This window comes from Lonchura striata, chromosome 4, assembly GCF_046129695.1.
Source record: "Lonchura striata isolate bLonStr1 chromosome 4, bLonStr1.mat, whole genome shotgun sequence".
In the NCBI taxonomy this organism is placed as follows: Eukaryota; Metazoa; Chordata; class Aves; order Passeriformes; family Estrildidae; genus Lonchura; species Lonchura striata.
In genome coordinates, this window is record NC_134606.1 from 7564413 (window position 1) to 7708591 (window position 144179).

The 144179-nt window shown below is 41.2% G+C and overlaps 5 protein-coding genes across 11 annotated transcripts in view; 1 reads left to right on the forward strand and 4 right to left on the reverse strand.

The window, feature by feature from the left end:
- Positions 1-1636: 1636 nt before the first annotated feature.
- Positions 1637-71546, reverse strand: FAM53A (family with sequence similarity 53 member A). Its single transcript, XM_021535679.2, has 5 exons — positions 71492-71546; positions 50847-51091; positions 44049-44103; positions 39503-40305; positions 1637-2833 (listed from the first exon to the last, which is right to left on the reverse strand). Exons 2-5 carry the CDS (start codon positions 50922-50924, stop codon positions 2510-2512), a joined length of 1260 nt encoding a protein of 419 aa, XP_021391354.2. The 5' UTR covers positions 50925-51091; positions 71492-71546; the 3' UTR covers positions 1637-2509.
- Positions 71547-103768: 32222 nt separating this feature from the next.
- Positions 103769-111008, reverse strand: SLBP (stem-loop histone mRNA binding protein). The gene is made up of 8 exons (XM_021535646.3): positions 110758-111008; positions 110451-110582; positions 108218-108322; positions 107630-107689; positions 107251-107382; positions 106519-106668; positions 105213-105297; positions 103769-104733 (listed from the first exon to the last, which is right to left on the reverse strand). Exons 1-8 carry the CDS (start codon positions 110799-110801, stop codon positions 104617-104619), a joined length of 825 nt encoding a protein of 274 aa, XP_021391321.1. The 5' UTR covers positions 110802-111008; the 3' UTR covers positions 103769-104616.
- A 1039-nt stretch (positions 111009-112047) lies between these two features.
- Positions 112048-132468, reverse strand: LOC110473273 (uncharacterized). 7 transcript variants are annotated; one of them, XM_077782706.1, is made up of 20 exons: positions 132454-132468; positions 132378-132417; positions 130769-130885; positions 129851-129955; positions 129356-129487; positions 128468-128617; positions 127780-127917; positions 127053-127169; positions 126545-126652; positions 123421-123537; positions 122103-122207; positions 121608-121739; positions 120720-120869; positions 119647-119784; positions 118920-119036; positions 118413-118520; positions 117897-118010; positions 116747-116860; positions 115821-116009; positions 112048-114952 (listed from the first exon to the last, which is right to left on the reverse strand). In XM_077782706.1, the coding sequence occupies exons 2-18, from the start codon at positions 132404-132406 to the stop codon at positions 116755-116757; spliced, it is 1983 nt and encodes a 660-aa protein (XP_077638832.1). In that variant the 5' UTR covers positions 132407-132417; positions 132454-132468; the 3' UTR covers positions 112048-114952; positions 115821-116009; positions 116747-116754. The 7 variants fall into 7 exon arrangements, with proteins under 7 accessions (XP_077638832.1, XP_077638833.1, XP_077638836.1 ...); XM_077782707.1 differs by lacking the exon at positions 132454-132468 and having other exon boundaries at positions 112048-114340; positions 114467-114952; positions 132378-132448; XM_077782710.1 differs by lacking the exon at positions 132454-132468 and having other exon boundaries at positions 127780-127914; positions 132378-132448.
- Positions 132469-134086: 1618 nt separating this feature from the next.
- TMEM129 (transmembrane protein 129, E3 ubiquitin ligase) lies at positions 134087-144122 on the reverse strand. Its single transcript, XM_021535677.2, has 4 exons — positions 143728-144122; positions 142135-142609; positions 139719-139878; positions 134087-137231 (listed from the first exon to the last, which is right to left on the reverse strand). Exons 1-4 carry the CDS (start codon positions 143930-143932, stop codon positions 136983-136985), a joined length of 1089 nt encoding a protein of 362 aa, XP_021391352.1. The 5' UTR covers positions 143933-144122; the 3' UTR covers positions 134087-136982.
- The window catches only part of TACC3 (transforming acidic coiled-coil containing protein 3), a 22189-nt gene continuing 21800 nt past the window's right edge, over positions 143791-144179 (forward strand). Inside the window, exon 1 of the mRNA XM_021535674.3 lies at positions 143791-143896. The gene's annotated coding sequence lies outside the window, so the exon portion shown is untranslated. The remainder of the gene's footprint in view (positions 143897-144179) is intronic.

The following is a 144179-nucleotide window of genomic DNA, read 5'->3' on the forward strand; positions in this document are numbered from 1 at the left end:
CTGAGTCCTGTGTTACCATGAGCAAATGTATCTGTAACTTCCCTTGGGAAACCCCTTCCTACTCTAAGGATGGGGTAGGAATGTGGCTTTGTGTTGACTGAAAACAGAACACCTACAAAAGAAATTCATCAACACCACAGGCAGGCTGTATTGCAAAGCTAGAACAAATATTATGTGGCTGCCTACCCTTGCCTTTGCTTTATCACCATCTTATTGATAGCTTCAGCTCTTGTTATTTTTTCATTGACAGTGCACATCTTAACCTCCTTCTGTCTGTGTCCTCCAAGGCATTTTCTTCTTTTACTTCTTCCAGAAGCTTGTCTTCCTTGGGGGAGGAAAAGCTAAATGGATTGCCACATTAGCTTGCTCATTCCATGCCATTACACTTTTAACTAGAGCTTTCAAATAGGTAAATTAGCTTTTAAGTGATCCCAGTTGTACGATTGGCCTTTGCTACAATCCTGCATTAAAGCTGATTCACTTTTACTTACTTCTATTGCTCAATTAAGAGCACTCAGAGAGGAAAAGCAGCTCTGCAGCCAGCAACTGCAGTCCAGGAGTGAGCTGGGCTGTTCCATTACCCTCATCAGTGTCTCATCACCACACTGCAGCACTTTTCCCATCCTCAGTGAGGGGAACTGGCTGTACCTGACCTGCTGTTTCGGGAGGAAGCACCAGCGAGCCTCCATCACACAGGATTATTCCAAATGTCTGTATGTGCCAGCACCTGTCTGCTCCGTGCTGCCCCACAGCAAGACCTGTAGGGTGAAACATTCCCAACAGGAGCTTCTGAAAGAAATCAAGTCTTTGCTCCAACAGCAACTCCTTTATTTATTCATCTAGAAAAAGGAGAATGATTTTCATCAACAGAGAGCAGCTTCACTGCTCCCACACAATATGCAGGAACACACCAGGAACCTGGCAAGTCTCTGCAGTGTCCTTGCACCTTACCACGCACACATGCCAGTATCAATAGCACAGACCACTGCCACTTGCAGTGGGAGCTGTAAAAGAAAAGAGTTTAGAGGATCTCACTGAATTTTAAAATTTTGTTTCAATTCAGAGTTATGTGCACTTGTTCAGTAATTAAGGGCCAATCCCATTATGATGAAAGGCTGACCCTAACCACAAGGCTGGATCCTGTATCACACCTTGCCACAGCCTTTGGCACATCCCTCAAGATTTTTTTTTTCATATTTTAATCATATTCCATTAGCTGAGCAGTTGCTGTATTTTGGTTTTTTCCAGTAGGAGTTGGCTCATTTAAGCACACTAACATGATGGACTCAAATACCATTATCTTGGTTTCCTTTTCTTACCCCATTTAACCATTTTGAGATTATTTTCCCCCTTGTTGAGGAAGTTCCTTATTGTAGCTGAACTAAAAAAATAAGTGTGTTGCAATAGTCTGCAATGAGTGCAGCATGACACTTGAGATTATTTCAGTGTATGTAATCATTGAGACACTTCTGGGATCCAGCACGAGTTATTTTGCAGATCTCCAGACAAACCTGATGTCACTTTTGTTTCAGAAGTCCAGAAATCTGCCCTTCTCATCCACCAAATTCCACGCATAAGTACCCCATTACAGAATCTACCATAATTTTCATCAGTAAAATCCATGAACAGACACAAGTGCAAAGCAAAATGTCATTTTATTTAATTCAAGGACTATTTTCCTTCTAGTATTGCTGAAGGGATCACCTCCTGGGGAATTGATCATTACAAAGTCCCTGTCTAAAAGTTCAAGTGCTCTTGTTGTACATTCTTTTGAAACACAGAAAACATAATGACCAAGTAGGTGGGCAGCTACTTGCAGTTTTAGCCCACCTAAATTAGCATTGCTTCAGGCTAGAAAACAATTCAAGTAGTAAAATAATGAAAAATGTTAACCTTTAAGGTCACTACCATATTTTGATCAAAAAAGTCCTGAATGTATGAAAAGAACATTTGTACATGTTATGAAGTTGTTTTTTAACCAGACACTGTCAAAGATGGCAGTTAAATATTTTGGACCAGTTGTCAACCAGATATTTAAGAGTTCTATCTGAAGGTTTATTACCAATTTCATTATGCAATTCACTTTTCACATTAAGCTCTTTAACAAAAGCAACATAGACCCGCACCAGAATCACTGTAGACAGATTTCATTTTATAGAATGCCCTTCTGAAAATTCATTTCAAAATAGAGATGCTTTTTCTCCAGAACTGTAAAAGCCATAAAAATGCAAAATATCTGTTAGGAAATTTTTAATCAAAATTATTCCTTAATGTTCAAAATAACATTTAACCTTCTACTTTTTGTTGTTGTTGTCATCATCCACATATTGACCAATAGACTAAACAGGTAACAATGGTTCACGTTTTTCCCCCACCTGAAACATTTCCTCTAACACAGGCCCAAAGAGAGGCAATACAGAGATTCAGGGACATGGATTATGCATGGCAAAGGTAATCCTCTATCACTTTAATTTAGAACAATTCTGATTCTAGCACACAACTTGGAGTCTCAGTTGTTCTCGATCTGCTCTAGGTCCAAGTCCCCACAGTCTAGAGGGAAGATTCCTTCTTCAGTGCTCTCACAATCACTCGTGTCCTCGTCGCTTTCACACACGGCGTCTGCTTTCTTATAATCCCTTGTTTTGAAGCTACCTTGGCACGACCCGTGGTGCCTCCCTTCGTCCAGCTGCTCTTTCATCGGGCTGGAGCCGGGGGTGATGATGTTCATAAGATCGTTTGAGTCACATGGGGATGACACAATTGTCTTCATTTGTGTGTCATCATCATCATCTTCATAGTCAAGGGAGCAAAGACTTTTGGAATTTTTTAAAGTCTGCAATAAAAAAAAAAAAAGAAATCATGACTATATTAAACATGACTGGACAGGAGGAACAGAATAAATTCTTGAAATTCTTTAATGGTTTGAGTGTATGTACTCAAGAGTGCCACGTGTTTAAAGTAATCCTCGAAATGAGAGGCACGAAGAAAGAGGAAGAATGGTATTTACTTACTACACAGTCAGGCTTTGCACGGATATTTTGCCTAGATTCCCATCTGTGAGAAAAACAGTCCCCTTTTTTATGCAGGAAGAGCCAAAAACCCACCCTTGGTCAACTACATGAGGAAAGAGAGACACCCACCCAGTTTGCTGTATTGGGTTTCTGGCAAATCCAGAGCAGAGCATTTGGTGACACCAGCATTTAGGTCAGACAGCTGCACTGCAGCCTGGTCAACAATTAATTTCCCCTGCAGACAATGAGCCCTCAGGCGTCACCTCGGTGAGACTGCCAGGACAACTGGCACATTTGGGTAATCTCAAACAGAAGAAACCCAAGCCTCTACTGAGAACATCTTGCTCCAGGAGTCAGCTTAGTTTGTCTTTCAGCTGGGTACTGTCTGAACAAGAGCTCAGGAGAAATTCTGTTTAAATTCAAAGGATATTAAAACTAGGAGGGGACTCATCTTTATTTGTACAATCGCTAAAGAAAATAAACACTTAGCAAATGTGCTAATTCTGTATCAGAGATAAAGGAAAAATGCCTAAGCTGCTCATGGAGATGTAAGGGATCCTTGGCTAGAATCTAGGGAGATCATTTAAGAAGAAACCAAATATACCAAGAGCAGCACCTAAATTTTAACAAGTGAGAAACTTCCAAATTGTGCCTAATGCAAGCACCAAGTGAGAGGAAGGTGAAACAGCCATGGCTCCTCTGAGAGGTGGTGCAAGACAGAACAATGTCACACTCATTTTCAGTCTCTCACTGGTTAAGTGACTCCAGTCTCACAGACAGGAATCACTGTATTACAAGGAGATCCACAGGGAAAAGGACCAACTTTCACACCCATTTCCAGCTTCCTCCCCCAATTTGTCATTTCTTAAGTATTTCATATTTGTTTATTTGAAATGGGAACATTGCAACATTCCTAGTATGCTGTATTCCAGATGCTCTTCCAGACAACACTGTAATGGTTCCTACTCCACCAGCACCCACATAAGGAGGCTTATCAGTATCTTTGGGTATTTTTTAAACAAAACTTCACAAATTCAGAAGAAATTTGAATTAGCCTTGTTTATTTACAGCTGGTTAAATGAAGATCACCTCACCAGGGTGAGAGGATTAGCCTGATCCCTTAGGCTGATGTTACATGTGGAACCCCTTGCAGACAATCCCACTGCCGTGCTGCAAGGTCACAGAGCTCCTTGGACGTACCTACATCAAGTCTACACAGAAAGTTCACTGGGGGGGAAGTTCAGGTAAAGGAAAAAAAGGAGAGCACTCAAGGTTTGGAGCTCAGACACAGCACAGGCAGGCTGAGGGTGACCAGCAGCACTGGGATGGGATGTGGCCCCATCACTGGCACTGCAGCAGCATTCCCTGAGCCTGCACCACACTTAACACAACAATGCAACACATTTCTCTAGTGATCAGGGCTTTGTTGTGCTCTTCCCCTGCTCAAACAGCTTCCATATCTCACAACACATATTAGATGATTAATTAACAAGTCATACTTTTCTGGCCAGAAAGATCTATAAGGGATAATCTAGTTTGTTTGAACAGACAAACAAGACCTCATCTAGGAGCTGATTTATGTAACTCCAAAGATGAACTCTCTGAGGAAAAAAGAAATACTGCTGGTCATAGTTCTGTCAGCAGGAATTCAAAGTCTTTGTTAGCTGTGGTTAAAGCCCATATCCAGTTTGGCATGTGACTAACACCAAGATAAATAACCTTGTATAATCAAAAATATTACTATTTTCAAATTTTACACCCCTGTGAAAACAGCTTCAGTATAATATAAATTCCTGTTTTCAAAATGCTTCTGTATAGCTCACTTGCATTTTATTCAAGAAGAAGCATTTGAGAACATTCCAGTATCTTTCTATGACTAACATGTACAAATTTCTCTCATATTTACTTAAAAGCAAACCAGTATGTTTTTAAAGTAAAAAATACTAAAGTATATTTTAATCCTAAATCTACCTCACTGCTTTGAAAAACACAAGATGTGCTCAATCTCCATATAGGGGACAATATTTTCAGTTCTTTAAACTTATAGTAGGAACTAGGAGGGAAAGGAACCAAATAAAGAGAAGCTTTGAAAGTTCTGCTTTCAGTGCTTTAAAAAGGAATTCCTGAGTCCCCCTTCAAAATATCTTTTATTCAATTTACTGCTAGAAATTAATCCAACCACACAGCTGTCCTTCTAGAAGGTTTGTGTACATAAATGGAAAATTGCCTGTTAGCTGTACTGTGCTGAAACCACTTGAATGGGAACTTTTAGCCCGTTTCAACACAACAGCAAGTGCATTCAACTGGTTCTTTGTTCACCCACTTGTCACAACCTCACCAAACTAAAAATAGGTGGATTTATTATCTCGCAGCACAATCCAGCTCCTTTCACAAAGCAAAAGGTAGAAATTGCAATGCATTCAGGCCCTCTGAACTGCAGCTTTCCATGTTACACTGGTACAGTACCACACCTTTCAAGAACAATTGTGCTCAGTGGGGAGCCTGCGAGTACTTGCTCAATGGTCCTCATTTTATAAAGGATGCTGGACTAGCAAGACAAAAGAGTCCACAGTTGGCAATGGATAGAACTCAATCAGCTAGAAGTATTCTTTTGTGTGATGGAAAAAAAAGGGGGAAAAAGAACCCTCAGAGTTTTAAAAGAAGTGAGGCGATAAAATGTCTGAATATTAAGGAAAAAACCCCAACTTTGTACCAAAAACAATGGTGGAGAAGGAAATAAAAGAAATCTCTCTAGACCCTTGCCATACAAAGCAAACGAGAAAGGCCCAGAGCAGCTTGAAAGGAAGCTAATGTCTGTACTCTTTATTAAACCTTCACTTCAGAAACCCATAATACATCACTTTCCAAATATAAGAAGCAATAAAAAGGTTGTTTTTGTTTTACTAACAAAACTAGAGCATTTGCTACAGTAGTCAAGGGAAAAAATAAGACATTTATGTGCATGAAAACCTAGTGTATAATGGGAGCAGCAGTTCTCATGCTTCTCCCCCAAGCCCCCATCATCCTCCTCCAAGTCCACCCCTCGGCTCTGAGTGGGGTGAGGATCCAGCTGCTCTCAAGAGGTGCAGCTGCAGCAGCTGGCACTCACTGAGGAGCAGAGGAAGCCTGAAACCTCAGCCCATCCTATTGCCCCCTCAGCACCAGTTATCACCAGGGGATGGGGCTGCTCCCTGAAGGCACAGGCTTAGGCAGAGAGGGAGTTCATCAGACTAATCAGACTGGTTATTTGGCTTGCTTCCTGTCCCATCCTGAGACTTTTGCCTGCAGTGGCAAAGGAGATGCTGCTTTAAGACTGGCACACAGGATTTCTTGACTGTTAAGGTCTCTCTACCAGTAATATGAAATATATGGATGCTGCAGTGGTCCTCATGATGAGGACATTCTGGAATTTCCTGGAGTATCAGCATCTAACCCAAGAGCAAAACACTGAAGTAGCAGAACCCAAGCATGGAGCAACTTGTGGCTTTTTTGTTCCTTCCCTGTATCTAGCCAGTTGATGGAGATGGGGCAAGTTAGATGGGCTGCACTTCTCCCTTTCAGAGCTTCATAGGTCCTTACTTCACTTCCTTGAATTATATCTCCTGTAGATTAGTGAGACTGGCTCAAAAATGCCTTTACTGATGGTAACTCATAGTTAAACTTCATATCAGGAGCACCACAAACAACACAATGCCTTTGTGTCTCACACCAACCTGTCCTCAGAGAGGTCACAGCTGAGTCTCAGCAACAACAAAACCCAACCATGATAGAAATTTGTTATTTGGAGAGATTCCATTCAGTGAAGCTAAGGGGGAGGCTTGAGGAAGGACTCTGTAAGAACTGACACAAAAGCCTGGTGCTGAGCAGGTCTCAATCACACAGAACAAACCATCACCTGGCTGACATCACATCCAGCCACACAGATGTGAAGAGTGTCCCTCCCTCCTGTAATCTGAATTTTCATTCCATGCACCTAATTACATTAATACCTTCACCTGTGACATTCAAATTGGATATGTACAGTAAACTAATGTACAGTAAACATATCTACTGTAAACTATTAGAAATGCCAACTTGTTGTACAGATTAAAAAATATCCCATCACTATCTTAATCCTGCATCTTCTACTATGCATGAAGTGAAAAATAGTAAGAAAAAATGTTGTGTTTATGTAACAAACCAATAATCTTTCTGTAGAGTAAATCTCTTGACATCTGACTGACTTTTCTGTCTTGAATTGCACTGAGCATTTTGTGAACACTCCAGTGTTTGCAGATAACCTTTGCTATCAAGAAACTTGCAGCTGAGTAGAAATGCTGCTTCACTGGTACAAAGTGGTGCTGACAGGAGGAAAACAACATAGTAGTCTCCATGATGTTATGTGCTTGAGGCTTACTAATGCACTAGAAGTTAAACACCCAAGTTAAGTAGGAAAGAATCTCTCCCTTTTCAAACAAGAAATTAAAAGGTATAGAAATACATCAGATTTTATAATTCAAGTGTCTAGGAAAACAGTTCAAGTCCAAAACCACTGCAGATTTTTAAGTTATGCATTCGAAGTAAATCAAAAGACCCATAATTATTTTTCTTGCATCTGGTTAAAAAACAAGTAGTGAACAAAAACATTTCTATTTAGGTATTATGTAGAAACCATCAATCCCAAGAAAATTCCTGACACCTTCATGGGAAAATCATCTCTGTTCAAACTGATTTGGGAATCAAAGATGCTGTTCTCTTTTTTTTTTTTTAGCTCTGCAGTTATCCATCAGCTTTCTGGAAATTTGACATGTACTTTTATATATTAGAAAGGCAATGTTTATAGCATCATCTATAGCTAGTAATCAGAAAAGAACTGGAATACTAGATATGAATGATAGCAAACAGCCTCTAACATTCTGCCATGTAATTAGACACTGAACTATAATAACCATTTCTTCTAGCAGAGAAAGAATTACTGCTGCAATTCTTGTAGTCAAATAAGGTAAAACTATTTGCAATGCCAAAGACCCAGTTAAAAATCAATGCAAGCTGACAGCAATACACAGCAATATGGCTATGACTTGAAATGACAATTGTTCAGTGCTTTGTCTCTGCTGTATCTTCAAAGATTATTTCAATTTTTTAAGATGTAGGTGCCCAGGGAGGGAAGGAAACTGCCATCAACTCATTTCACATCAGATGCTAAACAGCATCATGATGTAACAGGCTTTCATCTCCCACTAGCCAGACTGTTCTAGATTTAAGTGTGCAGTTTTCTGGTGTAGTCTACCATGAAAGTTGATCTATTTATCGGCCTAGATATTTATGCTCATATTCTAAATTGTGCCACAGTATCCCTATAAGTTTTGTTTATAAGCTACAAGAACCTGTGATTTAATTTGGCTTTCTATGTAGTGCTATTAGTTGCAAAAATAGTATGACAAAGAAATACTCAGGTGAAATGCAGAATGCAGAATTTATCTAATTATGCTCAGATATGCCAGAATACAAGGCTGCTCATTGTGTCAAGTAACTGAGAGAAACCACTGGAATAGTTAAAGTCTCCAAGTGAAAGAAAAATAAAATGCACAAAGCCTGGGGGACAGGAGGGAAAATGGGGGTCCAGTTCCCTGACTGAACATCACTGCACCCACACAAGGCCCCCAGCACTGGTGAGGGGATCCCAGAACTCAGGCACTGCAGCCTTCAGAGCTGCAAAGCAGCCTTCTCACCTAGCTAGGAAACTTGTAGGACCCAGTTAACATCACTGCTATCACACCACAACCCAAACAGACAAGTTGGAGGCATGGCAGATCCCAAATACATCAGGGATTACAAATAGCATGGATTGAGTTCAGTCCAAATACCTACACCCCCCTTGCCCCAAACTCAGAAATCATCCATCATGAGCACTGCACATACAATAGTAAATTTCACACTTAAATATCCTCTCAAACAAAGCATCTTTTCCTTTTAGTGGTTTGGAAAGATGATCTGAACCACTGAGAGCATCCCCAGCCCCCCTCAGAGCTATCAGCTCCCTCCTCTCGTGGCTTACCAAGTACCAGCACTCAGGGAAGTCCCAATATTAAGTAACATAAGAAACCAAGGAATTTAAGCAGATTAAAGAAAAAGTCTGTCAGCCTACAAGTGTTTAAACTGAATTTAAGCAGCCAAACCACTACGGTAATTTTGTACTTATTCCTTTAAAAATTATATTTTGGTCAGATGGGGCAATTTAGTGCAGGAAACTCAGTGCTGGGGTTTAGCAGCTTCTACAAGTTCAGGACTATTCATCTTGGGGTTAACTTTTGTTTGTTTTTAAAGACAAATTGGAAGCTAAGCAAGTTAATGCAGTACTTAATGTAATACAGTCAAGAATATGATTCAACACTAGTGCTAACATGGAGAGGGTGAACAAATATAGAAATTTTCCCTTTTATAAAGCTCAAACCAACATTAAACCACATTTTCAAAAGTTTACAGTATGGGATTTTAATCAAGATATTAGCCTCTTAGATTTTCTAATTCAGTGGATTTGTGAACTGCACTCTTTTACCTTCCCTGTCTGAGTAAGTATAAATCATGCAAGCTTTTATTGTAAGACTGTGGAAATGCACTCTACAAACATCAGATTTACTTATTTCACCTGAATGTAATTAAGAGAAAGTTTCGGCTATTCTTAGGACCAGTCCAGCAGGCACCTACAGATGCTATGAATTATGCCATTAGCTACAACAGAGGGGCTCACACAGAGGATTTAACTCTTCTGAAGTGACTAATAATCAATACAGTGCCAAAGGGGAACACAGTGGCATTGCTTTGTTCAGCTGCATAATACAGTACAAGGCTTGGGCCAGGGAGAAGGAGGTTGAAGCCAAATAGGACAATTCCTAGATGCAGCAGCAGTGCTCATCTGAAATGCACCCATGCATTAAAACAGCTTTCTTCAAAGACAAAGAAGCACCACAGAAAAAAAAGTTATTCCAAAGGGCTCTGAAAGAGCAGGGAAATAGCCTGGATGATGGGTTCTTGCTCTGGTCTTGCTTCAGCAACAGCTGCAGTCAGGGGTCTCTGCTGTACCACAGAAATTCTTCTGCTTTAAGGTAAACCACTGTCTTTGCACTCCTGTCTCCAGATTATTTTAGTACTCACATCTCTATTATGGATAGTGAATTTATTTACCTTATGGACAGAGTGAAGAGCTGGACAACATGGAACTGGGTCTCTACTTGAGCTGCATAAGCTCCAGAGGCTTTGGTCTGGCAAATCCAATCAGCCAACAGCACTAATGAGCAATGGTGCGATGAACAAACAGCTGCACCACTTGTGTGCATGCAGGGATGATAAACACATCTGGTTTTGCAGGAGAAGGACACAGAGGGAAACAATGTAAGCACATGCTCTCTCCCAGCAGAAGTGATTCATGCTTTGCCAGAGTTGTTCCCTCTTATCCTATTCAAGAACTATTACCTTTCTTTCAGAAAGAAAACAAACTACAAAAGCAAGAAACAACCCAAACTGTGTATTACCATCTTCCATAGTAATATGACAAAATAATTTTATGAAGACTTAGTTAAATCAAATCTAATTCAGATGAAAGATACATCTATTTTTCCACATTTTAGACTGAAAAATAAGAAAGCACACACACATCATTAACATGAGCTACACACACACCCCCAAACAGAAACACAGGCACAAAAGGAGCAGCACAAGGAAACTGCTTAACAAGACTATGATTGCTTGCAGCACCATCTCTCAGTGTTCAGCATTCAGGATCCAAAAACAAAGACCACCCTGGGTAGTCAAAGCCTTCTGATGTATTATTCCTCTGACAGAAGAATTACCAGACTACAATCAGCTCTGAAACAACATAAACAAAAAAGTCACCTCCAATCCCAGGAGTTTTAGTAAGTTTCTCAGTTTCTAACTAGGTACATTTAGACACAAAGAGAAAAAGCTCTACCTGTGCTTCCACAAAACTCCAAATAAAAAGTGGCATTTAAAAGTTTGCTTTGCCATGCCAAACTCTGCTCTCAAATAACAAGGTATAAGTTGACTGATTATGCACTGGAGTAACACAGGACAGGATTTGACCTTTGTGGCTTCAAAACATGAGCATATTGGCTTCATTTCCTGCCATTTACATGTCATCTATTTTTATAGAGAAGTTCTATTCCTGAGAAGTTTAGCCAAGGTCTTATTCCTTCATGACTTTGCCATGAGCTGCAAACAATTACTTTAACAACTGAATCACATATGCACTGACTGCTGCAGCATACATCCATGTACCAACATCTCTTAAAATTCCTGCATGTTCTCGTCTCATTTTTTTTTATCCTCAGGTCCAATATTAAGTTGATGTGATGGGTCAAACTTAGGAGAAATTAGAGAAGTAAACCCCAAATCCTGATTCCAATGCTGCCCTCATTAGTTACTGACAGATGTCAGACTCACCTATATTATTGCGTTATGCTGGAACTCCATCATAACTAGCATTTTAAGGGATTCTATAATTGGGCCATAAAGTTCACTTCTGCCAGGGGAGGGGGATGGGGGAAAAAGGGAAAACTACCCCATCAGCTTGGGAACAGTTCCCCCTTCTTCAAACAAATTTTTCACTCCAGAAATACTTGTCTAAAAGAAAGCCCTAAGATCTTGCTATGCAAGTGCACAGAGGGACACACAGGCACAGACACACAGACAAAGCACAAATGCTGCTATGAATCTTTTGCTCAGCTCAATGCAAAACCCACAATTTAACAGTAAATTCTTCCAGGAGCATTAATGCAAACTGTAGGTGGACCTTTACCACTAATTATTTCCAGGGACAAGTTAAACTGAACACAATTAATTTGTTTAAGAATTAGTACCAGAGATTGAAGTTGAATGGTGCAGTGACTGCATTTTCCTAGCTCAGTATCTGATTTTGGACTATTTGAACATTTTAAAAATAATGTGGTTCAGGAAGTGATGCTGACATTAAGTGACAAGACTGCTACATATTTTTAATACTTAGTCAACTTGTACTAAAACTTCTGTTTGATAAATAAAATTCAGACAAGTTTGTTTATTGGTTCAAATGCCAAAGCTGACAACATGTCAGCAGTTGATGCTCAGTATGTTGTTTGTTTTTTTTTTTTTTTTTTTTTTCATTCAGGAAACCATATATGTGGTCCTTTATCCTTAGTGGAATACATGTTTTAAAACACATAATTCCAAGTCAGAGGAGAAGCAAAGTATACACAACTTGTGTAAGGCAGAGCTAACTCTCATATTCCCAAGACATTGAGGTAACACTAAAACTGAGCACAACCTCTCAGTGCATATCCCTCAGTTTTCCTCTATTGTGTAGTAAACCCAGAGTTTGCATGAAAAAGCTGCAACATTCAAAAAAACCTGTACATTAAATTACAACATGTGCTTTGTTTTAAAGATGAGGATCTGTTTATGCTAACCCAGCTTGCAAATTTCCTAGCATACCATAAAGGCCTTTTGAATTTTAGTCACATGGTTACTAATACAATAAAAACTGAAATCAGGGAACTCATCAGAAGTCTCATTTATTTAAAATTCCTTTTCTGCCAATACTCAAATTTATTGCAAAGCACATGTCATTAGAATAAAAATAAGTGAGTACTTTCAAATATAGAAACAGATGAGCTATTTGATTATCTGCAGCTTACCTTAACACTAAACCATCACCTCCCAGATCACTTATGGAGAAAACATCTCCTTATTAACTATATTCTATTAGAAGTTGCATCTAACAGCAGCTTTACAGAACAAACTTCTCTTCAATTTTTATGTACTTGAGAAAACATGGAACAAGTCAATATTTCCCATCCTAATGGAAAAGTTGACATTAACTGATGTAGAAAAATTCTAATCAGTTCATTTTCAGAGGTTCAAGATACCTGCTCTGCTTTTATCACAACTATGCACCAGTGCATACATGCAGCAGGAATTTATCAATGCAATGCAAGTCTAACAAAATACCAAATGACAGTTAAGTTTAAGGCTTTTCCAAGTGATTTTAATAAACTTCTCTGTAGAAAAAAAGCCTCAGATGAAGCAACTTGGTTTAAGGTCTCTTTTAGATGATGATGCATCAAGTCAGAAAGTGACTGTCAAAAAGCAAGGGAAGTTTCACAACAGAGTATGGAAGAACAAAGTCTTTGTGTTCAAGTAGCACAAAAGTGTACTAATCTATTAATTTGATTAACATGCCATTACAAAAATACGAAATATTTAAAGAAAATCCTCTCCCTGAACTGCCCTGAGTTAAATTCAAATATGTACAACTTCTTTTTCTAATAAATTTTAGAAATTACACTGGGATTTTATTTTTTGCAAAAAAATCTGGAAAAGTTCCCATATCATTGATTAAACACTACTCAACACTTCTGCTAGCCATCATCTCTTGCAATTTAGAGCACAGGAAAAATTATCTTAATCTTCTGCCACCTGCCAAAACCCAGATAATAAAACCTGAGAAAAGTGCTCTCACCTCTCTTTAAACCCTCTGGTGCAGCTTAGGCACATTAACTATAAGTACTCTATATTTCTATATTTAACACTGAACCATAGCTCTCAACTCAGTATTGTATTGTTTTCCAAACAACATCACCAATCATTTTAGCATAATCCAATTTTCTGACAGGATAAGTAATAATTAAAAAAGAAATATCCACAGCTGGCTGAAACCTGGCATGGGAGTCAATAGATGGCCCCTTTCTTTTCTCATAATGTCAAATGCAGCTGGTCTGGTACTCATTAGCTCTTTCAGCAACAAATACTTATTGTACATACAGGAACTTGCAAGAAAGGAAAAGCAACTCTGCAGCAGATACTGAGCTGCCTCTTCTTCTCAGCACGTTGCTTACAGGAAAGCACCATAACCATCCACGCAGAGCTGATGCAGGTGTGGCAGAGCAGCACAGCCATGAGCAGCTCTGGGGATCTGCAAGGCATTTGTTACAGAATCCATTCACAAAAGAGGGGGGGAAAACCTCCATCCTTAATGAGATTTCCTTTTCTTCGCTCTCCTCAGGGCTTATACTCCCTCACTGTCAGAGCACAGGGAACCTCCAGCACAAGGGCTCACTTCATTAAATGCCATTTCGGGCCTAATTTCACATTGTGAGCCGCTGTGCCGAGGCAAAGAAAGCAAAACGCCAGATGCTCTCTGTGCCTGCTGCCTCAGCAGCGTTTCATTCACTGCTCCCAAAAACTTCCAGGCATCCATTCAAAACCAAGTACCCCCAGCCTGGCCTGGCCTGCCACAGGACAAAGTGCTGGCTTGTCTTCAGCTCACTTTTGATGCTTGCCTATCATCTCCCAGCCCAGCCTACTCCTATCTCCTTTCCTTCTTCCCAAGCCTGCTGGAATTTGAACTTTAAATGGATGCCCTCCATGGCAACAATAGATAAAAAAGGAGCCTTTGATTGTTCATGCGTTGCAGAAAAGAAAGGAGGAGATTCATCCTGGCTGCGACCTAGCAGAAACTCATCAAGCACAGCTCCCCTTCCACTGCAATGGGATGCCTGTGCCTGGAGCCACTCATTCAAGCTCCCTGTGTCTATGTTTCCATTCAAAGAGGATGAATTCTTCAGGTTTCCCCTGTTAAGGAATTAAATGTTGATCCTGTGAATGAAGTGCAACACCAAGCTTGGAAAGCTGCCAAAAGGTTCTGTAACACTCAGCAGTTTGGAGTTAATTCAATACTTATTGATACCTAGCAGGATTTATTGCTGCATTATTTATAAGGGGGGGGGGGGGGGGGGGAATCACAGAGCCATATTTAGACTTTGGTAATAAACTATTTTTAGCACCATCTGTTTTTCTAGCTTGTTCCCTTGCTTGGGCAAGAGAATACTTTCATCCAATTCCCTCTTCCTTGCCCATTTAAAAGAATCCACAGAATCTAAACTGAAACACAAGTTAGTATCACTCAATATTTATTGTGCAGCAATCCTCCTAATCATGTTCTGGAAATCAAATCTGCTGACTAAGGACAGTCTTGGGCTGGTGTAACACTATATATGTTGTCTTTACAGAACTGAGCATTTTTTAATGTAAGGGGCAATGTGCTTCACACAAAGGAGGTTACTATCTAGAAAGAAACAACTGATCATTAACTGCATTAAGCCATCTGAAAAGTGGTTCACAACTCCTGGCAGTGCTTTTCTGGGACACAGTTGCCAAGTTTCACCCTCATTAAACACAGACTTTTTTTTGGTCATAAGTACATTCTGCCAGGCCAGGCTGCTGTTAGAGGGGGAGAGAAATCATAAGCACCTGCTGCAAGCACCTTGTTTCAGAGATGAGTTTCAAGCTGCATCTGTTACCCACTCAAAAGCTCCCCCAAACCTCAAATTACCTCTTTGAGTTTAGATTGATATTCTGCCTTTAGAATGTGACAACACTGGTGGCCTCTGCAACATGACAAGGGACAGAATGAAGGGATTGCTGGTTGCTTGAACTCTCAGAGAAGCAAGGCTTTGGGTACTTCATACAGATTAAGTTCTCAGAAATGCACTTGATAATACAAATATTACCCTCCTGACTCACAAGAAGTTTTGTTTTCACCCAAACAGCAGCACAAATATTCAAAAACTTCACTGTTAATTGTGTCAGAATAAGAAATTTTACTGTAGACCAGAAAACTAATGTAAAATATGAGCTCATAGAGTTCTTACTTGTTACGAAGGGCAGCAGCAATAAGGGTTGCAGGCTCGTTTCCTAGGCCTTCCAGCACAGGTCAAGCATTCCTAGGGAGCAGACTGTGTGCAGCAGAAAACCAAAAAAACCTCCCAGCATGTGGTACACAGGTCAAAATTAAATTCTACAAATGCACAACAGAAAAATACAGCCACTGTAACGGGTTCCAACAAAGTCTTGAGGGCTTTGAAACTTCAAGCAATCAGTATTATTAATAGAACATTCACTTGGCACTGGCATTATGCAACAATAATTTCAGTGTGAAGGAAATACAACAGTGCTGCCCATCCAGCAGCCCCTGGGATGTTTTCTTCCACTTCACTGCATTTTTTTTTCTTCCCCCACTGGAGGAAACAGGACACAGCACTTCTAACAGCAAGTACAACAAACTGCCAGGTACATGGAAAGGCTCCTTGGCAGCACAATACATGGCCAGGCCATTCCCAGGATCAGAGCCAGGATGGGGAAGTCTGCTCCTGCTGAGAAGCATCTCCACAAGCCCCAGCAGCAACCACTGTGTCCCATCTGCCAAAGCTCCCCACTCATGTGACAAGTGGTCTGTCCCTCTCCAGGGGAATAAAACTTCCAAAGCAGTGCTGCTTGGAGAGGACACCTCTCCAAGGACAGTCTGCCTCAGCTGAGAGAGCTCAATAAAAGCTATTCCAGGGACAGGATCAGTCTGCAGTACTTTGAGTGGCCACACAAAGCACATGGACAAAAGCCAGCACATACAGTAACTGCTGCAATAAACTTAAGATTTATTGCCAAGTATGTTTAAGAGTAAAAACTAAGATTACAACTTGTAGTTCAATTCCCTAAGGCTGTTGCATAACCTGCAAATATATTACAACATGAGAGCAAACTAATACTGGTGATTTAACCAGGAATATAATCAGAGGATCTGGAAATCTTCAAAAATCCAGCTTGCTGCAAGCCTTATATCAAAGCATCCCACTTTCATGGGGGCAAGGATGCTTGCTTGCATATAAACAGACACTTTTGTGAAGATTTGGAAGGTGTAGCCTACCTGATTCCTTTTACAAAGCTGACACCTTATTAGCTAGCACATAATCATATTTAGTATGATTCTGCATTCAGACAGTACTATAGGGACAGATGAATCACAGTCTCAGAAAGCAGCTGGAGAAGATGATGGCAAAAAGATCCAGCATCAGGCTCACCAGGATCTGCCCATCCACGCTTCCCTTACACACCAGATGGCTCTGGAAAGACAACACTTATCTGTCTTTAAAAATCAGTGATCACAAAGAAAGGGCTTCATGATTAACTCTCAAGTCCATACCCATGTGAGGGGTGGCTGTGTGCCAGTGAAAGGAACTGTGGCAAGCCAGAAGAATCTGTACAAACTCCATTTATATCCTAGTCCATTCAGGGATCTCTCCTTTCCACCCCAGTGACTAAGGGATCTGAGCAACAGGGATCCACAACTCCACCACTGAAACACTCTGTCAAAATTCTTGCACATCAAGCCCATGTGAAATTGATCTACAGCTGGTTTTAACTATATCAAATTATATATTGGCAAAAAACAGGAACCATTAGGAGATTTGCGTTTCACCCTACTTAAATAGTTCATAATCTATAAGCAAAGTCTGATCTTATCAGTCTTGAATTTCCAATTTTTAAAATAATGCTCCAAAAGCACTGAGGTAGCTTGAACAAAATGTGACTTTTTTAAAAAAAGTCACACAATACATGTATTTTTTAAACCTCAGTAGGCTTGTTACCACTACTTAGCATTTTGAACAGTATTACTTCAGTCCTCATGATGAACATTACTGAGCAACATGTTTCCATGCCAAGGCCTCCAATGGCAGAGCACAGTGAAAAAAGTACAGAAAGGCTTTCTAATACATAAATGAATTGTGTATGTGCTCTGTAAGCAGCCACAAATCTTTGTCTCCAGACACTAGTCAGCATAAACACACCAACACTAGCTTGCAAGGTCACCAACATTAACTTATTCAGAGTGAACTCCTCCTGATTTGGAGTGGTATCACCCTTGGAGTGGTTCCTCCTAGTGGAAACATTTTATCGTGACAGGTACACAAAATTCCCTGACAATATCCAGCAGTTCAGCATTTCCTACAATGGCTGTATTTACACAAGCACACACTGGCTTGTGTCCACTACCAATGGCTGCAGGCCATCTGAACGAGTTGTGTTATACTTCACTCAAGCTAAAGGTGGGAATTCAGCTCTTTAGTTAAGATTTAAGAAGTGGATACATACTTCAGGTATTGCAAGTATGCATTACAAATTACTCCTCCTTCCCCCACCAAACAGAATAATGTATTTACCAGATTAACCACACCCTAAAGTCTAATCTAATTGCTTTTGAATCAGACTGTATCAGTACAAGATGCAACAAAAACATGCAGGCACCCCAGAGACTTGAGGAGCCATTTCTCTTAAAACTGATTTCTTTATGCTGCCCACTCCTGCAGGGAGAGGACACCTCCTGCAGAGCTCAACCAACACAGAACAGAGGTAAAATAAGCTGAATTTAAACCAGGGTTCTGTCCAAAGGATATGAGAACAGCCAGACAATTTGGATGTCTAAGAGCTTATTGGTGCCTCAAAAGATTAAGTTCTTTCCAGTATACTGAAGCCATTCAAGATTATTAATTACCACCTAACTACTCAGAGTCCATGCTTTCTGCTGTTAAAGGACCTTAGGCTCAGTAACAGAAAGGAGATAAAATTCTCATTTCTTATGGTTATTTGAATCTCCACGAGGTGTCTCTCCCCAGGAGAGCAGAAAACTCAGATTTTCTACAATATGAATACCAGAGAATAGTATTTTTCAACATGGAGCATATATATACTTTAGTTGTAAGTCTGAGGTGAGTCTGGAAGTGAAACACACTCCACTGCAAAGTTAAGTATTTCTGTTCATAATAAATTCCATTATTACACTCCTACTCACCTGACAGAGTACTTCTATTTAACAAGCTTAAGGGCCATTTACCAACCCAACTGCACACTTGCATGCCCTGAAAACACACCTTACTCTGCCAACTATGTGAGCTTTTCAAAACTGAAAAAAAAGCAAGTTTATTGCTCTGGGACATGCAATTTTAACAAGCCTTGGAAATTCAACTAAAAAAAAAAATTGGTTCTATAGTAACACAGGCTCAAGTAACAAGAGTTACACAACCAAAATAACATTAAATGTTTAACAGCATGGCCTGTGCATTGCAGTTCAGGACAGTACACTCTGAAATCCCTGAAACCTTCAAGTCCATATTTTTATTCAGTAAAGTATCCTTAAAACAAGTATGAAGAATAAGATTGTCGGGGCAGGTGGGGGGGAGACAAACCCGCTAGGCAAGCTATTATGGAAAAGTAAATTTAACTAAATGCTGAAAGGAGAGAAGTGGGAAAAAACAAAACAAAAAAAAAAAAAACAGGCTAAGTTTATATTTGAGGGGTTTGGACCACATCAAGAGTTTCAGCCTCTGGATCAATTTTGGCTTTGTGCACTAATGAAGAATTTCAGTGAGGCTCTGTGTTGACTGTGCTTCAAACACATCTGATTTCTGCCACTCTCAGCACACACTACAGCAGTTACAAGTAACTTTGAAGCTTTATAAAATAGGACATGACAGTTAAGCCACAAGCACCTGTCATATGTGTTTTAAGATCTTTCATACTATTTGTACATCATAACACTACTTCATATCACTTATTTCAACCTACTAATTCAAGCTTTGTAACGTTCATCTTTTAAAATCGACAATTTTCAACACACTGGCTGAGATGGAGTTACCCAGCATTAGCTGAAGTTCACAAAACTTTCAGTCCTGCTAAGCAATTTACACCACATTATTCTTGTTCCAATACTGCCAAGACCACAAAGTTCTCCTGCTCTTTACTGGTCACGTGAATTAGTCTAGAATATAAGAAAAGCACATGCTGATCAATGTAAAACAGAACTGAAAACTGAGATAGTTAAAATATAACAAGACAAAGGAAAAAAGTGTCATACAGTATCAAAAGCCACACCTGAAGAACACTGGGAATATGCAAAACCCTTTGCCAGAAGGACAATATCTTTGCAGAGCTTAAATTGCTCAACCTCTGGTCTTAAAGGCTCTTTTAAACTCTGCATTTGTAAAACCTTTAGAGGCCCAAGCAATCATATACAGAATTCTTGAATTGTGACAAATTAGTCTACCTCTTGCATGAGAAAAAGGACCACATAGGCTACATATCTTCTGGTTTTATCTTCTGGTCAGGCTTGGCTGAGGGAAGGCAGTTTCTACAGCAGGGAGACAGAAATGTTAGTAAATGTGGTACTGCAGCCCCCTGCTACATGCATCCTTCCTGGGTAAGGTGGAAGGAGGAGAGACCCAACCTGCAGCAGGCAGCAGTGACCCCAGTGAAGCACCAGAGACCCCAGAAGGGACTCATTGAGCCAAGCCTTGGTTCTAATGCAGACCTAAAGATCTACCCAAGAGTGAGATCTACCACTTCTCCTTCCACTGAGACACAGGATGTTGTTCTCCTATTGCACTAGAACATCGTGTCCTTTTGAAAATGAAATACATACCAAAAATAAAAATCTGCAAGTAGAATTTCAACACTTTGATATTTCTGATCAAGGCACACTGTGCAATGATACCTGGCAACTAGGGTACTGCAAATAGTAAATGTTAAAATTTTTCAACAGGCCTCCAAAATACAGCTTTTATCACACCAAAACACTTAATGAAAACACTTCTGTGCTGGCGATACTTCATGTTCAAAAAAGTCTACTGACTAAGAGTACCCACTTTTGCAACCCCCAAAATACCAAGATAGGCCCCTTCTTTTTTAGGGGAAAACTGAAATTAAGGTTTTGCATTTAGAAAGAATGAACTGGGAATAGGCAGTACACTAAGAGCAGAGTGTCTGCATTCAGCTATTCTACAACAGTCACTGTCCTTCACACCTCACACCCTTCTCACTTGGTAACTGCTACACAGGCAACCCTCAGCTCACACATGGGGCCTTCCTACAATTTGTCCCCTCAAAGTACGAGTTGTCAAATCTGTGGTGTGATTAGGAAAAGAAAAATTTTTAAGTCCAGGCTTCCTTTGGAAATGCTGCAAAATAATTCATGTGAAAAAAACGTTAGTGCTGTTTTCAAATTAAAACCAGAGGGTGAGCCCCTCCTGCAGGAGAAACATGCTTGACAGAGTGAAGATAACCCTTATCAAATCATCCTGTACCCCTTGCATTAATAAAGCAGTTTAATTAAACATAAATGCAGTTCAGATGAGTACACTGCATTTCATGCAGCTGGAAGCAATGCTCCTAGGTCAGAGAAAGAAAGACAAATTTGTGCAAACATCTGCAAAAAAAAGTTCAATGACTTGATCTCCTCTCCTTTCCCAGTTTCCAAAGTACTCTGAATTTTTGTTTTCCCAGTCATCCTTCTTTATAATGCCTACAAGAAGGGACATTCTTTTGGACCAAAAAAAAAAAAAAAAAATTGTACTGCCAAGATTAGCTCTAAAATGTTTCAGTTACACTTGACAAAGCAGTTGTTGAAATTCTTTTCGTTTACATCAGTTTATCAGTTTCTATATCTAATTTGAGTACTTGAGTACTTAGTCACTTGGTTGAAGTTTAAAAGGTTGCCACATTAATAACAGTTATCAGCACACTGCTGGCTGCTCAGCAGTACTGGAAGCAAGCAGAAATAGTTGCATTTAAGAAGTGAGGATGCATTTACTATTTTCTCAAAAGCATAGGAAGACAGTTAAAATGGAAATGCTGTTGAGCAAACATCCGGATCGATGGAACAGTCATTTCACAGAGCACTGAATGAACCAAGTTATTTTTTAACTACTGCAAGTTCAAGATTCTTTAAAAGGCTGTTGGGTGGATGAAGTGTGTCACTCCAGTATTGCAACAAGAACAACTAATGGAAAACTACCCAGGCTTCTGCTCCACACAGGGTGCTGCAGCTCAGGCTCCAAAAGGTTTGGACTAAGGCAAGCTCTTCACATTTCTACCATTTTATTGTTGAAGTCAGAGCATTTTAGCCACTCCAAGTTTTTAATAACTTCCTGTCAGCAAGATACATCTCTTAACATAGCAAAATTAAGCCTAACACAAAGGGACCTATCTACTACTTATCCAGTTGATGACTTACACTAGAAATTTTATGTAATCCCTTTTTACCTTCTACTGCATGTCAGAGTTAAGAACTCCTGTTCAGGAGCTTTATTTTGGTCTCTATAATTTAATTATTACAACAGACCTAATCTCCAAGGTACCACCTTATTTCCTAGCTAATGCAAATATTTACTTGAACTATTTAATGGCATTTTTAAACCAGACAGGTGATGTCTGATCAAAGTATTTTCCTGAAAGCCAGATACTCAACACAGCAGATGTGTTCACATGACAAAGCAACATCAAACTCTGTGGTGAGATCTCCAACACTGGGAACAATGTAAACTATAACCATGACAACAGCAAATCACCTACAGAAAAAGACTGCAACACCTCCTGATATGAAAAAAACACGAGTCCTAACTTCACCCTGCATTGCCCAAATACAAGCAGTGTTTTTCACTCCAAACTGACACTTTCAATCTTGATCTCAAGAGCAAATGTAAAACCAGCTCATTCCACTACACATAAATTAATAATTTATATAAATAAAAGTGAATCAATTTAGAGAAATATTTAAAAACAAAGAAAACCAAAGACTCTGGGACCTAAAGGAAAGCATGTTAAAATAAATAACTTTTTCATCTCTGCTTGCATAGAAAGTTGAACAACTCCAAACATTTGGATATGAAGAAATATTTTAAAGAAATTTCGTTTTAATCCCAATTTTCTTTAGACTCACCTGAAAGTAACTGTACTAACTTCTGCCATAAATAATTTTTTTCATTCAACAAAAATTCTTTAATCTTTTGCTTCAAAATAAATGTAAAAACCTTATACACCTGACTTGAATGCTGGTAAATTCCCACATGAGAGGACTGCCCACCAGCACTGAGTGACCTTCCTGTTGCTCTCTCCCTTCAATCATAACAAAAAAGTCCCCAGATTTTAGAGGCTTCTTGGCACTGTGTATTCCTGGGTAATTCTTCTAAAACAGACAATGCTTCTCTTGCTTTTTGCAAACTTAAACCATTCTCATTTCAAAATGGAAATTCTCCCCTACACACACACACAAGTCCTCACCCTTGTAATTTTTTCAACAAAAGCTCATTTCACATCAGGATTGCAGCTGCATTTGTTGGAAGCCAATTTTCTTCCTTCACCAAAAATCCCCAGCAGTCATTACACTCAAGTAGTCTTACAAGTTTGAAGCAAGTTATTTTCCATAATATGTTTATATACCACACTGAATTTAAAAAATCTCTTTGAACATCAAAAACCCCACAGAACATGAGTCTTCTCCACTAATTCAGTTTAAACCTAGTACTTTCTTATCTTCTTCTTGTGTGCACTGATCTCACAGGAAGTTTCCTGGGTGGAGACTTGAGAAAGTTTTCAAAAGCCTCTGAACTGTATCTGAATTACCAGTTTGGTTTTATTGCACATGCCCACTTTCTATCATCCAAACTGACCTTAAACCAGAATATAGTTCCAGAGAAAAACCTCTGCCCTGGCAAATCTTCATGCCCTTAGAGCTGAGGAGATCACACATCCCACTCAGCAGAGCAATGAACATCACATTCTCCTTTCCCTTACCAACAATCAAAGCTGGTTAAAAGACTTTTCTATAGGTAAGACAGGCAAGGGAGCTGATGAGTGACCAGACTTCAGTCCAAGGGAGCCCAGAACAGCAGCATGACACAACTTCTCTTGGAAGTTACACCTTGTCCCAAAAGGAAAGGGTGAGTTATTCAAAACCACATTACGACACAGCACTTGGAATAAAAAGTCAAGTTATAGTCTGTACTAAAGGCCCTAACAGCAACAAACTTGCACCACCTACAAAAAAAAATAAACGAAATATTGAACCTCATTTGCTTACTCCAGGAAAGTACACAGAAACACAAGTCCAGAAGAGAATAATTGTTTCTTCTTCAACATGATCGGAGTTTAAGAACTGCATCTCTTCCAGTTTCATGTACTTAAGAGCACTGGTATGTTTATCTCAAGTGTGGCACACAAACCTGCTCCCAACTCTAATGTTGTCCTCCATGACCAGCTAAATCATCACTTATGAGTTCTGCAAGACACAGTGCAGCAATACTGAGACCCTCATACAGAGCAGAAATCTAATCAACACACAAAACAACTAAAAGATGGAGGTGGCAGTGCATCTTTGTGACAATGCATCTGAAGACTGCTTTAAAAAAGGAAAAAAATATGCCCCAAAGAGTACATTATATTAACATACTTCATGCATTAAAGCTGAGTGACATTAGCCACATAAGGGAAGGCTAGAATATTCATGAACTTGATTGAAATGATATCATGGGCACATTTATAGAAAAGCACATGGTCACATCATCAAACTGCATCACGAGGAATTAATCAGTTGGAAGGGTCAGAGCAGGACAAGAAAAACAAGTGACTGTAGTCACCAACACATAACAGCCATAAAAGGAGAGAGAATAAAAGCAAACAAAAAAATAGCAGCCAGAGGTAGGCAAGGTTCACAGTCTGCTTCAGCAGAGCCAAGTTTAATACTTAGCATGGCAAGAGACAATCAGCAGTGACTTTCTCTAAGCAGGCACACTGCAGAGGGATCAGCTCAGAGGGATCAGAAGGAAGAGCTGAAGAACCAGCTCCAGGACACAAACACACTTGATAAGGATACATGGTATGATCAGCCATGAATAAGTTTAAGAAATCACTCACAACCTTCTTCATGGCAGTTTTCTAACATAAACCAACCATGCTGGGAGTCAACAATAAAATCCAGCTCTAATTGAAATCCATGTTAGTTGTGCTGATCCTAAGGTAAAATGAAACAAACCACAGTAACTTCTGTGATATTCACTTGATTTTTATAGGATATTGAAGCCCAGGAACCTGTGTAATCCTCTTTCAACAGAGACTTCAGCTTGGCTATACCTCTGACAGTTAGTACTTCTTGGAAATTGATGCTTTCACAGTATGTAAGCGAAGGTTAAGGAAGAGAAACTAGCAGGGTGGGGAATGTTACACAAGAACATATTTATCATAAATCTCAGGACATATTTAAATAATCACAGAAAAATATTATGATCACAAGCTGGCCAGAGAAGGGTCAAAGTAGCTTTACTCTGTATACACAAAACCTTTTCAGATGGAGAAGAAAAAAAACTCAGAAGTAGTCACATTAGAGAATTTAAATATGACTGCTTTGGAATTGACATGTAGAAGGGGAAGGAGGTTTAAAGCAGAGGGAGTTAACAGCAGCACTCATAGCTCAGTAACAGTTCCACTGAGGTTTGTTCTTACAGATTAGAGGTTATTACAAGTACAACTGTTCACTAAAAATGCATTTCAACATCCTGCCCCTCCTTCATTTCCTCTCTGTAATCCTTTGGTTTACAGTTTCCAAACATGAACTTCAAGAATGAAGTTACTTCTGCTGTAACCCAAAGGTAAAGCCACTAATATGCATTACAAACCATATTATCATTACTAAACTGGACTTGACCCTCAGTCTGAATGAATATAGATCAACTGATCCCCCATGGAAGACATGATGAAGTCTGTTTCACAGCAAGGGAAAGACTTCATCACAACAGAAGAAAAAAACCACCCCAGTATGACAGCAGCTAAATCAGCCAAGCAGTACTACTTGCAACATCTTCTGTAAGATATCAAAGCAAAAAAAGTTGTGTTGTTTTGTTTTTAAATAAACAGAGGAGAAACTCAAAGTGTCCCAAACCTGTCACTTGTTACACTCTGCAGACAATATGTTGTAGCACTAGTTTGAATCTCCTTTCTATTTAGGTCACAGTTCCTGCTACTCCCACAAGTTATACTGTAGGACAGAGAAACACCTCATATTGCCACTATTACTTGCAGTGTACATGGCAGTATATTGATTTTTGCTTTGTGTAACTGGCACTTGGTTTCATCACTAGTCAGGAGAACAGGAATCTTAACTGAAGTTATTTCACAGGTGTATGAGGAGCTCCTAAAGTAGAAGATTCAGCATGTATCAGTAGACTCATTCCTGAAGAAAAAAAATAGCATTTATGCCTAAACAGACATTTGAAACCAAAGGCCATCTCAAGAACATCAGCTTTACAAATAGCACTGCTCAGGGAATTAATAATTGGAAGAGACAGGCACTGAGAGCTATTCATAGACCTAGAGCATACACTAAAAAGGTTGCAGAGGACACTCCTTACTTCCCCCTCAAACTCTGGCTGCCCCTCCTCAAGTACACTAGCATGCTTTATTTAACCCATAGCTTTAAGGCACTAACTTCCAGACTACCAAACTGCTAATAGTGGCAATGAAAAAGAAGAAAGATATCCCTCAAATTCTGCTTGGGAACAGACCTTTTGGGCAGTTTTCACCCTTTTGCCACCATCCTCTAGCTGCTGCTGCCACACATGCAACTTGTCTCACAGTTCCCCAGAGGTCTTCATATTTTTCAGAATATGTATTAAGACAGAAAAAGCCAGAACTATGCTAAGTGGATTTCAATTTAATATGGTAACGTTAAAGATTCAAAACCACAGCCATTGATTGCAGAAGCAGATTAACTAAAAAAGTACAAGTACAAGCCATAAGAAGAGTTGATCACATTAGCAGAAGGATGTCCTGTGTGTCTGAGAGCAAAGAGGGGACAGGGAGATGCTTGAGTGAGCTTACATGGCTTCACAGGTGCTGGATACTCTCAGCCCTGGCTCCCAAATACACCATGGCTACAACATCCAGCACACATCAGGGTCACTGGATCCCAAGCCTACCTAGTCAGGGAATGTTTTGTAGAAGGCAGCTTCTGCAGTAGCCTAAGAATAGCTCTGTATTTATACAGGACTAACTGTGGGTCATGCCACCACACAAGAGGATCAGCACCACTCATTTCCACTGGATCTTTCTGTTACAAGTCATAGAATATTCCCTACTGCCACAATGGAAGTGGAGCAGGACTTAGTGATGCTCAGCACCATGAAGGACAGCTGGTTTTCTGGACAATGTTTCTCTACAAGGCTCTAAATAGGATTTTGACACCAGACCAAAGAACTTGAAAAACATAATCCCTAAACAGAAAGCAGCAGACCTGCAAGAATAACTCAGAACAAAGCCAAAGGGACTTGCAGAACAGCAATGTACACGAAGGAGAACCCGAGGAGTGGCAAGCTGTGTAAACTAATTCTGCACATGTCCTATTTTCACAGAGTAATAGACAAAGAATCACACTCACTTCCAACATTCGGTTCTGCTGTCCTTTCTCCAAAAGTAAGAGCTTACAACAGCAAGTAATAGTCCATAACATCCTTATAAAACAGAAGCACACACAGGAACACACAGATATGGTAATAGGGAACGAAGCTGGCAACATTTAGGAGGAAAAAAGTTTTAGACTATGTGAAATCAGCCAGCAGACATCATGCTGGGTTGCCAATTCTCAGTAAACATAAACATGCATTTTTAAGGATGCTTAAATGTCATCTGAAAAAAAAATATTGACGCCCAGTAGAACAGTTCCATACTTTAGGTTTGTACCATGTAAGATTCACCCTAGAGGAAAAAGCTTTATGTGCAGACAAAGGCTTCCTTTTTCAAGGCCTGTTACTGAAGGAGCTTTTCAAGTTCAAGAATCTTACTTTTTTTAAGAACACAGCTGGGCAGAATAGCATCCAAATCCAACAGTATCAGAGGCAGAGACTCGAGGTTCTCCAAACTTTGTGTCAAACCAGAATAACTCCTTCACGCAACAATGTTTAAGGTAAGAAAAACAGTAATCTGTCTTTGAAAAATAACTAGGTCAAGAAAATACTCTGCTGTGGTTAGAAAAAACCCACAAGGCCAATTCTTGACAAACTTTATGACCCATGCAACTCCAGTTTGGAATGTAGTTATCAGTTATGTTTCAGCACAGAAAACTTTAATCTGTTCATGACAGCAAGACCATTTTAAGGAGCAAGACTGGAAAAAATATGTTCCCCCTCTAACACTGCTAAACCTAAAAATGCTTTTTCTAATGAATTAAGGACTTCATTAATTAGAAATTACATCTATAAGTAAAGGATCTTTCTTCATCATAATGAAGGGGAAATTATACAAGATCTGGATTAGCCAAATTCAGATACATCTGAAATGGAGACCTAAATGAATAGCAATTCCCAACCCTCTTCCCTCCCCTTATTTAAGCTACCTAGATAACCATCTTGTTCATTCATGGCAGAAAGAGGTAAAAGCATCAAATTTAAGTCTGACATTATCTCCAACAACTTTGCAAAATGCAGATTAATACTCAGGTATTTGCATTGATACTAGAGTACATCAAGTCTCAGTTAATTGGACCTATTTACTAAAACAGGACTGGAAAAATTAAAAGCATATTTAAATTCAAGCCTTGTAGAAGCTGAAGGTATTGGGACAGACCTGCTGGTCCTGCCTGAAGGATCTGTCATCAATATGAACAGTTGCTCCCATAAGTCTATACAAGAAGCCTCAGATGCATCCTGGAGCTCTTAGGAAAAGCTTTTCTGTTCTACAACACCAATTTTGAAAGGCCTTCCTTCTCAAAAATGGCTGTTGCTTGGACAAGGTAGAAAGACTAACAGCTCTAGTGTCAAAAAATCATCAATAACAAAGGAATTTCACTAGTTTTGTACCAGGCACAGAGCTATACACAAATAACATCAGATGCACTGAAATAGCAGGGATTTGGGGACCACTGATGTTCAGCAGATACCAAATGCTATGGGCTGGACTCTCCCACAAGTGTGAGCTCTGATGATGAAATGCCCCAGGCTATTCTCAGAAGAAGTCAAATACTGGCAATGGAAACCTCTAGCTTACTGAAGTAATTATTTGTAGTAATTTGAACTAAGCTAAAATACATAGTCTTTGATATATCAAGGATGCTCCATCTCATCTAAATCAGTATGAAGCTAGCACTACATGCACACCAATACAGGCAAAATATATCATTTGTCCCCTTCACTGTAACAATAATTACTTTTTAATAGACTACAGTTCAATTTTTAATAGATCACAGCTTAATCTGTGATGCCCTAAAATATACTTACAAGAGCTAAGTAAATAAACACAGAAGGTAAACCTGTGAGATCAATTCATATTGTTTTTGTACCATGATATAAAAAGCTAGCATTTAAAGGTTTCACATGTTAGATCACATTATTAACTGGGTAGAGAATGTTTCTCTAAACCACCCCACTGAAAGTAAAAATACCTGTCAAATGCTAAAGCTTAGCAGGACCAGGACACTAATTATCCATGATTCATTAGCCATCCCACAAATCTGTTATTGCTTCCTCACATGGAAAGTTCTTAAGGACTGTCATATTCTGAAGCCTGGCAGTCAGAAGATGACTCACTCTGAGACAAAACATTATTACCAAAATATAATGCCTGTTTCATATGGACATTGTAATCACCATTGTATTTGAAAGATGAAAACAAGGAAAAGGAATTCAGCTTCCCTTCCTCTGAGTCCTCCTCATACAAAACTCAAACCACAGGGGTGGCAAAGGGAGGGGAGTGAGGAAGGGAAAAAACAAATGCTAAAGTGGTTTCTAGAACCAAACCCTCCATAATTTCAAAGCATGTATGACATTAACACACTGCAGAGTGACCAAAGGAAAACACAGCTTCAGGGAAGATAATGCCTTATACCAGTGCCTTGCACACTGCTATTTGCTTAAGAACATCCTTAAACAAAAAAAATTCAAGAGCCCAAACTTAAAATTACACAGAGGTTGTGAAGTGTTTCACAGTTAGCACATCTTCATCTACATAAAATACAAGAAAACTAAAGCAGCAAGTAACGAAGGTCTGTAATTCAGAACAAAAAAGGATACAGTTTAAGTTACTTTTTTTCTACCTATAGATCTTACCTGAAAAAATTAATTCAAGTTCCCAATAAATACTTTATTGGACGGGGCAGGGGCAGTCTCAATTACATCCGAGATTCAAAAAGAACTGTAAGGAAGTTGAGAAGCAGTAGCTTCAACATATCATTTCATATCTAATTACACATGCCCTTTTCTCTAGCTTGATTCAGTTGTAGAATTATCTGAACTGTTAAGTTCAAGAAATTGATAGAGCAAACATTAAGTGCTATCAGATGCTTCTACTTGAGTTTAAAAATCTTTTTTAAGGAAAATCAAAAATGCTAAAACCTTGAAACTCAAGCATCCTTCTAAGTTTAATTGATGCTATACTATCAAGCATAGAGAACCCAAACTCATCACCCCAGTCTGCTGCTAGAGTCTCCTACATCTCCCTTTTGCAATAACTACACTCTAAAGGCAGCACTGCTCTGCCAGGAAGCCCTTAAGAGTTTACACCACCTACACATGTACTGCAGCCATAAAGGTGCACACAGACTGTTCAAAAGCAAAGTAAATTCCACAGGGCAGCGTCTCTGACAATTAAATCCACTTTGAGCTGAGTTACATGTTACTTGGATAGAGCCCACAGGTTGTACATGAAAAGCTCAGACAAGTCAGTTCAGTAGCTACACACCATTAACACCATCTGGGATCTTATTTCCTACAAGATTCACTGTCAAATTAAGTTATGACCTGTCCTGCCTTTCTTATAGGCAGATATTGGAAGGTTTATACAATGTTTGCCTCCTTCTGAAAAAAATGTATTGGATTAGATACTGTTCTTCATTTTAAGAAACTGTTCTTCTTGCTTCCACAAAAATTTGTCACAACACATTAAAGAACTAAAAACCACACTTAAGTCTCTGCACCTCCCCAGCAGCAGAGCAAGCTCCTAATGTTTGCTCCCCAAAGGCCCTTTAAAGTCAGCCATGGCACAAGTATTGTCCTCAGGTACTGGTGCCACACATTTTAGTCACATTTTCAGCTCTTTGTACAAGAGTACTTCTGTTTTCACCTGGTAGAGTGCCTTATTTAAAAAATTAAAGCTTAATAACTAGTAAAGCAACACAGCAAAATTAAGTATAATACCCAGTTTTAAAAATAAAGATTTTAACACGTGTCACATTAAAAACCATCTGGGAAGGGATGGAAAATGAACATCAGTTTTGAACAGTTCCTATTAACACTGAATCACAGTGTTAATAGGAACTGTGTAATTATAGATAAGCCTTTTAACTGATGTTAACAAAGTCACTCTTGAAATAGAAAAATTTAGAGACCTCCTACGTTACTTTCACACAACAGATGTGCAGTTCATCTATTTAGGATTAGAAAGATGAAAGAGCCATACAACTATGCCTGAAATGACAAAATCCAACTCAAAACTGATTGTCAGATAGTAACATAACACCCAATGGAAAATACAGATTTTTGACAAGGTTAAAAAGCTGTCTTTAAACTTAAGTCAACTACTTATGCCACAAATGCATACTCTAAAAACAGTTTCATACCCCCCTGAATATACTACTGTTATTCAAACAAGCTCCTGCTCAAACAATGGACACAGCAAGAGACAAGCACTAGCTGCTACCTATGATCAAGGAATTTAGAAGAATGCTATACTGATTTATACTAGCATAAAAAAAAGTTGTGACAGGAAAGGTGCTGTGTTGGTTGTTTGAGGTTTCTTTTAAATATTTGGAGCTTAAGCCAAATTACAGGCTTTTTATTCTGATGTTATACATGTTAAAGAATTTATTTTTAGTTTTGAAACCAGCAGTTGAGTATTTCTAACATAACTACTTCAACATAAAAAGTAGCATCTGTATAAAACCTTATATAAGTAGGGTAAATAAAGCTTAAAATTATTTAAAAGGTTCATCAATTTCTACACAATATTCATTTCATTAACCTATTTTACTGGAGTACTTTGAAGAGGTTTGAATTAAGAAATGTAACTATTAGGGAAAGGAATAGTCTAAATGTTTGACTGGAAATGGAGATCTAGTTGAACACCTCAGCTGGCACTACTCAAGTCCTTGAAGCTTTGCAAGAAGCTCTCATCCCTGGCTATTTTTTCTTAGAGCAATAACTCCTGCTAATGTGTAATTCTCTAACTCATGAAAAAAAAAAAAAAAATCCAGGCCAAAAAAGCAGAGTCATTCATAAATTTTTCACAAAGCAGAGAAGTATAGCTGAACACAGGATCCCAGGCTCTAGGTACCACATTTAATATCTACTATTCCTCCTCTTGCTCCTGCAGAAGTTGTTTTCAAATGGAGACTAAGACATCTCACATGTTTTTATTAACTAGAGGACTAGGAAAGATTAAAAGTTCTATTTCTATGAAATATAATCACAACAGAAGGAAAGAAATCCAAAAATACATGACACTATCTTAAGTGAGTCTGAATAACTTTTATAGCTTAGGCAAAACTGCCTCTGCTTCCCACAAAAGACTCTTTTATCTGCTAAGGAAACCACATCCCTGGAGGCATTTGAAAGGCTACAGTGGACCAAGTACTAGAAAAATATATATTGTGGGAAGTAAGCATGCACAAACAGAGAAAGAGACAGGATGATTTAGGACATCTTTCCTCAGCCATGATTTCCACAACTGTGTTTTACAGATTGATAGCCTAATGTAAATAGCTACTCACACAAAATTTGATTCAAACTGCTGTACACCATTTTTTATTTGAGATTATGGGAGGTTTCATCACAGTACATAGCAGATGCATACTGCTTAACTTCACAGAGGCAAATTTAACATACAGTCTAAGTCAAAATACTTGGAAAGTTATTAGGCATCTGTTGTGCAGAGAGGTGCAGAGCTCAGGAATATCTGTGCTTTTCCAGCAGTGAGTGGTGCTGAGACTGCCACCAGCCATCACTGATGTTTGCTCAAGAAGTAAATGCCACATGAGGAGGCATATCTGGAAACTGCTCTTACCTTTCCTACCTGTTCCTCTCCAAAGAGAATTTCTTTCTGATCGCAGCAATTCTCCTGCCTCTTAACTGATTTATGTCAAACAAATATAGCTTGACCAATCTCTAGCACATTGAAGCTGACTTGCACTTTATTGTTCAAACTCCTGCAGGCATAGTAGGAGTTTATCCTTACTGAAGCTTAGAAAACCTGCAAGGACCTTACTGTACTCATTTTCATTTAGACATTTGTCCTCCAAGAAAAGATTACTCAAAGATAGCCACACTGAAATATTGAAGTATTAAGCATCTTGCACACAGGGGGATGATGCATGGGCAAAGAGGAGAAAAATTCTCCTTGAGGTCCACTGCTCACAATTTATTTCCAGCTATAAATTATGTTTATGCCTAGAATTACACAAAATGGATTTAAAACACTGTTTTACTTAGCTGGGCAATTTTGATACAATGTTGATATTTTAAATACAAATAATGTTATCTTTTGCTTTCTTGGTTTATGATCACTTACAGAAATTACCACTACAGGAAGAAAAACAAAGCCCAACAAATCCCCAAAGTGTTTTTCAAAGTAAAGGTAGGCCAGATTAGTTCTATTTTTCAAATGTGAAGTTAAAGGCTCCCCTGGTAATAGATATTTAATTTTCAAAAAACAACTAGAATGCTGTTCCTGGCTCAATTGCTTCATTCATGGCTGTTCTTTTTGGTCTCAATATTATACAAGGGGAAACTACTACTGTTATACATCTGTATTTGCCACCATTTTATTGATCCAAATCAACCCCAGCTCAATCCTTCTGTACATATTACTCATCTATATTGTATTTTCCACAAACCATATTCCAAAACCCAAGGGCATTGAGGGTGCCCTGCAGTATAAGACACCCACATATAGTGCAAGGACATGACCACCTATTTCATCTAAGCAGTGTTGCACCATCAGTGCACCACTGACCTGCAACATGTCAGATACAGACAGAAAAACCAGACCTACATTCTGACCAAGAGATGCTGTAGTACATCTTGCAAGTGAATCACGAGAGCTTAAGTGATTACATGTTGCAGTCGTAATTAAAGACCTTCCCCAAATCACACTGCACTTGTGTGCAGGGCACAAAACAGCCTTTGCTGACTCCACAAGCAGAAATTACATCTACCCTAAATAACCTGTTTGCTCCCATTTAGACAGGAGGCCATGAGGGACAAGCTTTACATAAGCATCTCAAGCTATTTAAAGCAACATGTTTACTATTTCCAGAACACAATGTGAATGAACTTCATGAGCCAGCACTTAACCTACTTCAGCCAGTGCAGCCCTGACTCACAGGGCAGGCACCCTGTGAGCTTAGTGAGGGACTTGATATCACTTCTTTATCTTATACATGCTAAACCAGTAACCTGGGAGAGAGCTTAACAACAGGGAGCGGCTCCTTCACTACACTAATCACAACAAGAATTCAAAGAATCAAGAAGAATGGTTCCACATTTATTTTGCTTAAACTTAGTAAGGTCACAGTATAGCTAATATATAAATCTGTCCCCATACTAACCATTACAGCGACCTCGAAGAGCAAAACCCAGCCATTGCCTGGTAGTTCTCACTGCAAAGACATTTTTGTTACCCTGGCATATGTACCTAAATAAAATAATTTGTATTACAGCTCACCCTTGTATCTATTCACAATGGCTTTTACAAACTGGTCCACACAAAAGTGAAACAAGTAAGTGGATGTAGAGGTTGCACAACAGTGGTCAGGAGTTACCAGTAAAGTCTCTGTAATAAAAGCAGGAGCCACCTGACCCAAGTTCAGTTGCAACACTGCTGATGTGCTCTGCCCTTTATTAAGTACTGCCTTCTCCTCCCACCCTTCAGGGAGACACATCCACCACCAACATTCACCTCTGCTTTGTACATGATTTTAAACTGCTGTTTCAACCAACTGCTGTTGTTTGAAATCACTACCAAGTAGTCCTGATGCTTGTTCTCGTGTGTAAGTCATAGTAATTTTGCTGTTTTGGTCAAAGTTGACCTATTTGACTCATTTGTTCACACTCACCCTGTGAGAAGCCCTCATTCCTATATAGAGCCGTTACACCACTGCTATCTGCAGCATAAAGGCAGTAGTCATAAAGCAATTTTAGCTCCATTTACTTTAAGTTATCAGAGTTTTCCAAGTGTTTTGCCTTTTGGCAAGCTGAAACTTCAAGAAATACTAAATCAAGCATTCAGGCATTGCATGTGATGAAGCAATGTCTACAAAAATTAAACTGCTCCATAACACCATGGAGGTCCAATCTGAGGGATTTAAATTTTTGATTATCAATAGCTCTATCAGTAGTTGTCAGAGTTTGAACCACTGATGCACACTCTGAAACCCCCCAGGATGCACACTGGCAGGAGCCAGCCATGCTGGAGGAAGTATCACATTGCACATTCATTGTTCCTGCATCCCTCAAAGCAGCTGTTCTGTCTGGGCAGGGTGCCAGCTGCAGCTTTGACCTGACCTGGTGTGGCACTTAGGATCTCTCTCACTACCAAGAAAATCTAGTAGTATAAAATCCAGATGACTTTCAAGCACTTCTAAGAAAAGAAGTACCTTGTACTAGGAAATTACAGCTTCAGACCCTGAGTTCAGACCCTTAAAACTCTCCATTGTATTGTCTTATCAGTCTAACTAATTAATGCACAAGATGCACCAGGATTCAATAGTTGAAACTATTATTTATGTGGATAAAGCCAGGTATTTGGTATTAACTATTTAAACAGACCAAGCACCACTTCACAGAAGACACAAATAGTTTGGGATTTTAAAGTATGCTACGGGATTATTACTTTCTGAAACCTCATGCCACCACACTGGGGGAGGAGTAACACAAGAATGTTGAATACCAGAAAGACTTGAAACTACAGTGTGTTGTTTGATCTAAAACAGAATTAAATCTCACTGTCAAAGTAAAACTTGCTTACACACCAAAAAACATGTGCAACCTCTTGGCTGCTCTTTCCTTGTCGCACCTCAGGATCAACTGTCATAACTCATGAAGCAGAACACTGGAAAAAACTCAGCAGTTTCCACTTCAGAAAAGAAACATTTCTCTCCTCATACTGCAGTTAGCAGTCTAAACACCACCTTGACTCATTCTGTGGCAGCCTCTGAGACAGAGCAGATTTGCTGCAGAGAGCACAAGCCCAGAGAGGCTCCTGGCCACCCCACAGCACAGGGTGACGGGATGCTGCTGCCATGGGGGAAGCTGGCACTGCTCACTGCAGCCAGCTTCTCACTTGGGTGCCTGTGAACCCACACTCAGCAGGCACAGACAGCACAGTTCTGCTGTGCTGCAACTCCTACAGCTCTCCTTGCACACAAAACTGAATGGAGAAAGTAATTTTGAGCCTTCAGGGGCTGGAAACAGCTATTGCTTTTGTTATCTTTTCCTACAGTCTTTTCTACTTGTTTTTACAGCTGTCTTCATGTCCTAGGAAGGTCTGATGCTTCACAAGTTTGAATTTTCAGCTTCTAGTCCAGAAAAAGATCCTTCCTGAATTTAGCACTGTGTGAGAGCTGAGCAGGCGTGTGCAGCAATCTGCCTGAACACTTCAATCTCCTAGATACATGAATCACTCACTTTACTGGGTATTAATGTAGCATTTTCCATGAGAATTGAAGATATGGCATATTCCTTCCCAAGAGGGCATGAAAACCTAAACCAGAGAGGGAGTGCAGTGAAGTGTGAAGGTCTGTGGAAGAATAAGCAAAGTCAAAATACATAGAAATAAACAGTTTATGGTATTCAGAGCTGCCCAATTTTTTACCTTTTCTAAATAAAAGCGGAAATCAGAATAAAGATGTAACAGTGGAAGAAAGAAGCCAGGAACTGGCATAAATTAATAATTGAATTTTCTCAACAATGATTTCTGAACTTAAAAACCAATGACACTGGAAACTTTGCTTTCAGAATTAGACTTTTGATTTTCTAGCACTAATATTTATCAAATTAATAGGGACTGAAGCAGCACCCAACAAGGATATTTGCAGAACTCAACTACCAAAAAACCAGTTCAGTAATGAAAAAAAAAAAAGCCCAAAACAAAAAACACCAAAACATAAATGAAAATAAAACACATCAAACCAAAACAGTTTTCATCCCCTTCTGCCTCCAAAGCTTCACCAGGCCACAACTACTCAAGATCTTCATTTAGATATAAGAGCCCTTGCTTCAAACTAAAGTTAATAAATTTAGTGCTGATAAATACTGGTTTGAGAGAATTCTTTGTTGAGAAGCCCTTCTGCAGCTTTAGCAGGTGTTTGTGCAAACCTCTCAGGATGCCAGAGCATTGGCAGAAATGTCTGCAGCCCCAAAACTTTCAATTTCAAGCAGTTGTGGGCTCTAATATACTACCTTCAGGTCTATCATAAACCATATTTATTTGACCCCTCTTAAGTTCTCCGCAAGCACTATAATCTAACTGCTGACCTGGTTTTGAGCAGCTACTCAGTAAGTTGAGTTTTTTTAGAAAGATTTGATAACATCAAAATATTTGCAGTAAAGCTTAAAACAAAAATCCTTAAAAGTGCTTGTTTTCATAAACTGACTTGGAAGTGAATTTGAAATCACAGAAAAATTATTTTTGGAAATAATAAGGAGCCATCAAGATACATGAAAGGAAGGTCTTACTGAACTTTCCCTAATGGTAGCCCTGATCTTCACTGAGCTCTATGCAGATAAAGAACACCTTGTATGACACTTCAAAACAAGCCTTCTGTAGTATTAGCTCATGATATTTTGCACAGCAGTATTTTCACTTAAGACCACAATGTAAGTTTCAAAGCATATACTTCTGCCAGGATTTGGGGCATGCAGAGAAGATAAGATATGAAGACTTTCAACAATAAAACGGGTAAGCAAGCTGACATTCTAAAAAAATCTGATACTTCTTGGAAACTTAATTTTTTCTTCAAATGTTTCCAGTACTTGCCTCATTTTTTAACAGATGCTTTCATTAAAGTTTAGCATGTTTGGAAATTGATGCATTTCCAAGCCATAGTTTGTACCTTTGATTAAGAACACAGTAGTATCTTAATAGGAAGATTCTACTGAAATAGCTGGAAAGAAAACATCAGGTCTTGACACTGTAGAATAAACTATTCATTTTATCAAGAAATCATCACTTCAAAATAGTCTTACAGGAAAAAGTAGTCAAGACTGGCTAAATATTAGTGTCATATACAATTCTGCAGCAACTCTTAACAGCCAAAAACCTTCCTATAGACATGGACTATGACAGCTTTCCTCCATACATACTGCTGCATGGATTATTTAATAGGCATAAAATCTGAGCAAATGAAGCTATTCAGTAGCCTGAAATATTGCATCTCACCTCCAGAGCTTGAAGAATGCAAGCATCAAGCCTAGCCAAAAAAAGGGGCAGGTTTTAAATTTTACATAAAGAAACATGCAGTAGACCACACAGGCAGCTGAAAGGCAAATCCAATAATACTCCTGGTCTAGATTAGCAAACTAATCCTAACAGTGATTAACACTAAGAAACAGGTAAGATCTGATTAGCTAACTAGTAAAATTGCATCTTAGCCAAAACTCAGAACACTAAGTCATACCTAGAACAGAACTGGTTACCAGCTTTATCAGTAACTAAACAGATTGCTTTACCCCTACAGCTTCACCAAAAATACTGTATTTTTAAAGAGGAAAATCCTTTAAGATATAAGGAAGTAATTTCACAAAATTACAAGGGAAGGACAGTTGTCATCATAAAGACTTAACCAAGTGGATATAAATTACTTAGCATCAGACAGTTCCAGCATCTATCTTACTGGTATTTTGATGTAAAGCCTACTAATACTGGGGTACCACAAACTGCATGTTTTAGCCAACACAGCATCCTATTCAGCTTTTCTTTTGCACAGTGCATCACATAGAGGGACACTGGTGCACAACTATGTCCCTTCCTTACAATTTTACTGCTACTTTTGCAAACTGCCTCCTCATCACTAGGCTACGGAACTACCACACAAGCCTTCCAAGTCTGGTATCTACTGAAGACAGCAGGGTTATATGCACAAGCACAAGGTGTTCTCTGGCCATAATGTTAGATTCAGTTTTACATTTTGAACTGTAGCACTCAACTCTGTTGACCAAGAAACTCCAAAAAAAAAATGAGTTCTGTTACATGCATTTATATTACATACAAACTATAGGAATCAACTGAAGTTTTCTAGTTCTTGAATCAGCACCTCTACTCTCATGAGGAGGGAAGCAGAATACTAAATGAAATTCTGGAGTAAAACACCTCTTTCATAGAGCTAGAACACCTGTAGTTGCCATATTAGAATACTATCTTTCCAACTGCTTATTTGCAGCTTCTTTAGTTAACCCATTTATACAGCTTCATAGAATTACTCAAACCAAGGGAAGGCTTAATCAAACAGATTTGCAGTAAGATTACTCAGAAATCATTGCATTGGGGAACGCAGTGGTATCAACTTTTTGCTACCATGTCTACTCTATTCCCCATGGCTTCCTTGCTTTTCAAAAAGCAAGCCATTTTTTCTGTGGCTTTTGCCTTTAAGCATCTTGTCAGAACTCTCAGCATTCTATATCAATAGAATAGACTTCAAGAACTGAGTTTCACTGGCAAAATCTAAGTTGCTTTAGGGCATAGCGCAAGCAACCTTTGCTCTCCTGCCAAAGGTGACAGACAGGGCACAAGCAAACCTGCACAACTACAAACTAGTGCTGCTGATCTAGAAACAACCTTTCTGCAAGAGCTCCCTTCCCACACTGAGGAAAGTAAAATCTCACCCGCGTCATTTTAAAAAAGTCTAACGATGGCCTGTTCCATCGTACATCCTCCTCCCGTCTGCGCTTCAGCCGGCTTTTCTTTTCGTTCAGGACGCAGGGCTGCGAGCGGCACCTCAGCAGGCCCTGCCGCCGGCTGAGCTCGGGTGTGGAGGTGGGAGTGCTGCTGGCTGAAGGCAAGAGATTCCCGGTCTCGGTGATGTGCTCCTGGGACAGGGACAGGCGGCGCCTTGGGTTAAAGTCACAAGGGCCTCCAGAATTCCAGCGGGTGCTGGAGCTCGTGCTGCCCTCGCTGCTGTCCACAAACCCGCTGCTGGCAGAGGAAGGTCTGGGTACTGGAGAGGTGTTGAAGCTGGTGATGGTGAAGACGTTGTTTAGGGACAGGATGTTTTGTGGCAGGCTGATGCTTGTGCTTCTCTGCAAGGTGGCACTTCCGTGGCTGTTGCAGCGCTGCAAGGTAGCGCTGCCGCCGCTGTTACAGCGTCTCTTTGACACAGGAGTCCAAACCTTGGAGCTGCCGGGCTTCCAGGGAGAGCGGCAGCGAGCCAGCTCGTCCGGCTCCGACAGGGACCTGCAGTGGCGCTTGGTGGGCGGTGCCAGGGGCTGGCCCGAGTTCTCGTTCAGGTTTAACTCGCTTATCCATCCCGACACCATGGACGTGTTGGAGGGCTCCTGCTGCCACGGCAGGCTGCCATTGCTGGCAGCGCCGGTGCTGAACGAGCACGCTGGGAAAGGGTAAGCTGAATTCCTGGTTGTGTCAGGCTGGATTGGGTAACCCCCATTTAAAGCTTTCCAAGGACTGTCTTCTGAAAGCAAAAAAAATATATATAGGTGAAAGATGAAAGGAGAAAAGAACAATTCGTGTTAAACCCAATTTAATGTAAAGCCATCAAAATCATCTTTAGAAGGATGAGTCATAAATACCCAGTTCCTAATCAAAATGTCACACTAAAAAAAAAGTAGGAAATTCAAAACCAAAAAGACCAAAGTATTTAATCAGGAACCAATCCAGGCAGCCCAATATATATGTACCTTGTTAATATTTTTTCCTTTACACTGAATAACTACTTTTTTTTTGTGAGCAACAGGACAGTTTCCTAGCACACACCATAATTAAATCACAGAATTGTGAAAACCTCAGGTACAACCAAAACAGATTATCAACACGAGAAGCCATCAGGGAACTTTTTTTTTTTTTACACAAGAGCAGGATAATCACTTCAGACTGCTGTTATTCATTTAGCTCTTATGCTTTTCTATTAAAAACACCTTATTAAAGAAAACTTCCAAAGGGTGTTCACATTCTCTGCTCTGAAAAGCTTTACTTGAAATTAGAAACAATATAAAGTTAAATCAGACTGAAGACTGTTGCTTCCCCCCTTGCACTCTGACTATAAGAAAAAACTCAAAATCTTAATTTAATGCATAAAATAAAGTATCCCTTAAGAGCCTCCTGCAAGTCTTACTGTGAATGCAGACATAGTGCACAACTTCTCATCTGAAGTGGCAACGCTGGGTTAAAAGCAGTCTGCCAGAGCAGCCTCTCACTCTTTTGTGAAGCATTTCTTTGAGAACATTCTGCACATTTTACAGCTGTTCCTCCACATTATACAATGAAGTGTAAGAAGAACTACAGCAGACTTTGGATTTGCAAATTGAAAAGCAGCAAAACTGTTGGCCAGCTAACAGTGCTTCATGCTTGGTTAGAAAATTTGCTAATTTAAACCAATTAGCCCAATAAGTTTCACTTATCCTGGCTTTCAAGAAAGAACATTTAAAATACCCATTTATTCCCATACACCTATTTTAAGAACCTAGATAGAGCCTAAACATTGAATACTAATATATTCTTAAAGTTGATTTTCTAAACTAAGTTTTATAGTAATAAACAGCTAAAAGACTTGCTGAGTAGCTTTAAAACTTGCAAACCCGAATAGTTGTACATGTTCCATGCCCAAAGTATGTCATGGATTATCCTGTTTATTTGGATCTTATTTAAAGAACACCCTATTGTCTCAAAATCATTTAACTGTGCAGACAGCTGGCCTATTCAAACATGTTTTATTAGAATTCCTCTGTCCTTCCTCCTCCATTCTTTCAGATGGGTACAACCACATACTGTGCTTTGCCTTAAGCATGCAAGCTCTTCAAGGCAGGGACCATCCATAATTCAGTGCAAGTAAAAGAGCCAACACAATGGGGTCCAGCTAATGCATAAAACTCCTAGCATCTACTGTAGGACAGTTTCCTAGCTGGGACTCACCTGATTTTTTAAAAATCCTTAGAAAGTTTTCTTCCAGACTGGGAGACTTTAAATAAAGTTTAATGTAAAAAAAAAAAAAGTCAAGAATCTGTGTTTCCATTGTTTACATGGCAGAGGTACCTAATAATTTAGTCTGGAAAACAGCTCTAAGATCAGAGACACACCATTAACTTAAATCTGCCAAGTCCACCACTAAATCATGTCCTGGGTGCCACATCTACATGTATTTTAAATACCTGCAGGGATGGTGACTCCACCACTGCCCTGGGCAGCCAGTTTCCATACTTGACAACCCTTTCAGTGAAGAAATGTTTCCTAACATCCAACCTAGGCCTCCTCTGGTACAATTTGAGGCCATTTCCTCTTGTCCTGTCACCTGTTATTTGGGAGAAGCCTTTCCCTCACACACAAGACAGATCACCTTGTTAGAGAAGATCGGGTTGGTCAAGCAGGACCTGCCTTTCATAATGCCCAGACTGAGGGACCTGTAGTTCCCAGACCCTCCTTCAGGCCCTTCTGGTAGATGAGTGTCACATTTGGTGACCTCCAGTCACCTGAGACCTCCCCAGGGAGCCAGGACTGCTGGTAAACAACAGAGTGGCTCGGTGAGCCCATCCATGACTCCCTCAGTCCTCTTGGGTGGATCCCATCCAGCCCCACAGACCTGTGTGGGTCTAAGTGATGGAGGAGATATCTGGCCATTTCTCCTTGGATTATAGGGGCTTCATTCTGCTCCCCATCCCTGTCTTCCACCTCAAGGGGCTGAGTACCCAGAGAACAACTGGTCTTACTGTTAAAGACTGTGGCAAAGAGGGCATTAAGCACCTCAGATTTTCACCATCCTTTGTCCCTATATTCTCCCTGCATCCAGTAAAAGGATGAAGATTCTCCTTAGCCCTCCTTTTGTTGCTGATGCATTTATAGAAACATTTTTTATTGTTTTATGGCAGTAGCCAGATTAGCTTCTTGTTGAACTCTGGCCCTTCCAATTGTCTCCCTGCATAACCTGACATCCTTATAGTCCTCCTGAGTTCCCTTCCCCTCCAAAGGTCAACTCTCCTGGCTTTTTTCCTCAGCCTTGAGCTCCAGCCAAAGCTCTCTGTTCAATCAGGCCAGTAATCTTCCCCACTGGCTGATCTTTCAGCACATGGGATAGCCTGCTCCTGCACCTTTAACATTTCCTTCTTAAAGCACATCCAGCCTTCCTGGACTCCTTTGTCATTCAGGACTGGCTCCCAAGGGATTCTGCCAATCAGCCTCCTACGCAGGCTGAAGTCTGCCCTCCAGAAGTTCAAGGTGGCAGTTCTCCTAATCCCTGCCTTTTTCTTTCTCCAAGGATCAAACATCCCAAGCAGCCTCTGACCACCACATCACCACCAGTCCTTCCCTGTTTAAAACCAGCAGAGTATCTTCCCCTGGCTGAGCTCACTCATCAGCTGCATCAGGGAGTTTTCTTCCATGAAGTCCAGGAACTCCTGGACTGCTTCCTCTCTGCTGCATTGTATTTCCAGCAGACATCTGGTAAATTGAAGTCCCCCACGACAACAAGGACTAGCAGTTGTGAGGCTTCTCCCAGCTGCTTACAGAGTATTTTCTCTGCCTCTCTTCATCCTGGTTGGGTGGTCTATAACAGACTCCCAACCAGGATACCTGCCTAGTTAATAGTGATACTTATACAAAGCACCATTTGAAACTTCTCACAAAACAGGATTCACGTGTTATGAGGAATCCCACTGAGCAAATAAAAGTCCTCCTTGCTCAGAGAAAACATAAAATGCAAAATTTCAACTCCACCCCTTAATAACGCAGTACAGAGTTCACATATCAATAACTAGAACTCTTGTTTTTGCTAGACAAACTTCTTCTAATAGGACCAAGGGTGAACAAAAGCAAATAACACTTCTATGAGGGCACTGGACTTCAACTTCTGTTTTGCATCATGGTGGATGGTCTGTGTGACAAAGAATATTATAAGATGTACAAAGATTTCTCTACTAGCTGAGGAATCTGAAGATGTTTAATGTGAAAAACAGCATTAGTGTGCTTCTGCACACCAAGGCAGATATTGAACAAAAATAAAAGTGTTACAAGGGCTTTTTACTATGCAAAGCAGATCACAAGTACAAAACTAACAACCAGCTATTCCCAGTATTGTTCAAAGACCAGCTTAAACCAGCAGGCTCTACAGCAGCATGCTCCATCCCCCTCACCTTATTTACAAAAGAAAGGCTGCTTGCTATACCAATTACCTCAGTAAAACACAGCTAAGGTTTCTGAAGAACTTACCATTGATTTCGAAAGGGAACAAGCTGCCACTTTTGTTCAGCTTCTCAGATGAGTACTGAAATCAATCAGAAAAAAAAAGTTTTAACTGTGGAAAGAGTCAGCATTCACTTCAAGGAAACTGCATGCAGTTTTTAGTTTTCCTATATGTGCAGTTAACAATGCCTTTAAAAGATAGGGTTTTCCAATATAATTTGAAGAAATTCCTGAACAGCTGATCTTTATTTATAAGCCTCTGGCACCAAATTATTTGTAATGTTTTCTGATCTATTGCTAAGTATCAAACTGTTTGAAGACTTACAACATTAGCCCATGCGAATAAACTGGAAAATTAAGAGTGATAATTCATCCTTAATGAAAGAGCTTTGATCCAATTCTCATTTCAGCACAGAGGAAATTACAATCTGGCAGTTGGGTTTCCATTTCCAGTCTTAAGGCTAGAAGGCAAAACACTTTATCTTCAACTAAGGGACAGGAATAGCTTTATCTAAATTAAATATACAAGGTCTTGAAGTTCACCACCATGAACACTTCTCCAAATCAGGCTTTATTAGTATTTCACATTTTCTTATAATCAATGCAGTGATTTTTTTTTACTTCTTCAAAGTAGAAAAGCCATTGAGAAATATCTTTCCTATCATCAAAATATCTTTAGCAGACTGACTGCTTTTTAAATCTCAGCTTATTGGTGCAAAACAACATAACAGCCATGCTTAAAACAAGGTCTGTGTGTAAAGGCCTTCAATTTAGCCTCATCAGTAGCATCTGCACAGTAAGACAAGTTCGTAACTAATTTAACGAAAAACTATTACTACAAAGGCATTCTTAATGGTCTAGATTTCTCAGACAAAGCACAGACCTTGCAAATACAGCATCCTATAAAGGAGCTATAAATAAGTGGCTCATAGCTCCATCAACCCAAGGGTCATTATTCACTCCCCCACCACCACCTCAGGATGGAGAGGAAGGTTGCTTTAAAAAACAGCAACACACTTTATGTGAACATTGTTCTCTGTGTACAGCCAAAGAAGATAGCATTGTACATACACTTCCTTTCCAGATACAAAGTCAATTTTTAAACAAACATCCTTGAGCTACAAAGCTTTTTCTTTTTTTTTTTTTCTGTACAGCAGCACATAGTGCTAGTAACAACTTTATATCCTTGAGCTCCACAGAGACAAACACTGAGCTGTGGTAATATTCCTTTGGTGGTATTGTTTCACAGGTAGGAAATAACAGAATAGCTTAAAGGATAGGACAGCAATGAGATTTTTAATCTCATTTTTTACTGGCATCTGCAAATGAGACAAACCATTTCATTTTTACTTTGTAAATATCTGTAGATGAATTTATAACCTCCTTTTAAAGAAGCTACTCTGAGTAAACAGCAGAACCTCAAAGTTAAATCTCCATTGGATCTGCTGTTAATTAATCCAATTCAAACCATTTGAAATCTGCAACTTGCCAATTCCATAGAATTCACATTTAAAAAGCCACTGCCCCCATTTACTTCAATCAGGTACCCGCTTCATGTGAAACACAGGAGCACCCTAAGGTAACAGTAGTTACATATCAGTTGTCCCTGAAGAGGAAATGGACAAATTAGAGACTTAAAGATAAGGTCTTCCAACAAATTCCTTTCCATCATTCCCCAAATAAAAGGCAATACCAACCTATTAAACTATCATACAGTAGCTACAGAAAATGTGTCTTTGTAACAAAATTGTGCCAAAAAGTCTTACAGCTGATTTATCCTGAGCCAGATGAAAATACAAGATGAATTAATATGGGCATGAGATGTTTAAAAAAACTATTTATTCAGACAAGATATTCAATGCTTATAAGGAAAAGAACTGCATGGACAATCCTACTTGGTTTTTATAGTTTTCAGGCAAATGCATCTATTACAAGGTTCTCTTCATGAATGTCCAAGTTATTTGATTAACTGTACTTCCACCACCTTAAAAAGTCTTGTCCATCAGTTGAGAGACTAAACTACATTATCTTTGACAACTGCAGAGCACTGAATCCCTTTCTCAGGGGGACCATGGAACAAGCAGGATCATGTACACAGACTATTTGTCCTTCAGAGAACTGCAATGTTCTCTAACTCAGAGAGCAACCCTATCCTTACAGCTATTTCTGACCATGTGCTGGAGAAGTCAGTACTCAGTTCCATGACAAAGCAGACATCTCCTCTGCAACTTGGGATCTTGTACACAGAATCCTGCTAGGTCACAAAAAAATTCTTTGCTAATTCTTTGGAGATTCAGACCAAAACTGTAAGAACATGACATCTGACATCACATGCTGAAAGGGAGAGTAAGCTGCACTATTTCCATCAAAAGCTCAAGGCACTGAAATAAGGGTTGAGTGACTAAGAGGACAGTAAGTAACAAATGTCCTTTACAATATATGCTTGGCTTTCTATAACTGAAACAAAAATACTTGGAAACAGTGTCTACTGGTGTATTTTAACCACATCTGGTAGCCCAAACTTGAGAAGACCCTGTCAGGCCGCAAATTCTTTATAGGAGGGAGGATTTTTTATCTGTATAGCACATGGGACAAGTCCCACTAGATATTACTGTAACAGGGCACTGAACCAGTTTATCAGCTCTCCTGGGTTGGCCACACTCTACCACTCCACACTCATTCCCTTTGTGCTAGGAGCTACATGAAGCTTCCTCAATTAATACTTTATTTTGTGATTACACCTGAAAAGAGCTTGCAATTGCTAAGAACCTTAACAGGGAAATCTGCTACCCTATGTGTGAAGGAAATCATCTTAGAATAAGGCCAAATTATTCAAAGGTCACTTTCCTGAAGAGGAAACACATCCATTTTGCAACTACTGCTTTTTGAATAGATGTTAAAACAGCCACGAAGATCTCATGCCTCTGGAGAATTTATCAGGGAAATAATGGCATATTTTAAGCTAGACACGTAAAACAATGAAACTACAAGTTTCACCTGAGGTTAGAATTGTTTGCTTCATGCCAAGAAGTGGATCTACTTGGAAATGCTTGTTCACAAATATAATCTCTTTCGTGCAGCTGGAGATATCATGTTCAAAAGGAAAGGAAACATTTAGGACAGTGCTGCAAGTTTCAGTTGGTTTTCTGAATCTTAACAGCTGTTCTTTCATTAAAATACTCACTTGAAAAGACACCTAGTCTGAACTGAGTGGAAGAGCTCTGCAAGTGAGGCTGACAACTAATTATAATTTACATCACTAATTTTAAGTGTTCTTTGCTAGCAGAAGCCAACTGCAACAAAAATAACTCTGGCTATTCTTCTACACTCCAATGTACTGCATTAAGGACTTCACAGCCTGTGCTATCCCTCCTCATTATACTCAGAATGACAACTTCATCTTCATACTTTTAAAATTAATGGCTTTAATTTCAAGGCATTTTTTCCAGTTTCCAAGTATATTTGAGTTCCTCCAATTTATCAGCATCCTTTCCAAACCACAGGGATGCCATTGTTTATCATTCAAATACTAATATAACCACCACCATACAGATGTGACTCAGTTTAAATGGGCCATGCCAGACCTCTGTTTCTCTACCAAATATGACTGGATATGAAATAGTGAGGAGGAACACTCTGACCTTTTCTCAGGATGCAAAGAGGTGATTAAGTCAAGTAGTCTGACCAGTGGCTTTTCCTCTGAGGAAGAATCTAATTCTACATCTTTCAATATAAATAAGCTTCAAAAATTAAAAATAATGGACCCCACATGCCTGGAAGGGGTTTTACAGTAAAACTTGTTCCTTTCACAAATCCTTGACTGGCAGCGCTTATGTTTCCTACTTAATATCACACCCTGACATCTTACAGCTCACATGCTATTACTTCACAAACCAACATGAAATTCTATACAGCAATATGAAAAAGGTACAAGTTTCGTCAGAATACAGAAAAATCTAATTTTGAGCAATTTTGAGCTCTATGAATGTTCTGAGAGTTCAAGGGACTAGAGACCAACTATTTGATTTAGTGCTGCTGTCAAGCCATGAAAGCCACAATGTGCTTAGAGAACTCCACACCTCTTTTGTGAGCTAGAGTTGAGCAACCAGGGACACTACCTTGTGAGCTACAGTAGCCAAACTGAGGAAAAAAGCTTGGGACAACCTTCCTGCTTCTACAGCAAGCCACCCAGTCATTTTCCTGAAGGCAGGTGCAAGACAAGGCTGTACAACATCACTTGAGCATGCACTAGGCTGAATTACACCAGCTTGGAAAATTAGCATGTCATTTAACAGAGCAGTAAAAAGCTGCAGCCAGTATTTTAAAACATAAAAGAGGTACTTGGTCACCACACAGCTTACACAAATGAAAAAGTGTACTATGTCCTATATGTGTTGTCTTTGTGCCCAGTTCGGCTGCACAGTACATAGCTTTGAAAGAGCTATTCTTTTTGCTTTTATAACCCTCATTCATGAGCTGTATAACAGCATAGCTTTTCCCCATCTATTTTATCTACTTGTGCCCAGACACTTGTGCAGATGCACAGTCAAAGGTATCACAAAATTGATAAGGTTTAACTACATTAACCCAGGCAAAAAAAATTGGTCTTAATCCTCAATCAGCTCACAATGAGGTTCACCACATGGTGTCACAGAACTTTGTGCCAGCAAAAGTAACAAAAGGGGCAGCCAAGATCACTTGAGAATTGCTCGAAACTGCTGCTACTATTAGAAGAAACCACAGCATTAACCTGAACTTCTTGCCAAAAAGCCTAAATGTGCTAGCAGTGATACCAGAACTATCACCAGCAGTCTTATTCTCTTAGTAACATTCACCAATTGCCTTTACCAGTGGAAAAAAAACCACTTATCTTAAGTTCACATTTTAGTCAGGAAACCATTATTTGCTTCCATGAATCCTTTTTAGTAAGGAGAAACCTACTTGCACACTTTTATTCATACTTGCTTCACTAGTTCCACACCTCACTATGCAATTTCCACACTTTTTCAGGGTGCCATTGTGTACAAACAGAACCTGTCCTCAGAACCTATTTTCTGTAAGAACTAAAGCACTTACAAAACCAATTACTTGACAGATAAAAGGAGGAGAGGAACAGCAGAAGGCCAAGGAGGAAACAACTGATGAGACATCATGTGCCATTTTCTGCTCTACCTGCTCTTTTTCATGCTTTATTGTAAGTCCAGATAAGGAGAGGAATAAAAACCAAAACCTACAAACACATTACAGCCTTACAGCCAACACACTCCTGTACAGACTCCACACAGTGTAAAAGCAGTAATATGCCCTTCTCTGCTATTAGAGGTCTGTGGTCCAAAGCCTTCAGTGACTATTGGTAAAAAGACAGGAAATTACAAGGTTCTGCTGCATATTTGTCACTGAACATGCTACTGGCTCTTAGTCATTACTGGCCCACAATTAGGCCTCAGTTTAGTTACAAATTATGACTTTGTCAGTTCACAGGGACAGCAGATTCTCCTACAAACTGCATGGCCCAAATGTTTCATCAAACCAGACAAAATAAATGCAAGCTAAGCATGCACTTCTCCTGAGAGTTAACATCATTTCAACACCTTAAATCTGCCTTTCAAGAATAGCATATATTTAAGGGGAAGGTGAAATAAACAAAATGAATTATTGGAAGAACTCTAAATGGACCTGCTACAGTTTTGAAAATAAAACTGCTTGATTAATGTCTACTTTAAACATCCTTACTGGACAAGGAACTGCATACATGAGAATTGCAGGTGCTTGTGCACAAATTCCACCACATTCAAGGCATGCTTCACCTGCTTTGGGCTCTTGAAATCAATAAGGAAGCAGTTCAGCTGTTTAAGTTACAATGCAGAGAATTTAAAAGTAACTGACATACTTCAGGTCCAGTATTACTTTTTAAAACGTAACAGAACTAGTGTTGAACAACACCTCGGCATTTAGTCAAGTTATTTTGTGTCCCATTGGAACACTAAAGTTTAACCTACAGAAGGGTGCCACTATAATCAAAGTCAGTAAAACAAAATTAGTGCATTCCATACAGAACATGGTTTCAGGGTTCTCAGGTAGGCACCTAGAACTGACAAGAGACTGTTATGCATTACTTCCTCTGGAGTAGCTATTTCATTCACAAGAGATGTGAAGAGAATAGATTCCTTCATGCCTGAATTGCATGCTTGAACCATACAATGTACTCAGATTAAACCAGCAAGAATAACACCAAAAATTAGAAAGTTTTTCAGAGCACCAGGTATCTGAGACACTGAAAAAGCCAGGATCCACTCTACTAGCATCAACAGTCTGGTAGTAACCTGACTTTTAGTTTAACTGTATTTACTTGATGATCTGTTTTCCTTCTGCCCAGTGCTGATAGTTACCTACATGGCAGTCAAGGATTCTTAGAAATATTCTTTTCAGATATAAAGCTAACAAACACCTGGTCTGTATGGGGAGAAGAAAACTCCAACCCATAAAAATATGTGTGCATTTTGCTAGTAAAAAAAAGGAATCCTGAGAAGCTTGAATAATCCTTTTCAGTTATTAGAACACTATTTCATGAAGAGAAGTGGCTTTTCGCTATTTAAAATGAAGTAGCAAGGTTAAAAAAAAAATCATTAAAGTAAAAAACATCACTTCAAAAATGGACTAAAAACCGTAGATCCCCTTTTCCTTCCCATTACAACTCTCACCCTTGCAAACCAGTCTTAACTTAAATAGCTAAATTCTGGCTGATCTGCATTCTTCAATTTGTTATGCAGTTGTGAGTTACTTGGCATTTCACATTTATTTCATGTTGTTTTGGTAAATCCTTACCAGATTAATACTGTATGTTTTACAGGTCAGATCATCCAAGCTCTGGTTCTGCAGCTTTTCTGTTATTAGTGTTACCATGGTAGTTGTTCCTTTTCCACTGCTCACACAAGTGTTGGAGGCTCTTCAGTCTCTTCTTTCAATACTCATGAGCCATTTCTGTTTTGGTCTAGAATCTTGAGACTTTTGCTTCCATCTTAATGCCAAAGTTTATTTCCAAATGCTGTCAGTGTATCATGTCTGGTTTCCTGTAAAATTGGATTAGAAAAAAGGAAAAAGGTCAGAAAAAATTCTTGCGTATATCATAAGTATTGTAGTAACACAACTCATATTTGGACTAGTCCCTATGCAAATATATCACTTTGTGACCAATGCTGATGGCCTGGCATTTCAGATTACACAACTCGGGAAAGAATATTCCTATTTGAGATTTCACTGATTAAAATTTCACTCATTAATGGTGCAGATCAGAGTATACTATTTGGCTGTTTCCTGCTACTGAACTGTTTCTATGTAGGAGTTTAATCCAAGGCAGAAGGAAAGCTTTCCCTCGTTTAAACTACTGACGCCTAAACCAGGTATATTAGAACAGCACATGACACAGGCATTTACCCACCATACTGTACTGCATGTTTAACACTACTTGGCATATTAAAGCATTCTACTGTATTTTTCACCACTAATCCCCTCTTAAAAACAGAAGTGAAGCAGTGGGTAACAAACACTATACCACTTCCTAAACCCTCAGCTACTTTTAGTATCTTGCCCTGCATTTTTTTTAGCTTTTTCTTTAAAGGTTACATAATTGTTACCTGTCAGCAAACATCAGATCTGGTAACCAGGACAGATTTTCATATACATAAAAGTATCACAGACAACAGCTTTGATATCTTTATTCTGTGAGCAGTCATCTAAATCAAAAGCACTAGGTTCATCAGCTACCTCTTTTATCTTAAACATCCTCTACATATTTTCTCTCTCTAGTGACCTGCATTAACCATTCTAGATGATTTAAGCTGGCCAAGCATGTTCAGGGACCACTTATGGAATATAAAGTGGAAAGAGATCTTCACAGAGTATTTCCAGATTTAAACATGAGGCTTTGCGAAGGAACATTGACGCTACCAGGACCATAAGCTTACTTACATTTTCTAGTTTTAAATCTACAGTTTAAAAAAAGGCAAAATATTATTTTCAAATAACATTTCCATAAAATATTGCTTCTTCTACACTACTAATTAGCTGTTTAAATAACTAGTAGTAGCAAAGAAAAAAAGCAACTTGAGGCTATGAGTCAAGTTAAACCCACTTAAAATTAAGATATTAGTATTAGTAATGGTGATGTTAGACTATCTTTTAAACCTGTTGCCTTTAATTACATCCTCAAATATGATTTTCATATGCTAACCATGCACTATTTTACCTTCACAGCAGTCTACTACACAGCAACCTCCCTCAGCCTGACAGCTTGGCACACAAACACAACTTCTGCCCAACTTTTGGCCTTGTTCTTATATCTGCTTTTTTTTTGCTGTAAGATAGAATGCTTAGAAATGCTCTTCCTCCACAAATAATGCTACACAGATAGCTGGAAATTCAACTGATCTGGTTTTACTTCATGTAAAAATGTGTCCTATCTTTCAGGAAAGCGTACAACTTGAAATATTTACATTTTGTTCTGACATCACACCAGGTCAAATATTAAAAAACCCTCAAGTTCATACACTCACTGGTAAAGGTGGCACACACCCTGTTCAATGTGAGCAATCAAAGCAAAGTGTGGCTCATGAAATACTGAAGCCAAGTTTGAGGGCAAGCATGTGAACGCAGCAGTATCTAGAGCAGCACAATCAAACATTGCTGTGTCCCTTTTAAACCTGGTGGAGTTTAAAGTAAATCTGGAAATCCAGAATAGAGGTCACAAAAAAGGCTGACTGGTGGTCAGATGTTGCTCCTTTACAGATTGAAAATACTGAAATCATTCATAACCAGTGCAAAGACTTTCAGATTCATGTTTAGGATGAATGTTTCCACTAGTAAGAGGCTAGTATTGAGAATCAGCTGAAAAGTTCAACGCAGGTATAGTTACTTCTATTAAGAAGAGCCATAGAAGAAATTGCGGGGTTTTATTTCCCTCAAAGAAAAAAAAAAAAATCAAAATCCAATAAAAATACCAAAGATGGGAGAATGATTAGAGATCAGTTTATTATATTTTGCTTAGTACTTCAACTCTTCAAATGTTTCACTGCAATTTTAAGTCAGCTAAATACAAACTAAAATAAGGAGAGACTAGACAGAATGACATTAGATTTCAGTTAACAGACCAATTGAATCCAAGGATAAAGGGAAAGCAAATGAAATCACAGAAGCACAGCACTTTCAAAATCATGCTGAACTGTAGTTATTCACATTCATAAACTCTACCAGCTACTGAAAGGAGTATTTGGGCACTGCAACCATTCAGGCACTTTCTGACAGCATGGAATGCAATCAGTTCTAAAATACAGGCACTGTGAAACCTCTCCACCACCAAAAAAAAATTAATTTTAACCATTTGCACAATAATTTTTCAAATGGAGACCTGCTCCATTGACTAAGTTTTATTTTTAAGTATAGGGCAGGGATGGAAAGGTGCTGTTAGCCCAAAATGCCTTCATCTATCTGCTCCTACTTTCTCCTGCTCTCCATTACAAGTCAATTCCATTTCTCAATATGAAGCACAACCCTGATAACAGGGCTTGCAGTTCAAATCAGAAGCACACTTAAGTGAATTGCCTTCTCACCCTTCTTAAATGTGCTTCATCAGTACATTGGTATTAACTGTTTTACACCAGAAATCTGTTCTTACAGTCCTCATTAAGGATGACACAACAAATGTTTCAAGTGGTCAAAATGTCACCAACACACTCCTACCACTGAAATGTCACCATCACACTCCTACCACTGCAAGCCATTGTAGGCTGCACTTGGATGTACCTCCGCTGCCATCACAACTGCCAACACATTCTCTTCTCTGGCTACTTGTGGCCCACAGAGCAGTGTGCCAGCACAAGTGCTTCTGCTCACCACAGAGAACTAGATCAAGGAATTTTTATAGCTGGATGAAACCAAAACACTTCCTTTTGTTTCTGGGAAATGTTTCCAGCTGGATCAGCTCCCCAGCCTGGTTTGCCATGAACTGGACACAAATGCTTGTGTGGGAGCATTGTGGGATGCTGCCACTGCTTGTCCAAGTACCTGTCCAACCACAGCATCAGAAAGAAAAGAAATTCCCCACACAAGAAAGCCAGTTGACATGAGCATTTCCTACACTGAGCCACGCAGATTCTTCTTTAATTAGAAATTAGGCATCTCCTCCTGAAACATGGTTTGAACATGTTTTGCTCCCACCTTCCTTTCCCAATTTGTACTCCTTTGACTGGTCAAACTTAGCAGCTCAAAGGGATCTGAAATCTTCCCCACAGCCTCAGCACTTTAACTCAGTGACCAAACTCCCAGTTCACTCTGATTGAGCTATGTATACTCTACAAGGAATTGTTTCCCTCATCTTTGCTAATTAATATTGGCTGCCAGGAGACAAGAGATTCTGAAGAATGACATAGCTGTGGTCATTTTAAATCTTTGTTATGTATTTATAAGCTTTTGGTCCCTCAATATCTCCTAGAGGGAAGCTCTTCACCTAATTTTCCTATTTTTTGAGGGTTACGTTTATTTCAAGACTCTCTGCTATGGTATGTATTTAATGGATCCACAGAGAGTAGAGTAAGCTGTTTATGTACTTTTTCCACCATGCATTTTTTCTAGAGCTGGTTAAAGGCAGCCAACTTTATTTTTCAGTCTCTCCTTATTGTACTCTATGCTTATCAGGCTGAATCCCTCTCAAACTGCTCAGCACTTCACACTAATTGGATTTTCAGCAATATGAACTATTTGACCATCCTTGTTAGGGCAATGAAGATGCTGCTGAATTTATGTTTTCAGCTGCCTCATGGCAGAGATCTTGGCACTATCCAGTCCTTCCCCAGCCTCCAGAGAGCATGGAAGCACAACCCACAGGTAACACACCTCTGCTGTCACCTCATCTCCACAGGCAGCAGCAGAGCCAGGGGCTGCCAGCTCAAACAGGAACATCCTCCAAGCCTTGAGCTGATAACAACAGGCCTTGGAGCTCCAAGTTGGAAGGAGTCCTACAAGATTATAGCCATCCTTCCCTGAGCACACCATCCTTTGTGGAGCCTGATTAGGTAGGATAGTGAGCAAGCTGAGACCTCCAAGATAAACACACAACAAAAGATGTTACTCAGTCTCTGTCCTCAGAGAAACTTAATTATCCCATGATCTTGAGCTGAGGGACAGAGGTGAGAGGTGGGGAGGACGAGAAGCTAATTTTTCTGTTACTGAAAGGTAGACTAATCAAAAGGAATAAATGGAATATAAAAATCAAACTCCAAATGCAAGCCAAAGCTAATACTCCTCAAAGCTGGAGAATGAGCTGTGATGGAGTCAGCATCTCCACTGTCTCTGATTTAAAGTTCTTTGCTATTCATTCTGAAGGTGAGAAAAGGAAAGATTCATTATTATATGTCTATAGTACTACTAAAGGAGAAACGGTTTATATCTTTAAAAGTTTAGCTACAACTAGTAATGACTTGTAAAATCTCTGCCAAAATTAACAGTGGCAATAGAACAGAAGTGCTCATGTCACAAAATCTTCATCTTCTCAGTGACATCATTAGTGTCTTTTTTGGGGAAGACTACTAAAAATACAGAATATCCAACCTCCCAGTCAATTAAAGGATGTCAGAAGCTCATTCAATTTGACAAGCTACTTTCAAAGAGATGAAGAGTCCTGATGAAGAACACAAAGCCAACACACAAAAAGAATCTCTCCTTGGCTCTAAGAAAGTAAGGCAGCCAGACTCATTTCCAACCCACTCCTCCTCCTCCTCTGCATCCTGCAGGACGAAATGTTCCAGCAACAGCTCATCTCAATGGGAAAATTTACATTTGTTTGAAACACTTCTAACAATTTCTTCTGTTTCTGGAAGTTCTATCTTGGATAAAGAAAAGATCACAAGATTTTTAGATCATTTCCCCATAACACAAATGTAGGTGTTTCTTGGTGATCACTGTTCCATTATTTTTCTGCCTATGGCATTGAAATGACCTGTGAGAACATAGAGGGTTGTTCCCTGTTACTTCACATTATTTCCTACTCTCTGCTCCAAGTGCTACATGGAACCTTTCTTGCCAACAATCCCATACATGCACTTAGCTTGCTCCCAGAAGAAAAGGATTAGCTGGAGTCAAAATTCCAATTCGGATAAGTAGGTCCTTAAAAATATTATCTCTGCTTCAGCAAGCCAAAGGAGCTAATCACTGCAGCAGTACTAACTCCAGATCTAGATGTTTTTGCTACTACACTCTAGACAAAGGTGATGTGATTTTTTTGCCTCCTGGCACTTTCTGCAGCACTCAAGAAGCACTTCAAAACTGAAACACCACATGAAGCTGATCAAGTTCTAACAGAGCATCATCTGTCCCATGCCACTTATGCTCGAAGCAACTCTAAGTTGGAAGACCAACTTTTCAGAAACTAAGCTCATACATTATACCATCTGACAAAAAGCTACAAAATGTCTACTTTCCTGCAATGCAAAATTCCAACTTCCGAAAGGGAAAAGAATATTCTACTTCTAAAAATACATATTATTTCTACAGTGCTAAGAAGTTCATTTAGAGGCTAAGCATTCCTTATAACATAAGTCTATTATTAATAACTTTTAGCCCAGAAAAGTTGTTGAGAACAGGCACTTAAAAGAGAATTATTTGGATTCTATCCTTTCCAGCATTAATCTGCAGTGTGGCTATTCTGCAAACCTTCCAAAATTCCACAACAAGTAAAAAAAAAAATCTGTTTTAATTAGAAAGGTCCCTACAGCTATAAAATTATCAATCCAAATTTTGGGGGATTGATACTAAAAGGGGACACCTCTATTTCCAACTTATTGTACTTCAGGAGTCCTCTCAATGCCATTAACTAGCACCCCTTTATTTTCTGAGGTTCTTTACAAAGATGTTTTTAACAGTGCATTAGAATAACAGTTTCTGACCAAAAGGACCAAGAACAGAGTTGACAATCCTAGCTTGTATTCTGTAGAAACTGTTTCACAACCATCTAAAATATTCTGTTTAAATTGTTGTTCTCCCTGAAGAGTCCAGATGTGACAAAATAAAGCCTTAACACCACACCCTACACATTCTAGAACTCTGAACAAACCCAATTTCACCATCTGCAATTCAGAGTTTCTCTAAAAGGACTTAAGGCAGATTTCATGAGTTACAGAACCTCTCCTTCTCCATGCAGTGCTTTCATAAATCAATTTTCATTAGAAGGAAGCTTCCATATTATGAAGTGTTCAAGCACAGATTCAGGCTGACACAACTCCAGCACAGAACACCAAGAAGGGACAAGAAGAATAAGCTGGAAGACATCCTTTACATCAACTTATGGCCACTGGAGACAAATTTTAGATATTCCACAGGCTCTGAAAGCATAAGAAATATCAAGAGCTCAAAACTGTCTGCTGAAGAATATACATCACAAAGTGCAAGGCAAGACTACAGATCACCACTCTGAGGTCAAAAATGAGGGTTTGGGTTGTTAATACCTCCAGAGACAGATGAGACTAAATATCAGATCCACTTACTGCAGAAAATCACTACTGAGCCCAGAATTTCAGTTTTGACCCTAAACCATCATCACGAAGACCAAATGGTCATTGAGGAAGGCGAGACAAAATATAAACTGCTACTAAAATAAAGCTGCCTCCTACACACTCACTTCTACTCCATCTCCCACACTTCAGATCCAAGAGCTCCTATGAGAAGGGAGGGAAGCCTCAACCATCACCCACAGCCTCTGGATTCCACTTCACTTTAAAAAGACAGGTGATATGATGGAAAGAGGTTAAAGGCAATACTTTGGTATTAATGAAATTAAGGATGGTTTCCCATCCTTAGCTATACAATTCACCCACCTTGGCTGAGAACACATACAAAACAAAAACCTAAAATAATTAATTACATTTTGAATTAGAACCAAAATATTTTATAATATGAACTGTTGTCTGTAATAATTATACCCCCTTTTACTTCTCAAGTTACTGTCAGTAGTTTGGGTTTCATTTAAAACAAGATGAGAGTCACCTTCCAGAAAGGAAAAAGGGTGGAGATAAGCAATGTTAAACCTTTGTCACAGTTTATAAAGTACACTTCTCAGAGCAACAGAAGTGGTTAAGTAAGCTCAAGAGACTTTTTCCAGGTCATACCTAATTAAAGCAGGGAATATATCACTACAGAAAACTAGGGCTAAGAACTCAACTCAGCCAGAGGTTAAAGCATTTTTTTATTGCTAACTCATATCAGTAAAAAGTCAGTCTCAGATTTAAACCTGTCTTTCAGGCCAAATACTCATATCAGACAAGTCATCCTGCATCTTTTAAAGTATCTTTGTCAGACAGGACAACAGATGAGCTGTGCCTTGTGTCTGATGCTGCTCAAAGATGCTGTTCCAAGATACTTTTGTTACTTACACTCTTTCCTAAAATAATCTACCACAATGGCAAGGCAAGGATTTAATTCGTTTTGCTGAAGAATATTTACATCTACTCTGTTTGGAGTTCCATTTGAATGAGCCATTAGCACTGGCCCATGACCAGTCATCTCCCTGCAATGTGAGATTTGGACGCTTTCTCCTCAGCCCTACTGCAGAAAGCCCAAGGCTACGATGCAATGTTGAGAACAGAACTCTGATCTACTGAGGCTTGAACACATGAACACCAAGCCCTTGGCTTTTGCAGTAATTATCAACTAAATGAGCTAACAGTCATTATTTCAAGACTACACTACTCAAACCAAGAGCTACTGCCTGTTTGAGCAATTCAGAACAGAACCTAGTGGCCAATCTCCACCTTTTTACTGTAACGTTTAGTTACTGAACTCAAAGCTCAGGTCCTACACAAGTTACTTCCACCTCCACATACTACTTTTATAAATATGCTACTTAAAACCAATGGAAGTATTTACTTCATAGACTAAGCCTCCAGTAAGATACAAAAATCAGACTCAAATAGTAATTTATACTGATAATATTAGTGTTTGGTGAAATCTAACAGACTATCATTAAAGTAAGTGCTCCAGACTGTACAAGACCCATGAGATTTTCTTTTCTAAGGCTTGAAGAATGAAAAAATAAATCAACTGGACCTACTACCAATATATTTGTTTCACTCCACCAGTTAGAAAAGCCAGAGTGAAAAACAGTATCACCTACTTTTGCTTAGTGTTTGCCCTTAAAACTGAGAAGTAAAACAGACACATAAGCATACTTTAAAAATACCCAGGGCTGAAAAAAACCACAGCACTGATCCTTAACTTGTATGGCAGTGACAATGATTACCCCACACACATCCTGCTTCCCTGTGACAGAATGGAATAACACCAGCACTGAAGTACTGCTCTATTACCAAAGCCTATGGGCTTGGAGCTGAGGGACTGTACAAATCTCTTCCATACATCCTGCTCCCAAAACACACACAGCTAATAAACCTCCTCCTGTTTGCCTTCAGGTTCATTCTGAGGAGTGTCAGACATCTGGTTGGCTTGTTTAAAATAAAAAGCCCAACTAGTAGGTTTGTTTTTATGATCCCAAGTGTGAAATGTTCTTGCTGGAGGCCTCAGGCCAGGTGAAAAACACTTATGTTAAGATGCTACTTCATGGCATTTCAGAGATCTAATGAGCTATATAATCTGCATGCAGGGAAGTCTCCCTTCATTAGCTTGCATACAACTATGGAAATTAAAAATGAGGAACCTGTGGTAGTCCAAATATTCTTCAGTAAATAGTACAGCTTGTGAAGTGCAGATAGCATTAAATTTAGAACTCAAGTTCTGAGCAGTACTCTGTAAATATCCGTACATCTCAATGCTTACAGCAACATGAAGCACATTTCTCTAAGCCTCACTTATTTTTTATACTATGAGTAATATTTCCTTCTCATGACAAAGTACTATGCCCAATTTAGCTGTTTAACAAAAGTGAGTCTTTGTCTCAACATTGGAACTCTCCAGAAGATCATTGTGCAACTATACTGAATGAGCATAGGGATGTGTGTACCCCGATTTTAGCAGTTCACGAGTACACTGTTTACATATTCTCATATAAAACCCTAAAGTGTAAAGAACAAAAATTACAGGAAGAGTTTACACAACAGTAAAAGACTATGCAGGCTTGTATAAAATAGTTAAAGCTTGCTGCTACATTATCTGTATGGCAAGAGCATGGAAATGCATTGAACAGATATGAAATATGGTGTGTAGCTGACAACCAAATTCCATCTCATGGCCCAAACTTGTTCTCTATCATGCCTCACCATCTGCAACTTGTCACTGAAGAAACCCTAATTCATGTGGCAGGAGATACCACCTCAAGAGGTGGCACACAAGATCCCAAGTTCTACAACACCCATCCACTTACCAGATCCATTAGAATACAGAAAATAGAACCCAAGTACCACACAGCTTTCAAACAGCAAAAATATTTTTTTTTAATAAAGAGGTCTTGGTATCACACTACAAATAGAAAAACTGAGTGGTAGTTCAAAGAACTTCTTGTTGTTGCTCTTTACTTTGCTAAACTATTGTTCCTATCAACTTAATAGTTGGTTTCCAGCTTGTGTTTTGCACATACCACGAGCTTTTGAATGGTGAAATCTCTGAAGGGATCTGCACTACATATAATCTGCTCTACATGTGAGCTCTCAGTCCACAAATGACCCAAGTATGAGCATACCACAAATTAAAGCCCATTAAAATAATGGAATGAAATACAAAGACAAAGGCAGTACACATGAAGACTGTGTGTACTTTCAGCATTCAATTCAGACATTACTTCAAGTGCCACCAGGGACATCCCTCTTGCCAGGCCTATTAAAGGTACTTCAATAAAAATTAGTTCAGTTGAGCTATGCAGCTCTTACTAGTTAAGTAGACTATTTGAAAAGCCAGGTAAATACTTTGTCTCAATGTAGTCAGCCTTGAGCAGCACACTGAACAGCTGGATTCAGGAAACACTGTGTTAGAGGTCAAGACACAAACCAAGGGCTACACATTGAAGGAGGTAGTTAGAAAAAAGCATTTGTAACAATTACATCAACTAATGAAATGTCATGAAACAAAGTTACACCATGTCAAAAAGAAAAAAGTGAAGTATTTCAGTTACATTAATATGATTGTTTCTTCTTTAAATACTGGAAGATCACCTTTGCTGGATGGAAAAGCTCAGTATTTCCTATGTATTACCTCAACACTACCTGATGTGCAATGAACAGCTCATTACTTCTACAAGCAAATTCTACAGAAATATTTACTTGTCAAAGGGGATTCACAGAAGTCACTAGAACTCCAAATTACAAGGTTCACTCACAGAGTATGAGCTACCAAGCCTTAATGTAAAACCATGCTCCTGATACAGGAACCAAACAGGTACAAAGTGCCAATTAATACACATACTATAGACCATACTTCAGTCAGTATAAATCAAAATAACTATTTTATTTGAGCACAGAAATGCCAGTAGAAAAACGAGTGTTGAGGAAGGCCTTCACTTTTAATCTTCCCTGCGACAGAAATTTAGCAGCTTTGAATGGCAGCAGGTAAGTCACCTGGCAAGTCTAGCACATAACATCCAGAGACAATAGCTGTGCAAAGGAGGACAGGACCAAGAGTGCTGGAAGAGAAATGGGACCTCCCACTTGGGCAGGTACCTTTACAGATGACAGCATTCTGACAAGACCAACTTTGGTAACCAAGCTGAAGCACAAAACAGCAAAGATTTATCTGATGAAGTCAACAGTAAGAAACACAATCTTTCAAATGATCTTTCAATGCTGACAGAAAGTGTAACCCATCTAAGCTTCCCTTAAAATAAACCTCTGAAATTATACCTGAGTTCCTGATATCTTCACACATGTGAAGGTTAAGGATATTATGATATGCATAAAGCAGTAACATCTTTTCTGCTGAAAATCTGAAACAAACAACTGTGTTAGGGGAAGTCACATGCTGAACACCTGGACTCAAGAAGTACTGAAGTGATAAATAAGCTTCTGACAGCTGCAGCCTTTTCTGCAGGTGCAACAGGCATTTACTTCATGGCAGTTTGGCTCAGTTCAACAGCCAGTTTAGAACACAGAAATAGGTTTGGTACTATTTGATCACCTTGTGCTCAGCAGTGAGAAAAGGACAAAGGGAAGGTCCCCCTGAACTAGTTCCACAGTTTAAGACTGTATTATTTAACAGGACTATAAAGTTTAATCTCAAAAACACATGGAATTTTTCAGTCAACTACATTAATAAAATTGGAGTATCACACTTTATACAGAAAAACCTGCCACAACCATGAGCACACCTTGAAAGAGCTTTTCTGAACATAGCTCCCCCATAATCCTGTTTAAGGTCTGTAATACTTCAAACAACGACTAACCTAAAGTACACTGCACAAATTTCACCACCCACATTGCCTTTAACTTCCCAACACCAGGTGATGCTGCCTTACTGCTCTGGTAACATTTTGTGGGTTCAGAGTGGTCACAGGTAATCCCATCTAACATACCTTCAATATCTTTAGCAAAGGACCATCAGACTTTCTAAACCTCTGCTCAATTTAACACTGCAGCATAGTTTCAAAGTGTATCTGTCCATCTCCTTAGAGCATCCAGTGGAAAGAACTGCTGGAAAACTCATTATTCCAGCCTGTAGCCAGGCACAATAAAACTTCTAACTACACTCAAATACATCTGTGTGATGAGAATAAACCGCTACACATGTAGGGACTGTAAATAGGGCAATGATAAGAGCAAGTCTAAGGGAATTACTGAATGGCAGAGATGTAAAGAAAGCTTAGAGAAAGAGGTGCTGGAGAAAAAACAACAAACAGCACTTACAGAACTGTGTCAAACAACCCCAACAGAGACAGGGCTCAGAAAAATCCATTTCTATGCAGCACAAGATTTATTATGTGCATCAAGTTTGACAGGGGAGATAATATGAGAACTAAGATTTCAAACAGAGAAAATTGCATAGAGACATCAAAAAATACTTACAAATATAAATCCAAGAAAAATACTCTAAAGAAAAGCTGTTCCAAGTAGTGAAGCTTATCCTTCAACACACAGCTTGCAATAAAAGAGCAATTTTATCTCAAGAATGGACAGCTTTGAAGACCTCTAACTACAGATGACTTCAGCTGCTCTGTAACACCTGGAATTATTTGCAAGGTACTAGAGTCAGGCTGTTATGTGATATATTTAAATACAGACAAAAACAGGACATGGTTGGGTTTTTCTTAAAACAAAACCAACAAGGTTTGAAGTTAAGCCTATCTTCATTCATGCCTGCATTAAAAGAAAAGGTCAAAATTCATACCATGAGTCTTTAATTCCCCCATATTTAAGTAGAACCTCTGAAAAGTGGAAATCTTTTGTGAGCACTACAGGTGTGCAGCACCCACCTGGTTCACTGGGACACCAGTGTAACAGGGCTTAGGGACAGGGAGGAACCTGTGAGCTCACACACCTACATTTTACAGCCTTGTGCTGCTGGGAGTGAGCAAAGGCAGTCCTTGGGGACAAGCACAGCCAGAGAGCAGCTGCCAGTGGTGCGTGGGAGAACACAGAGCAGGAACCCAGCTCAGTTCCATTTCTGTGCTTCCCGTGATCTGCTGCTGGCACAGGAGCCTTGTTATATGTAGGAGAAGAGCAGAAAGGACTGCAAGACAGCCTTAAAATCCTACATAACTTTGACAAGTTTGAAAACTGTTCTGCAAGTAATAATAGGATACAAGTGAGTTCTGAAAGGCATGCTCAGGCAGGATTAAATGAACAATCAGAAGGCAAGTTCTTCAGAAGAAATCCGTGAGCTAGGTGAGATCAACAGGCAGACCTTGAAATGAGTGTTAAGCTGGTGTAAAATCCAGTCTATGGGGATGCATAAACAGGAATATCAGCTCCAGGGAACATGGAGCCATTTTTTCACTCCACTCAGCACAGAAAGTCTCAGCTGCACTACAGACTTGGGTTTTGAGCACCACACTTGAAGCCCAATGTCAACTAACTTGAGAGAACAACAGGAATGACCAGAGCTGAAAAAACATGACCTCTCAGGAAGACCTGAATACACTAGTTTTATTTAAGACAAAAGTATCACAAGGGTGGAGGGCAAGACACAAGGAAACGGGAACATTGCAAAGAACAGTTCAAATATTTTTTAAAGATGACTTACTACAGGGGAAGGAATAGCTGTCCATTATGTCCAGGGAACTAGGAAACAACCTTGACCTGCAGTAAGGAAGATGTCTGGTTTCATTTTCAGAACAAGTTTTAATAACGGCAAAGCACTGGACTATGGAGAAAGAAGAGTTGCTCAGGCTTCTGTTATGAATCACATTTGATGTGCAATACCAGTATGGGGCAGGAGACTCACCACCAGCCTACACCTTTCACGGCCCTACTTTTTTTTTTAAATGACAAATTCACTTTCAAGCCCCTGTAATGTTTTTGCTTATCCTCCTACAAAATACTTTGAGTTTCAATGAACTAGAAGCTACTTTTCTGATTTTTCAAATTAAAACTTCAGGATTTGCACAATCAGGTTATTGTATTATTACCAAAGAAAGTCACACCTGCCCCATACTTTCTCCACTCAGATACAAATCCCCCCCAATCCCCTCCTCTGGCAGCATGCAAGTTTCAGCAATATTGCAGTATCCTGCTGCATCTTTCTTGTGACCAAGAGAAGCCAGAAGCCTATTACTTCAGAAAGACAGGCGTGCTTTGCCTTCTAACAAGCCAGCAGGGTGATGTAATGGCTCTCACTGATGTGGTGTCAAGGCACTGTCACCGAACATGTGCATGCACCTTTTACACCCACTGCCTCAGGCTGGGTTAGGACTTCCTGAGGATGGAAAATGCTGCACGCAGCAGCCAAATACTCCAAAACAAAAATTAAGATATGCAGCATTTTACAGATGGGGAGTTGAAGCAAAAAGCATTAGTTACAGCATTCACATTTAAACTGAAAAATCCAAAGTCACTAAAGCACAGAGGAATTAACTCTTAAGAGCTCAAGCATATACAGGCCACCTAAAAAGCATAAAACAAGACTAAGACTATCCTTTTTCATCCTCTGTAAGAGTTTGGTACTGCAAGTATTTATCCAGGTACTTTCCTGCTTTATTAAAGGACATTCTTCTGATTTGTGAAGCATGAAAACAAAAGAGCAGCAGCAGTCCACCTTACCCTCCTGCAGTTCAGCAATTTCTTATCCAAATATTGAACCAGAAGAGTCTGGTCAGGATGGGGTGCTAATGGAAGAAAAGGATGAAGTCAGCAGGCACAAATGCAGCCAAGCTCAAGCAGACTACTTGACATCCTGAGAAGGGAACAGACCAAGTACCAGGCAGGCACTGGAACACGCTGGCTCACGTTCCAGTGCCAGCACAATCTCCAAACCCTGTTGCCTCTTAACCTTTGGTAGCCTCTTACAACAGGCAGCAGCATTTCAGTTTAGCCTCCAAATTACTCACACATCTCAAATTCATCAAGGTTCAACTCTGTTGTTTCATTTCATGCTTCATTTTCAAGAAATGAAAACATGAAGTGCTGGGTACTTGTTCCTTACCCCCTTCCCACTACAAGAAACACATGCTGTACTTTAGTGAATTCATTTAAGTAGCTCTTGAATGCTGTTTTCATTACCCTCTCTCCTCCCATTTACTAAATACTGCATAAAATGACTCTGAAGCACTAGTAGTCTGGAGGCATGCTCACACACCACTACCCTCCATTCCAACAGACAGCAATGAATTTATTTGCCACTACTATCACACTGGGATAATTGGGCAAAGAAGTTCCTTTCTTTTAAACTAGGATTGTGACTTTTAACTGACAATTCATCAAAAACACTGTACAAACATACAAATAGGCCTCAGGTATCTAAATGGAGACCAATACTTTTAAAAAAATCAATAAATCACACCCTCAAACAGCCCACAGATCAGAAGCTTCCTATGTTATGAGAACATAACATGATACAAAAACTACCTACAACCTCAATAGCCATTTACATATTGACTAAGAAATGCTGAGCTGCAGAAGGCAGAACCCCAGATCCAGACCCATCCTCCTGTCTCAACTATGTTCCCACAATTCTGTTTCATAACTTACATCACACCTGAGGCTCCAAACTTTAACCTCTTCCATATTCTGTGTATGACTTTTGGAAAGTGGCAGCTGATAATGTCACAGAGTTTGACACACAGCTTTTGTCACTTGCCTCCTTCCTTGAACACAATAAACTTTCATCCCTCTAAAACCAGAGGATGTCAACAGAAACCTTGAAGGAAGACAGAGAAGTGCATTTTTCATTGGGAAAGCAGGGGGAGTTAAAGGAAAAAGAACCTTTAAAAGAAGAATTTTCATTCAAAAGAAACTTTTGAGGGTAGAATAAAGAACAAAAATATCATACAGTACCTAGTAGTAACTGTATGAGATGGATGAATACTTTTCCAAGACAAAAATCTAAAGCCACGATTAAGAAGGTGAAACATAACACATGTGCACAGCTCTGAAGGAATGATTTAGAGCCACTGACATCAACACAAGCTGTGCAGAGCAAAAATTAAACACGCTGCAATAATAACCTGAACTGCCCAATTAGGTTAAAAAATACATTTACCCTACAAATTAAAAAACCTCCCAAACCCCTCGAAGGCATTAATGCTGTTCACAATGTTATTTGAGATGCAAATTAGGGACCTAAAGTTAATATAACACCAACAGAAGTTTCTATTATTCCTATAAATGGCTAAAGGGGAGGTGACAATAGAAGAAAAGCCACAGCCCTGTTATACGAGGTCTTATTAGGACAGCACAGATTTTCCTTAATTTTTAATATCTTCACTTGAATGCAGAACTGGGCAAGTTAAAAATGTGATCTTTCATAACCCAAGAAAACTGGAGTGATGTAACAAATAAGCAGCTGCAAGTTGGTTGACAAAGGTGGCTAGATGAGGGGAGTCTTAAGGAGAAACAGGTATTCCTTTTAAAAAATGGAATTCAGATCCTGTCTTCCAGCATCACAGATCTCAGGTTAAAGCACAAAAGCAAAGGTATAGACAGGGATGCTGCAGTTATTTCCTCAACTATTTCCTGTACTAGCTGGGTGTTCCATATTTGAAGCTCAGCAAATGCAGGAACAGCTTTCTTGCAGCTCAAATGCCCTCCCTACAATGACGTGTAGGTCTTGGTACCAGATTCAGTTTTGTAAATGGCACTTGTAATGAAAGCTCCAGGCCAAATCCAGTTAGGTTTCACACCCTTGGCTCTACCTGCACAGACCCACACACACTGGAGAGCAGCTGCCATCCCTGGCAATGGATGTCCCAAGCTCTGGGCCTGATACATCACTGACAATTCTTCCTGGTGCTTTCCTACAGTTTAACTCTCACAGGAACTTAAAACAATGTTGTCATATCAGGTCCAGAGCAAAGATGTGAATTCCAGCTGATCAGAATCCTTGATCTTAATGTTAACACCCAACCTGCAAAATGTGGCAGCTGCATTTTACCAGAATACACACTAGTTCAAACAGAAAAAAGTCAATTATAATAATTCTGTTTTTATAATTCAGTAAATATCCTAATTGAAACATTTCCTATTACCTTAAAGCACAATATCCAACTGCTTGCTTTAAAAAAGTGCTGTCAGTAAACTAAGAGCCATAACCCAGATAATGTATTTAGTAACAACCCTGCCTACTTCCTCCCCTCAACCTAAAAATTAGCAGCAACATGGCCTTCAGAAGTTATTTACACCCACTGCAAAGCATTAGCAGTTAGCTGAGCAGCTTCTTGCCAGCTTGCTAATGATATTATTCCCCAAAACAACAAAAAAAGCCAAAACAGCACCAAATGTAGAAAGGGCTGTGCTAGGAGTTGACAGTTACCTTGATTTCAGGTTTCTCTATACTTAACAGTACCAAAATATCCAGCTGGATCATCACAAAAAAATTGTAGAGCAGCTTAGAAAGGAATTAAAAAATATGCCACACCCCTCCCCCCTTTTTTTTTTTACAGGCCTCCTCTTGAGTGAGAAAAAAATCCTTAAAGAAAACCATTTTCTGAAACTATGACTGTCTCAATTCCCCTAACAGAGTGTTTACAATTAAGAGAAACCAACAAAGTGAAGGTGATTTTTTTAAAAGACTCATCACTGGATTGCAGTATTTTACAGCCAAGATCTCTTTAAGGACACAAACTAAGACACGTAAAAAGCACATTGTCCATGTAAGGGGCTCCCTCACAGATGTGCAGAGTCAAAAGACTAAAATTTACCTACCAAGAAAGTATCAGACACTGCACTGACTTCAAGTGCCTGCATTCCTAGTCATGAACTTCTTCCCTAGGATTGAACAGGGCTTCCTTGTGCTGATGCACCCTTCCTTCAGGAGTGCTCATAAAGCCCTCCACAGGTTTTTGTGAGTAGGTTCACCCCCCACATAGGGTTATGTTACTTACAATATCTAAAGTAAATGTTGGAGATAATTCCACACTGGACAGGAATCTCTCGCATGTAAAAATAGGGTACCTGCAACATCTGGTAACTACCAGATCTCAAGAATGTAGTAATAAAATAGACCAAGAAGTTTATTTAACACAAATTAAAATTACAGTTTAAAGCAAGCAAAGTTTTGTCTGAAAAGAAAGCACAGAACTTGTGAGCTTGCAGGGAAGAGAGAAGCTCCCTGTTGCCAAAACAGAAAAATTCTGTTTATATTATGACCATCCACATACACAAAAAGAAATGTAAATCATAACATAAATACTAATATTTTCCACTAAAGGCTTCTTACTTGTTTTTAAGACAACTCAAACCAGAAATACAGAGGACAAATTTTTAGAACAAAACTCAAAGCCAGTATCAAAAAAGTGGAGGAGCAAGGAAAGAATTGTGTTTGGAAAGTTTTAAGTACACCATGATTCTAAAGGGAATAATCTATCAAACCACAGGAGGTGACTAGAACTGCCATCATCACTGCTAACACAAAGGAATGTAGATTGGGGGGAGGCAACAGAGGAAGGGGGAGAAAGCACAGAGAAGGGAAAAGAAGGAACTAAAAAAAGGGAGCCACAGTAATGGCTACCAGACTCTCAAGGAATTCCTAAAGGAAAGAATAAATCCGTCAAGGTTTTGTTTTAAATAAAGCAATCCATGCAATAAATTGCAGTCTTCTCAGTAAAGTCAGGCTTTCAGTTTATCTGGCCACCATATTTTCATAAGTATAGCTTTACACCTCTAAACTTCCAAATCTTAACACAATGGTTGCAAATATAAATATTTCTTCTTTCAGCCTCCTCATTCTTCTTAATCATAGTACCCTGCAGAAAACCAGCTTTTTGAAAGAAAGTAGGGAAGTTTAACCATCCTGAACTCAAAATAACCCCTTACAATTACTTAACCAACTTTAATTCCCCAGTTAAAGAGACAATAACTATGGGTTAGGCACTGGCAGGTAAAGGCCGCTAGAGGACTGCTAGATTACCACAGGAACATCCCAAAGAGGTATCATATCATTAGGGGGCTGATCTTGCAGATCACTATTTTGAGTTTGTATCTAACAGGCAGCATTTACTTCCCTATGATTAAGAGTAGCATCTTGCTCCTGATGCAAAAAAATAGGCTCATTAAAAATAGCAGACATGTTAATATGAACAGTATTTCAAGGAAATTCAGAGTGAGTAGTGAACCCATTTTCTAGTTCAGAGTTCCACCAGCTTTTGTAGAGCTACTTAAAATGTATGTTTTAGTCTCCTGCCTCTGAGCACAATTCTTCCAGACATTTTTGGAAGCTAAGTAACTGCAAGGATACAAGCTCTTTGGGCTTGAACAAGTACACTGCACCTCCAATAAAACCAGATCAAGTAACATGCTTCATCAGGAAAGTTTCTGCTATTCAGCAAACATTGTGCTCCACATTTCATAAGCTCAACTAGAAGCAAGCAGACCATTCACAATTAAAACACACCCAGAAACGTTTCAGCTTGCCACAAGAGATACAAACTTACTAGTTCTTGCCAAAACCGGCAATTTATTTTTGACAAAAATATTTGCTATCAGTAAGGGAAATTAACAGGAGGCAATGCAACGGCAAAGGCTCTAATAACTGCTCTAAGGAGCTAATTTTAAGGTAGGCACAGCAAACCAGAAAATGGATTTGACCAGCTGGCCCAACTCATCCCCAGGCAGAGGACTTGGTGAAAGCCAGAGACACAATCACCCAGTCCCTTGGAACCCTGCAACCCCAAAGCTAAGATGCTTTTCCAAAACTTCTGAATGCTAGCATGGGGATGTTCTTTCCTAAAGGGGAAAAGGCCTGAACTTTTCTATCCCTGAGTGCAGATCCCTGAACACCAATCCTGAGAAGCCTCCACAGCGGGTGTCTGCTCTGTCTGATAGGACCTAAAGCGACCTCCTGCAATAGCACCCAGAAATTCAACCACACATTTCTATCCAGCCTTCCAGCAGGCCAGAAGACATTTAATAAACCAAATAACCAGAACAAAGCCATGTTACTGCCCTTAGAAAAGCTGGGATAACACAAAGAGCCCATTCACTCGCCCACTGAGCCCAACTGGTCCTTACACTTCGGGGCCATAAACTAGAAATCAACTTTCCATTTGATGAGAGGAGGGGAAGGAAGAAAACAGCCGCTGTTTCCACCCTGGAATCATTATGGAAGGCAGCTATTGTGGAAAAACAGGCACCTCCACAGAGGTAACCCTATCCTTGAGCCAGACAGGGGGGAATCGCCTCGAAATCGCGGGGGTACGTGCCGGCAGACATGTGTTTCCAGGGCAGCGGCACAAAGGAATGTCCGAGCACCTTCGCTTCGCTTCCCTTCCCCGCACGGCCGGGCCGGGCCAGGCCCCGGGAGAGCGGGCAGCGCCGCGCAGCCGGAGCCGCCCCAGCAGCGCCCATTAACGCTGCTAACTTCATTTTGGGGGGTTACGGCTTCTCCGCCTCCCGGCGGGGCGGCCGCTTCCAGCTCCCAGCAGCAGCCCCGGCGGGGCGAGGGGAGCGCGGCCCGGGCCGAGCACGGACAATGACAACAAAACGCACAACATCCACGCCGCTTTACCTAACATCTGCCGAGGCGCCCGGAGGGATGAGCAGCCCGCAGCCCTGCGGCAGCAGGAGGTGCCGCTGCGGGAAGCGCAGCCCCGGGGTGACACCCCCGCCCCGCAGGCTCCCCCGGGCCGCGCTCGCCGCCCCGCCCGCCAGAGCTGCGCGGTGCGCTCGGCCTCCTGGGCTCCGCCAAGGGCTGCGAGGATGGCCGGGCTGCCTCCCCGCTGCCCCGCACTGCCTGCGGGCCGACAGCGCGGCTGCTGCCTGCACGGCTGCTATTGCCTGTCGGGCTGTTGCCGACACGGCTGTTACCCGTTACCCGCCTGACTGTTGCTAGCTGCCGGCTGCGCTCGTTGTCTCCCCCGTGCCCGTCCCCCGCCCCCCCACCACGGCAGCCGCCGGTACCTGCGCGGCCGCGCCGCCTCCCCCGTGCGTATGGACCGGGCTGCTCAATGGCAACCGAACAAAACACCGCTGGCCACGCCCCCTCCACCGCCCGCCCGCGCCCATTGGCCGCGCCGGCCGCCCGCCGAACCTTGACCCGCTCTGCCATTGGCCGGCGGCGCGGTCGGGCCCCGCCCACAAAGGGGCGGGGGGCGGGCTCTGCCCCGGTCGCGGCAGGGACGCGCAGCTGTGGTGCCGGGTGGGGTGGGGGGCGCGCGTTGGACTACAGCCCCCAGAAGGCCTTGCGGCGGCGCGCCTCTGTCATTGGCCGGGCAGCGCGCGTGCCGAGGGGCGAGGGGCGCGCGGAGGGGAAGACGCGCTTCGCGCGCGGGTGTGATGACGTCATCGCGTGCCCGGATTGAGCCGCAAGGGGGACGCGCACCCTCCTCCTCCTTTTCCTCATCTTCCTCCTCTTCTTCCTCCTTTTCTTCCTTTTCCTCCTCCTTCTGGCTCTTGGCCCCCTTTCTGCCCGTGCTCATTTTGCTCCCGGCCCAGCTGTGGGTTCTGGTGCTCGGGACGTTGTCGCCCATCTGCCTCCACGGTCCTTGTCCGTATCCTTGGCAAGGGATTTGGCTCCATCCTTGTTACCAGCTTTTTGTCCGCAGAATCCCCCGTTGAAAACAACTCATCCCCTGAAGCACTATTGCTAAATCCTATCCGAGCTGAGAATTATTTTTTATTATTACTTTTAATAAAAGGTAGTCATGATGCATTCGCGTCCCAGAAGCAGCCCCCGGCCGAGCCGCTGCCGCCCCGCGGCCGTGTCCGTGTGCCCACAGTGCCCTCTGCCTGCCCGCGCCCGGAGCGCCGCCCCACAGCGCGGCCGCCCCACGGAGCCGCCCCACAGCGCGGCCGCCCCACAGCGCGGCCGCCCCACGGAGCCGCCCCACGGCGCGGCCGCCCCACGGCGCCGCCGCCCCACAGCGCGGCCGCCCCACGGAGCCGCCCCACAGTGCGGCCGCCCCACAGCGCGGCCGCCCCACAGCGCGGCCGCCCCACAGAGCCGGCCCACAGCGCGGCCGCCCCACAGCGCCTTCGCCCCACGGAGCCGCCCCACGGCGCCGCCGCCCCACAGCGCCGCCGCCCCACGGAGCCGCCGCCCCACAGAGCCGCCGCCCCACAGAGCCGGCCCGCTTCCCAGCGGCGGCCTGAGCCAGCCCCAGCGAGGATGTGGGATGTGTTTGGACAATTACAGCGTGCGCTTGTCGGGGCAGAGGCTGCTCTATGTGGGTGCATAATCCTGAACGTCATGAGAAACCAAACCCTGATTTACTGCTGCCCACAGGCCCAGCGCTGCTGCGGTGCAGGTATTTCTAATTCACCGTAACTGTTATCAAGCTCCTCTTGTCCCTGTGACAACCATCTGTTCTTTCAGCCTTCTGCAACCTGTTCTTCTGTGTTTGCACATGGAGTTGTGTTTCACTCACCTTGTTCAGCTGAATTTACCTTATTTCCCCGAGAAATTTTGAATTACAGGACAATGCTGCAAGAGATATCCAAGTTAATGTCGCAATGAAGAGTCCAAACCAAAACTGGCTTCCTGGAAATGCTTACTTTGGCTAGCTTACTTTAAAATTTGAAACTTAAGAGACCAATAAATTAAACCCGATTTTATTTTAAACAACATTACCAGGTTTTACTGCTGGTCTTCATCACTCTCCTCCCATCTTTTGTACTCTGTAAAGCCCCACAGTACTTTTTTCACATAGTTTTCCAAGATTCTTTCCCCTGATTATATAATGAATATTTAAATCAGTGTTCTAGTTCTTTGTAAGATCAACACATACCTCTCTTCAGAAAGATCTTGCAAGTGATTACAGGTACAGAGAAGAAAGTACACAGCTTTCTCCCATTGCTCAGTCCTGGCTCTTGAAATGCTTTGTGATTGTGCTAATTTTGCTCCTGGCCCAATTGTGGATTCTGGTGCATGGGAAATTGTTGTTCATCTGCTTCCATGATCCTGTTCGTATCCTTTGGCAGGGATTTGGCTCCATCCTGTAATCAGTTTTTGTTCACAGAATTCCCCATTGAAAACAAGTTATCCCTGAAGCATTTAGTTGCTAAATCCATATCCAAATTTAGAATTAACAATTTTATTTGTTTGTTTATAAATGAAGCCATTATATAATTTGTCTTTCACAACCATTATAAGTATTCCACTGGAGTAGAGCAGCTCCAGTGGAATACTTATAAAATGTGAGGTTTTGAGGTAAACTGGTTTTCCTTTACCTGTGACTTTAACCATTTCCATAGTTTGCAAACATTTGTTGTTTCCACGATACTTTCCTAGACTCCTGTTCTATTTCTGTTTCAAGCAGGGTAAAACCAGAGGGAATGAAAGGGGCACAGCTGCACTTCCCCAGTGCTGCTGCTCTCCACTTCCACAGCCTGGGCATTCCCATCTAGGGCAAAACTTTGCAGGAGTTAAACTATCTTATGCATTAGATAAATCCCTGAACTTCTTGCTCTTCTTCTGTAATGCTCGCCTGTTGTTTCTCCCCTGATTTATCACTTTCCATTCTCGTCTCCAACTTTATCTGCTTTTTTCCCAATGAGACAATGGTTCTCCACTGGCTTCTTTTGGGGTATAACTGCTTTTACCTCTCTGTAGTCCAAAACCATGTGGGAAGATGAGCCTTTAACTAGAGGTGTTACAGAGGTGGTATTCCTATGATCCCAAAATTTATGAGATGGGGAAATCACACACAGTGTCAACAAAAACTACAGGATGGGGTAGGAGAGAGGGGTGAGTGATCATGTCTGAGACAGGGCAGGTGGTAGCTCTAATCAATGTCACTCAGTATTCAACCAGAGCCTTCTTTCATTTTATACCCAAGAGTATATGCCAGATTCCTGGCAGGGATCCAGTTTATAATTCAGATCTTGGTAAACACAGACCTAAATTTCCCTCATGACAAGGTTCGATAGTAATTGTCTAGCACTTTAAATATCTAATTACAAACATGCTACCACATGGTAAAGTGGTCCGTGTCTGTTCACTCAACTGTGTGTCTTCAGGAAGGGCCATCTGTTTCCAACAAAACAGTGAGACACGAATGTAGGCAGGTTTCTAAATTAAAAATAAAAAAAAAAATACAGAAGGGGAAGAAAACAAACTAAAGAGAAAAGCTGTCTTTACAATAAAGCACAAACTGAAATAGGTGCAGTCAGAATGAACCTCAGGAGGCAGTTTTCACCTAGGGAACCAATGGATGGCTTCTCTAAGATGTTCTTCTGAGCATTGTTTTGTGCACCTAAACTGCTGCATTAAGAATATGAAAGTCTTCACTACAGGATGAGTTTGGTCCATCTTGAGCCCCATGTTCCATAAAGAAATAGCAGCTCCTCTAACCTTCTATCTCCACATCCAGGTCATGGATCCAGGTATTCAAGAAAGGGAATGTTTTCCCCTCCTTAGAGCATGGCAGATAGACATGAGTGACACTTTGGCATTGCCTCTTGGGTAAAAACAACAGACAGACCTGAATGCTCTGGGTGTGTGTTATGTTACAAGGAAGCTGCTGTCTATCTAGGCAAATTACCACCTAAAATCAGGAAGGGAAGCAGAGGAGACTGTGCAACTCAGTTCTTTTTTTTTTGTTATTATTTTCATACCTGTTTGTAGACAAGGAGCCCAGCGGCTATTTGATATAAGGTCATGAAGTGCAAAAATAGTTGAGACTCTCTGTAGCGTGCCCAACTGCTCGTAAAGGTCAGATGAGCATTTGCAACACTGTTTTTAACTGATTACAAAGTGTGGACACTGATTAGGTCAACATTAGTACAGTGTTCTTTCAACAGTGAATTACAGAAGCAAGACAAGCAGGTTGGAATGGCAGATCTCAGCTGGGATAGCAGGTCTCAGGTAAATTTACCCCAAATCATGCTATTCCTCTTCTTGCAGTAATCACTGTTGGCCATTCATCTGCTTCCCCATAAAATATATATTGTGGCAAAGAGGCCTCTTAAAAGACACCTTTATGAAAGCCTGTCAGAAAGAGTCCAGATCCAACAACATCCTTCACTGATCCTGTTTTCCTCAGGGTCACTTTGCACTCCCCCTGAGGAGCCAGAGGTCAGTGTGGATTCTCCCAGTCCAGGGAGTCCCCACACAGGGGGTGAAGAAAGACTGGACTGACTCTAGAGTCTGACACAGAGCAGGTACAGGAGCCACTGCCTGGGTGTTGAGTTCAGTGTGATGTTCTTCCTGTTTTGAGGGGATGTTCGAGCATGGCTGAGCCCCATCAAAGCTGCTTTTCACACTTCTCCATTCTCTGTGTTGAGTGGTTTCACAGATTCTGGGCACAAGAGGAAGTTCTGCCACTACTTGCATGTATCAGTTGGTGGGTTTAATGTAGACTTTGTTCAGACTGCTCAAACAGATGAAGTTATTGTATAAGGTACTTTTCCTTACTTACATTCACAAGCTTTCTATAAGTGAGATAAAGCAATAAGGATACTAAATAAATAAACTGGAACTGAGAAGCAGAGTAGTGTTCAGCATCAAAATCTGAAACAAGCAGAGGGCTGACATCCAGGGATATTAGAGTTAGGGGTCTCTCACCACTATGAGCTGGCTCGATATTACGTTCCTTGTGAACTCGTAAAAGGATTTTGAAAATGTTGAGTTAATCATGACCAGATCCAATTTTTATTAGATTTCATGGATGGGTGACTCCATTCCATGCCCCCTGCACACAGCTGACTTTTCCTACACCCAGCCTTTCACCTCCATTACCTGATACTCCAGCTACACATTTGCCTGTTTCTTAAACTGAGCCAGCTGGCCAGGATATACTTCCTTTTTCAGGGTATGAATTAGCCACTGGCTTTCAAAAAAGGCCAAGCAAGCTCCATGTGCTGAGCCAATACACCATTGTTCAGCTTTTCACTGCAGTCCCTGAGGAACAGCCCCATTCCTGAGAGCTCTAAACCACTACAAGTTCAGCCAAAGCATCTTCTGCCTCCTCCAGTTTCTAGTTCTTCCTATATACATTTCCAAGTCCCTTGTTCTTTTTGCTGTATAAAGCACTTCCTTCCTGGACTCTCCAAAACTGGTCTGCTTTTCCAAATGGCTTGTTCATCTCTTGACTGAGCTTTTTCTCAGCCCAGCACTTTTCCCCAGTTTATGTGTCCTTGAGAAAGCCAGGGGCAGCACTGGTGCATCAGGTACCTGCATCCTGCTGCTGGAGTTCTCAGGTTTGCAGATTTTCCTCCAGGACAGGGCTTGCAGAGTTCCTGCAAACTCCTCTTGTGATTTCCAATACAAGGTATAGGGAAAGCATAAAACTAACAAATAACTTTGGTTAATCAGCCCTGTTACTTAAAGCCCACTCTCCACAAGGTATCACACTTGTTATGGTTCACCATCCTTAATATAGAATTTCTGTGTGAGCCATTTCATCCGCTTCTCGTTTTTTATGAGTTGAGGTTGGGGCTTTTTCTTTTGGTTTGGGCTGGTTTTGGTTGATTTTGCTTCATTTTGGGTTGTTGGGGTTTTCTTTTGTTTTTTGTGTTTGTTTTTTTTTTTTTGGTTGTTGTTTTTGGATTTTTGTGGGTTTTTTCTGTTTTGTTATTGTTGGTCCGTTTTTTGTTTGTTTTGTTTCATTTTTGTTTTTGTTTCCAGGAAATGGTAGTTTACCACTGTTCTGGTACTTTTCTGCTTTTACTTACCCAGGAATCTGAGAGAGCAATTAGCAAATTAATTTTCCTGTGAAAATGTACTGGATAAATATTTTGTTGGTGTTAGAATTGTTTATATCTGCATAGCTGTTATTTTCTTTTATTCTGCCTCAAGTTTGGCTGTGAAGTGGTAGAAGATGTGCAGTGGGCAGTGTCACAGTGTCAGGCCTTAATATCTTTTACCATCTCTCAGGAAACAAAGATCTTTCAAACATGAAACTTCACTGAAGAACAAAGTGATTGCAAGCCAATAATATCTGTATGTCACTGCATCTCATTCCTAAATTGACTGTGTTTAGATAAAGCAGGGACTATTTTAATCCTCAAATCAAGACAGGAATATAGGGATGAATTTTCCTTGTGTTTCAGCCAAGCTGAATGATATGTACCCAAGATTTTAACCATGAATTCTTCACACAGATTTGTGCCTACTAATAATGGGGGATATTCAAGTATTGAAGGGTTTTCTCTTACATCTTATATTTCTGGATAATTTCCCATGCAGAAAGCAGTTCAAACATCATGTTTCTACTCATGCTCCCAGACTTACCTGCTCTGGTCGAGCTGAAATCCCAGCCTGTCAGAAATCCTGTCCCTGACACATAAGAGATCGAGCCCACTATGACTGAAACAGAACTTTTTATTTTCTCTCAGTTTTCCCCTCAACTAATACAATCTCATCCCATCCAGACCCACTCACTGCTGCTGCAGTGGCTCTCTAGCCATGTCCTTTGGCCACACAAAGCCTCGTCCTCCCAACTCTGGTGGCTCTGTTTTAGTTGTATCAACCACAAACTGCCCATCTTTTCATTCAAAGCCTTTCACAGCCTGTTGTGCCTGTCTACCTTTCACTAAAGCAAAGGCTGTTCTGCCTCTCGAGCCCCCCAGACACTGAGCTGCACCAGTGTGACCTCTGCTTACCTCAGGCCTTTCCATTTAACAAAGGTACTCATATATTAAGCCCAAAGGTTTCAATTAAACTAAAGCATTTTCATTCTCAGGAGAGTAACCTGTGTTTCACAAGCAGAAAACAAGAGTGATCACCATGACCTGAGGCTTTTTTATGGTGACCTGACTGATTCAGGAGGTCAGCCAGTCGACTGGCTGTAGAGGAAAGGGATAAAAAAAAAGACAAATGAATCTTCATGTCCCTCCTTCCCTGACTGGGAGGGAAATGTCTTCCTGACCCCCAATCAACCCTGTGCAAGGGAGCAAGAGACATCCATCAGTTCTGCAGTAAGAGGGGTTTCCTCATCACCTCCAAGCACCCATATAAACTGTTCTGTGTTTTGAACTATGAGACATCTAGGATGTTTCTGAAAAAGGGAGGAGATAATACTGGAACTAATACATTTAAAAATCTGTTTTAATGAAACCTGGTGTCTTTTGAATGTGTTTCAAGACTGACTGACCAAGATGTAAGTCCTGGCTGAATTTTTTTCTGCACTTGGAGTAGGAAAAAAACCTCACAAATTTGGTTTTTTTTTTTTTTTTTCCTGTGTTCTCTGTTGTCTGAGACCACAGGAGCAGATTAAGAGGCCTTGTCTTCAGCAGAAATACTTGTGGGGTGTTTTCTATTCAGTTGAGTATTTCCATGAATTTTGTGCACTTTCCAAAAGGTCTCTAAACCTCCACCAAATTCAGCTGAAGTTGTCCAACTGGTTTTAAATCTGCTACATCGTGTACAGATATGCACAGACAGGCACAGATGACATGCAACAGTGGCTGTGTGTTATCACAGAAGCACAGAATGGCTTGGGTTGGAAGGGACCTCTAAAGGCCATCTAGTTCAACCCCCCTGCAATCATCAGGGACATCTTCAACTTGCTTAGGTTGCTCAGAGCTCCAGCCCACCTGGCCTTGAATGTGTCCAGGGGTGGGCCATCCCCCTCTGGACATCATCCCCCCCAGCACTTCAGCAGCCTCATCATAAAAAATTTCTTCCTTAAATCTAGTATAAATCTATTCTTTTTTCCTTCCTCATCTCTGATACTGTTGGCTAAAGGTAGAAGATTTAATTATAGCTGTTATTTGAATACCAAAGAGGAGTTGTTACAAGTCCAGCAAAGGCTGCCCATAAAGACTTACTCCCAGAAAGAGGGAACTGAGCAGGAGGAGTGTGACCCAGGTACTGGGCTCAGAAAGCAGCACTGAAACCCTCCAGCTCCAAACCTGTTACCCACAGGGCGAGGCTCCATGGTTTCCTCTTGAAGCTAATGAAGCATCTAATGGCTTAGTTTAAATCAAAGGCAAGTGCAGTGCATTGCTGTGAAAGCAGCAATAATTATTTAAAATCACAAGAAAATGTCTGATTTCAAACTGCAATAGATCAACACAATGAGGACCACTGGAATTATAATAAAGATCAGCCATGGTACCTCTGTCTTCTTTTTAAACTTCAAAAAGACACCTCTTGGCAAGGATTATACACTTATTCTGGTGCACTGCCCAGCACAACAGGGACCTGCCCCATCACAGGAGTTCCTAGGTACTTTGGGTAGATAAATAATAATAGTAATCTGCAAGCAAGAAATTGTTTTGAGGGTTCAGGGCAGTGGAGTGTTTTCTGTGAAGCAAAAAATGTAATTTGTCCTCACAGCAAAATCACTTAAAATACTCTGCATACATATCTGTAGATCCCAAATGCAGGGAGGCACTGTAAACAGCTAAAATAATTTTCTCTCTCCCTACCTCAAGAGCTATGATCAAATATGTGTTTTGAGAAAGAAGTATAATCTTTGAGTGTACTTTTTTTTGTTTCAGTTCTTTTTTAATGTTCTAAAGACAGTGGGTACTTATTTAAAATTAGCATCTCAAACTTTGTCATTAAAATAGCTGTTCTGATTTTTTTTTACATTTTTAAACTCATTATGTATGTCTGTATGCTGAGGCCTTCTGTGAAAAAAATTAAAGGCAAGCTTTATGAGAACAATGTATTTTTTCCCTGGTTACCAACCTTGTACAAATTAAAAGCACATTAGCCACTTTGAAAATAAATCCAACTGCAGTTCAACCTCTTTGGAGTTTTAGTTTGAAGATAGCAGTGACATTCCACTGACTAAGCCACTTGAGTGAATTTCCTGATTTTGCTTAGTTGCTTAATTTCCTGTTGGGCTCACATTTTGCCTAATTCAAGACAAAAAGACCCCTATAAATGGGATAAATGATTGAAATTGCAGAGCTGGACATAGTAATTTGATTGCAGTTCAGCATGTGCCTCTCTGAACAGAGGTAGAATTTCTGAGACATGCATATAAGTAACTCTAAAGATGTCTTTAATTCAGCATTTTCTCCCCTTATTGTATTACTCATTTATGTATTTGAATATCTGTTATCAAAGTCTTCTCCTTGTGTCCAGGGTTTAATGTGTGTCCATGACAAGTTTCCCCCTGTTATGACATCACTCTTGAGGCTCTAAAACAGGACAAAATGTAAAACAATAGGAAGTGCTGTGGTCTGTTCTTCATAAAAGCTCTCTAGCAGTAATTAGGAGTACATTTAAAGCAGATCTCCTTCTCTACCTCATTTTTGCTGTGATAGGCTTTAACTTTTAAATGCTCAGGACTGTGAATGGGACTAAATAATGCCTTAGTCATAGCTTATGAATCATGGCTATATAATACATAGAATTTAATTATCTAAGCTGATGGTTCCACACACCTTTCCTTTATGTATTGCCTACCATGCTGTACAAAATCACTGGGCTATAAAAACTTAAAATTGTTGGCTTTTTTCCTTGCTTCCTTCCTCAGTGAAGAACACTGCCAGTGTGGGTTTATGCATCAGTTAGGTCAGGGGAAGATTTTATGAATTTAAAAATGCACTTTGCAGTTTTCCCTGAACACCTGGGCTAAGGTGGATAGTTTCTGGGAAGGCTTTCCTGGCTGCTCTCCTGGGAACAGTCTCTCCACAGCACTAGCCATGGTCCAGGAGCTCCCAGCATGTCACCTGTGTGGGTCTGGAAGCTTCAGGGATATCAACCCTGTGTTGACCGAGGCTAAACTGAAATAATTGCAACACCCCATTACAAGGTCACTTTCTGTAATATCTGTTCTTCAAGTATCTTTTGGGTCAAGAACTTGGTGGTGGATTGAGTACCAAATTAATATCATTGAACTGAATTCTCATATCCATTAAACTAAAATATTAGCTTGGCTTTGGATGCTTGAGCCTGATGATTCTGAAGGTGATGATTCTGCAATGTGAACCACATTTCCAGCAGCCTGATTTGCTGTAAAGGTGACAGACAAATCCTTCAGGAAATGAAAATGCTGTGTCTTCTTTCATTATTATTATTATTATTATTATTATTATTATTATTATTATTATTATTATTATTATTATTTCTTGTATCTGTCTTCTTTATCAGATGGTCTGTTAGATGCAAGGATCTTCTCACTATGTTAAACATCTGGTTAATGGCCTAGGACTTTATCACTGTATAGATATTTCCAACAGGAACTGAGATCAAAGATCAAGTTAATGGAAGAAAGAGCAATGAAAGATGAGAGCCAGTTCTCTTTTAGGAGGGACCAGATTCTGCCCTTGTAGAGCTTTGTCTGATAGGTATTTTTTCATCTCTGATGACTGTAAGCCAGATCCTATGATCTTTATATTGACCAGCTTTGTGTTTAAAACTACATCAGTAAGACTGCATTTAATTTGGGCACATTTTTAATGCACTGCTCTTTCACTTCTGACAAATCCACTTTACCAAGCAAGAGCTATGTAACACTAAAATACTGTGCCTGGGCATCCTTATGGCCATGAACCAAGGGCACTGGCTTTTTTGTGGTTCTGGAATTGGTCTGAAGGTTGCATTACCTTCTGGGTTCTTGCAAATAGAAGAATGGAGGTTGAGACAGGAAAATAATTTCTCAGAAGAACCAACTATACGTGGATCCAATAGCCTCTTGAAACTTTACAAACTAGGTATCTCTGAGAGTGGGCTTCAGGTTTCCATTTATACAGGAGCAAATGTAACTATATATATATAACATAAACATGACCAAGATACTATGACTGATTTGGGTGGTTCTGTTTTTATGTTATTTTATTTTTAAACTTGGTGGGAGCAGACATGGTTTAAATTAAGTCCAACACTTCCACATAATTGAAGAGGGATTTACAGAAGATGCAGACACTTTTCATGCCAAATGTTGTGCACGTACAGAAGGAGAACCAACCATTACAGTTAATTTCTGAGCCCACGTTCTGTACCCAAGAAGCAGCAATGTGCCTCCTTAGCACAACAAATGCATGGGGGGAAGGGATTTTATAGGGGGCCATGCATTTTTTTCAATGCTGTCAGAACCTGGAAGTTGTGAAATGCTTCGGATTTCTTTCACATGCGTTTGTCCAGGCTGGCAGGAAAGTCTGCAGGCTGGGACAGCAAAGGGCCCGGCAGCATCCGAGCGCTTGAAGTGCAAGTTACGGCAGACAAAAGCAGCGCCTGCTGCATTCCACCTGTTATCTCCGGCAGGCAGCGGCGCTGCCTTCCCCCTCCAGCTGCCGGCAAGTCCCGGCAGCGCCCAGATAACATTCGGTTCAAGATCTGCTCCTGCCAGGTTATCGATAGAGTGAGGAAAACGAATACCTGGGGGGAGCCAGGCGATGGTTTCAGTTTGCTTAATTTATGGGCCAAGTCTAGCCTGGTACAATGGGAGTCCCGCTGTCAGTGCTTTCACCAGCTTTTACAGGATGTCATTTTGGGACGTGAAAGGAGGTTTGAAGAACACTTTGCAGTGATGGTGGCTGACCTACTGCATTTCTGGTTACAATTAACAGCACATTCTCACCCACTCTCTCTGATTCTGCTTGTTCACAGGCCCGGGGGCAACCGGAATATCTTTCTTTTGTCCCACACTCCTTCATCACCATGGTAACAAATGGGCAAATATTATAGTGTTTTTTTTAATTTGCAAGTAGACTGGTGAGTTTGAGACCACACACACAGACAGAGAGTACGTGTAGCTCAAACTCGGGGATTAGCACATTAAAACCATGGGTTTAACCAGTAACTTGGGCTGTGGTCTGGCTCCAGGCCAATGCCCACTGGAAAATGTCCTCACAAAGTCACACAGCACAGTGGTGACAACACAAGAATGTTGGCCATGTCCAGTGCTGGCCTGTGGTTGTTGTCACCAGCAATTAAGGGGAGGCTGAGGTCCTCCCCAGGACCACCCTGAGTCCACCCTAATTGTGCCACTGGTGGAAACAAAGGTCAGCTCCTGTGCAGGGCTTTAAAGGTTGAACTTGCACCCCCAAGGGGACACTGTAGCCCAGAGCCAGCAGGGACACCGGGGACACCGCAGTCACTAATCACTGTGGCCTGGCAATCAAAGCCACCATCTGCTTTAATAAGGGCTGTCCCCAAATGAAGGGGCAAGAGGAGTGACACCAGGAGTTCATCTCTGCTGGGAATTGAGGGAGGGGATTCAGCTCTGCCTCTGTGCACACTGAAACCCCTGTGCCACCAGGAACCCCCCAGGCAATGCTCGTCCATGCAGCAGTCAATTCCAGCGCTGGGTAAAGGCACACGTGGAGTTCCAGTTGCTGGTTTGGAGTTTGGGAAGAGATCCTTCCAGCTACAGCTGCTGGAAGGTGCCATGTGTTGGCATGGCCATTGGGCTGCTGGATCATCTGGCATCCAACCCGAGGGAGCTTGAAGGCTCTCATCTGCAGCCTCTGGATGCAGAAGCTAGCCAGAAGCACTGAGTCTTTCCCTAAGCCGCGGTTCCTTAAGCACCCTGCAACATCTGTATCACTTGGGTATTTCATGGGAAAGTTTTCATTTTGTTGGTTACGTGTTGCTGCTTGCACATGTTTTTTTTCCCCCATGTATCTAGACCATCTATTCTTTTCAAGTGACAGATACTAAAAGTAGTAAGCTGTAAAAACATGTACCACCAGAGCTATAAAGAAAATCTCTTGGGAGATGGTAAAACAAACCCAGTCCCAAACACACTCCCCTGGCCCATGTGCCAAACCACCTCCTTTTCTATTGCCCTGCCAACAACTCAATTCTTCCACAATACCTACAGGGAGGGAGGTGGTAGCAGATTAAAAAGCCAGGTTCCTCCCTCGCTGAGGTTTCCCAGCACGTATGTCCAGCCTGGGGAATACGGGGGAAGGGCAGAGGAAAGGCTGGCTCTGCCCTGCCTAGGGCCGTGCAAGTTTTCAGCTGTATAAAATATATTAAGTGCCGATCGCGCTGGAGCCGGTGTTGAAAGATTTCAGCAAGGCCAGCACTTGACCTTTCGCAGACAATAGCCCCGGCCCTAATTGGCAAGGGCTCATTGTGCGGCTTCAGCTGCGCTGAACAGCCGGGCTGCATGCTCATTCCCCCGTGCGCTCAGGTCCGGGCAGCGGCGGGAAGCGGCCAAGGTTTGGGCATTCCTGATTGTTCTATAATGCCACCTGCTGACTCGAGGGCGACGGCAGCCAGTGTATCAAAAGTCCTTTCACGGAGCCCTGCTTTTAACTTTAGTGCTATTTATATTAATGGGATCATTCAATGCACTTCACTCATGTCCTGATTTAGAGTGCAAGGACAGCCCCGAGTTACAAATCCTGAGTGAGCACCGTAAGATATATTGGACACTAACTATACTGGCTTTTTGTGCTTCAGCTGGGTTGAGACTACGAAATATAATGAGGAGGTGATTGAAAAGGTCCTGAAACTCAAAATATTAACATGCCTGTTTATACCACACTATGCTTGTTCGTGACTGAAGCAAGAACAAGCATCTGTGTGCCAGCACTGTAATGTGTCTTCACCAAGTGGCCAAGGTGGTAGGAGGGGGCAGACACAAGGGGCTGTTTTGTCTGGCAGGCACAGATCTTGCTCCAGCTACAAGAATCCACAGCAATTTGTGAAAGGATACACAGATTAAGGAGGCTTCCATCCAGAAAAGGGCTCTGTCTGTACCATCTACTTTTGCAAAGCCTGGGAAAGTGCAAACACAGTCCTGGAGTGGATGATACACTGCTAATTTAATCCTTAGCAAATTGAAAAATGGCTATTTTATCTGACAAAATTTGCACTTCCTGAACTCATCCGATTATGCCAGCAAGTCCTTGTTCTTCACTTCCCTGTCTAGACCAAAATTCCGTTTTCACCTCCGTCTCTGGGTGAATCCTTTTACTGGAAGATCATCCCCATTGTAGGGTGTATATGCTCCCAGCACACTTCAACTACTCATACTGCTCTGCCTGTGCTCTGCTTGTCCCCTCACATCCATTCTGTTTCTCTTTCCCTAAGGTCTGGCTCTGCTTTTGCTCCTGGCAGCAGCCTTATTTATCAGCTCCATAAATAACTGTTCATCCAGATCTCTACCAACACCTGCAGCAAATCTTTGTGTGCTTCTTATGAGCTCCCGGCTGACACTCAGGGTTCAATTTTCAGAGGGCTTCTGACATGGGCAGCTTGGTGCTGCTCTCCAGCACAGCAGAGACAGGCACTGCAAGGCTTTTGCACCGCTCCCTTCCTTCTGGCACTTTTTTGGGGTCTGATTTTTTTGTGCTGACTTCCCACGCACTTCATAAAACACGCACATCCAGGCAGGCTTTGTGCCTGGAACGCAATTAAGCACCCAACTGTCCGATCTGTGTGGCCAAATCCTGGCGTTCCCGGGGCTTCTCAGGTGCAGGTTCACACTGGTTCATCAGGTTTCCATAGGGGGAAGGAAATGTAATTTAGCTCTTTCAGTCTTAGTCATTGAAAATAAAAGGGGAGTAAGTGAAGCTTGTCTCTGGCTATAGGAATGGCAAACAAACCAGCCATGATTCTTTATCTTAAAGTGAAATTTGCAAGTGAACAAGGCATTATAATTGATGCAGATTTAAAGATTTAAGGTGAGGCTATTATGTGTTTCCTTTGAATGATAAACCTTATCTGACTTTTCCCATTCCCTCCCTTTTTCTTCCCTTGCACAGCAAAATGCTTAGCAATAATTTCTTCAGGCCCAGTCCTCAGAACTGCCATTCTCCACAACAGCTTCAGCAGTTTTTTGAGCAGCTGGAGGTGTTTAGCAAGCCTGAAAAAATCCCTCCATCAAACCACTCTTTCATCATAAGCTGACCACAGAAATGTCACAATACCTGTGATGAGCAGTTTTGCTGTGTGCTTTAGGTCAGTATGTACCACTACCAAAACATTACATGTGATGAAAACAACCCAAAATCACAACACTGAAAATTACTATAATCTCTGCTGAAGATAGATCAGGTGTGTTTAATTCCAGAACCAAATAAAACTTAAGCTCTGGACAATTAACTGTGCACCCTGCCAAACTGGCAGTGCCTTTCATTATGAAGCTGTGCCCTGTGCCCATCAGTACCTTCCCAGGGAATGCCTGGCATGGCTTGGGGAATAGCAGGCATTCCTAAAAGGCAGTATGGATAGCACAGAGCCAGCTCTGGCTCCCTCCGTGCTCCTCCAGCACTCGCTGAGCAGGCTTTGCATCCTCAGGGATGTCTGGCCCCTCCTCATGCTGCACACCAGGGCTCTCCAAACACACACCTGCAGTTCCATACTGTGGAAAGCCATCTGGATGGGATGCACAGCACAGGCAGTGATTTTTGGACACTTTGTGTCTTGGGCCTAAAGGCCACACATGGGCCCAGAGGACACCACAGCACCACAGACCTTCTGTACAGATCTGGCTGTGCCACTTTGCTCTGGGGCTGAGAACAACATCTGCTCTGTTGTATTTAGCAACATAGCTGTCACCACGGAAAGGAGTCTGAAACACTAAAAAACACAGTGTAAGACTTGGTGTTGTCTGTTTGGTGAGGCAGAGAAAACAGGGAGGTTGGAAGATGGATAAGAATGGCTGATGGCACAAAAGTAGTCTCGGATTAACAGAAAAGTAAAAAAAATAAAATTTTATAACTCTGCTACTAAATGACAGAGAGCCATTAGCATACTAATGCCTTGTGTGATTTCTGTGTGAGGGCTGTTCCTCATCCACCCAGAGATGGATTGGTCTAGGGATGGATTGGAACTTTTATTTCTGTCACACCAGTTCCTTTGCATATACTCGGGCATTGCATTGTCTTTGCCCCTCAGCTGCAACGAGGCAAGAAAAAGTGTGTAAAGTAATAAAAGCTGCAAAAACACTCAGACTCCAATCAAAGCAAGAGACCACAGGAGTTCTGGTCCTCCTGTTTTGATTTGCATTTTCCAGCTACTGCAGAGGAAAATGAGATCTCATCTGACCAAAGGCAACACCGGCCACTGGAATGTTTGACCGCACAGAGACACAGATGAGCCTTTGATGGATTAACTCAGGTTTGAAAGAGGTGCACAAAGAGGGAAACAACACACTGGAGAACAAATGGAAGCTAAGTACACCTTGGCAAACTGAGCTCTAGAGGGGTTTTCTTATAACTAGGAATTATTGAAGTTTCTCTGAAAATGCTCTGCTGTATTGGACAAGGACAATTTCACTAGCTGAGTGGGCCAACCTTACTAGATTATATACCTTAAGAGTAAGAAGAGTAAGAAAGAACCAAATCACAAGATTTAAAACAATACATCTAGGAAAAGTCCTTACTTTTGGTCAGTGCATTCAGTGAAAAACAATTCCTATTGCACAAGAGCAGGAGGAGGTGGAAGTGAAAAACAGTCAATGAGGAAAGTATGTTTCCCATTCTTTAAAAAGCTGCCAATCTCTGCAAGGATGCCCAGGAGCTGAATCCAGTTCCTCACTGTATTTCCAGCTTGCAGTTTTCTAAATGACTCTCATCTTCCTCCTTGCTCTGCCCTCCATGGCTGTTGGAAGCCCATTCTGTCTCATTTTTTCTACCCTCTTAAACATCCCTTTTGCCCTGCCCTCTTATTTATCCAGAAATATTATCAACAGTCTTTTCTCCACTTTTCCACATCTTTATACTGTCAAGTAAACCAAATAAACCAAGTACAGCATCCTCACAGTCAGAAGCTCTGAAACACCAGGTCTGGGAATCTGAAGTGTTCTAGGACAGTTATACCACAGAAACAAAGAAAATAAGTACCAGACTGTAAAGATTTTAAGTAATTCCTGTGAAGAACAAAAAGTATGAAAACACACTTTGAACTAACATTTGCAGAAGTTCTGCCCAATCTTTCAGCTGCTAAGATTATTAATGCAAGTTAAAGCAATACTGATATTTTCATTCCACTTTGAAAGTAAAGGCTGGATGAGAAGTCCCATTAGAGACCAAAAATAGCTACCTACTGTTTGTAGCAAACACTAGATGAGATGTTTTTCTGAGAAAAGAGGAAGCACCAGTACAGGACAGCCTGCTCACTGGTCTGGTTTAGAGCAATCTCAAGCATTTGCACACTGGTAATCTTCCCAACTCTGCTCCAGATGTTAAGGCTGGCTGGCTGGAGGGAGGAAGGCAAGATATGGAGAAGAAAATGCACCAGATATCCAAGATTAGAAGTTATGCAGTCTCAGGCATTCATAAGTGATGGGAGCTTGCCAGCTCCTGCACATATGGGATGGAGATAAGTGGGAAACAGCTGCTGCTCTCCTGTGCTGCCTCCCAGGCTGTGGATTTTGTGCCTGTGGCCCAGCACAGCCAGAGATGGACAAAGACCCTCCATGCAGAACCCCAGCGAGATGATGGAATTAGAGGTCAATAGAGAGAGGACAACCTCGTCCAGGAGAGTCATCCCTGACCACCAGACTACATCTGACCCCTGACAATGGCAGCTGGGCCACTGGGATGATGTCAACCACCTTCTTGGGTGAGCACCAATGTGTAAAACCCACATGTGACTGTCACACTGTCACATTCATTACAGCAAGAGTTTCCTGAATCCCTCTGTATGACTGATTAGGTTTTACATTTCCCCAGACATCTCCAGAAAGAACGTGGGCCTTTGTCCTGCAGTTCCATATCCCAGCTCATTTCACAGGCAGCTCAGGCTGTTACTGTCTGCAACCCCGGGATGCTGAAATCCTGCACCACTCAGTGCACTTTGATGTGGCATTGGCAAAGGGAGGATGCTCCCCTCCAGCCATGTGCAGAGTGAAACCATGCAGGGAAATGCCGAGTCCAGGCAGGGTCAGGACAGATTCCACGGCTCTTCTGCTGCCTCCTCTTCACTTTTCCCTTCCTGTAGCAATTATTGCTCATCAGCACAGAGTAACAATGGCACAAGCAAACCCTCAGAACAAATGAAATCAGGGCTGAGGGCCAATCTTAGTCAGTGGAGCTCTGCCACTGACTTTAAATGGGATTGGGATTCAGCCCTGCAGCCTTTCCCTGTTTCCTCTTTTTACCCATTCATGTGCTGCACATGTGTAGCTCTCTGGCAGCTCCTCTGGCTTTGTTTGGGATGAGGCACTCACAGGTACAAGCTCCAAAAGTTGCAGCCATAACCTTCTGGCATTCTTCTCCACCCACTCCCTGGCCCTGGCTTTCTGCTAAGAGTTGTTCCATCCATTTTATTATATCTTTTAAAAGGTAGGAGAATAAAGACAAAAATAGCTGTCAATCCATTCATAAGGGTTTCTGCTGGGCTGTGAATAATTTAAAGGTCTTCTCACCTCATCTCTTGTTTATCTCGTAGCCTCAGGCCTCATCTACATGAAAGAGCTGCACCCATTCAAGTAGATGTTAATTTAAACCAATTCATTAAACTAATACAAACCCCGGAGCAGAGGGAGGGATGTTCCCGTGTTAAACCCAGGGCTCCTATCGGTTTTCTTTAATCTGGTGAGAAACTAAACCAAAGTAAGGAGCGCCCGTGGACAGGTTTGCTCTGGTTTTACAGAACACAGGGAACAGAGCAATGCAAATCATGCCAGGCAGTTCTCACTGGCAGAGCTCTGCTGCTCACTCCCTGCAGGGACAAGCTCAGACATTCAGCAGAGATTGAAACCACCAAGAAACAATCGTCATGAGCCTCCAACATACACCCAGGGCCATGAGCCTTGAGCTGGGCTGTGTTGTGGGAGTGTCACACCTCTCACCCAACCCAGGGGCTCTGCTGCAGGTCTGCACTTTTTGGCCAGTGTCCCTGCAGGTGGTAATAAAGCCACATTAGTGCTTTCAAACCATGGGTAACAGGGGCTATATAAGAAGCCAGGTAAAGCTGCAAAAAAACTGCAATGTCAGCAGGAGCCAAAAAAAAATGAAAGAATTGCATGGAGCACCACCCCAAAGTCACACAGAAAATCACTATTCAATGAAAAAAAGCCCAAAAAGAAAAGAGGGGAGGGATGGGGCTGGAACATTTCTGCTTCATGCTTCTGCCCTCTTTTCAGTGAGTGGAAAGGACTAAATCACCTGTTGTTATCTCGATGAGGACTGCAAAGAACATGGAGCCAGACTCCTCTCACTTAGGGGGAGGATGAGAGGCAGCAATCCAATCTCCATCTGCAAAATTCCTATCAATATTAAGAATTTACTTAATGATGAGAGCAGTTAAACCAGAGGAGGCCAGAGAGATGGTGGTATCTCCATCCATGGAAGTAATCAAAACTAAATCATACAAGATACCAAACAACCTCATCTAATGCAGAAGCTATCTGTCTTCTCAGTAGGGTGAAGGTTTGATCTGGTGGCTTAAAGTCCCTGTCAATTTATTCTGATTTATTCAAGTAAAATACAGCAGAAATTTATTTTCTGAAGCCAGCTTTCCTGTTGTTCCAAAGTCACACAGCTGGTAAATTCACCTGGCTATTACCCAGTTGTTCACTCTTCCTTAAGAGAGAAGGCAAAAAGAAAATATTAAGAGAACTGTGTGTCTGCAAATTGGTGCCAGTTGGTGCAGTACAATTCCATGGGGCAACACAGATTTTCCATCAGCAAAGTGCAAGTGGGACACTGGAAGCCTACAGAAAGATTCTTAGCATCCACCTCCTTGCTGAGTCTGTCCTATGCTTGGGAAGTTAGTGGAAGTTTTGCTGCTGCTGATGATATCATTTGGCTTTCCCCTGCCTTGGTAAACACTGGGAGTCAGGGTGTAGGTGGCTGCTGGCTGGTTCTGGCACCACACCATGGTACCTACAGCTCTAGCAGCAGCCACAGCTCCTAAATTTCCATCACTGCCCAAGTGCTCAAGGCAGGAAGAGAGACAGAGTCACTATTAATATAATATAGCCAAAACCCCTTAGGCCATGTAGGGGCAGCATAAATATAACAAAATCCTCATTATTTCAGTGAAGAGAAAAGCAGAGGAATGATTTTGCAAGAGGTGTATAGATTTTACCAATGCTTGAATATTTTTGGATTCGTTTTGATTTCTATATATATACACATTTTATAGGAAAAATATTTGTGTAGTTTACATGAATTTTTCATCATACTGGATAAATCCTGCAAGATCTGTTTTTATATTACTATGGTTCTTTTCATCCAAGGATCTTTTATCAATTATCATGCTGAAGCTTTCATGCATTTAAAGATATGAAAAATAAATTTCCAGGAGGAAAGCATGCTATGAAACACAAAAGCATGATGTCTAACTCAGGAGGTCTTTAAGCCATGGATAGCTGGAAAGTGGGATAGTGTACCAGAGAAATCTCAGCATGCAGTGAGATGAGATGAGTCCTTGTTTTCTGTTCCAGCACAGGCAGGACACTGGCCATGTCCTGCCTTCATGCCCAGCCTGGCCCTCACTGATCTGACAACTACAAGTGGTGGTACAAAAACAGCATGTCCATGTGGTTGTCTTGAGGTCTCCTCCAGCCTTAAATGATGTTGGGCATTACTTAGACCTTGTTGCAGCTGTTGAATTTGACTCACCTCTTCCAGCTCACTCCCCAAAACAGATGTGGTTGTAAATTATAGCCAGATAAGAAGAATCAGTGAAGACCATAAGAATGAAAGAGCAAATAACAGGTTGTAAATTCTCTTGGGTTGTGACTTTATGTAAACAGTTTTCAAGTGGCTCTGACCTTCAGCACAGCACAGTCCTGAGTGTCTGTGCAACATGGACAGAGGAGGAATCTGCTCTCCTGCACTTCTTTGACAATCCAAGGTGAAGGATGAAGGAGCAAGTGCCCATAGATCTCACAGAGCTTCCCAGAAGTCTGCTGACAATTGCTGTGAGGTGCATCACAACCTCACCTCGCCCCTGGATATTCATGGGTGATGCTAAAGTCAATCAGATCACAACCACAGATACAAGAATTCAAATCTCAGCCCCCAGATGGGCCTGGTGAAGCCCTGTGTTCAGAAACCACACTCAGTAAGTCCACCAGAAAAGCAGCCCAGCACAGTTAACACACTGCTATAGCCTAGAATGAGAAGTCAGACAGAGGCAGGAAACTTGGCATAACATCACTTGAATTACTTCTGTGTCACAGGTGGTGTTTGTGACTTCCCAAGCACCTAATCTGGAAGCCACCTGAAGTCAGGGGGGGGGTTTCCATTTACTGGAGATCTCAGATCAGTTATCTAAAAAGCACTGGAATATGACAATCTTTCAGTTCTTGAAGTCTGTAGAACTTGCTGCTTGCTCTAATTTGTACAGATGTTAAGCTAATTTCTAGTTTGATGTCTAGGCATAGGTGAAGGTAGAGAGTGCTTAGAGAAGGAATCTTAATAAAATTAATTTTAAAAGTATAAAAATTATTCTCTTGTTGCCAGGAAAATCATAGTTTTTCATACTCCATTGGTCAGAAGACCAGTTTTTATTTTCTGAGAAAGTGCTGCAAAAAGCTGACAGAGGCTTTAAGAAATTACACTGAAACAGGCAGTGTAGTTGCCACTGGACTTCTCTTTTGTTTGGTTAAACTCAGGCAGTGGTAAGCTTTGCATAGCAAAGAGGCACTTCAGATTTCTAGTCACAAGAGACCCCTCTGTATTTCATTAATGTATTAAATATGCCCACCCCAATACAATTGATTAAATCCTTGGACACAGAAGATAAAATATATTTCATTTGTATTTAATACATGGTGAAGCTATTGCATACTCACAGCTGTAACATAAAGAAAATAAGTGAGAATATAAAAAGTTTCTTCCAGTCACATGCTGACAAAACAAGAACCTGTACCTCATCTTGTTTGGGCAGCAGGGGAAAGATGGGAGGGAGGCAGCCAGAGCAACTGCAAATAACTGTGTCTGTTTCAAATTCAGAACCAATCACCTTCTTGGTGTAATTTCTGACAAATTATTTTCTTGTCCAATAATTTTTAGGTTGATCCTGCTGGGATCAACCTACCCCAGCTTCAGACTGCTGGGATAATCATCCTGACACTGCAGATAACAGGACTGTGATCATAAATCTTAAGATTCAAGTACATTCACCATGGTTGAATGACCACCAGCATTTTGAGGGAATGAGAATATTTTTCCCCTGAAAAGATGATGGCATGAAGAGCACATATGCAGAAAGTGAATCCTCAGAAATACAGAACAATGCATCATTTTTATTTCAATTTGCCATGCACTCCTTATCATTTCACCCACATTCTGCCCACTAATCAAGGGGAAGAGGCTTGGCTGGTGCAACTGGTTCTGGATAGATCTATTTGTGGCTGTTGCTATTGCAGCAAAAGCAAAAGAGTGGTTTTAATAGAAGAATCTAGGCTCTGTCACAGAACGTTACTTATTCTGTGAAAATTATTTTTATCTACAGAGTGAAAGAACCTTTACACCAAGCTGGTGTTGTGTGGGGCTATTCCAGCTGTGCACATGTAAGTGATGAAGGGAATACACTTCTTTTCATTAGTTGGCCCTGCTTGGTGCAATCCTGCCTTTTCTGCATGGAAGAGGAGAAATCAGGTATTTAAGTAATATTAATATTACAGAGCTATGGAGCAGGGTTTTTTTGGGTTTTTTTGCCTTTTAAAGATAGTCTGTCTTCTGCAAGCAAAATGAATAAAAAAGTTCAAAATAGCACTGAGTTGTTTATCAGTATAAAACACTCAGCTGATGAGATGCACTAATCCACAGCCAAACCCTGGATGAAGGCCCAGCTGACTCCTATTTAAGCCACCACCTTACTCTACAGCTTTCATGTCTGATCCCTGACATTACCTACAATTTGAGCCAATTCCACAGTTAACCACAGCCCTGCATGTCCATGGTGATCAAACAAATGCTCACCTTCCAAAATGTGAGGAATGTGACATTAATAAAGGCATGTTGCTCCCTGCTAGGCAATGCAGGAGCCTCCAGGCGTGCCACATTAGATCACTTGCAAACTGGCAGCATCACAGGGCAGGAGTGTTTACTGGGATACTGCTGTGAAGGAGATGCCTGGATTTACTTTCTTCCCCAAGGACTTTTCCAGCAGCCAGCATCTTCTCCATTGCACATAATTCTCTTTTACTAGAAACACCTGGTAGGTCTTGTAATTCCTGTCCTCGTGTTGCAGAGTGCTCTCCCCTCTCACATCACTGTCCTCAGGCCACGCAAGATACCCTCTTTAAAAGAACACAGAGCTAAAAATCAGAAGAGATGGAAGCAGATGATTGCCCAAAAACCAGAGCAAGGCTATAAGCTGTGCTGCAGCTTCAGCCAACAGGGGTCTAACAAGGAGTCCCCCTTTGCTTCTATTTCCCCTGGACTGCAGGCTGCTGGTAAAGCAAACAGACCTCTACAAACAAAGCACTGCTGCTGCACAGGATGCCCAAGATTTTCTGGAAAGTGTTGGTTAAGTTGATGAGTTAACAATTTGTTCCAATTACAAGAAGAGTGACCTGGAGTACAGCAAAAGCTTCTTACCTTCCTCTCTGCAATTGCAAAACTCATGCACCAGGACCCTCATACCCTTGCTGCATGAGATGATTTTGCTATATTTCAGAAGCTGCATAGTTTTCCTATCCTTTATTAATTAGAAATCATATTTCCATGGCCAGGCTCTTCTCAAGTCAATCTCTCCTGCCTGCACAGCAGACCTCGGTTCTAAATTCCCACACAACAACAACTGATGCTTCATTTTCCCCCATCTCCCACCTTCTCTCCTAAACATGGCATACCAGAAACATTTCCTAACCAGTGCAAACAGAACAGCACAAATGAACCTGATTTGCTTTGTGAGAAAACAGCGGAATAGTGCCCAGATGAGAATGATGAGCTGGGGCATTGGGATCCTTTGCAAGTGGCTTCCTGGTTCATTCCCAATTCCTTGAGGTGCTTGTAGACTCCTTTCCATGGTGCCATGAATCCTGGCCTCAGGGCACAGGGAGCACGGAGCAGAGGCAGCTCAGGGCGATCCAGCAGCACCAGGAGCTGTGGCAGGGCAGGTGGGTAATGCCCAGCTCCCAATCCATGCAGCTCCTCCAGGAGCACAGATCCCTGAAGACTTCAACACCTCCACCTGAGGCTTTTGCAAGGAGCAGGGACCTCCCAACCTGCTCTGTCAAACACTGTCCCTGTCAGACAGCAGCAATGGCACTAAGTGACTTCACAGGAGATGTTTCCAGAACAGAACACACTGCAAAGCAGTTCCTGCACTCCAGCCCTGCCTTCCTTGACCCTGCAGCCCCCAACTCACAAACCATCCAGCCATTTCCTCTAACCTTGGTTAAACCAGGAGCTAAGGTGACACGGTGCTGCAGCACTGGGCTGGTGTCACTGGACAGCAGATTAATGACCACGGACAAGGCAAGGAGTCAGCACCTGCAGCGTTCTGTTTTGGTTCTGGTTTTATTGCAGCAATGGAGAGGCAGGCAGGGGAGGGCTGGAATTCTGTTTTACCCACCACATTCAACAGCATCCATGAAGGTTTTTCAATCCCTCTTCCAGAATAAATAGTGCAGCTGAGCCTTTCCTGAAAGTGATGCCAAGATGGTTTTTTCCCTTTTCTTTTATATACCTTTTATGTAACTTTTATGTATCCTCAGTATTCTCAGCATGCATACTTGTAATTCCTTAAGTCTGGTAGCTTAGTATTTTTTTACTCCAGGAGACCAAACATCCTAAAGGCCTCATAGTAGGAGGCTGGAAAACCCCACACTATCTTGGTCCTCCCTAGAACATATCCTGTAAACTAGAGATTTGGCCCATCCAGGGGTGGGGGAATTCCTTGAATGGGAGAATATCACACCATTCATCCTCCTCCCATTGGGGCATCCTTGTTAGATAAGCTAATTTGTAAAGTCTATAAATTGTACATGTGATCTATCATGTGTATGCATTGTGGCACGCATGATATTTTTTGAATCTTCTGAATTGTTGACAGAAGTGCTTCCAGTATGAGTGAATCCCATTATAATTTCTCTGAATTATAACAGTGCCATAGACTAAGCGAGACCTAGTGCAGTTTTACTCTTGGGAACTAAGAGGCTGGATGGATGGAATTGCAGGTTTTTTAAATTATAATCCAGTCTGGTTGAAGTAGTTATGTCTAAGCAGATGGTGAGCTCCTCAGAAAGTGTCTACAACTGGGCATCAAAGTGATGCACCAATAAGGATCCTTATTAAAACACCAAGGTAAAATTAACCCATGCCTGGCTCTCAATTTTTAAGCTCAGGAAAAGGCATCAGAAGGGCTAAACCATTCAGGAAGAGCAAAGAAAGAAGATGATGCAGACGCATCTCAACTGCAGACAAGCAGTGGCCTGACAAGCCTGACATGATTATGGAGCACAAGCTGGGCACACCCTCCCTCCCAAACCATTCAGCCTCATCTTCCCAGCCCAGCTCCTCAGCACCTCGTTTATTTGCATGGTTACTCTCACGTCTGTGGAAACAAGAAACTTGTGTCACACTCCGAGCTGCATCCCCGAGCATCCCGAGGCGGGGGGCGCAGGGAGGGACAGTGTTACCTAGGAGCTCCGGGATTTTCTCCAAGAGACTTGGTTCATTTTCTCTGAAGCTTCTGTGTTTTCTTTTTTCCCCTTTCGCCCCACTTCTCTCAATGGTCTGGTGCCCTCAGAGAGTCCAGGAGCAGACACCAGCTGGCCCTAGCAAAGGCCACATCCCCCACTGCCTGTGTTGTTCTCTCCAGCTTGCCTATATGGATCCCTTAATTGCATGCATGTCTTTCAGGCTATTCTCCATGCATGAGCTGTCAGCAAAACCTCGCTGGAAACACTGGAATTTCACATTTTTCATGGAGATTTTCCATATCAAATGGGCAGTTTCACATTTTCCATGAAATTCCTAATGACTACAAAAAAAATACAGCCCCAGTGTTTGGAAGGGCTTGCTCAGCTTGCCTTTGGGCACCATTTGTGTGTTAAATGCATGTGTGTGAATTTACTTAGCATATAATTTCAGGGATGGGATTGGCATTTTTTTTTTAAATTTTTTTTTTTGTTGCAGATGACAGGAGAGAAGCATGCATTCATCCATTCATTCATAAACCCAACTTGTGGCATGGCATGCTGGGGAAAGGATCTTTTGCATCATTTTTAAAACAGAGAGAGTGCAAAGCCCTGTCAACTGACAATATCCATCCAAGCTGTCATTGCCAATCACTTGAATGGACTGCAGCAGAGAGTATTTTCCACAATGAGATACCAATGGGGGTGACCATTAGGTCAGGAATCTTATTTTCTCAGCTCACCAACCCCTGCAAATAAATTCTCACCAAAAGGAGAGAAAAGCCTCATTGATTTGACAACCGATCAGACACTGCAGTTGTCATTTTCCCAGCAGTTGCTGGCATATTTTTTTGCCTGGTGTGTGAGATATGAATTTCGTAACTTAACCTATCAAAGTCTTAAAGGGCTCATCCCTTTTTCATCTGTATCCTCATGAAAAGCAGAACTCACAGAAGCAAGACTCTGAAAGCAAAATACTGCTCTCAGTTTTAATACATTATTAATTGATTTACAACAAAGGTTCATGCAGGGGCTCTACTTTATTGTTAATAGTCAGCCATACTTATTTGACCAGCAAGAATGTGGACTTTTCCCTCTCATCAATACCCATTTTAATTTGTAAAACACATTTTTCCAAAGTTGCTGGTATTGTTCCCTTATGAATGCATCACAGCCAAACCAAGAAAGGCTATGAAAGCGAGAAAAACCACATTCTTCAATGAAAGAAGTCCTGTTTTCTTGATGTTCTCAAAGACACAAGTTTTCATAACTGTTTAAAATATTGCATTAATATAAAACAAACAAAAAAACAACTTTATGCTGAATTCCAGCAAACAGCCTAAATTCTAACTGTGGATCCAGCGAAACAGATTTGTGCTGGCAGACAAAGTGTGTCTTCTTCCACGCTACCCAAATCTACTTCACCTCTTTGAATTAGAGCTTGAAAATTCATCTCAGATTTGCTGTGGAGTTTTTCTGAGGGAATATCTTAGCAGAAATAACTTATTAACTGATGTAAAAACATAGACTTCGTGATGTTTTTACAGGCAGGTTCTTTAGGAATATTTTCTGACCAGGAGGAGATCCTGGTCCCCAGCGAAAAGCCTGCAGGGAAGTGAGTCCCTGGTTTAGCTGCCTTCCCACAAAAGGCACATCAAGGATCTGAGTCCAACTTCCTCACTGACAATTTTGCTTTTTTCATTAAAAACAAGAAGTTTTGTCTGCAGATATTTTTACACCATGGGAAGGTTGTCCCTGCCCAGTTGTAGATACTTTCTGAGGAGCTCACCATCTGCTTGAACACAACTACTTCAACCAGACTGGATTATAATTTAAAAAACCTGCAATTCAATCCATCCAGCCCTTTAGTTCCCAAGAGTAAAACTGCACTAGGTCTCACTTAGGCTATGGCATTATTGCAACTCAGAGAAATAATGGGATCCACTCATGCTGGAAGCACTCTTGTCAACAATTCAGAACATTTAAAAAATATTACACATACATACATATATATATATATATTAAAATTCCAATAACTGATTTATCTAAATTTACTAATGGGATGACAACATTAAAATCAGAATGTTTCTTTACAAATAGTCTAAGGAATGGTCAGAATCCATTAAAAATAGATTAAGAATCAGGTTAAGCCTCACCTCTGTGTCTTACACATGGTCTAGCATCAAGAATGTTGCTGCCAGTTTATTCTCTCCGGAAAGAATGACAGGAAGGAGTTTTACTCTAATGTCAGAAAAATAATAATTTATTATTTTGGTAAATTGACAGGTTGCTAGACTTAGTAAAAAATTCTTCTAAGCACCATCAGGCCATTATTTGTTAATCAATACTGCACATTTCTTACTAGTCTTATCATTGGAGTACATTGTTCCAGAAATTCTAGCAGCATATTGAGTCATGAGTCTGCTTCCAGATAAGCCTAGTTGGCTTAATTTTTTGTCTTTTTTATTTCATGATAAGTGCTCTAGTGCAGGGGCCCACCAAAATGACATTTTATTCCTGATATACCTATCAATTCTAGCTTTGCCATTTCCTTGCAATTCAACATTCAGCTGCTCAGGCTATGGGCAGTGTCTAGGAGGGACTGACTCTGTTCTTTTCTCTGATGTTCTTTTCCTCTGTGCACACACGTGGTAGCCTCACCAACACACTGCTTTCAGCTGCTGCTAATTCCCTGCTATAAGTTCACATCCAAACCTCCAGCTACAAGGTGCAATTCCAGCTCAGACAGCAATACTTCCAGAACAGTGAGGGCTTGGTACGAGACAAACACTTTCTAACACATGTCAAGGAATATGTATTCAATATCCAGGAATATTCTGAAACTAGCCAGCTGTGGATAAAATCCTGAAGTTAATTTTCCCTGAGAAATCTCAACTCCTCAGGAAAAAATGGTTTTCTGTTCTTCACAAAAGTGAAGCTCAAACATCTTAAATAAGCATTTTCAGATACTTCCACTGTAGATCACTAAGGATTTTAAATGCAAGCAGGCTCGTACTGTCTGACAGGAGGACTTTTTCTCCCCCGTGAAGTCCATTTTTCTTCTGTCTGCTGTTAAGTTACTATTATCTCCCATTCTTTGTAATAATGGGCTTAAGATCAAGTGAAACTGGAAATGGAAAGAACAGTGAAAGATGACAGACTTGAAGGGGCTTTATTGGGACTATGGGTTGCTCCTGAGGTCAGAATCAGTAAGTATAATTAGATTCCTGGCATTTACAACAAATGTAAAGCAACTCAGAGCTCCCTTTTGTGTGCCTGTAATTAAACATGCACTTTTACTGCCCTCTGCAGTGCTCCAAAGTATCTTTGATTCCAGCACATGAAAGTGGAATGAAAGAGCAGGCTCAAATCTTCATCTCTATATGGCACTCATATTTCTGAAAACAAAGTATTTCTCAGCAGAAATGGAATAGCCCCTTTCTAAAGAAACACAAAAGGGAACGTTGTTTTTGCTAATAATTAGAGCCACTCCTGTACCTCCCAGAAACTTTCTCAATACACTTGGACTGACAGAAAGGTCCCAACACAGACAGCTGGGCCCCACTTTAACCCACAAAACAAGTTCCAAACTTTCACTCAAAGTGAAGTTACTTCTTGAGCATATGAATCAGCATTATTTGGATAAATTAGTTTTGAACACAATCCAAGAGGTAAGTGACAAGCTCAGAGTGAACAGGACTGGTAATCAAAAAATACAGCGGGGCCAGCAGTGGCAGTTGCAAACCCGATGCCACAAAACTAAACAGTGCACAGCTGGAGTAAATTCTGCTCAGCATTAACACTTTAACTAAAGTATATATATTACATTCCAACTACAGTTTTCCTTGAAAGTGAAATGGATTTTTGACACTTCACAAAGTAACTTCAATCTCTTAACTATTTATATAATATTTTGGTAAATTTATCCCTAGTTGTCAGGAGGCACTCAAACTTAGTATTCAACAGCTAGAAACCAATCTTCTCACAGTATGAGAAACTACAGAAGAAAACACAGAAGAGCAAGAACTTCTAGTAAGGTCAAAAATCTTTTAAAAGGGGTCTTTTACTAGCCCAGTTTTGATAAAGATGTGCCTGATCCCCCAGGTTTTCATACAGATCCATCCTCAGGCATACATAGTTGCTCCCCACATGCTCCTATTTACACTAGAAACACAATAAAACAGATAATCCTGAAAATAATTCCAGTAAATACTTGCATGAACAGAAAGTTGTTTGAATGGTATTTTGGACTTAAAAAAATGGATACATGGAAGAAAGCTGGTTTTAGCTTGGCTTCCTTAGAGCATTAAATTGTTGTGATGGCAAGTCTTCCAAAATCTCTGTCCTGTCACTTCTAATTTTTGAACTGACTGTCCAGGTACTGAACAGAAAGGTAAAACATATTCCCTCATGGTTTATGTGACAACAGCTGAATGATGAAGGAAGACTCAGTTAATGCCCAAATGAAGGACAAGCTGGGACAGCTCAGCTCTTTAATGTTCTGCTTCTACCCTACCCACACACGTGTACCAATGGCCCAGCCAAAACAGATGGAGCTTTAAATTAGCCACAGCCACGACTGCTGTCAGCCAGGCAGGGCATGAGGATGCTGAAAGGGGACAGGGCTTGGTGTGAAGGGAGTAAGAGAAACACAAACCAGAAGGCACAGGTCTATAAAAAACAGGGTTGACAGGTTTTGCTGCCTACAGAACAACCTGCTCAGTTTTATTTTTAGAGGAATTTAACCTAATAAGGCTAAAATTTGACAGCAGTACTTGGTTGTTCTCCATGTGAAGCAAACTCCACTGCTGCAACTATGCACAACTGAACATATGGACATTGTTTTTCCATAAGATTCCTCTATTCCCAGGTACTCCCTAAATGGATGGGGTTAGCCCACACTTAACCACTAGAGGGCTTAATTCTATTGCAAAAAACTCCGTGTTTTTTCCAATTTGGTATTCAGGACCTTTGGAAAAACATCCAAACTGAGTGCTCTTTAAATGCCAACCATAAAAACGAAGTGATCTAAGTAACTGAGACAAAGGGGAATTGTTGTAGTGACAACATTGCTGTGGATAGCCAGTTCCTTCAGGAAACAGTAACAAATCTGAGCCTGTTTCACAAACAGCTAGTGAACACAGACCAGCCACATTTCTAGTCTGGATCATACCCACCTGGTTCCTGGGTGATTATGCTGCACAGAAGTGAAAGCTGAACAGCATCTCAGATTGCTTTTAATGAGATCAGAGAATGACTGCTTTTAATAATAAAGATATCTGTAAGCAAGCTGGAGCACACCATGGGATTACAAGAGATAAACTAGCCAAAAAAACCCCAAAAAAACAGTGACATAGAATCATAGTCTGAAGCAGAAGTGACAGAGCACACTGAAATGTGACAGAATAGAGCAGAGATGGAACAGAGTGAGCACAGAGAGAGGCAACACCCATCTCAGCAGGGCAGGGTCATGTACAGGAAGGCACAGTTCAGGGGGCAGGGCACAGGCAATGCAGGAGGGTCATATCCCAAGGCCTGTGCCGAGAACCTTATCTGAGGAGTAGCAGGTTGGTTGGATTAATCTCAAATTATATACCACATTATGGACTAACCACTGAGAAGTCACTCTGCAGAAATTTAAAAGCATCTGAAGACATTTGCCAAATAATTATTTGTTGTGTGCTCCATTATAACACAGGAGTGCATCTTGCCTGAACCCTGCCCAGGGATTAGTGTTCTTCACAATGTTTTCCCCACAGTCCACCCCAGAGCTGGATGCAGCACTCGTGGTGGGGTCTCACACAGGGGCAGAGTCCCCATCCTTGCCCTGGTGGCCACGCTGCTCTTGGTGCAGCCCAGGACACAGCTGCCTTTCTGAGCTGAGTGCACATGGCTGAGTCACTTCAAGTTTCTCATCCACCCACCAACATCCTCAAGTGCTTCCCCTCAGGAGTGCTCTCCATCTGTTCATCCCCCAGCCTGCATTTGTGCTCGAGAGATTGTCCCAGCCCATGTGCTTCCTTATTTCAAAACTAGGTGTAAGTAACCTTACCCCTCTCAGAAGCCTCTAAACAATCTCCTGAATATCCCACTGATCCAACCTGTTTGGGTAGCTACAGTAGGATAGAAAAACATCTTTTAAAGAAACCAATTCTACTGGCAGTTCTGATACTCAGCTACAGACTGACACACCAAAAATACTTAAGAACAACCAGGAACAGCATGGCCAGAAAATGTGACACGAGAAAAGCAATCTGGGAAGGACAGAGAGTGCAGAGTCCAGGTAGAAGGTAGTCCAGAAATACCATTTTGTTGCCTTCTTTGGAAAAAATGTGTTAGGAAGGCTGTCTCATTAACATCAGAGCTTAGCATCAACCTTATCCCAATGCCACAGTTTCGTCTTGGAAGCTTCCCCATCAGATCAAGTGACCTGATTTCAAAAGTGCCTAACAAATCAGCTGTAAGCAATATTACTAGCTGAGATGCTCCCTTGAGTTGATGAGTTTAAGGGGTGTAACATCAATACCCAGAAATTCCATTTAAAGAGATAAAACCTGTTAGTAAAGAAGACTGAAGTGTTCATCCAGTTCTCCTAGCAGTTTTCCTACAAAACAGAACTTGGCAACCAGCTAATGGACATCTACTACACAAAATTGTCTCAAATTCACTCTGGTTGCCATGTAAATAGATTTTAAGGTCTCCTGTAAGTCAGAGGATGGTGCTAACACAGATCTATCCTGGCTTAGTACCAATACCAGACACCTGGCTTTCAGCATTTCCCTGTATTTCATTATCCACAGAGCACTGCTAGCAGGAAATGAAGAGTCACATGTAAAAGTAAAGGCAGTTCTGTTTATTTTCCAGCAACATCCCACGCAAAAGCAACAGAAACACGAACTGCTCTCAGCAGAAAATCTGTACAGTTGGTAACATTTACAACAGTTTTACATTTAAAACCAGAAAACTGAAAGAATCAAGCACTTTCCCTAGACATAGTTTTCTTGACTGCATTAATAAGTGACTGACGACTATTTACAAATTTCAAATTAAGGCTGCTACTTCTTAAAAAACCCCAACATTATTGCATAGACTTTACTATGTTGACCTCCAATTTCTTGAGGGTATTAAACTTCCAATTGTTTCTGAAACATTTTTGCAAAAAAAGTGGGTTTTTTTAAGGTAAGGTAGTTAAACTTGCAGTAACTGCAGTAGATGGGCTTACTAGTGCCAATCAGCCACATGGTTCTGTACCATGTGCATTACTTCAGGTCAGGTCTGTTACAAGAGCCATGTGTAAAAGCAAGGTAACATTAAAAAAATATCCCCCTACTTGGCTCTTGAGCTGTAGGGGAACAACTGAAATAATGTTCACAGTGGGGAAAATTGGTAAGATCTTGTGCTATTTCTTATTACTAGAGGATAGCACTGCCATTGGCTAGTTTTACTACTGAAAACTTTTATAAAAAAAATCTGATATACATAAATTAAAAGTTAACAAGAAGTCACACAACTTAAATGCAATTTTACGTAGAGTCTGGTCTGGAGAATATCTAGACCAATCACAGCTTTGAGAACAGTCTTCAACTTTGCTTAAGCTTTCTAATTATTAACAGGTTATGGATCAAGCTAACCTTTTAAATTTAAAAGAAACTTTCTCTAAAACAGGTTGCACAAGACTATTTAACTCACAGTATCAAATTCTTTCAATGGCTCACTTAAACACACTTCCAGGTCAAATTCTCCTTCTGCTTGATAGTCAACATGTCTAACTTTGGTGGGAGTGCCAGAACAGGTATCCTGGAAAGGAAAGACAATTAATTACTAGTTAAGTAGAGGTTATTAGTACAGGTAATTTAATTAACTTCTGTAATTAATTTAGACCACCCTATAATAATAATAACAAATGCTTTAAAGGCCGTAAAAACTCAAGCCTAGTCTTAATATTAAAGAGATGTAGGCTTCTGCCCATCCATCCCATTTGAAAATACCTTGCAAGTGTTCCAAAGACCTATATATGCAAACATGAAAACATTGAAAAAATGGGATATTTTTAATGTGAGAAGACCATTTAAGTTCTAATTCTCTGAATTCAAGACTACAGACAGATAATGGCTAGAATTGAAAAATACACGAATTTCAGGATTGCTCAGCTTTATCAACAGTCCCTAAGCAAAGTAGATTATAGGAACTGTGAGGTATTCAGGCTGCTCTAGATATAATTCTAAGCAATGAACTGATTATTAACAAATAGTTATGCAAATGACAGATATGCTTACATCATTATCTTGACAGCTTGTTTGAGATTCAGTAGAATTGCTTCCAACAGATTCTGTCTCCATCTCACCAAGGTCAACAGGACAACTGTAAAATCATTTAGAAGAATATAGCATAAAATAAATTGATTTTTTTGGTGTTAAGATGCACTTTGTTGTGCAGTTATAAAAAAAATGGCCAGAGGAGAGCAAAGAGACTTACAAAGATTACAGGGACAGTGGTGGCAAACTGGGGAAAGCAAACAGAACTGCAGTACAGCTCAGTACTGCCAAAATGGCCAAGGACTGAATTAAGTCTTGAGACTGAATACTGCAACTTGTCAAAGACAAAAACCCAGTGCTCAAGCAATGCCTTAATGCAAATGTTACAGGAGAGGATTTTTTTTCTTCCCCCCCAGATGAGGTTTTCATCCATCTGTTTTGGAGAGATTTAATATCCATTATACACAGACTAGACCCCAGCATCTGAAAGTAGCATTTGGACACCAATGCACACAGCAGGGTTCTGGCTGAAGGACCAACTCCCCTCACACTGAGCAAGTAAAGGGAATCTAAAAGGAAGCTTTTATTTTAGATCCTATTGCTCTGCAGTAGCTTTAAAAATCAGCATTCCATTAACAAAAAACACTACTTTATTAACTCAAAACTGCCTGCTAAGAAATTAAGTTCCCTCTTTGTCCCCTTCATTCTCTACTGTCAGTTTTATGTCACATGTTGCTGATCAGCTGTATTGCTTTCTACAGAGGAAATAACTGGGGCATCACTCTACATCTTCTAGAGCTTGGGCTGTGAACACTTGTGGCCGTGCTTTGAGCTTGGGATGAGTTCACAATTCTCCCTCTCTGGAGAAGAAACATTTTATACCACTGTTCTTGACTAGCAAGTGAGAAAGTTTCCTGTACAATGGATTGGTCCAAGCTCAATATTCAGGAGACCTGCCATTAGTGAGAACTCTCCAGCCCTGTTCCTACCAGATAATTTGAAGACTGCTCAGAAAGAATTGGTTCATATCAATGATGTGGTGATTATTTTACAGAGCAGTGCAGAACTGGCTCTGCTTTCACCATTAAAAAAGTGAGGGATATGTATGTATGCCCTTCCAAGGATACTGGGCAAAGAAAAGGAAGCTACTGGATATTTTGACTGAGACGAAACTGAACAGCACTAAGTGTAGATAAATAATTAGGGGAAACATTCAGCACTCACTGACTTGCCTCAAAAAGAACTATGCTGAGGTGGTATTTATTTCTTAAACATGAGACTTCACATCATAATTTCTATAACAGCATCTTGCATACTCAGTACATACATTTCCTGCAGATCACATCCTCCTTCAGTTGGAGGATCCCAGGAATGCAGTGCAACTTTCCACAGTTTGATTTGCTGGTCCCATGACCTACGGCTGTACTTCTTAAATTTGTTTGGAGTTCTGGGATGAACTCCTGGTATACGATGGCATCTGTTCAGACAGAGATGAAAAATCTATCAGAGTTTTATTCACACATACATAACATAGCTTTAAATATTAACTGATTGTATGACTTATGAGGAAGACCAACATGTAATTCCTGCACTCAAGCAAAGGCTTGCCAGCTCCATACAAACTTCTTAGTTTTTCTTATTCCAAGCCAAACGAAATAACAATAGTAAAAAAGAATTATCATTCATAGATCTGAAAACTTAATTCCAAACTCCATAGCAACTGCAGCCTATTTTGTCTTGTAGTTAACTCATGAGAAAACTGACTGCAAAAAGCAGTTTCATTTCCTCTCACTGACAAGCACATCCAAAAGAACTTTCATTTCCATTTCAGCAGCATGAGGTATTTCTTATATAATGACTCATTAAAATAAAACTTTAAGCCACACCTCAGTTGACTGTTAGTGTGATCTAGCAGCTCAAAAATGTCTTAAAAGTTTAATTTGTAGATGCCTTCTATTTGAAAGTGTATTGGATACCAAGTTTAATACATTAATGTCCTTATAAAGAACAAGTATGACTTGCAGGTGGATATTTAGTTTTCTAGAAAAAAGCAGCTTACCTAGGAACTTCTTTAATGTATCTATCATATGCAATCGTGTTTTTGCCATAGTTTATCTGTTTTTGTCTTCTCATCAAAACCACCTCATCTGTCTCAAGCTCTACTGTCACCGTGGACTCCTTTGAATCGGAACTGAAGAAAAAAAACATTGCAGGTTTGGGACTACTAGAAAACCACTGACACTCAAACAAACCCACTTGTAAAAGGCTATAAATAAACATGCTGAAACTTTTCAAACAAATGCTTGGGGTGTTACTAAACCATGGTGTTGGAACAGACTTGAGATGAACTATTTTAAACTGTGTGTTTTAAGAAACAACACTGTGCAATAAAAATTGTTTTCAAGATTTTCCTCAGCTAAGGTAGAAATTTAACCTACCTTCCTGAGGAGGACTTCCTTTCTCTTGAAAATTCATTTATCAGGAGTTTTCTTCTGTGTCTGTAAGAATTAAAATCAGTTTTAAGAAATTATATACACAAAGAGGAACATGAGGGCTGCGCTGTCACAGCTCACTGTTAAATTAACTTTTCAGAAAAGCAGCAGCACCCCAGACATTGCAAAGACCTTTTCCTACGAAATGGATGTTTCAGTTTTCCCTTACAAACAATAAAAATACAAGGACTTTATTTTCCTATTTTCCCTAAAGCAACTTCTTATAGTAATGATAGGAAAAAACAGTCATTAGTGGAGAGTAATTTTAATTATTTTAATCTAAGAGATTCAGGAAAAGCTTAGTCCAAAAGGAAGATATTTAGGGATACATATTCAATCTCCAGAGATACAGTATCCCATGACATTCCTGCAGGACTCAACCCAAAGCTAATCTAAAAGCAGCAGACAAGAGGCTAAGGTTGACCTGATTTTACTACAGTGGTGAAGTTAAAAAATATAACTTGAAACAGGTTCTACAAGACAACTTCAATTTCTCTTCTTTTCACCACTTCCTCTTAAACACCCAGGGGTTACCTAGCGATTTCTTTGTGAACATTTGTCCTCATTTCATCTTCTTCCACTGCAGTTCCCCAGTCTAAACACCTGGAAAGGGGTCCAGGACCTTCTGGTGTTGTAAAACTAGAAAGGAAAAAAAAAAAATTAAGGCTCTGTGTTAAAAGCTTCGGTTATTGTATTTACCTCCCCTACTTACAGCTTGATACCTTAAATATAATCATTTACAGTACTCAAAATGGCTGTGACTACCTTGTGTTTTATTAAAATTTTATCACTGTAAAATTAAGCATCAATTGCGACTTCCACCTTGAGGTTGTGTGGTTTGTGTTGGGTTTTCTTAAAATTGATGTAGGTATCTATAGAAACCTACCACTGTAGCTTGAGAACCCAGCCCATGCTTTCAGTAACTTCCAGCTCATATTCTTCAGAAAATGGTACATGAAATACCAACTTTATCCATTTACTCACTTGTTTTCACTCCACTAAATGGCTTAGCAATTATTTATTTGATGACTGCAGACTCATTAGCTATATAAGAGATAAAAGTTGAGGCACAGAATTAAGTTGCAAAGCTAATTAATTAAAATTACACGATAGCACCAGGAGTTGCTCCATGTAAATATATGCCTAGTAGAGAAGGCAAAGGCACAAAACCATCCTATTTTAGCTAGGAAACTGAGAATTACAGTGCCTTTGCAAACTGGTTTAACAACTTTGCTGCAGCCCCTTAGCATCACAAGCAGGTTCAAACTCTTGCAGGGGAACAAACTCATATCCCCTCCCAACCACCTACTGCTGCCTGAATTCAGATTATTCAGTGTTTTCCCCAATTTTCCCTAAGTAAAACTCAAAACTGTATCCTAGAGAGCAGATCTGGAAATACTCTGGAGACTTTCCAGGATTCTGTGTAAACATGTCCCTTGGAGACAGGGGATTAGATCCATCTGCACCAAAACAGCTTCAATTCCCCCCTGCTCCCAAACTGGTTTGCACAACTTTGAACGTTTTGTTAAATTCAAACTTAAATTTATTTTTAGATGAAACCCAGTTACCAACTTGACAAAATTAAAAATCCCTATCAAACAGTACAGGTCCATCTGCAAAAATCTGTTCAAGCTCCAAGGTTTTTTAACTTCTGCTTATACCAATTTCTAGATTTGCAGAGAATGCAGGCCATGTTCAATTATTGCTCTCCTGTGGTAGAAAACAAACAGCAGAATCCCAGTTGGTCTCAGCTCCTGAGCTTTTTCCTCAACTCTTGTTTGATTCTGTACCTGTGCTGTGATTATCCAGATGACCCAGCCTCCATCCTGGTCCTCTTTACTTTTGAGAATTTTAATTTGGCATGGTTGGATTGGCATAAACAAAAAGTAGTTTTGTCAGAGGAAGAGAGCAATTTCAGTCAGAGCTCAATCCAAACTGAAACCAGGAAGTGTGTCTGCACAATTCAATACTGGGAGATACGCAGAAGTATTGCTTATTTATGTTGAAACTATCAGTAAAGTTTCATCCTCGTGCTGCTGTTCAACCAGGCTTTCTGGCATTAGTTTAAGCTACTCTGGATAGTGTAACTTGAGCCACTGACCAAGGTGTTCCCTGCTATTTGTCAGCAAAGGAAAGTGGGTGGGCACAACCCACCCTGTTTTCAAGAAGCCTTGAGTCAATCAACTGGGGTGTGGGAACAACTCCCATCGCAGATCGAAGAGATAAAGAGACCACGGCACGAACAGCTCAGATTGTCAATGTGATATAAAATAAGATACTTAAATCCAGCTGTGCTAGCAAACACAGAAGGCAGCGTTATGGGGTGACCTCAAAACAGGATCCCTCCACAAATGTGCTGACATATAACACAACTTCTTTGTACTCCCTTCAGAAACAGAAAATATATTATTTTTAAGAATCGAATTTTTGTAATTTACTTCAGTTTTACCACAACTGTTTGTACAGCCTGTATTTAGAAACGTAATGGGCCTGTACAATATTAGTCCTCGATAAATGACAGTAAACCAGCACAAAATAGGACATAAATTATCAAGGACATATTTCAAGAGGTAAGAATGAAAAATGCTGACTCCTAAGAACTGACTCGGAGATAAGAGCACTGCGCTCGATCCTTTTCCCTCCTTTAAGACCAGCTATTTATGGCCGATGAGCGATGATAACCAGGCAGGGCTTGGCAGAAGGGTCAGTACAGCAGCTCCTGGCGAACAAAGCGCAGGAAGCCGCTGCCACGGTCGGCACTGCTCACCTGTCCAGCCGGCTGTCCTCGGGCCCGGGCTTGTTTTCCTCACAGGCGGAGGATTCGGGCTCGTTCTGCCTCCGCCGCCTCCCATCGGCGCCGCGTTTCCTGGCCTGGGCCCAGCGCGGGGGGTGCTGCGGGCTGCGGACAAACAGGGACCCGGCCGGGCTCGAGGGCTCCGTCCGCCTCCGGAGACCGCGCCCGCTCACCCCTGCGCTCCCTCAGCGCGCCGGGCCCGAGGGGCTCCGGCCGCCCACCCGCAGCGAGCCCGGGCAGCGTGGGGGGAGCGAGGCCCGGCGCAGCCCGGCGGCCCTACCTGCTCCTCGTGCTGCCGTGAGGGCTCCTCTGGCGGAAGGACATGGCGCGGGGATCCTCGGCGCGCAGCGCTGCGGCAGAGCTGAGGCGGTGAAGGAGGGCCGGGCGGCGAGGGGCTGGCAGGCGAGGGGCGGCTGAGGCGGGCGGTGAAGGAGGGCCGGGCGGCGAGGGGCTGGCAGGCGAGGGCGGCTGAGGCGGGCGGTGAGGCAGAGCCCAGGGAGCGCTGCCGCCTTCCCGCTCGGCCCCTTCGCATCTCCCGCCGGCGCTGCGCGACGCGCCCGCTCCGCCTCCCCGCGGGGCGCCTCCACGGGGACGGGAGCAGGGGGGGGGGCGAGCGGGAAAGCGCCGCGGCCGCCCCGCGCCCGTACACGCTCACGCACGTCCCCACCCCCCCGGCAGGGTAATGGCTCAGCCCGCTCCGCCCGGCCCCGCCCCCGGGGCGTGTTGGCGGGAGAATCGAGCGCGGCGGCGCGCGGTTTTGGCGCGCGGCGGCGGCGGGACTCGCGTGAAACAACGGGGGGAAAATCCAGCCCAAACAAAAAGAAAAATACAAATTCCCGCGATTTACGTATGAAGGATGACGGTCCCCGGCAAGGCTGTACAGTCGATGAAGCGCACAGGGTAGTTGAAGGGCCAGTTCAAACCCTACACCAGACAGTTACCACATAAATTTCAGAGTGACGTGGCTTTAAATTCTGCATCAATAGTGAAGAAGGCTGGGTAACGACACGAGGCGGTTGTGCCTTGGTTCGTGGACCTTTCTGGGGTTTTTACTTGCGCATGCATGCCCAGTGAGATCCCACTGGTCCTGCTATTGGGAATACGCTCACATTTTAGAACAGTAATTTAGAAACAACCTGAAGAACTCCAGCAGAACACAAACAGCTTTTAACAATAATACATTTGCAGCCTGAAGACTGGTGGGACACTCCAGAGAGATGGTTTTCTTCTGGCCTTACAATCACAGGATTACAAAGGTTGAAAAAGCCTTACAAAAACAAGCTCATTAAGGCTGGAAGAGTCCTCCAAGATCAAGTTAATCATGGTTGTCCATGATTAACGAGGCACTGCTAAGTCCATTGCTAAACCATGTCACCAGGTACAACATCTGGTAAAACAGATGGCAGAAGCAGCAAACAAAAACTTGCTTGGTGGGTTTCTTTGATCAGCTTAAAACACTAAAGCAACTATCTAAGTGCAGCAATGGTTTTGGAGAAACTTTCAGAGCACACAGTAACAGGTGGTGTTTGGTTTTGATTTTTTAAAATAAAGATACACTCCAGCCTTGCTATGCATTAAGGGATTTATTTTGAAAATTCCATTCCTGTTGCCTAGCCTTACTGTGTTATATTTTGTACAAACTCGCAGATCTTCTGTGTGGCATCTGCATGAACATCCACATTCCTGCAGGAAAGTCTGCTCTGCTGGCACCTCTCCTTTCCCACACACTGCTATGAAAAAGAGAACTGTGTTCTTGAACCAAGGTCGTGCTTGAAATACAGCAGAGGTTCAAAACATGCACAAACTCCCCTCCCTTCAGCCTGGCTCTGACCAGCTAGACCAGCATGTTTACCTGAACACACCCAAGCAAGGCAAACAGGACAGTTACAGCCTGGAAGCCACACTGTGCTTTTAGCACCACACTAGCTACAAATTGAATTCAGTTTATCCAGTGGAACTATCTCCTGGGACACAGCTCAGAGATTACAGCTGCACTGCATCTTTCTGTCCTTGTCAGCAACAAAAGTCCTTCAGAGAAGCAGTTTCACACCATGGTGGGAGTTTAAGGGGAGGAGATATCCTCAGATGTGACCTCAAAGGAGTTTTAGAAACAAAATAAACTACACACAACCCGTGGCATTTCAGAACTGGCTGTGAAGGATGGTTTCCACAAGCACAGATAATGTATCATCTATAAGGAGATTCTCCCAGTGGAAGCATGCCAACAGAAGATACTTGTTATTTCTAGGAAGAAATTGAAATCTGTCTGCTGAAGTTCAGGGTATATTTTGGTTTAATTATAAACTAAGCACAGATTTATGCAGAGATTTAATTAAGTTGTGTAAAATTAAAAGGAAAAACTGGGGGTGGAGTGCCAGACTTCTGCTTCGCTTACCTCAGTTGCAAACTGTGCCAGACAGCCTTGGGTAGGTAAACAAGTGCATGGACAGGCAGCATTCCAGTTTTGACTGCTCTATTTAGTCTAATGAGGTTACTAATTAGAACACAGGATGATTTTACACCCAGTGGCAGCACTACATGCTATGACTTTAGCAGACCTCAAACTTCATCTGCTGTTTCATTCCTTCCCTTGAGGTACCATAGCTTGTTCAAGCACACAGAATCTGGATTAGGAAATAAATCTGCCCAAAATTCAACTGCCACAGGCAGATTGGTTATGCTATGTCTAGTCTAATGCCTTCAACCAAGAAATACAAAGATCTTTTAAGGACTGCTGAATTGCAAAATCCTATGGATGTATACCTAAAGCCGTTGCAGGCCCTGTCTATCATAGGCAAAAGCTCTTCATACTCAAAATACTTCAATAAATACTTAAGATGAGTTTAAGTATTTCTTAACAGCCTATTACTCTCACCTAGCAGTTCCATCTCCAGCAGGACCCCTTTCCATGGCAGAATGGGTGCTGGGACTTCAGCTTCTCCCTCCCACTATGTTACAATGCATTAACACCGAGGGGCTGGACAAAACCAGAATTGCAATCCGCCTTCAAGAGTCTAATTTTAATCTCTGAAGACTCCTCTTTTCCCCTTTTAGCAAGGACTAAAATCCAAAATCACTACCCAAACCAAGCAAACACCCTAAAACAAACAAGAAAGAACTAATGAACCCAGATATTCCTTTTATAATCAAACTGACAACACAACTGCAAAAACAGACTAACAAGGATTTTTAAAGTTCAAGTCTTTAATTCTTCTGCTTAAAGGCAAATTGCCAAAAATGTAACACATTCCCTTTATTTACAAGCACCATAAATCGCAAGGAAACATGCACACTGGAACAACAAGGTTCTAAATATTACCTCTTAGAAAAGTGCTGTACAGATGTGTCCCTCGTACACATATGCTCCGTGCTCTGTGGTGTGTGACTGATACACCCTTGTGTTAGGCTGAGCATGCCTGGAAATAACATTTTGGGAGGGAGAGTAGTTTCTGAGGAAGCAGCTGGCTTCAAAATCAGCAGCACAATGGGCTCTTGGCCCTGGGTACTGCCAGCCCTATAGCAAGGGAAAGTAAAACCAAATTCCTGCAGAGACAACTCCCAGCTCTAGCAGCCACTGGTATCCCAGTACATGCTACACAAGGATTGTAAAATTCTTGTAACTGGCACGTGAATTTAGTCCAAACCATGGTAGCCACAGCTATCACTTCAAACTTCTGCACACAGTGTTAACAGAATAAAAAAAAAAAGGAGAGCCTGTCCCAACACCATCACAACCCTTACCCTGGACAAGAGCAGCTCCACACCTGCAAATACTGCTATTCATCCCCAATAGTTGTAGGAACAACAGGCACTGAATGCATCCTCTCCTATTCTTTAACTGTAGACTGGCTCTTTGGGTCAGGCTGCAACACACATAAACACAAAATCCAGGTATTTAAGCTGTGCTTCTGTTCTAACAGTCACTCAACCCCTTCAAGAAAAGGATCTGATTTTGATAAACCATACACCTTTCCTTTCTCTTCTCTCACCTGGCTTAGGCAAATGCCACCTTAATACATCTCAGAGAACAATAAATAGGCCAAATGGGTGATCACCCAACCCAAAAATTATGAATAGCTTGTCTTGAATGACTGGAGGAAGGCTGAAATTATGTACATTCTTTTGAAGCAGTTCTTCAGGCTGCATATCCAATTCTGGTCCAGTGGAGCAGAGGAGGTTCCTTGATTGGAGGGGTTGGATTTCAGTCTGACTTGACACTGGACCATTCACTGGTAAAACATCAGCACACCCTGAGGAATGAGACTTCCAGAGGGAATGGCAGAATCCATCACCTGAAGCAGCCTTTGAAAAATAATGCACATGTCACCTGCCAACGCAGGCACAGCAGAAATGTCCTCACAAAAGCTTTAAGGAACATCCATTGTCATTGCAGCACAGGTTCACGAAATCTGGAGTTTTACATTTGAGGCACAGCTTGCAGAAAACAATCTATCCTTATAAAGATCTGGAGAAACCTAAACAAAAAAGCAGGTAACAGCATTTTATAAACGTGCTATATCCAGCCCTTAGCAACAAAATATTTCCCTCCTTTCCTCTTTTAAGCTGTAGTGTTACAGTAGCAGTAAATGGAAGAGAGCACTGCACATGGTGAGCTTATAGCACAGTATAAAGGAGAAACTCATACTGTCCATACTAAAGGAAGTATTACAGCTAGTATGAACATTTTGAGAACATAAATTACTAAAAAAATACAGTACTAGATACCCTACATTCATAAAGTATTTGTCAGAGACAAGGAAGCAGTTGAGCCTATTTTTCCCAACCCCTTGCATCGTTTTCATCTAAATGACATTATTAATTCATAAAACATGCTTTTATCTTGATTCTAATTAACAAATTTCTGACACATCTTAAGTATCCTATTGACTAAGGTTTTTCCTTAGAAATCAACCAGACAATTTCTGTCTTAAACAGGAATAAATGTGAATGTTTATTTTAGCAAAAGGGAAGGTAGTGTGGAATTCTACCATGTAAACCACTATCTGGTTTTCAAGCAAGATTAAACTTCCACAGATAAAGTTCCTGACACTTGAGAGTTAGAGCTCATCATGCCAAAAAGCCAAGGCAATGCTTCTCTAAATACTGATCTTTCCATCCCAGAAAGCCAATGTGTTGCTCCACAGAGAAAGTATTCACTTTATACATTCTACATCTAGCAGAGCCCTTTTTTCAATTACAATATTTGATTACAAACCCACTCCTTATATACACTCCTTAATACAGCCTTATTTACAACAAAGACCACTGCAAAAAAAAAGATAAATATCAACTATGTGGGAACCAGAAAGACTCTTAACTGTGATGTAGAGAGGCTTCTTTTACCTGAATAATTTCACCTTATATTGATTGCACGTATGCTGACTGCAAATCTCTTTCTCTTCCAGTCCAGATCCTACATGACAGCAGCAGTTTTCCAAGACTTGATCTGATCTCAGACTACATCCTATTCTTCAAGTCTTTTTCTGCCACAGGAGAAATTATTTCTTCAATACTTCTATATACAAAGAGAGACTAGATATTTTCAAATATTGAATTAGCACATTAGAAAAGTGAAAGCATGTTAAATCTTATTCATGCTCAAAAAATTTAAATCAAAAATCAATAAAGTCAAAAGAAAAATGTCATCAGCATAATTTTTTAAAAGCTCTAGCTGCCTTTTTCTCACATTGCTATAATCCAAAATCTAAGTGTAAAACTAATTTTGGCCACGTTCTTAATGAGTTTTATAAGACAAAATTTTCAAAGATCACTGATTAATAGACATTTATAACCATGTTTAATAGCCTGCATCAAATGTAGATCAAAGACAATCTAATTACACAAAGACTAGCTTCTAACAAAATCTGTTTAACCCAGATTACCACCCATCCTATTAATGCATCACAGGAACCTACAGTCCAAGAGAAAATTTTCACTAAAATCTACTGCTGCAATTGCCAAGTTGTTACTTCTTCACAGAAATATTAAGAGACAGAAAAGGTGCTATTGAAATACTTAAAAAAATTGGCACTTGTCATTTGAGAGATAAAAAAAAACATTTTCGGGCTGACAGGTAACAATTTCAATTTAGCAAATGGAAGCATTATGTCTTTTAATTAAGGTGCTGTATTAAGTGCAAGAGAATGGGATAAAACACTAACAAAATAAAAGAAAAAAGGATCTACCTGAACAGTTGCATTCTGTAGAATGATACTGTGGGTAGGCGACTGAAACAGCACAGATCAAGTAAGCAGTCAGCAGGAACTCACCTTGGGATTTAGATTTTTTTCCTCAGTATTGTATCTTCAGCATTTGCACTTTCCAATCCTCTGTCAGGGTATTCTGACTGATACCCATCTGATAAACTGCTACAAAGTTTAAGCCTACAAATAAAGAAACAAAAAAACAACGATTAATTTTCTTTATTGTGGTAACTTTAATAACTAAATACAATAACAATCCATTTATGTGGTAACTCAAAATGTCTCTCAGACATTTTTAGAGGTTCCAGGCCTTAGTCAGAAGCATTTTAGACCCTGGCAGACAGCTGAAAAACAGCTGTGATTTTGAATTTGAGCCATAGAATGAATTGCCAACTTTGGAGGTGGAACAAGCAATCACAAAAGGTTAGATAGTATAGTAAAAGTAGTTACAAAGTAGAGGGGAAATTTTTTTAGTATTGTACAGGGGGGTTTTAATACTTGTACAGGGGGGTTTTTACCTTATACATGGGGGTCAAAAGTTCTAAGATGGAGGAAAGTGGGCTGATCCTGTCCTTCCTCCTTCTTTTTCCTTACCTCCATGTTCTTGGTGATGTTAGCACTCACAGATTGGTTTAGAGTAGAAAAGCACTTTGTAATATATGTAGTAGGTATTGGGGAAAACTATAAACATGTAATATGTAATATATCATATAAAAAACAGCAGCAGCCCTAGGCGGGGGGAGAGACGAAGAAGACAGCAGACAGAGAGGATGTCAGTGTGTGTGTGCCTCTACCCAGGCCACTGATCAAATAGCTGCAGTCCAAGAACATAATCTGTTAGATAACTAACAATAAACTGCCTTGAGACCGAACAGCTAAAGCCTGTGGAGTTTTTCTTTGGAAGCACGGGTTGGAGGAGGAATTTCACCACCATATGAGACCCCAGAGCAAGGCTGGGGTTCTCACACATTTATATTAACACAGCTTGTAACATGAAAACATAAGGCCAGAATTTACCACACATATAGATATAAATAAACATATAAATATTGATCAAGACATCCCTAAGATAAATAGTGAAAAACAGCTAATTAAAAAATAAAATCAAATGTTTATAACAAATCCTTAGATTGAATTACAGCAAGAGAGCAACTAAGCAACTAAAATAACATACAAAAATGCCTCTCAAACCCAGCTGATGAGCTGCATTTGATACCTCTCCAGCCTGAAGTCTGTATCTCTCCAAGTCTTGCTGTCAGGCAGAAAGAAGCTGGATTTCTTCTGTTTTGGATGGTTCCATCCTGAAGCACAACTGGGTGGAATTGAGTCACTGCATAAAAACAAACAACTATCAGAGGGGTCACTAGAAAACAACTTAATCTCTAGGGAGACAGACAGAGGAAGCTTCCAGCTTTTAGACTGAGCAAGTGAGAGGCAAACTTCCAATTCTTTCAACAAGTCAGAGTGTGAAAGGCACTCATCATTTTGCATCATTACCTGGGATGGCAGAGGCAGCAGAAAGCAAAAGAAGGAGATTCAGACTGGAAAAAGCCAAGTAAGCTCAAAGAACAGAAACAACAACCAAACATACCACATGCTGGAGGAAATGTAAGAAGGCAAACAAAAAAAGTAGTAGTAACCAGTGAATGAAAAGATGAAAAACAAAAGGAAAGGACACCTTTATAGCATAGGCAGCAAATTGAAATAACAACATAATCACTGGGGAATTTACCTTGTTATCCCCATACTTTGCTGTACTGTCATTACTTCATCTTTTTCACCAAAGGCTTCCCACTTTGAGCACTTTGAAAAAGCATCCTGATGTCCTGAGTCAGTAAGGCTGGAAAGGAAATGGAAATTTCTGAATCCATGCACTATGGTAACACAGTTCCTCTTAATTTTTCAGAAGGAGGCTAAGCAGAGAGAAGAAACCATACCTACATGAACGTTTTTACCAAGGTTAGTGTGAAATGTCTACTAAACTACCAAAATCTTTAGTGTTGCCTAAATCTACACTCAAATTACAACCTGTGCTGTGTGTTCTCATACTTTGCAACAGAGCACTGTAAATATTTGCTCTCATACAGCACAATTATTCTGACAGGATTACCTTCCTCATCAAATTGCACACACTCAGATAAAATTAAAGCTATTAACCAAGGGAGGAGAAAATACCAGTCATATACCAAAAACCAGTTCATAGTATCAATGAATTCCCACATGGAGAATCATTTCATACCTCTCCAGTGTGCGGCACATCTGCAGATAATGGTTTTTGCTCTCTGAAACCACAGAGGAGTCAGAATTGTTTCTTCTTCTGCGTTTCCATACTGGAGAAGAATTGGGAGAACAGGAACTACAAAAACAGATTTTACACACGTAACATTTTGTATCTATGTTTAAATGCTTATCAGTGTTCTGCTAACTAACAGCATATGCTGCTGAGGAAGTTTCCTTTTGGGGTGTGATTCTTCAGTCACTCAGAGGAACACAGAGCAAATTGCTCACAGTTTAGAAGCAAAACCATTTTGAGCTTCACACACATCCCCCCCGGACAAGATATTTCACTCAACAGGGAAATGCAAGTCACAGTCAGCCTCCCTGCTGTGCTGTAGACAGGCACAACACTATGAAGGATGGGGACTGAAAGCATCTGAAATAGCTTCTCTACTTTCATGACATTCCAGCAAGGGTTAAAGAAGCGTCAGGATTCTGCTGTATAAACAGAGAAGCTGAAAAAACATTGCATTTTCTTTCTGTTAAACCAAGTAATTCAGCAATGCTGGTAATTTTTCCATACTCAGAGCTCTGTACCACTGGGGGATTACATTCAACAGCAAAAGTGTCAAACTCCAAAGCTGAGTAGTAACTGCCCTTCCACACTAAACATTTCCTACAAAAACCTGATGGCACTGACATGTGCTGAACTATTTTCCTAAGTTAAGCACAGAAGTTTGCTCTCATACCTCTCAGGTCTCTGGGCAGCCTGTCTGCATTCATCTCCACACTCACTTCTTGTCTGCTTTTCATCAAACTCAAAGAAGCCAGGAACATCCTCATTTTTGCAGAACCATTCCTGGGGACTACCTGAAGGTTCAGTACTACTAAACACAGCAGAAAAAAAACACAAAAAACAAAAAACAAAAAACTTTAAAAAACTATCCATCTGCCTTACTGCTCCAAATAGAAAACTGTTAAGCTGCAGTAAGAATTAACAATTCATCTGACACCCAAATGGTATAAAAAGTGCCACTTCCATCACAAGTCAATTACAATAGAGGTAAAACTATTTACACAGTGCAGAAACACAGCTCAGAGAATTCCATTCACTCTACTCCTCCAATTTACTAGTCCAAAACTTGTGAAATGTGAGGTGGCATTAAGTAGCAGAGCCACTCTTAATACAGAAATCCAGAACTGTGAAAAGATGAAAATATTTTTTTATTGAACTCAATTTACTAGTCCAAAAATGTGTAAAATACGAGGTGGCAGAAGTAGCAGGACCAGCCTTGTGACAGAAGTTCAAACATTAGAGAAGATAAAAGTATTTCCTTCTTGAACAAAATTGCCACCATCCTGCAGAGAGAACAAAAACCTCTCTCTCATCTTCTTAAATAGCTCAAATTCTCTCACATATTATCAGTGTAGGAGACATGTGGCTCCATTGACTTCAGGAGAAGGAAAGACAGAAATTTATCCAAGTCAAGGAACAGTAATTGCCAAATTTTTGCCCATCTCACGCCTACCAGAAAAGTAATGTTACCTTGTGCCCACCAGTGTAAATACAAAGGGGAAGGGAGTGTACTACTGCAGGCACACCAAATGCCTTTCTCCCCATAACACCTGACTGCAGATTAATTTAGACTAAATAACTGCAATATCTTGAAAACTAACAGAATTCAAATGGAAAACAAGGCATACAAGAAGGCTTCCATTGCTGAGTCTGACATCTTTTCCCCCAGTCCGCAATGCCCTAAAGGAACTACAGAGCCCTCCTTTGATTCCTTAAACCCTGACTTAATTCACCCAGGTAACATACACAGGCTGCAGGTCCCAGGTTTCTTCAGCAGGAGGATCCCAGGCATGCAGTGCTATCTTCCACAGCTTGATCTGCTGGTCCCAGGACCTACGGCTGTACTTCTTAAGCTTGTTGGGAGTTGTAGGGTGAACTCCTGGAAGTCGCTGGCTCCTGCAAACACACAGTGACATTTGTTAGTTCACAGCATAAGGAGTGTTTCCCTTAATAAGAATCCTTAGTCCATCAGGTCACACAAGCATCAGTGGTCTAATAAAGAAAATGTTAGTATTTTTAAACACTTACTGAAATGTGTCTATCATAAGATGGTACCAAAACTAAATCAAAAAAGCAACAACTAACCATAATGTGCTGAGTCAGACTGGAGGCCCATCCAGTCAAGCACTCTTGACAGCTGCTAAAAGCACAGCCCTCCTGCCCATGAACAAAGATGAAACAGAAGCGTAACTCATACTGCTTCAATATTATCCTAACCTCCAGCTCCTTCTATTCACTTTGCCTCAGTCAAGTGCAGCTTCTTTGATTTGGTATTGTACTCAGTCTGTCAAGGATGGAGTTACCTTCCCCCCCAGCAGTCCCTGTAGGGCTGTGTTTTGCACTAACTGCTAAAACAGTGCTGATAGACACACTGCCTTTTGGGTAGTATTGAACAGTGCTGGCCAGGCTTCAAGGCCTTCTTTCCCCACCCACAGACACTAAGGTGAGAGGGAAAAGTGCTGGGGCAGCTGACTCCAATTGCCCAGAGCTATCACACATCACATCATGTCACATTCAGCAGTAAAAACCACAGGAAGAATTTCAAGAGAACTAAGGTTGTGTGCTATTCTACACACACACACACTAGGAACAACTAAGAGTTCATGTGGAAATCTGCAACACAGGGCAGCTTACTTTGGGACTTCTTTAATGTATCTGTCATATGCGAGGGTATTCTTGCCAAAATTGATCTGTTTTTGTCTTCTCCTCAGGACCACCTCATCCGTTTCCCTTTCAGCTGGATTGGCAGAGTTGCTTGAAACAGAACTTGAAAACAAAAATAAAAACTAAGTTGAAAAGAACCTTAATAGCTTTTTATGAAGTCACAGAAGCAAATATTCTAGAACTGCCATGTTTTCTTAATGATCAACTGTGTCTAAACTCTTATCTCACTAGTTCACACAAATGAAAGCTGTGCTAATCAAATCTCAATCTTAAATAATCACACAAGTAGCTTTTGAGATAAAGCTTTTCAATGATACTCCCTCCTTCAGCTTTCCCTCATGCTTGATAGGAAACAGCCTATCTGGGTTTTCAAATCTGCTTTATATCATGAGAACTAGTCAGAGATCATCACATGGTTGTTGCTAAAACCAATGCAACAAGAAGCAGTAATAGTTCAATACCTACCTGGTCATTTTGTTATTTGATGCTCTCATTGCCTTGCCTTCTTCAGTTCTACCTTCCCAGCTGGGGCAACTGGAAAGAGGCCTAGAATGTTCTGATGTTGTCGAGCTAGAAAATAAAGGGAATTCAACAGAAATATTTGCTGCTTGTAACACATTTAATCAACAGAAACATCAAAAATGGACAAAACCAGCTCCACAACAGTAAAACCATGGGCATGTTCCTTCCCTATTTCAGCTCTTACTCACTTTCAGCCTGCCCTCTTCTGTCATTTTATTGCCTCAACCTTTAACAAGTCAGAAGCAGATTTAGCTGATAGTCTAACTTTCTTTAAATGGTTTCACATCAACAGATGAAATTGCCATGAAAGCTGACAATGTCATTTTAACTCACTAAAAAGATTCCACTATGAAATGGAACACGTCCACTCAGCAAAGAAAAACACAAAACCCTGCTGGCACATCCACCAAAGTCTCACACTCTTGCCCTACGCTTAGGATTTTTTATGACCACATCAAAGACACAGAAAAACTTCTGAATACCAGGCCTTTCCTAAGCTCTTCAAAACATTCATTCATTAATGAAGCAATATTAAGCATGCTATCAAAAATTAAAATCACCTTCATACAGTGGAAAACTTAGATACGTACAAATTACGTTAAATAATATTTTCATGTCCCCTTAGTAAAACATTTCCTCTTACATTCTGTTCAGTTTTCTGCACTCACCACTTTTCACCCTTGCTATCAGACTCTAAGTCTCAACCACTCTCAACCACTTCTTCCACCTTGGGTCTTTAGTCTAGAACACCCAAAAGCCAAGCAAAATATTCATAGAATTACCCAAGTATAAAATTCTATCTCGTCTCAAATTGTCCTCAGGAATATACTACAGGGAAAAAATAGGTGCTCACTAAAAACTGCAGTATAGCTGAATACACCACATGGACTGAGAAGATACAAAGATGGTCTGCCCACATTTACACATAAAGATGCAAAAGCAAAATGTAAGAATAACAACAAATGACTTTCATTGGAAATTTTATCCTAATACTGAAGACTTCAGCAATAAAGGGCTTAAACTACTGCCTCAGTACATAACCCTTCTCCCTTTCATTCTGAATATTTGCTAATACTGTGGCATGTATTTCAATGAGACAAACTGAGTGGTCTTCTTTAGACATGATGCATGCCTAAAGAACTCTGTGCTACTCTATGAGAAGAAAACACTCAACCTGAACATGTTTAAGCTTTTCTTGGAGTCCTAAAGAAGAGCTCAGCAAAGTGGAGACTTAAAAAAAAAATTTACACTTACTCCTTACCTCTCCATCAAGTGGTCTGAATGGCCACACTGATATTCCTCAAACACCAGGTAATCTGAATCATTGCAGCTTCTACGTTCCTGCTCTTGATGCCAGCAGTGTGGATGTTGCATAGAACTAGAAAACAAGAATTTTCATCTGAAATCAAGTCACTGGTAGTCACTGAACATGGCCTATAAAAATCAAAGATGGACAATTTGATTTGGCATACAGATATGTGATTCCTACCAACTTACACAGGCAACACATACTCAACAAAGGTACTAGTGCAATTGCTGAGGACGTATCTTTAATAAATGTATTTAAGACATAAGATTTTCAAATGAACAACTAATATTTTGATAACACAAAATTTACTTTTTTTGCAAACAAAATGGTGGGGAACAAAACCTAATTGAGGACTCCCACCAGTGTTTATGGACTTGTGGGCATTTCCATCTTCTGTCAGCAGTGACATTTATTTACTGCCCCATCCAGTAGTAAATTCACAGACAAGGCAAGTCCAGAAACTACACTTCAACACAATGGCTAGGCAGGAGTAGGTCAAATGTTTGTGTGGAAACACTTGTACACAGGACATTCTTGACCAGAAGCAGCTGCTCCTCACAAGGAGGCTTGGGACAGGGAGCTGCCTCTAGTGCTCACAACACACTGGTGGGCCAGCCAGGGATTGCTTAAGGGTTGAGTTCTCTACATTCTCCTCCTCGGTTCTGGTGGCTTTGACATTTTAAATGACAGCTTACTAAACAAAACACAGCCATAGCATCTACCAACACCAGACCTGGCTTCTGGGCTAAGGAGGGCAGCTGCAGATGCACTTGCCCAATAGAACCATCTGGCACTGCTGCCTCTGCACTGTAAGTACACAGTGTTTCTGTATGTGTGAGTTATAAACAATAAGTAGAGTTATTTGCTTTTGCATTTTTTATTAACACTTGTTTTGCAAGTTATTACTGATCACAAAAGTCCTGCTGTAATACGATTTCTAATTAACTGCTTTTGATATGGTATAATCTGTCAGTTTATATATGCATTGTATAGCTTTTATAAACAGTAGTGTAATATATACTATTTTAGACCATATCATAACAGAGACTGTTAAATGCTGAAGTGATTTTTCATGTAACTAACTCAGAAAATGGTCTAAAAAAATTTAGGTGATTTTCCACATTTGGAGAATCTCTTATCTAAAAGATAAGATAACAGAAACAGAAATCAGAGCACCAAAAGAAGAAAGAATTTATTAAATCTCAATAGCATGGAGTGAAAATACAACAGGATGGAACCACGAGAAAAAATAACATAATTAGTTTAATCTACAAGACGAAGACAAGGCAAAGGTTAAAACAAAGCAAAAGAACATCTAAACTCAAAACAATATTTGAATATGTATAAATGCCTATGAATATGCATGTACCACCTGTAATGTAACAGAATATAGAGAATATGGTTTAAGTCAAAGGTGTGCTTTTGGCAAAGAGTCAAGCACCCCAGTACTGGATTTTATCTCTTTTATGCCTTAATAAATTTTTATACAAATTTTAAATAGTGAGCTGTGTTACTCACACAATTAGATGTTTTATATAGGACATACTATTGCTACATGCCAGTGCTTCCTTGGAAAAAACAAATTTTCAGTCACTGCCCCTGCTGATTTCATAACATCCAGTGTCACCCCTTCCCATCTGGTGGTTGTGAAAAGTATTTGGAGGCTTTTTTTCCCCTTCTTATAGAGATTTCATACACACCTTCTTCCATTTATGCAACCCTCTGCATTCAGGCTGTAGCAGGAAAACCCATCCAAGGAGGACTTACCATGTACACCTTCAGGAGAATTTAAGCCCTATTTGTATTTATTCCCATGTTCTCAGGTAAGACACCGCATACAGATAAGCCAGACTGATTTCCACACATATAATGTTTTACCTGGTAGACATAACTTTAAAATTAAAACCAGAAGTCTTACAAAGAATTGACTGTATTTTTATTGAGCTCTTTAGAGGGTTTTAAGATTAATTGCATGTATTCATTAAACTTCTTTCCCTAAGGGCTATCCAAATAATACTGTTCATTTTAAACAGGCAAGCTATATAGCAAAAAACAGAAACAAAACAAAACAAAACAAAAAAAAACAAACCATTAACCTCAAAAACCACAAATGAGAAATCCTGCAGTATGTCTTTGGAAGAAAATGTCTTGTAATCCATATACGAGCTTGAGTATTTGTATCACTACTCCTTTAACAGCTCAAAGTCCACAAATATTACTTTAAAAATGGCACTGAGGACCTCAGTCTTATTGAAATTTGTCCTAAATGGGATGGTGCTAAGCAGCAGTCCAGCAAGTTTTACAGTATCAGAGAAAGATTTGATATGGAAGGGACCTTAAAGATCATCCAGTTCCAACCCTCTGCCAAGGGAGGGGACACCTTCCACTAGAACTGGCTGCTCAAAGTCTTCTTCAATCCCTTTAGCATTTCCAAGAATGTGGCAGCCACAACTACTCTGGTCAATTTAGTCCAGTTTACGCAGACACAATAAAAATACTCATATTGAAGACATCCCATGATAATTTGGTATCTTGGTTTCAAGCGACACCAAAACTCATGGTAGAAAAACTGTACTCATATCGTGGATTAAAAATATCTCCTGCTTGGAAAAAAATTGTCTTTTTTGGGTTACAAATTATGTTAACCTAAAAAAAAACAGGTAACATATTTTCCTAATATACACTGGAATACTATGAATGATAGAAATAAATAATATAGCCATGACCCATGTTTTGAGAAAGACCTGTTGAGCTGCAGCACGCTGGGAAGTTTGGGCTACACCAATTCTTTCCACAAGACAAAGCTTGAAAGGGACTCATCATTTTCCATCATTACCTCGGATGGCAGAGACAGCAGAAAGCAAAAGAAGGAGATTCAGACTGGAAAAAGCCAAGTAAGCTCAAAGAACAGAAACAACAACCAAACATACCACATGCTGGAGGAAATGTAAGAAGGCAAACAAAAAAAAAATAGTAGTAGTAACCAGTGAATGAAAAGATGAAAAACAAAAGGAAAGGACACCTTTACAGCATAGGCAGCAAATTGAAATAACAACATAATCACTGGGATATTTACCTTATTATCCCCACACTTTGCTGTACTGTCATTACTTCATCTTTTTCACCAAAGGCTTCCCACTCTGAGCACTTTGAAAAAGCATCCTGATGTCCTGAGTCAGTAAGGCTGGAAAGGAAATGGAAATTTCTGAATCCATGCACTATGGTAACACAGTTCCTCTTAATTTTTCAGAAGGAGGCTAAGCAGAGAGAAGAAACCATACCTACATGAACGTTTTTACCAAGGTTAGTGTGAAATGTCTACTAAACTACCAAAATCTTTAGTGTTGCCTAAATCTACACTCAAATTACAACCTGTGCTGTGTGTTCTCATACTTTGCAACAGAGCACTGTAAATATTTGCTCTCATACAGCACAATTATTCTGACAGGATTACCCTTCCTCATCAAATTGCACACACTCAGATAAAATTAAAGCTATTAACCAAGGGAGGAGAAAATACCAGTCATATACCAAAAACCAGTTCATAGTATCAATGAATTCCCACATGGAGAATCATTTCATACCTTTCCAGTGTGCGGCACATCTGCAGATAATGGTTTTTGCTCTCTGAAACCACAGAGGAGTCAGAATTGTTTCTTCTTCTGCGTTTCCATACTGGAGAAGAATTGGGAGAACAGGAACTACAAAAACAGATTTTACACACGTAACATTTTGTATCTATGTTTAAATGCTTATCAGTGTTCTGCTAACTAACAGCATATGCTGCTGAGGAGGTTTCCTTTTGGGGTGTGATTCTTCAGTCACTCAGAGGAACATGAAGCAAATTGCTCACCGTTTAGAAGCAAAACCATTTTGAGCTTCACACACATCCCCCCCGGACAAGATATTTCACTCAACAGGGAAATGCAAGTCACAGTCAGCCTCCCTGCTGTGCTGTAGACAGGCACAACACTATGAAAGATGGGGACTGAAAGCATCTGAAATAGCTTCTCTACTTTCATGACATTCCAGCAAGGGTTAAAGAAGCGTCAGGATTCTGCTGTATAAACAGAGAAGCTGAAAAAACATTGCATTTTCTTTCTGTTAAACCAAGTAATTCAGCAATGCTGGTAATTTTTCCATACTCAGAGCTCTGTACCACTGGGGGATTACATTCAACAGGAAAAGTGTCAAACTCCAAAGCTGAGTAGTAACTGCCCTTCCACACTAAACATTTCCTACAAAAACCTGACGGCACTGACATGTGCTGAACTATTTTCCTAAGTTAAGCACAGAAATATACTCTCATACCTCTCAGGTCTCTGGGCAGCCTGTCTGCATTCATCTCCACACTCACTTCTTGTCTGCTTTTCATCAAACTCAAAGAAGCCAGGAACATCCTCGTCTTTGCAGAACCATTCCTGGGGACTACCTGAAGGTTCAGTACTACTAAACACAGCAGAAAAAAAACCACAAAAAACAAAAACCAAAAAACTTTAAAAAACTATCCATCTGCCTTACTGCTCCAAATAGAAAACTGTTAAGCTGCAACAGGAATTAACACTTCATCTGACACCCAAATGGTATAAAAAGTGCAACGTATACCGCAGGTCAATTACAACAGAAGTAAAACTATTTACACAGTGCAGAAACACAGCTCAGAGAATTCCATTCACTCTTCTTCTCCAAATTAACTCTCCTCTACCAGAAAAGTAATGTTACCTTGTGCCCACCAGTGTAAATACAAAGGGGAAGGGAGTGTAGTACTGCAGGCACACCAAATGCCTTTCTCCCCATAACACCTGACTGCAGATTAACTTAGACTAAATAACTGCAGTATCTTGAAAACTAACAGAATTCAAATGGAAAACAAGGCATAAAAGAAGACTACCACTCCTGAAGTCTGACATCTTTTCCCCCAGTCCGGAATGACCTAAAGGAACTACAGAGCCCTCCTTTGATTCCTTAAACCCTGACTTAATTCACCCAGGCAACATACACAGGCTGCAGGTCCCAGGTTTCTTCAGCAGGAGGATCCCAGGCATGCAGTGCTATCTTCCACAGCTTGATCTGCTGGTCCCAGGACCTACGGCTGTACTTCTTAAACTTGTTGGGAGTTGTAGGGTGAACTCCTGGAAGTCGCTGGCTCCTGCAAACACACAGTGACATTTGTTAGTTCACAGCATAAGGAGTGTTTCCCTTAATAAGAATCCTTAGTCCATCAGGTCACACAAGCATCAGTGGTCTAATAAAGAAAATGTTAGTATTTTTAAACACTTACTGAAATGTGTCTATTATAAGATGGTACCAAAACTAAATCAAAAAAGCAACAACTAACTATAATGTGCTGAGTCAGACTGGAGGCTCATCCAGTCAAGCACTCTTGACAGCTGCTAAAAGCACAGCCCTCCTGCCCATGAACAAAGATGAAACAGAAGCGTAACTCATACTGCTTCAATATTATCCTAACCTCCAGCTCCTTCTATTCACTTTGCCTCAGTCAAGTGCAGCTTCTTTGATTTGGTATTGTACTCAGTCTGTCAAGGATGGAGTTACCTTCCCCCCCAGCAGTCCCTGTAGGGCTGTGTTTTGCACTAACTGCTAAAACAGTGCTGATAAACACACTGCCTTTTGGGTAGTATTGAACAGTGCTGGCCAGGCTTCAAGGCCTTCTTTCCCCACCCACAGACACTAAGGTGAGAGGGAAAAGTGCTGGGACAGCTGACTCCAATTACCCAGAGCTATCACACATCACATCATGTCACACTCAGCAGTAAAAACCACAGGAAGAATTTCAAGAGAACTAAGGTTGTGTGCTATTCTACACACACACACACCAGGAACAACTAAGAGTTCATATGGAAATCTGCAACACAGGGCAGCTTACTTTGGGACTTCTTTAATGTATCTGTCATATGCGAGGGTATTCTTGCCAAAATTGATCTGTTTTTGTCTTCTCCTCAGGACCACCTCATCCGTTTCCCTTTCAGCTGGATTGGCAGAGTTGCTTGAAACAGAACTTGAAAACAAAAATAAAAACTAAGTTGAAAAGGACCTTAATAGCTTTTTAAGAAGTCACAGAAGCAAATATTCTAGAACTGCCCTGTCTTCTTAATGATCAACTGTGACTAAACTCTTACCTCACTAGTTCACACAAATGAAACCTGTGCTAATCAAATCTCAATCTCAAATAATCACACAACTGGCTTCTGAGATAAAGCTTTTCAATGATACTCCCTCCTTCAGCTTTCCCTCATGCCTGATATGAAACAGCTTGTCTGGGTTTTCAAATCTGCTTTATATCATGAGAACTAGTCAGAGATCATCACATGGTTGTTGCTAAAACCAATGCAACAAGAAGCAGTAATAGTTCAATACCTACCTGGTCATTTTGTTATTTGATGCTCTCATTGCCTTGCCTTCTTCAGTTCTACCTTCCCAGCTGGGGCAACTGGAAAGAGGCCTAGAATGTTCTGATGTTGTCGAGCTAGAAAATAATGGGAATTCAACAGAAATATTTGCTGCTTGTAACACATTTAATCAACAGAAACATCAAAAATGGACAAAACCAGCTCCACAACAGTAAAACCATGGTCATGTTCCTTCCCTATTTCAGCTCTTAGTCACCTTCAGCCTGCCCTCTTCTGTCATTTTACTGTCTCAAGAAGCAGATTTAGCTGATAGTCTAACTTTCTCTAAACGGTTTCACATCAACAGATGAAACTGCCATGAAAGCTGACAATGTCATTTTATCACATAACAAGGATTCCACTTTGAAATGGAACACGTCCACTCAGCAAAGAAAAACACAAAACGCTGCTGGCACATCCACTGAAGTCTCACACTCAGGAGTCCTCTGTAATGGACTACAGGGGAAAAAAATAGGTGCTCACTAAAAACTGCAGTACAGCTGAATATATTACATGGACTGTGAAGAGACAAAGATGGTCTGCCCACATTTACACATAAAGATACAAAAGCAAAATGTAAGAATAATAGCAAATGACTTCATTGGGAATTTTATACTAACACTTAAGACTTCAGCAATAAAGGGCTTAAACTACTGCCTCAGTACATAACCCTTCTCCCTTTCATTCTGAATATTTACTAATACCGTTGCATGTATTTCAATGAGACAAACTGAGTGGTCTTCTTTAGACATGATGCATGCCTAAAGAACTCTGTGCTACTCTATGAGAAGAAAACACTCAACCTGAACATGTCTAAGCTTTTCTTGGAGTCCTAAAGAAGAGCTCAGCAAAGTGGAGACTTAAAAAAAAAATTTACACTTACTCCTTACCTCTCCATCAAGTGGTCTGAATGGCCACACTGATATTCCTCAAACACCAGGTAATCTGAATCATTGCAGCTTCTACGTTCCTGCTCTTGATGCCAGCAGTGTGGATGTTGCATAGAACTAGAAAACAAGAATTTTCATCTGAAATCAAGTCACTGGTAGTCACTGAACATGGCCTATAGAAATCAAAGATGGACAATTTGATTTGGCATACGGATATGTGATTCCTACCAACTTACACAGGCAACACATACTCAACAAAGGTACTAGTGCAATTGCTGAGGAAATATCTTTGATCAATGCAATTAAGACATCAAAATTTTCAAATGAACAACTAATATTTTGATAACACAAAATTTACTTTTTTTGCAAACAAAATGGTGGGGAACAAAACCTAATTGAGGACTCCCACCAGTGTTTATGGACTTGTGGGCATTTCCATCCTCTGTCAGCAGTGACATTTATTTACTGCCCCATCCAGTAGTAAATTCACAGACAAGGCAAGTCCAGAAACTACACTTCAACACAATGGCTAGGCAGGAGTAGGTCAAATGTTTGTGTGGAAACACTTGTACACAGGACATTCTTGACCAGAAGCAGCTGCTCCTCACAAGGAGGCTTGGGACAGGGAGCTGCCTCTAGTGCTCACAACACACTGGCGGGCCAGCCAGGGATTGCTTAAGGGTTGAGTTCTCTACATTCTCCTCCTCGGTTCTGGTGGCTTTGACATTTTAAATGACAGCTTACTAAACAAAACACAGCCATAGCATCTACCAACACCAGACCTGACTTCTGGGCTAAGGAGGGCAGCTGCAGATGCAGTGCCACACCTGCCCGACAGAATGATCTGGCACTGCAGCCTCCGTTAGAGTTTTTTGTCTGTGTGAGTAACAGCAAAGACGCTGCTGTGTACAGGGCAGGTCTCTGCTCTTAGCTCAACAAGAGAGAAGAAACCATTTTTGATGTTTTACTCTTGCGTTAGCCGACCATGTTTTCTTTTTCTTCCTCCTCCACCCTGCCTGGCTTTGGGAGTTTCCTGCTCCCAGACGGCTCCAAGTTACCGACACCACACGGCACAAACAGCACAAACAGCTTCCTCAGAATCACAGACAAATGGTCCGCTTCCAAACCCGCTCAGTTTTTGCTAAGGCATTGACGATTAAAACCCTTCCCTAACCACCTTAAACAATTACTCCGTTTAACGACTTAAAACAATTTTTAAACCAGCTTAGGTACACTACAACAAGTGGCGTATGTACGACAATGTTTGTAAATAGAAACGATAACCGTATATTATGTCTTTTAGAAGCATTCCAGGATTTGCTTTGCACTGGCCTGCCACTCCAGCCTGATGCCAAGCCCCAGCGCTCCCAGCCGGGCTGGGGCATCTCGCCGAGCCCACTCGCCCTGCCCGGGGCTGCGGGTCCCGCACTCGCCACCGACAGAGCAGGGCGAAGGAGCCCCGGCTCGGAGGGCGAGGCCGCAGGAGAAGGCGCCGTTTGCCGGAGGAGCACGGGCTGCACAGCCCGCACCTGCCTCCGGAGCCGCCCGGGACGGGCAGCACCGCACCCCGCCCGCCCAGCGCCCCCCGTGCCCCCGCGGCCGCTCCCACCTGCGCGGCCGGCGCGGCCCGCCCGACATGGCTGAGGCGGGGCGGCCCCGGGCCCAGCGGCGGGCGCGGGCCCAGCGGCGGGCGCGGGCCCCCGGGCGGGCGCGGGCCCAGCGGCGGGCGCGGGCCCCCGGGCGGGCGCGGGCCCCCGGGCGGGCGCGGGCCCCCGGGCGGGCGCGGGCCCCCGGGCGGGCGCGGGCCCCCGGGCGGGCGCGGGCCCCCGGGCGGGCGCGGGCCCAGCGGCGGCGCAGGCGCGGCCCGTCCCCCGCGGGGAGCGCAGGCGCGGCCCGGACAGCCCCGGCTCGCTGTGCTGCTGCGGGGGCGCTGCTCGGTCTGGCTAAAGGAAAGAAAAGCGTCCTGCGCCCTTCTGAGGGCTCGGGCCCAGCTTCCCCCACACCCACGGCACCGCTGCCCTCACGCCGTCTCCCTCTGGCTGCATCCCCACTCGCAAATGCAGGGAAAACCCAGCTCCCACATCACGGCGTTACCTCACGCAATAGCCAAGAGTTCGTTTTGGGACAAGTAATTTTTCTCCTAGACGTTAGTGGCCACCACAGTGTACACGCTACAGGAATGTGTCCCACATTTCATACCATTAATGGAATCATAGAACAGTTTGGCTTGAAAAGAACCTTAAAGATAACTTGCTGGAATATTTATATCTCAATTCCTTAAATAGCTCCAAGTCAAGAAAGGCACTCTGAACTTTAGTCTTACTGAGGTTATGCTGGCTGGAATGGTACTTAGCTGCAGGCTAGCTAGTTTCACAAGATCACAGAATGGTTTGTGTTGGAAGGGACCCTGAAGACCATCTCCTCACAACTCCCCTGTCATGGGCAGGGACACCTTCCCCTGGAGCAGGATGCTCAGAGCCCCATCCAGCCTGGCCTTGAACAGGATCCCTTCCAGGGATGGGGCAGCCACAGCTTCTCTGGTCAACCTCTGCCAGTACCTTACCACCCTCATAGTAAAGAATTTCTTCCCCCATCTCTAATCTGAACCTACTCCCTTTCAGTTTAAAGCCATTCCCCCTTGTCCTATCATGCCATGGCCTTGTCAAAAGTCCCTGTCCAGCCCTCTTGGAGACCCTTTAGATAGTGGAAGGTGCTCCAAGGTCTCTGGAGCTTTCTCTTCTCCAGGCTGAACACCTCCTGCTCTCAGCCTCTCTCTATAGCAGAGGTGCTCCAGCTCTCTGAACATCTTCATGGTTCTCCTCTGGACACACTCCAGTAAATCCTCTGCTACACGAATGTGATACAGGAATGTAATAGATTCTTTATTGCTGGTGCTCAGTAATAAATCTGAGCAATGTCATAGTTAATTAAATGTTTTATATAGGACATACTATTGCTACATGCCAGTGCTTCCTTGGAAAAACAAATTTTTAGTCATTGCCCCTGCTGATTTCATAACATCCAGTGTTACCCCTTCCCATCTGGTGGTTGTGAAAAGTATTTGGAAGCTTTTTTTCCCCTTCTTATAGAGATTTCATACACACCTTCTTCCATTTATGCAACCCTCTGCATTCAGGCTGTAGCAGGAAAACCCATCCAAGGAGGACTTACCATGTACACCTTCAGGAGAATTTAAGCTCTATTTGTATTTATTCCCATGTTCTCAGGTAAGACACTGCATACAGATAAGCCAGAATGATTTCCACCCATATGAAGTTTTACCTGGTAGACATAACTTTAAAATTAAAACCAGAAGTCTTACAAAGAATTGACTCTATTTTTATTGAGCTCATCAGAAGGTTTTAAGATTAACTGCATGTATTCATTAAACTTTTTCCCTAAGGGCTATCCAAATAATACTGTTCATTTTAAACAGGCAAGCCATCTAGCAGAAAAACCCCATCAACCTCAAAAACCACAAATGAGAAATCCTGCAGTATGTCTTTGGAAGAAAATGTCTTGTAATCCATATAAGAGCTTGAGTATTTATATCACTACTCCTTAAACAGCTCAAAGTCCACAAATATTACTTTAAAAATGGCACTGAGAACCTCAGTCTTACTGAGGTTTGTCCTGAATGGGATGATGTTTAGCTGCAGTCTAGCAACTTTTACAGTATCAGAGAAAGGTTTGAGTTGGAAGGGAAAAGAAATGGCCCTGTGGCTCTTTGGATGATAACCTGAAGCTAGCACAAAGACAAATCCCTTTTTTTGTACTCGATTATTTTCATGTTCATATGGATTTTTAACAAGTTGTTTGTCTAACACAGTTTTCAAGAAGCTCACAAATGTTGGAGGCATGTCAGATTACTTTGAGAATTTAAACTTGGGAAAACAACTTGTTTTAAGGAATGTAAGGCAGGGACTATCATTAACATAGATCATAATTTTGTTTTGGTAATTATTATTAAGTTTTCTAAGAGGCACTTCTGTGCATTAAAAGATGCAAGAGTATGAAACATTTATGACTGTTACTCTGTTGTACTTTCGTATCGACAAAAGAGGTAGGATGAATAGAAGCGAAGTTCCACTGAAGTGAAAACTTTCAGTCAACTCAGACTAGATTCTACTGCAGTAGCAATTAGGAATTTAAAGCTTTTTTTTACATGAGATACTACTGGCAACTGACCTGGTTTTAGTCTATAAAACCATCTGCAACTACATCCATCTAAGATTCTCAAGAACTTTATGATTTTAGCCTCACATTCTTTACAACGAATATTTTTATTCTGACCAGGTGAAGTGCTGTAGGAACCGAATGACTGGCGATGGCAAAACCACAGCTCCAAAATCCTACTCTCTCTTCTTCAACTATTTCAAGGGCCACATCCCTTGTATCAGTGCCACATTATGTAAATTTTCAGAAGCAAATGTTACAAAATGCTTATTTGTGAAGGCTGCTGTGTACTGATAGGTGCATGTCAGACAACACCACCCAGCCCTGTAAGAACCTTCAAAGGTTAAAAAATCCTGCAGAGACCATTTTAAATCTAGAAATAACTTTGTCACAGAAGTACTAAGAAAATACTTTAAATTCAATTTCTAATCAACTCCTAGATTTTTTTATTAGTTTTCAGACTTACCAACGAATCTGTCTCAAACTCCAGAGCTCCATATAATTCTATTCAGATAAGAGTGACATGCCACTGAAGAGTTCTTTGGGAAAGAGATAAATCCACACAAACTGTCTCAGTGTCAAATTTTCACTCTGTACATCCATACAATCCAAAACAGCAGGTAATGGGAAACAGAGAAACCATTCTTATTAACAGGTAGTTTACTTAATTGCATAGTAGATGTTGTATATAAAGCAACTGAGATATGCTGAAGCAATATATGTTCTTAAACTCAACCAGTTTGGATTTTTACACGGAAGTATTATTTTAAAATTCTAAAGTTAAAATCCAACACCAATAATTAAATGTTAGTTTTCCAGCAATGCTGTCAGATCTGTCTTCAGTTCCTTACCCCTCTAAGAATTCTTGCTTGCAGCCACATTTGTAACCATTTTCTGGCTGGTTGCAAGTGCAAGGTAGGTGCATTCACCACCTGTAGCTCAGCTGAGACTCATAAAATGTTTCATGGTTGTACTTCCAATACTTGTAGCATTTTTATATCCTGCCACCTGTTCCTGCTCAAACCAGTTGCCAGTCAGGTAATCAAGAGATTATCATCTAATCAGAGGTTATCATGTAATCACTGACATGCCACCTCTGCCCAAGATTTACTGGTAAGATCCTTTTGATTATTCAGTTGGGAGGTATTAAGAGCTTTTATTCTTGTAGACCAAAGCTTTAAATTATTCCTTTCTCCATTTGACCCACCTGTGATTTTAATTTACAAATTAAAGCTCAGATGTTTTCTGCACTCAGTTCAAATTTATGTAAAAAAAGTCCCATCATCTAAAGGACACTGAAACCCTAAGCAAGGCAGCTCCTGGAAACCAACAGATGTTAACCATATATTAGCAGTGTAGGTAAATGGGTTGACAAATCCTTCCGTTGTTTGAAATAAAAGACATCCATCAAAAAGTATGCTAGAGGCAAATTAATGGAATAAAAGGTCCATACAGGACATGTAAATCTTCAGAGACTGCATTTCTTAGCCTACTTCAACCCTTTGTGGCAGATGTAGTGGAAGTAGCTCCTTCCAGCTGAAGGACTACAACTGGTGTACTTGTTTGAAAAACAACTTCAAATGTTAATAATAACTTTACAACTGGATTAAAGAATAACAAAAGTATCAACGAAGTCTAATCAAAGCAATTTTCTCAGTTAGCCCTTTATTAAAGCATCAAAACCCAAGTTAAATTTAAAAATATAAAGAATTTAACCTACATTAAAACCTGAAAAAACAACAGTATTGTAAATATAGAAGGATAATCTTATTCCATCCAAAATGTAAGAAAGGAAAACAGGGGTTTAAACAAAATTAAAATCCAGAAGCTGACATCAGGTGAGTGAAATCCACATATAAGGTAAAGGTGGAAAGGAACTGAAAAGATTTACATCTGTTTTCAACACTGTAAAAGAAACCTTTAGAGTCTGTACCGTGGTCGAGCATGAAGTCTCAGAAACAGATCTAGCAGGCCTTTAACCAAACCCACTATGAAACACAGTCAAATTAAAAAAGCTAAAACATACCCAAGTTACTACTCATCGTATTAGGCAAACATCTAGAATGCAAAATTTGGCTCGGCAAGTCGGGCAAGGCACTTGGCTGGACAGCCAGGTCTCTGGGTGCTGCTGGTCCTGTCTGCTGGCAAACCACTTGCCCATGCAGGTGAGGCACCACATGGGCCGGCAGTAGCACTGCTGGCATTCCCCCTCGTTGGGCTCCTGGCAGTTCTTGATGAGCTTGATGTTGGCAATAGTCTGCATACACCCTATGCACGGCTCCAGCTCCTGAGGGAGGAGAAAAACCATCAAAATTGTGAACTGCACAGAATGGCTCCTCTTAGTGTTTTTCAAAAGCTTTTAGAAAATCATCTGTGGCAGAATAATCAAGGCAGAACTGCCCCACCAAAGGATATCAAATGGTTTTACTAGAACACTCTTAACAAATGACAGCAAAGCTTTTCTCTGAACAGAAAACCCAGAACTGCTGCATGAGACTAACGATTAAACAAAAATTACTGAAAAATAAATGTTCTTTCATTCTTTGAAGAGCTTCCAGCAGCCACAGCAAGGTAAGCATGCAGCCAGCTTTGTCATTCAAGCTATTTTTCAAAAAACATACCAGTATAAATAAAGAAAACAAACCAAGCAAGCAGTTCTTACCACTTAAATAGCAAATGGCTGTTCCTATCTTCCATCTTGCTAAGTAAGAGACATAAATGAGGAAACCAAGACTGTACTGAACACATGGATGCTCAACCTCAAGGTCCAGAAATATACTTCATGTTTTTGGATAAAATTGGAATAACTGATTTTGCCCCCAGTTAGTTAAGCCACATGAACTTACAGTTGCATATGGGGACAACATCTTGCTATGAAGTGTTTTACAATTAATAAACAATAATTAGCATTTCCCACATCTTCCAGCTGTCCAAGAACTCAACAAAGCTCAAAAGACAGCACACTGAATAGGGATGGAGACCTGAATCTTTTCAAAATGCTCCTGGTGGAACAAAAAGCAGCTTTCTATGTGGTCTCTAGTTGCCATCTGCAGTGACTCTTCCCTTGTCAGCTCAAGTGTCTGTTCAGCTGCAGTCAGCTGGGCTGTGGAGCAGGTGCAGATGAACACAAGCTACTCAGCTTTAACTTGTGAAATTAGGTCTTAGCTTTTAAGCATGAAAAATTCTAGCATAGGAAGATTCACTAACTTTTTCAACATATTAATGGAGCTTCAGAATAGGGAAAAATTCAATGTTTTTGTGTATTTTTAACATCCTTATCATCATCTGTGATGTCATTTATCACTCAATGTCATACCCAAGTTCAGTAGCTCAGCTGCCACTTAAATGTGTCACAAATTAAATGTTCTGCAAGAAAGCAGCTTTAATATCTTCTCTTTACTGTGACCATCTCTTTTTGCTGGCAGTGCAATCAGAACACACAACATAATGTGCATACACACCTGATCCAGTTTTATTTTAGCTAGTTCATAAACCATACAAGCTACACAACCCTACCAAAGATATCAACCCCTCACTCCATTAGCTGAACCTGTGGTACACTGGACAGTGCTCCAGGCACATGTCCAACTGCTCCACAATATAATAATGACCAGGTTTCTGTAAGTATTACTGGAAGTAGGACTCAGTGCAGTTATAATTAACACCAAATAATAATAGCTATAGTAATTATAACTAAAGCAAACCCCAGTTAAGAATCATTAGTTTATTTCAGCAGAAGATCCAGCAAAACTTGGCTGTCTAGAAAAGCAAGCTGTATTAGAGCAAACTGCCTAAAGAACAGCAACAGCAGCTGCGGCTCTGGCTGCCCATAAATGATGACCTTGCAGTTCTGCAAGTGCAAGGTTATAATTTCCAAATGTGTTCATGTAACATTTTAGTAGCAGGGACCTTATTTCATTATGTTATTTCTCATGTCTCAAAACTGTAATGCTCAAATACAGCTTGTTCCACTAGCAGGAAGAGAAGCAGCAGCCAGAGTTACATTTATGGTGAGTTTACTGACACAGCAGATGAACATATGTGAAGGAAGCATCACCCTGACTGATCAAAGAGCACTTGGCTTTCTGGCATCACTGACCAGGAGGCTTGACTGGAGTCAACCGTGGCTGTGCAGACCCTAAGAAATTGTGCTTGACTGTATCTTCTCAGAAAGTTAAGGAATCTAGGTCGTGTCTTATCAGGGGCTAATGAAATGAAACTGTAAGTCCTACAGCTGTACACCCACACCAAGGGGCACTTTAACCATCAGCCACTCTCTAAGTAAGTGACTGCAGCCCCCAAGCCCATGGAGCTCTCCTGTAGGGCAGCCTCAGGTAGGCAGCAGACCTCTCAAAGGATCTCCTGAGATCAAGAGATCCCTTACTTGATATCTGTTACCTACAGTAAGTAAGTAAGGTAAGTTTATATTAGATCTAAAACATATTGGATGCAAGCTAGCTGAATTATTAGAAGTGTAACGAGTAGTAGGGTGCTTAACTGCTGTTCAATTACCATTTAATTACTGACTGAATACTGCTTAATTATTAAATGAGGATTATTAAGCAGTAAATACATGATTATTATAATTTAATAATAACTTGATATTTAATCCATATTTTTAATAAAACCTTTTTGCTAACCTCACAACAATACATTCTCTTAATAATTCACCGGAGATAGCCCTAGGTAAAAATTTATCATTTACACAGTAATCACAGGCTCATCTATTTTGAAAGTACAATTGTTACAGTCTCACATGGATAGAAAGTTTCACCTGAGTGCTTGGAACATGGTATGTCTGGTTTATTTCCACCAGAGATGTAAAGGTTTCTAAAAATAAATCACTAAGGCTTTGATGGATCACAACATTAGCTGCATTGCTGATAGGAGCACGGAGCTTCTCCCGGAGCTCCCCATACTCTGTGGAGTTCAACCTGAAGAAGAGAAGATGGAGCAAAATGTTACCATGATTATCCACCCAAATACCTTGATAGTACCTTGCAGAGGTTAACTGAAGTGAATCCACAGAAAAGCTGGTACTTATTAGTCAGAATAAATACACGGAATTGCATTTGTTTTCTTGTTTTCTTCTGCTGTTTACTTACTGGTTTTGGCACAACTTAGTCAACAGAACACGCTGTCCTCATTCGTATCTGTGTAAGATTGCCAGCAGGGTATGTCAGAAATCAGCTAAAACATCATACAGAAATACAGGCTTTTGAAGTAATCAGTATGAACAAAAGCAATATAGGTATATAAACCATACATTAACTGCAAAGTGCTGTTTGCACCATTCTGTCACCTTTTTAATGCCTGTTTACTTAGACAATTTCTAAATTCTCAATTATAAACTCCTGAGGAATTTAGTTAGGAGCAATTATACCATGCAGCAGGCATCACAAGGTTATACAGTACTACAGAAGTAGTAGAGGAATGACAATCAGGTTCTGTGGTTTTACAATACAGTTTTAGACTGTATCATAACATAATCCCAGAAATTTCACAAAGGTCACAAACCACTGCTGATTCAAGGCTGCAGCAAGCTGTGTTTCACACCAGCTGCTTCTGTAAATTAAATTTAAGTGATATCCACAGCACTCAAGTGGCACCTGACACCTCACACAGATCCTACAGTGATACATCCCTGCTGTCATCCCTTTTGACCATAAGAGTTCTGAACTGTAGTGTCAGAACTCTCCAGCTCAATGCTTCCACTCATTAAACAGCTTTCATGAAGTCCCTGGAAGACTGCCCTAATTTTCCTACCACTGTCCGAGTTCCCAGAGCCCAGCACAATGCAAGGCTGGCTTAGCTCTAGCTCTCGGTGGTCTCCATTGTTTTTACTGCTACAGGATAATGTCATTGAACAGATGCTGTCCATACAAATCAGAAACATTTATATCCAGAGGAATAATTCACACTGAACATGCAGAGAAATGTGGCCCACCTGCACAAAAGCATTTTTCCTCCAGAAATATCTCACTGCATTTGATTCTGATTCTGGATATATACAATGATCCTGTATGATTCTGCTACATTCTAACAGAGATTAACTATCACAGACATCTTATTAGAGCAGCTTTTAAACACTGTTCTTGATGCTATTCTGCTTAGTCACAAAATATAGTTTGGGCTTAGGACTTTTTTTCCATAAAAGGAATTGCCAAACAAGTAATTATTTTCTCAGCTGGGGTGTACTCTGGCACTGAAGTGCTTGCAGAAGAAAATCATTAGTTGTTTAATACTAATTTGGTCATCACTGTCACAGGTCTATAAGAGTCTCTTTTCTTAGTATTGTCATGCTTACCTTAAGCAACCTCTTGTTCTGAGTTCTGTTCACCTGGATCTCTACCATAATCACCTCTTTGCTTTCCTTGTGCTTGTCTCACTTGCACACCTACCTGGATGCTTTTAATTACCTAATAAATGCTCCTGACAAACAAATGTACAGCAAAAAGACACCTTTTCAAATACAGTTTTAGGAGCACTAAGATGGCTTTTAACAACACAACAACAAAGACTTTAGAACCCTTCTACTCAGAGGTTTCTGCTGAACTTGTACTTTAGCCTGGTTACACAGAGACCAATGAGATAAACAGCATAGGCCTTTGCAAAATGAGCCCTAACAGTTCACAATTGTTATGATCTACTGCTATGAGAACACGTAAGTCAGAAAGGGACCAAAATTTCTTCCTTGTTTTAGGAGCAGTTGGCTTGCAGTCACTCAGGGAGAGCACTTCTGAGCAGCGATGATATTATGACCCTTAAGCACAAGTTAAAATCCAAAGTCGTGGACAAACAACAGACAGTTTTAGACAAATAGCTATTTCTCCTCACTCAAAATTTAGAAGACCAAAAATTCTACCTTTCATTCCTCTTCTCCATCTCTGACCTAATTTTATCCAGTTACTTCTTTCTGCATCCAGCACAATCCTCTCCCTAAGAATGGATCAAAGAGGCTAATCCCTTTGTTTATCTGTTGTGTATTCAGTGTTGTACGTGTATGAAGCTTTCCAAACAACCTTCCCTGCACTTCATGGCAGAACTGCACATACAGCAGCCCTGAACACCAGGCAGGGACCAGAAAGGAAGGGATGAGACCAGGGAATCTCCAGATTGGTCACAAAAATGCTCCCTCAGCACCATCAAACAGCACACATGTAACGTAACAGGTTTAGCAGTTGTTTTACCGGATATCGAATGCCTTGATGTAGGGATTAACGCTGGCAACTCGGATGGTGAGGAACTGCACAGGCACGTTGGAGTCTGGCGTGAGCTCGTGCTGTCTGGAGTCTGTCACTGTCAAGTGAATGTCCTGCTGCTGAGCAACATGTAAACAGTAGGTGGTCACTTTAATCACCCACGTGTCCGTAACAATCACCCTCGCTCCTGGCGCTCCGGTAGCGAATTTGTCAATTCTCCTAAATTCTGTGTTGATGGAAGAAGCTACTGCCCTCCAGCCTGACTGCGGGAGGGCGTGAACAGCGAGTGTCCGGGCTAGCGGATGATTATTCCAACCTTTCCGTGACCAGTAATATGCCAGGGCACTGGTGATTGCTGGGAGGAGAGCGGCGAAGAAGAAGAAAGTTTTCCACTCTTTTGAAGCCAGGTAGAAAAAACAAAGATGTTTTTCAGGTGCAGCAAAGCACATACCAAGGTAATAACCTGCAAGGAAAAAAAAACTTACTTTCAGAAAACAATTAAGTACGTGTAAAAGCAGATACCCCTGAATCATATGGTTATCTACCCAGTGAGCTCACCTCCAGAAGAGGTATTATTGCATTTCTGGATGACTTGAAATTCAAGCCTCTGGTCGCAAGCAAGCTGAATTAAATTCTTAGGTATCAATGATTTTTACCAGAATTATATACCTGAAGGAAAGTGATCTGAATTTGGTTGTTGAATAAAATTACCTGTGAGATGCTACTTAGTTTTAGGAGACTTATATGGCTAAAGGAAGCCAATTTGCATTCCTTTGTTAAATCACAGACTCACAGAAGATGATGCACTGGAAGGGACTCACAAGGATTATCAAGTCCAACACTCAGCCTTGCACAGGACACCCCAAGAGTAACACCATGTGCATGAGAGCATTGTCCAAACACTCCTTGAACGCCAACAGGCAGGTGTGACCAAGCCCCTGGGGAGCCTGTTCAGTGCCCAGCCACCCTCTGGGGGAAGAACCTTTTTCTAATATCCAATACAAACCACCCCTGACACTGCTTCAGGCCATTCCTTGGGTCTTGTCACTGTCACCACAGAGCAGAGATCAGTGTCTGTCCCTCCTCTTCCCCTCTCAGGAATTTGTAACTGCACTGAGGTCTCCCCTCAGTCTCCTCCAGGCTGAGCAGACCAGGTGCCCTCAGCCTCTCCTCACACACCTTCCCTCAAGATCCTTCACCATCTTTGTTGCTCTCCTCTGGAAACTCTCTGATAGTTTAATGTTTTTCTGACATTGTGGCCCCCAGAGCTGCCCCAGCACTGGAGGTGAGGCCGCCCAGCCCGAGCAGAGCGGGACAATCCCCTCCCTTGCCGGGCTGGCCATGCTGGGCCTGCTGCCCCAGGACAGGGATGTCCCTCCTGGCTGCCGGGGCACTGCTGGCTCAGCTTCCACTTTCCACTGGCCAGGAGCCCCAGGTCCCTTTCCCTGGCACTGCCCTCCAGCCCCTCACTCCCCAGTCCGTACTTAAACTGCAATTCCTTTGTGAGTGCGTGTGCTGCGGTGCAGCCCGCTGGTTACCGCGCTCGGGGTGCTCACTCCAGGGGAGCCGAGCGCGACTCACCGAGGGGCAGCAGGGAGTGCGCCAGCAGCGTGCCGGTGCTGCGCCGCAGGTGGTACTGCACGAAGGCCGCGTCCTCGCTGCCCAGCCAGGCGGACAGCAGGCTCTGCACCGTCAGCCCCGCCGAGCGCACCTCGTCGGGCGGGAACACGAAGCACACGGCGAACACCAGGTAGGCCAGCGTGAAGGTCACCGCGGGGCTCTCCATGCTGCGCCCCGTGGGGCGCCGGGGTCCCCGGGAGCGGTAGTTCCCGCCGCACCCCGGATGCTCCAGCGGGGAGCGGTGCTTCCCGCCGCTCCAGCGGTAGTTCCCCCGCAGCCCCGGATGCTCCAGCGGCAGTTCCCCGGCAGCCCCGGATGCTCCAGCGGCAGCTCCCCCCGCTCCAGCGGCAGCTCCCGCCGCACCCCCGGATGCGCGGCGCGGGCGCTGCCGGGCTGGCGGGGCCGCCCGGGCG

What these genes read in the sequence shown, in the direction of transcription:
- TMEM129 (XM_021535677.2), bottom strand. Translation starts at nt 143,932, where the DNA reads ATGGAGAGCCCCGCGGTGACCTTCACGCTGGCCTACCTGGTGTTCGCC. An exon ending in GCACTCCCTGCTGCCCCTCG is followed by an intron (nt 142,610 to 143,727) that starts GTGAGTCGCGCT and finishes TTTTCCTTGCAG; the next exon opens with GTTATTACCTTGGTATGTGC. An exon ending in ATCAAGGCATTCGATATCCG is followed by an intron (nt 139,879 to 142,134) that starts GTAAAACAACTG and finishes TCTCTTCTTCAG; the next exon opens with GTTGAACTCCACAGAGTATG.
- FAM53A (XM_021535679.2), bottom strand. Translation starts at nt 50,924, where the DNA reads ATGGTAACACTAATAACAGAAAAGCTGCAGAACCAGAGCTTGGATGAT. An exon ending in AAACATACAGTATTAATCTG is followed by an intron (nt 44,104 to 50,846) that starts GTAAGGATTTAC and finishes GATTGATTTCAG; the next exon opens with TACTCATCTGAGAAGCTGAA. An exon ending in ACTTTTTTAAAATGACGCGG is followed by an intron (nt 2,834 to 39,502) that starts GTGAGATTTTAC and finishes TTTTTATTGCAG; the next exon opens with ACTTTAAAAAATTCCAAAAG.
- LOC110473273 (XM_077782706.1), bottom strand. Translation starts at nt 132,406, where the DNA reads ATGTCGGGCGGGCCGCGCCGGCCGCGCAG. An exon ending in CAAAGTGTGGGGATAATAAG is followed by an intron (nt 123,538 to 126,544) that starts GTAAATATCCCA and finishes CTTGTTTTCTAG; the next exon opens with TTCTATGCAACATCCACACT. An exon ending in ACCTGGGACCTGCAGCCTGT is followed by an intron (nt 119,785 to 120,719) that starts GTATGTTACCTG and finishes TGCTGTGTTTAG; the next exon opens with TAGTACTGAACCTTCAGGTA.
- SLBP (XM_021535646.3), bottom strand. Translation starts at nt 110,801, where the DNA reads ATGTCCTTCCGCCAGAGGAGCCCTCACGGCAGCACGAGGAGCAG. An exon ending in GAGGACAGCCGGCTGGACAG is followed by an intron (nt 108,323 to 110,450) that starts GTGAGCAGTGCC and finishes TTTCCTTTCTAG; the next exon opens with TTTTACAACACCAGAAGGTC. An exon ending in CAAGCTGTCAAGATAATGAT is followed by an intron (nt 104,734 to 105,212) that starts GTAAGCATATCT and finishes TTTCCTTTCCAG; the next exon opens with GATACCTGTTCTGGCACTCC.